Consider the following 140,042-nt stretch of genomic DNA (forward strand, 5'->3'; position numbering starts at 1 on the left):
GGTCCCCTCCCCCCCACCCCATGGTCTCCTCTGCCACCTTGGTAAAGATGGTCTCATTACCACTGAAATGAATAAAAATATTTGACTCCAGTAGGCCTTCTCTAATACTGCCCAAGGAGGGAGGGAATGGGATGCCTCACTACTGCAATGGAAGTTCAGGCTCCCTTGTGGTTTTTGCTGATCTTGCAGTGTGGGAGGCCTTGTTACCAGCTGGCTGGGGTGAAAGTCCCCACTCGTGCTTGGCCTTCTGAGAAACCACCCAGTAGGGGTGATGGGGTGCCTCATTACAAACTTGGATGCTCAGTGTGGCCATTTGCTCAGTGGGGCCATGGGGGGCTTGGTGGCTCTAGCTCTGGATCACTTCCAGGAGGGAAATTTTTCTGAGATCTGAAGATTGTTACTGTACTTTAAGTTCCTACAGCCCTACAAGGCTATCATGATACTTGGTTTTAATGTCTGTCTACATGCAAGCTTTCTGAGCAGCAGGAACTCAGAAAAATAGCCCACACTCTAAGAGGTAGAGCCCTCCATAAATTGAGGATGGAACAACCATATGAAGTAAGACACTTGGCTTTTCTCTGTGTGTCTCATATTTCACTTTTATGTGCTTCCTTTAATGTCTTTTTTTTTTAACTTTTTTTTTTTAAAGATTTATTTATTTATTTATGCAAGCACTGGGTACAGTCAGAAACGCGGGAGAGTGAGAGAATTCACCAGAGCCAGAGCGGGGAGCAGAGCAGGCAGAAGGAGCAAAGTACACTGCTGAGGGGAGCAGCGGGCGGCAGGAGAGGTCTGCGCGCCATGCGGGACCCTTGCCAGTGGCCGGGGAGCAGCCGGGGATTGAACTGGCGCTGCAGAGGCTGCAGGCAGTTTCACAACCCAGCGCTCAACCGCTACGCCACTGGGGAGGCCCCTTTAATGTCTTTTTTAAAAAAGATTTATTTATGCATACTAGAGCTGGGTACAGGCCAGAGGTACAGGGGTGAGAGGATCACCAGAGACAGAGTGGGGAACAGAACAGGCAGAGTGACTGAAATACACTGCTGAGGGGAGCAGCGGGCAAGTCAGGAGAGGTCTGCTGCACCATGTGGGTAGCTCCCTGGCCAGGGATTGAACTCGTGTTGCAGTGGCTGTGGATAGCTTCATAGTGCTGCGTCTTAACCCCTTGCACCACCAGGGAGGCCCTTTAATGTCTTTTTATTATAGTCTTAACAATGGGCCTACCAAAATACTACCAGCACATCTGAAAAGATGCCACTTGGGAGAGTGTGTCTCCATCTCCCTTGGCAGTGCTGGTCCAACCACATTTCTGCAGGGCTGCTCTCACTACTTTGCTCACTGTTTCACCACTGTTACTGTTGTAGCTCCAGTGCCTAGCATGATGCTTAATATTTCTTCAGCAAACAAAGCAATACATGCAAGCAGAGAAGGAAGGCAGACAACAGTGGGTTGGGCCTATGTTGAACAGAAAATTTATTTTTGTTGTACTCAGATCCATCAGTGTTTCCTTTCATGGTTTGTGGTTTTAGGATCTTATTTAAGAAAACCCCGCCCTAACATTGCTATGCTTTCCTCTGTTAACTTTATAGTTTTGCCTGTTGTTTTAAAGTCCTTACTGCAGCTGGAGTTTACTTTTGTATATGATGTGTGGTTCAGATGCAGTTCTATTTCCTTTCTCTCCACAGAGTGAGTCAGTTACTTACATATCTGCTAATCTAACCTGTTCCCACCCTGTCATCCAACCTCTAGCCACATCAAGCCTCCATATGCACATGGGCTGTTTTGTTCTGTGTTCTCTATTCAGTTTCTTTTTTTAATTGTCAGTGACTAAAGAGTATGAATTGGGTTTTTTGGTGTGTGGTTGTTATTGTTTGTTTTGCTCTGACTTCTGTGGTATGTGTTAGTATCTAATAGGGTGATTTTCTCATCTAGTGTCTCTTTTTTACCCTAACTGATGTGTTACTCATGAGCCTTTGTACTGTTATATATATTTCAGAATATTTGTCAAGTTGTTAAAGATTTAACTTAGAGATCATGTTAGGGACAACTGCCATTTTATAATGTTGAGTTGGCCCATCCAAACGAATAGTTGATCTTTGCACTTATACTGAACTTTTATGTCCTTTCACAGTTTCAGATTTTTTCCATAAAGACTTTACAGAAAGCTTTTATATAAAGAACACTGTATAAGTTTTAAGTTTAATTTTTTAAAAAGATTTATTTATTTATACAAGAACCGGGGTACAGGCCAGATGTGTGGGCGGGTAAGAGGATTCACCAGAGACAGAGTGGGGAACAGAACAGGAAGACTGATGAAATACACTGCTGAGGGGAGCAGCGGGCGAGACAGGAGAGGTCTGCTGCGCCAGGAGAGGATTCTCGCTGGCCGGCTAGGATCAAACCTGCACTGCTGTGGAGGCTGCAGACAGCTTCACAGTACGGTGCTTAACCGCTTGCGCCACCAGGGAGGCCCTAAATTTAATTTCTGAATATAGATTTTGTTACTATTGTGAATATTTTGTTTTCTATAATTTCTAGTGGATTATGGCCAATGTAAAGGAGAGTTATTAATGTTTATAAGTTTCTTTTGTATTCAAAAGAGTCTTCATTTGATTCTAATAGACTTTCTTTACAGGTAATTACATTATCTACAGGTAATAATAGGTTTGTATTTTCCTTCCCTGTTTCTAGACTACTAAATTAGCTTTCCTGGTCCATTGACCAGAGTCCCAGTGTCCTTCCTAGTTCCTATCTTTACAGTAAGTATGATATTAACTGTGTTAATTTCGAGTTTTTAATAGTCTTTAAAGAAGTCACTCCTATTCCTGCTTTCTGAAGCTTTAAAACTGAAATTAAGGAAACCACCTAAGTACCCAAGGACAGATGAATAGATTAAGAAGATGTGGTATGTATACACACTGGAATACTATTAAGCCATAAAAATGAGTCTTGCCACTTGTGACAACCTGGATGAAACTGGAGGAGACCATGCTAAGTGAAATAAGTCAGAAGGAGAAAGACAAATATCACAGGGTTTCACTTATATTTGGAATATAAAGGAACAAAACAAAGGGTCAATCAAAACCAATCCAATAACAAACCCTAGAAATCTCTCTGTAGAATTAAAGGTGGAGAGTAATTAGGGAGGGGACCCAATGGACTATGGGTACCTTGGTTGTGGGTGTGATGTGGCAAGGTGCATCTGAAGAGGTGTGGCCCTATATCTGTAAATCACATACAGTGTTGTAAACCAATTATGTCTCAATAAAATCAAATAAAGTTGGCATTGTATTCTGTGAATTATGTTGTCTATTTCTGTTTTTTTTAAAGATTTATTTTATTTATGCAAGAATTGGGGAATAGGCCAGAGGTGCGGGAGGTGAGAGGCTTCACCAGAGACAGAGTGGGGAGTAAAACAGGCAGATCCACTGAAATACACTGCTGAAGGGAGCAGCGGGCAAGACAGGAGAGGTCTGCTGTGCCATATGTGTCAGCTCCCTGGCCAGATGGGAATTGGGGATCAAAGTCGAAGTCTTGCGCCAGCAGGGAGGCCCGTCTATTTCTGTTTATACAATCATGTGCTCTTTCTTCTTTGCTCCACCTATATAAGTGATAATCTTGGTAGGTTTTCTGATGATAACCTACTTGAATTGGTAGAAATGGTCTTAACTGCATGTAATAGAATGCCAGCAATAATATCTTAAAGCCAAAGGACATTAGGGCTTTCTTTTTTGACATTAATTTTTTTTTTAAAGATTTATTTATTTATTTACATTTTATTTATACAAGCACTGGGTACAGTCAGAAGCGCGGGAGGGTAAGAGAATTCACCAGAGCCAGAGCGGGGAGCAGAGCAGGCAGAAGGACCGAAGCACACTGCTGAGGGGAGCAGTGGGCGGCAGGAGAGGTCTGCGCGCCATGTGGGACCCTCCTCCAGTGGCCGGGGAGCAGCCGGGGATCGAACCGGCGCTGCAGAGGCTGCGGGCAGCCTCGCAACCCAGCGCTCAACCACTGCGCCACCGGGGAGGCTATCGACATTAATTTTTTAATAAGCAGTATAGTGGTGGACTATCGCACGCAGGGTCTAGCAGAGTGGGGTTGCCATTCAGCAGATGGAGCCTATCTTTCTATTTTGCCTTTTTGTCCTCATGCTAATCACCTCATGGTTGTAAGATGGCTGCTACATACAATGGCATATATCTGGTGGTGAAAGGGAAGAGTAGAAGGACAAGACTCTTTACCTGAAGTGACTCCCCCTTTGCCAGGAAAGGATAAACTTTCCCAGAATTCCTCTTATTGTCAGAAATGAACCATAATGCTTCTTGCTTTGAGAAAGGGTTGCATCTGAGCATCTGACAAAGAAGAAGGTGATGACTAATTGTGACTTATCCCTTTCCTTAGGGCTGGGCACACACTCCTCCCATCAAGATGGGATTCTCTCAAGGAGAGAGAATATGGATGGTATATCATCTTTGCATTTCTGGAACAAACCTGGCATAATCAGGTTGGAGAATTTCTTTTTCAATACAGTTCTGGATTTTGTTGGCCCATATTTTATTTGGTATTTTCACACTCATGTTCATAAGTGAATGAGACCCATATTTTGATTTTCTTTGGCTGAAGTGGAAACTTCATAAAATTAATTGATCACCTTCTTTTTCTATTTTCTGGAATAACTTGTATAAAAAATACAGATATCTGTTCCTTGAGTTTGGTAGAATTCCTTAAAGCTACCTAAGTATGGGCTCATTATAAGATCTTTTATTGCCATTTAAAAAAAAAGATTTATCTATCTATCTATCTACCTACCTATCTATGTATATAAAACCTGGGGTGTAGGCCAGTGGTGGTGGGGGGGGTGCGGTGAGAGGATTCACCAGAGACAGAGTGGGGAGCAGAACAGGCGGATTGACTGAAATTTACGGCTGAGAGGAACAGTGAGCATGACAGGAGAGGTCTGCTGCCCCATATGGGTCAGCTCCCTGGCTGCGGATCGAACTCATGCTTCAGTGGCTGGCGATAGCATGATTGTGCTGAGACTTTAATCCCTGCGCCACCAGGGAGGGCCATCCCTAGCTATTTTTAATAACTGCTTCTTTTGGCTTCAGTTTACGGTATTTCCTCCCTTTTTGTACATATAAAGTAACCCTTCTTTTTAGTTGTGAATAAATGGAATAACAAACCCAGCCTTATGATCAAAAATTCAAGAAATAGTGTGATGTAGAGAAAAAAGAACCCTTGTCAGTGTTGATGGGAATGTAAATTGTGTAGCCACTGTAGAAAACAGTAGGGGGGAGTCACAAATAAATAAAACTAGAACTCACTATGGGCCACAAATCCCACTTCCAGGATTGACCCAAAGAATATGAAAACACTCAAAAAGACATATGTGCCCCTATATTCATTGTAGGACTATTCATAATAGCCAAGATATGGGAAGAGCCTGGTGACAGAGGAATGGATAATTAAGATATGGTGTATATACACAATGGAATGCTACTCAGCCATAACAAAGATAAAATCTTGCCATTTGCAACAAGAAGAATGAAATTTGAAGGGATTATGTGAAGTGAAATAAGTTAGAAGGAGAAAAGCAAATATTGGATGATTTCGCTCATTTGTGGAATATACAGAAAATAAAAAACAAACCTTTAAACAACAGAATGGTGGTTACCAAAGAGAAGCAGCAGGGAGGGAATGGATAGAGGGGACCAGCTGGTTGGTGGTGGAACATAAATGGGCATTTTATTTATTTTTATTTTTATTTTTTAAAGATTTATTTATTTATTTATTTATTTATACAAGCACTGGGTATAGTCAGAGGCGCGGGAGGGTGAGAGAATTCACCAGAGCCAGAGCGGGTTGCAGAACAGGCAGACTGATGAAGTACACTGCTGAAGGGAGCAGGGGCACGGCAGGAGAGGTCTGCACGCCATGTGGGAGCCTCACCTGCGGCCGGGGATCGAGCCCATGCTGCAGAGGCTGCAGGCAGCTTCGCAACTCAGTGCTCAACTGCTGCGCTACCGGGGAGGTCCCATAAATGGGCATTTTGTGGCAGACATGGTAAGGCATGTAATCTTGGAACATAAACAGCACTGTAAACTAATGTTGCTTAGAAAAACAAAAACAAAAACAAAATCCCAGCCTTGGGATAAAGCAAAGAAAATTTCCTGCTTAAGATTCTTGCTCAATAAACCCTTTTCTCATGTTTACATTATGTGGATAAAGAAGTTATAATCAAATACAGTGGTCTGTTTGTCTCTATTCAGACTATAGGGATGACATTAATTTTATATTTTATTACTTATAATGCTGATCATATATTCCTTTTAAAAATCAGTTTTACATATCCTTAAATAGAAGGGATTGTGTCCCTTACAATAACATTAAAAAGAGAAAAAAGTGACTGCTAATAATACGAAAGAAAAATGAGAATTATGTTTCTTTTTATTTTATGCAACTGTCATTCTTTACAAAAATGGAGAGAGTCCATCAGGTGTAACCCATGGCATCTGAAAGCAACCATTCTTTCTTTTTTTTTAAGGATTTATTTATTTATGCATACAAGAACTGGGGTACAGGCCAGTGGGGTGGGGTATGTGAGAGGATTCACCAGAAACAGAGTGGGGAGCAGAACAGGCAGACTGACTGAAATACACTGCTGAGGGGAGCAGCGGGCAAGGCAGGAGAGGTCTGCTGCACCATGTGGGTAGCTCCCTGGCCGGCTGGGGATGGGTCTCGTGCTGCAGTGGCTGCTGATAGCTTCATTGTGCTGTGCTTAACCCCTTGCACCACCAGGAAGGCCCTCCAGCTCTTCTTTAAAAAGATGATCAGGTGGCGCAATGGGTTAAGACAGAACCTATGAAGCTATCCGCAGCCACTGCAGTACAAGTTTGATCCCCGGCCAGGGAGATACCCACATGGCACAGCAGACCTCTTCTGTCTTGCCCGCTGCTCCCCTCAGCCGTGTGTTTCAGTCAGTCTGCCTGTTCTGTTCCCCACCCTGTCTCTGGTGAATCCTCTCACCCCCTCCCACACCTCTGGCCTGTACCCTGGTTCTTGTATGCATAAATAAATAAATCTTAAAAAGGAAAAAAAAAGATGATCAGGAGCCTCCCTGGTGGTGCAAGGGGCTAAGTCTCAGCACTATGAAGCTTCCACAGCCACTGCATGAATTCGATCCCCAGCCAGGGAGCTGACCCATATGGCACAGCAGACTTCTCCTGCCTCACCGACCCCTCAGCTCTTGTATACATAAATAAATAAAAAATAAATCTTAAAAAAAAAAAAAAGATGATCAGCATGCATGTTCTTTTCTAGACTGGTAAGTCCCAGGAATTTTGTTTTCTTTCTCCCCCTACCTGAGTCAGTAAAAAGAGCTCCACCCAGTGAGGGCGAACACTTCACCCTGGGAATTCCTGTGCTCAGATGGCAAGTTCCCCAAGGGGACCACTGCACTTCTCTCTCTCCTCCCTCCCTCTCTTTGTAAAGATATTTCTTATGAGTCTTTACTATTTTCACCTCTTTCCAGCAGAGCTGACTACTTTTCTGCTTTACCCACTATTTCCCACCAATACCAGGACTGACCACCTTCTCTCTTCCCAGCGTTTTTTTTTTTTTTTTTTTTTTTTTTTTTTTTTTTAAGTTTCACAGAAGCACTTTTACATTTGCTATGCCTCCAGGGTTGGGTTTTGAGAAGGGAACTGCCATTGACCTAACTGGGTCATGTCACTCACAGTTGTGATAGCCAAACTCTGGACCAGGAGATTGGTTCCTCAAAGGAGGTGTTTTATTAGTGAGTGATGTCACATGGGGAGAACAGCAGAGTCAGAAGGGGGCTGCCTCCTTGAGAGCAAGTGAAGGAAGGTCATGTAGAAAAAAAAGGAATGTGGAAGCATGTGGGAGTGGGGGGTAGTTTCTTCATTCTCAGGTCCAGGGAGGGAGCACTGGGCAGTCTACGGGTGATTGATCACAAGACTATTAATATTATTTCTGCAGAGTTGCTCTCTTCTGTGTTATAATTAAACACAGATCTGTGGGTGTTGGTCAGGCACTGATGTTATCAGCATCCTCGGAAGGAGCAGAAATATTGCATTCAGCATTAAGCAACCCATCATCGTAGCCTTGAGGAATGTAGTGGTGTGGCTGCTAAGGCAAGGGTCATGTCATTATTCTTGGTCCAGGCCAGACCACAGAACCAGCAGCCCCAGTGATTTCATCACCTGGCCAGCTTTTTGGGTTACTTCCCAATAGAGGAGATGAGTCATGGGGTTGCAAGTATTTTCTCTCAGTTTGTCATTTCTTGCCTTTGATTTTATATTTTTGACTCTACAGAAGTTTTCTGTATTTTTTTTTTATGACCTTTGATTGTTGGCGCCAAGGAAGAGAAGAAAGAACGTTTTTCCCCTCTGAGATAACAAATACCTCAATTCTCCCTTTTATTCTCTTTTTTGGCTTCATTTTACATTCAATTATCTGACCACCCCATGAAAGCAGAGAGATGAGTCTGGTTGATGATTGGTTTCCCAGATGTTGCAGTGGCAGATATTTGATTAAACCTTACTTTTTACATAATATTTTTTTTAATATTTTTTTTATAGAGGCATGTTTTATTTATCTGTTTGTTTGTTTGTTTTGTTTATACATGCACTGGGTACAGTCAGAAGTGCGGGAGGGTGAGAGAATTCACCAGAGCCAGAGCGGGGAGCAGAGCAGACAGAAGGACCGAAGTACACTGCTGAGGGGAGCAGCGGGCGGCAGGAGAGGTCTGCGCGCCATGTGGGACCCTCCTCCGGTGGCCGGGGAGCAGCCGGGGATGGAACCCGCACCACAGAGGCCGCGGGCAGCTTCGCAACCCAGTGCTCAACCTCTGCGCCCCTGGGGAGGCCCTTTCTACATAATATTTTATCTGCATTATTATAGTTTCTCACATATTGGAACAAATAGTATTTTGTTTCATTGATCTGAATAAGCAATTTTCAGAAGAAGTACATATAGATGGACAGGATATCTAGCAAAACAAAAAAAAAGCTTAACTTCCTTCTTCAAGATATGTAAATCAAAGAATGAGATAGGATTTTCACCTATTGGTTTTGGCAAAAATTTAAAAATTTTATAACATTCTGTCCTGGGTTAGGGCCTGAGAAAACAGGCATTTCTCATACTTGGTTGGTATTCATACCAACCGAGGGTGTGCTTTTTTGAAGAACAATTTGACAGAAAGCATCAACAGTTGTTTTTCGGCTTTTATTAATTTTTTTTAAGTTTTATTTATTTATGCATACAACAACTGGGGTACAGGCCAGAGGTGTGGGGCGGGGGCTATGAGAGGATTCACCAGAGACAGAGTGGGGAACAGAACAGGCAGATCTACTGAAATACACTGCTGAGGGGAGCAGCGGGAGAGACAGGAGAGGTCTGCTGTGCCATGTGGGTAGTTCCCTGGGTGGGGATCAAACTCATGCTGCAGTGGCTGCAGATAGCCTCATAGGTTGCATCTTAACCCCTGCACCACCAAGAAGGCCCCCTTTTTTTGGCTTTTAAATGCATGATTCTTTGCTCCAGCAATTTCGCTGCTAGGAATTAGTCCTATGGATATATTTGCAAAAGTGTAAGTGCACAGCTATGTTCACTGTTGCTTAGTATGTAATTGCAAAAATCAAAATAGTTCTTAAATCTTAAATGCATGTCCATTGGGAACTGGATAAATGATTTCTGGCCCATAAACACTGCAGCAGTTAGAAAGAGTGAGGGAGGGTCTCCCCTGATGACGCAGGCGGCTGAGCCCCGCGCTGTAAAGCTGTCCGCTGGCCAGTGAGGGTCCCACATGGCGCGGCAGACCTCTCCTGTCACGCCCGCTGCTCCCCTCAGCAGTGTGTTTCCTCAGTCTGCCTGTTCTGTTCCCCGCTCTGTCTCTGGTGAAGCCCCTCACCCTCCCGCGCATCTGGCCTGTACCCCGGTTCTTGTATAGAATAAATAAATAAATCTTCCAAAAAAAAAAAAAAAGAGTGAGGGAGACTTGTATGCTTGGATACGCGTCAATCTACAATATCTTAAGTGAAAAAGTTTGCAAAAAGTAAACATCATCAGGTGCTTTTGTATATCTTTTTTTTTTTAAAGATTTATTTTTTAAAGATTTATTTTATTTATTTATACAAGCACTGGGTACTGTCAGAAGCACGGGAGGGTGAGAGAATTCACCAGAGCCAGAGCAGGGAGCAGAACAGGCAGACTGACAAGGTACACTGCTGAGGGGAGCAGCGGGCAGCAGGAGAGGTCTGAGCACCATGTGGGACCCTTGCCCGGCGGCCGGGGATCGAACTGGTGCTGCAGAGGCTGCGCACAGCTTCGCATCCCAGCGCTCAACTGCTGCGCCACCATGGGAGGCCCAACTTTTGTATATCTTTATATGCCTATAGTGCACACATATGTTTCTATGCGTATATACCATATGCTAGGCTTTGCTTTAGGACTTACAGTATGTTGTCAACCTTTGGGGAGAGTGACTGGGTGAAAAGAAGAAAGCTTTTGCTTCTCATATCTTTCTGCACTCTTCAGTCCTAGAGATGACATCTATCACCTTTTTATTGTCAGAAGCGTTTTTCTGGGTGTTGTGTTATGGGGCATTATGTTTTATTTTTTTTTAATTTATTTTATTTATGCATACAGGAGCTGGGGTGTAGGCCAGAGGTGTGGGGGGGTAGGTAAGGATTCACCAGAGACAGAGTGGGAAGCAGAACAGGCAGATCTACAGAGTGGGAAGCAGAACAGGCAGATCTACTGAAATACACTCCTGAGGGGAGCAGCAGGCGAGACAGGAGAGGCCTGCTGCTCCATGTGTGTATCTCTCTGGTCAGGGATTGAACTTGTGGTGCCGATAGCTTCATAGTGCTAAGACTTAACCTCTTGCACCACCAGGGAGGCCCCGGCATTTTGTTTTCTTTGTAATAGCTTATTACTTTTTTTTTTTTAAAGATTTATTTATTTTTATACAAGAGCTGGGGTATAGGCCAGAGGCACAGGAAGGTCAGAGGATTCACCAGAGACAGAGTGGGGAACAGAACAGGCAGATGACTGAAATACACTGCTGAGGGGAGCAGCAGGCAAGACAGGAGAGGTCTGCTGCGCCATGTGGGAATCTCCCTGGCTGGCCAGGAATCAAACCCACACTGCAGAGGCTGCGGACAGCTTCACAATGCTTTGCCACCGGGGAGGCCTAAATTATTACTTTTTAAATTAAATTAAATTTTATTTTATATAATTCTTACATCATTTTCCATTTTTGCACAATGTGTGCATTTTCATTTTACTTATATTCCCCATACAACCCCCCACCCCCCACCCCCAGCTTATTACTTTTAAACCTAGTATTTTTAAGTCAAGAAATGGAGGATTGACTAGAAAGGTGCTGCGGTACCTCATTCGATCAAAGAAGTCAGTCTGCAGGAGGAGACAAGTGCAGTCCTGCCTCAGGATGTCCTGGTACCAGGGACCAGGATGTTGAAGGTCCTTTCCTGCCTGCTTGTCTTTGACTATTGGCTGCCTTTTCTGTCACGCCATGTGAGTTGAGGAATGAACACAGTCACCGCACGCCATCTAACCTTCCTATTTCATGGTTCCTGCATCAGAGAGACTGACTTTCTGAGTTACTGTTTCACAAAATTCGCAGGAAAGAACTTTCTTTGGCCATTTGGATAGGGTTTCCGCCCCCGGACCCATTAATTCTGGCCAGATGAGGGGGGTGTCTCAAGGTACCTGGCAGATCCCTGGGGTTACTTATCAGAGAAATAATTCTCAGTGGAAAGCAGGGTGCTGGGAAGCTAGAACCTGAGCTAGCATACTCATTCCTTCATTTATTCTTTCTTGTTCAGGAATATTTCTCGAGCACCTAATATGTGCCGGGCTCTCTGCTGTATGCCGTGAACACAATAAACCAGCAGTCTCAGCCATCAAAGAGTTTGGGTTCTTGACCAAACTACCAAACTAAAGTTTCTGCTCTATCTCTCAGGCTGAGCTCAGCCAAACCCACTCTCCCTGTTCACAAAAGAAAGAGGAGCTCTTGTATGCAGAGGGGGCCCTCCTCAGACCAGTCTGGAAATATCTCTGCTGTGAGGGCGCTGGTGGTTCAGAAAACGAAGCGTGGCAGAGGCCTGGCCGCTGGGGGCAGCTGCAGCTGTTTTGCGTTGCCAGCCAAGCACTAGTAGGTGAAGAGAGTGATTTTCTGTTAAGCTGAGATCTTTGGACCTAGTTTGGAAATCAAGGAGTCCCCAGAAACAAAATCAGGCAATCCAAGTTCTGTGGAATTTTCTCTATGAAAATACAAAACTCAGGCTTCAGTCAGGTGTCTGACTCCACCCCTCAGCAGGAAATCAGTCCCCCAGGCAACAGTCACCCGAGCAAACAGACTCCAGGTCACTTTGCCAACGCTGGCCAGACAGGCTGCTTTGGCAGGTGGGGGCGGGGTGGTGGTGGAGTATAAGAGGCCCTCGAGGAGAGGAGAGGGCAGGAGGGAGGGGATGTGGGGAGGAAAAAAAAAAAGAGTCCCTTATGGAGACTCTGCCAGGGAATGGTTTTCTGCTGCTGACTCTGCAACAGATGCTCGTGGGACTCACCGGGTGGAGCAAGATGCCCACTCACGAGGTCCAGCCCTGGCCCAGGACTCGTGGCAAAGTGCTCTCCTGTAGAATGTGACATATATCTGGGGTCAACAACCCAAGCAGTATAACACATAGGTTTGGGGATCAAGGGACAGGATTTCTACTTTCTTTCCTTCCACCCCCAAACCTGCTATGTGCAGGTTATTGATCCAAACATGATTGTGCCACATTGTTTTTGTATGATGTTGGGGTGTGTGTGTGTGTGTGTGTGTGTGTGTGTATGTGTGTGTGTGTGTAACTAACGGCTTACATGTGATACAGTGATGTTATTTAGTTGAGGATTTAGTCCATAGTTTGGAGAGTGGATGGAAAGTCCCCCTGGAGGAAACTGTAAACCCGAGGACACTGGACTCTCTGGTTGAGAGTTTTTCCAAGGCTTCATCACTTTGGGAAGCATCATGATTCAGTCCTGCTGGGAAGGTACAGTCATTTCAGAAGCAGTGAGAATGGGATCTTGACAGGGTTATAGGAACTGATATGTAGGAAGCAGGCTGGGTTGGTAAGTGGTGGAAAGCTCTGGACATGTGGCCATACTCTTGGTAAATGGGACAGTCTTAAACCAACCCCATGACCTGTATGTGCCTGCACCCCCGGCCACATAGCATTAAGCAGGCAGCAATGGCAGCGGAGGCCGGACCGACGGTATCTGCAGAGAGCAGCCAAGAGGTTGACTTGGGGTCCAGATCATGGTGATGGAGGAGGATGCAGGAGCTACGAGAGGGTAGAAACTACATAATAGGAGGGAGGGTACAAAGGAGAGACAGGAGGCAGGCTGATAGGGGGAGAGGCACAGAGCACAGAGCAGAGGGAGGCGTGGCTGGTCCTCAGAGCAGCCTTAGCCTCTGACATGGGTCCAGGCCCCAGTCCTGTGCAAGCCAACTGGACACCTGGATCGTGGATTCTTGCACGAGTCCATTTCATGGCTCCTGCTTTGTACCTTTTTGACAGTTCTGGTGTCACTGTCCGTTCTTAGGTCTCTCCTTCCTCCTTGAGGCCATGTCTGACTCATCCCTCATAATCTTAGTATCTGGCCCTCTGCAGGGCACCTTATAGATGCCCATTAATGTCTGAGTAAATAGCTATCACAACTCTTGGCCCAGGCCCTGACTCAGACTGTGGAATAAGTGTCAGCACAGATTTGAATCAATATATGCATCATCCCGGTGCAAGTAGGTGAGCTGGGCCAAAGACTTCCTGGGGTCTGAAATGGAAAATGTGGAATAAGGCAGTGGAATCAGAGGCTTCAAGGATGTGTGGGAAATGGAGCCGCACACAAGCCCTCTGCTCTTTGGTGTCCTTGCTGGTAATACAGGGGTGGTTATGAAGGACCTCATAGGTTGAGGAAGGAGACCCAAAAGCAATGGATGTGAAAGTGTTCTCTGACGTGTGAAATGAACACAGTTGTACGTGATCAGTGAAGCTGATTGGCGCCTCTCTCGATTTACTGCAGATCTACTTGTGTGACCTTGGACCTGACCTTAGAGTCCTCTTTCACACATTCAGGACAGTGGTCATTGCTTTACTGGCTTGGTGTGAGGAAGCAACGTGTAAGTGCTCAGTGCAGCACCACCTTCCCCAGGAGGAAATGTAAGAGGAGCTTCTTACAAAACAAATTGCTGCGCCCCATCTCTGCCATTCTCCTAAACCACAGTTCTTTGGGGAGTCTGAATTTAAAATAAACACCCCAGGTGACTGATTAAGGTAGTCCAAAACGACTTTAAGAAACACTCAAACGATCAGTTTAATCGCGGTTTGCTTGGGAACAGTACTGTGCCACAAGGTGGCAGCAGGGAGCAACTGGCCTGTCTGGCAGGTTTGGGGGTGGGCACACCTGGGGATGAGGTGGAAGGAGGTAGGCTCTGCACTGTGGCAGGGTCTCCTTTGCAAGGTGGAGTCTGTTACTGCAGACTAATCCCCTGCGACTGAGTGTTTCATTACCAGATCTTTATGGAGACTCTGCTTTTGCTAAGCTGGGCAGAAACCGCGTCAGTGAGACCTTGGCAGGGCTATGAGTGGTGGTAATGTGTGTTCCAGGCAGGTGAGTATAGGAGGCAAGAGACAGCACCTGCACAAGGCAGCTTACTCAAAAGATCCCATCCCCCACCATGAGGCTGTGGTTCCAGGTGCTCTTCAAGGACCTGTCTGCCTGCATCAGGCCTGCTCCAGTCATGAGACAGTCAGCCCTCTGGCCGGGGAGCTGGCTGAAGACCAGGCAAAGGATGCTGGGATGGGGCGGGGACAGGAAACAGAGGATAGGGCAGCTGCCTCTGGAAGCAGCCAAGATGTCCCTGGCTGCAGTAGGGGTGGGCAGAGGATTAGGTGACAGTCCCCTCACTCAGCCCGGAACTAACACTCTCCTCCCCCTCACCCACACACCCTGGCCTGCCCTCTCCTATCCTGCAACTGCTCAGAATAACCCTGACGCCAGACAGTGGGATGGCAGGGGCTGTACTCGGCGCCCTGCTCCTCTTGCAGGTCCTCGGTATGGACAGGGGTCGGGGGGGGGGGTGGTTGGACACACGTATAGAGGTACCAAGTCAAAGACAAGACAGGACAGACACCAAGATGTAGCCTGAGATGGGACATCTGGTCCCCAGAACACTGGTTCAGGAGACAGACAGACAGACAGACACAGAACCACCCACAGCCTCAGAGACAGAGAAGCAGAGCCCCGCACAGACCCAGAGGATGCAGCAAGGCACCCCCTAACTTCTTCATCTCCACTGACCCCATTGCTTGACCCCCGCCCCAGGTGGAGGTGTGGGGAAGAACGAGGAGCTACGTCTTTATCACCATCTCTTCGACAACTATGACCCAGGATCCCGGCCAGTGAGGGGACCTGAGGACACTGTGGTCATCACCCTCAAGGTTACCCTGACCAACCTCATCTCACTGGTAAGGGACCACTGCCCTTCTCCATCCCAAGTGCCATCTCTAAACCTAAAACCCCGCTTTGGCCCCAACCGCTGCAGCCCTAAAGCTCACTTCTAGCGCTGAAATCCCCACGTCTCTGTCCTGAACCTCCCACCGCAGAACGAGAAAGAGGAGACCCTGACCACCAGCGTCTGGATTGGAATCGTAAGTCAAAACTGGGGAACAGTGTGCTGTCTTGCCCAAGGGACTCCTTTCTCTCAAATTCCTCTGGTGGGAGCTGTGGGGCACACGTCCTTCTGTGCCCTACCCGTTAGGATTGGCAGGATTACCGACTCAACTACAGCAAGGACGACTTTGGGGGCATAGAAACGCTGCGGGTCCCTGCAGAACTCGTATGGCTACCGGAGATTGTGCTGGAAAATAAGTGAGGACTGGGAGAATGCCAGGCTGGAGGGAAGTTGAGGTGGGGGGAGGAGAGGCTGGGCTGGTTGTGGTTGGGGCAGGTTGTTGCTTGGAGGGCCAAGTGGCCACAGACCTGTGCAAAAATTCGACTTCCCGGAGCCCACAGTATTGACGGTCAGTTCGGTGTGGCCTACGACGCCAACGTGCTGGTCTACCAGGGTGGCTACGTGAGCTGGCTGCCGCCGGCCATCTACCGCAGCACCTGCGCCATAGAGGTCACCTACTTCCCCTTCGACTGGCAGAACTGCTCGCTCGTTTTCCGGTGGGAAGTTACCCAGAGGCCGGGAAGATGGTGGATTGTCGGGGCAGGGAATGGGGCCAGATGGAGTGGAGGGGGGAAATCTAACCCGAGATGGGGCATTGCGCTGTTGGAGTGATGTGGGGCGACAGGGGCTGGTTAGACCTGGGGGGAGTGGGAGAAGGGGCGGGGTTTGGATAATGGGGTGGGGCTTAATAACCCCCGAGCCAAGCTTCCCATCTGAGCTTAAGGCAGGCCTGGGTCCGAGCTTCTGCAGCCCCGGGCCCTGGCTCTGCAGCTCTCAGACGTACAATGCCGAAGAGGTGGAGTTCATCTTTGCTGTGGACGATGACGGCGAGACCATCAGCAAGCTCGATATCGACACTGAGGCCTATACTGGTGAGGCTCCCTCCTGCCCCGAAAATCCCACTTCCAGACGAGGTCCAGAGAGGCCTTGCAGAGTGGGGTTGTCCCAGACCAGCGTTACTGGGGCTCGGCTCTGGCAGGGGTACTTTAACCTGCCCCTTTCCCGCTCATTCTCGACTGTCATTTCGGTCCTGCTCCCTCACTCACTCGCAGCACCTCACGGGACACCCCTCCAGCGGGCCCTGCCCTCGTGCCCACGCCCCAGGGTGCAAGCGGCTCAGACCACCGGTCCCGCCCGCCCTCATGCGGTCCGAGGCGTCCTCTCCCCGCCACGGGCCCCACCTTGGGAAGCAGGTGCCCACGCCTCATTTTGCAGAGAACGGCGAGTGGGCCATCGACTACTGCCCGGGAGTCATCCGCCGCCGCGACGGTGGCGCCCCCGACGGTCCTGGGGACACTGACGTCATCTACACGCTCATCATCCGCCGGAAGCCGCTTTTCTACATCATCAACATCATCGTGCCCTGCGTGCTCATCTCCGGCCTGGTGCTGCTCGCCTACTTCCTGCCGGCGCAGGGTGAGGGGCTGCGCCCGCCCGAACCGGGGCTCTTTCCCGAGGGGCGGGGCCGGCTCTCACCGGGCGCTCCCCGCAGCCGGCGGCCAGAAATGCACCGTCTCCATCAACGTCCTGCTCGCCCAGACCGTCTTCCTGTTTCTAATTGCCCAGAAAATCCCAGAGACGTCTCTCAGCGTGCCCCTGCTGGGCAGGTGAGGCCCTCGCTCGCCACGCCCACAGGGGCGGGGCCAAGGAGGGGCGGGGCCAGACGCTCGTGGGGGCGGGGCACGAGGGCGCGGTGGGGGGGGCGGCCCCAAACCGGCGACTCCGGGAGCAACCTTGGCTGTCTCGTCCCCTCCTGGGCTTTATTTGCGGGCGGAGTGGCGTTAGGGCGGCGGCGGGTGCCCCGGGCCCCCGTCCTCCTCACTGCTGCCGCGCGCCGCCGGGGGGTCCCCCGGGTGCGCCTGTTGGGGCCGGGCCAGCTCAGCGCCGCCCCGGGCCGCCGCCTCCGGGCCCCCGCTCATGCCCCCCTCTGCACTCCCCGGCTCCCCGGGGGGCGCGAGGCCCAGGTGGCGTCGCCACTGCTGCAGGAGCGAGGCGGACCCCTGCAGACCCCGCCCGCTCAGGCACAGCCACGCCCCCTGGAGGAGGAGCCGGGCGCCCGCGCCCGCCGCGGCCCCCGCCTGCCGCGCCGCCTGCCCCGCGGCCTGGGCCGCCCGGGCCAGCGCTCCGCCCGGGTTCCCGGCGTCTGGGCCCGCGCCCGCGCTCTCGTCGCCGCCGTCTAGTCGCCGCACCTCCTGCTGCAGCCACAGGGCTGAGATCTGCAGTGGCGGTGCAGGAGTCAGTGCGGCTGCCGAGGTCCCCGCTCCCGCCGCCCGACCCTCCCTCCCGGCCCCCCGCAGCCTGCGGCGTCCCACCTCTAACAAGGTGGCGCCGAAGTTCATGGCGCTGGCCACCGCTTCCCTCAGCACCAGCCCCAGCGTGGGCTTCGGGGTGGGGGGCTTCTTCGGCTCTTGGGGCTCCGGCAGCTCCGGGGACCTGCGCTTTCGGAAACTCTGCTCCAGATATTCATGGGCTGCGGCCGCAGCGAGCTCCAGGGAGGACAGAAGCGGGGGCTGGAGGGCCACCTGGGGAAGGAACAGGGCAAGAGAGCCCGCGGGTCACAGGCAGAGGTGGTGGGGAAGGGCTGGGGACCTTCCCAGAGGGTCTCGAGGTGCCGTCCTTGGGCGGGGCCTTCGGCGTAGCCTCACCTCGGTGGAGCTGTGGAAGTGGTAGACCCATAGCAGGGTTTCCAGGGAGCTGGGGTTCCCTTTCATGGCTGCCGTGGCGGGTAGGAGGGGGAGAAGGGCGGGGGGGCCCGCCTGGCCCAGCAGGGGAGGAGCAGCTGAGGGGAGTAACTCCATCCCTCGCGGAGAGGTGTGTTTGTGAGGTCAGAGGGCCAGTGGCCCCCTCTGTGGCTCGGGGAAGAGGGGAGGCTGTGACGTCACGCACTCCGGGCTCCTTAGGTTCCTCATTTTCGTCATGGTGGTTGCCACGCTCATTGTCATGAATTGCGTCATCGTGCTCAACGTGTCTCTGCGGACGCCCACCACCCACGCCATGTCCCGGCGGCTGCGCCACGTAAGCAGCCGGGGGCGGGGGGGGGGGCAGGCTGTGGGGGGGCAGGCGGGGCTTCGAGCTAATCCCCGCCCGGCCGCGCCCCGCCCCCAGGTTTTATTGGAGCTGCTGCCACGCCTCCTGGGCTCGGGCGTGCCCCCCGAGGCCCCCCGGGCCGCCTCGCCCCCTAGGCGGGCGTCGTCGGTGGGCATCTTGCTGCGCGCGGAGGAGCTGATACTGAAAAAGCCGCGGAGCGAGCTCGTGTTTGAGGGGCAGCGGCACCGGCACGGGACCTGGACGGGTGAGCTGGGTGGCCCGGGCGAGCCAGTGGGGGCGCCGGCAGCGGGCGAGGAACCTAATCTCCCACCTCGGTGTTGCCCTCCCCAGCTACCCTCTGCCAGAGCCTGGGCGCCGCGGCCCCGGAGATCCGCTGCTGTGTGGATGCCGTGAACTTCGTGGCCGAAAGCACGCGAGACCAGGAGGCCACCGGCGAGGTGGGGCAGGATTCCGAGGCGGAGTGGGGCGCTGTAAAGGTTCCCCACTCTGCTGCACTCTGCAGCCTTTACAGACTCAAGTTTCTGCCCACCCTTACTCAGGAGGTGTCCGACTGGGTGCGCATGGGGAAGGCCCTTGACAACCTCTGCTTCTGGGCGGCTCTGGTGCTCTTCAGCGTGGGCTCCAGCCTCATCTTCCTCGGAGGCTACTTCAACCAAGTGCCCCAACTGCCCTTCCCGCCATGTATGTAGCCCTGAGCCTGTGGCTCCACTGACTTCAACTTTCCCACCCATCTCCAGGAGGAAATAGATTTTGAAAAACAAGTTGCTGCTACAGCAGTATTATGATGCTTTCCCACTGCAGGTAATCATCTCTAATTTGTAAATTTCCCAAGAGGATTTCTGTGTGTGCGTGTATGTAGGTCTGGCCACCGTGCAGGGGTCAGTAGGAGGGTGCAGGCGGTTCAGGTAGGCTGTTGGGTGCCAGTCTTCCAGTAAGCAAGAACTCCCAGTGATTCAGCCTTCCAGACCACCCAGTTTTTTCAGGCCCCAGCCCTAGGTGACCCTCTAGCCCTGTGACCTTCTACTTTTATCGACAGTGAACCAGAAGAGATCCTTTTGCAGGACTTGCGTACAGGGAGGTTGGAGTGAAGAGGTCAGGCCCCCTTCTGGCTTGGCAGTGCTGGAATGGGCAGGGACCAGATGCCCTCAGCACAGTCCCCCAAGTTTAAGGCTGAGGATGCCCTGGTCCTGTCATTTCCTCTAGGTTTTCCTGACCCAGCCCTGCCCACCCCCCACTCCTATGACTCTCTTGCAGATACCACCTCACCTGCCCCCTCTCTCTGCCCTCTGCTGGCTCACCCTGGCTGGTATCTGAGAATGAGAGAAGACAGAATCAAATGGGCCAGAAATGGTGGGAGCTGGTTGAATTGTCTTTATTAACAAACGGGATATCCAAGGCCACTACATTGAGGAGGGAGGGGGCAGGGAGGGGACAGGGCTACTTGCTGCTCACACTATATACAGATGCAAGCAAGGGAGTGCGGAGGGTGAGAGCTCCCTGCTCCCTCCCTCCACCAGTGAGGGCAAAGGTTAGAAGAGATGGGAGGGTGGAAAGGGGGAAATGTTTTGGCTGGCAGGGGTCCCCCCTCCATTCCCTGGGGTTTGGGGGAGGGGAATCATTAAAGTGCTTTCAGAAAATGAGGAAATGGTCCCTGCCCCTGGAATGGCTGGTGACCCCCCTAAAACCTAGGGCCCAGTGACCCCCCCCAGGGTCTGGTACATTCAAGGGGGGAGCCGGCTCCCCTGACGTGCAAATAAAGGGGCCCAGGGCCCTGCCCAGTCAGCAGCAGTGGGGTATGGGGTCCAAGCCCCAAACACTCTCCTCTTAAGTGGAGAAAAGGGGGGGTGGGGCTAGGCCCACTCAATTCCTGGTAAGGGGAAGCTGTGCCTCTCCCCAGAAGTTGGGACAGGCACAGTTTTGGGGAGAGAACATGTTGGGGAAGAGGATGGTCACGTGATCACAAAAGCATCAGGGTCAGAGGTCACGTTCCCAGCAGGCTCCAGTGAATCAAACCAGTAAAAGCAAAAGCCCAGGGAAGGGAAAGAAGGGCGGCCTGGGAAGTCTGGCTTCGAGGGAGAGCTGGGTCCATGTGGGACAGCCTCAGCCCAGGGCCTTGTCACCAGTTCATGATGCAGTTACGGTTCAGAGTCATGAAGTAAACTTGGCTGCTGCCCCCGGAGCGGACTGAGGCAAAAAACACCTGGGTGGGGCAGGAGAAAAAGTCACCAAGGGACGGGGGACAGGGTGGTCTCAATTAACTCTGAGTAGGGGAGAGGGAGAAAGACAGAAAAACTGCATAGTCTAAGAGTGGCCCTTATCCTCTCCAGAAGGCAGAAGTGCTTGGGGAAGAGGGTAGCTGGCCGAACCCCAGGGATGAGGGAGCCTGGAGAGTTCTTCTAAATCAGGGTGAGGGACTACATGCTGTGCTCCCCAGGGGCCCCCTTTCAGGAAGACTCCATAACCGCACTCCCCCAACCCTGCTGGGGGGGGGGGGGCGCCCAGGTCATGGGACACAGCCCAGTGTGGGACCAGGCACTGGCAGAGGGAGGAAAGGGCCTCCCACCTTGTCGTTCCGCTCACACAGGAACTTGAGCCTCTGGGCTCGTTTGTGCATGAAGACCCCGTCCAGGTGGCCCGTCTCCACGGAGCGGATCTCAATGGCTTTCTCGCCCCAGCCCATTATCTGGTTGGAGCAGATGTAGGCTGGAGGGGAGAGGAGTTGAGGGGCAGTGAGTCAGCTGCAGCCTACTCCATTTCTGGGCTAGCTCGGGACTGGGGGCTTGTGGGTGGGCACCTCACTCACCCACAGAGGTGGGCATTTCTCCCCACTGCAGCACCACATCCTTAATGATCCGCCCGTACGTGTTGACGTAGACGCCCTCGTCCTCATAGCACAGCAGCATCTCCATGCCGTCGGTGTTGGGGAGGAAGATGATGGCATGGGGAGTGATCTGGCTCTGGATCTGGGGGGAAGGGGGTTGGAGTTTTGCTTCTGGGACCAACTGGCGGCCCTACTCTGCCTGCAGCCCCGCCAGGCTTACATGCACAGGGATGTAGATGTCATAGCTGTTCCCCGAGTCGACATCCACGGCATGGAAGCCAGCACTGGAGCCATAGATGACCTTGAGCCGCTGTCCCTCCTCCACTGTCAGGTCGACCAGCAGAGGGCGGTGAGGGAGGTCGGCGAAGGACTGTGGGGGAGAGGAGGGCTCAGGAGACACAGGTGGCAGAGCCAGGCCTGGAGACAGTGTGGGGGGGCTGAGGCTGGGGATTACCTTGAAGGCCATGAATTTGTGGTAGGGTTTAGGGGCCCAGGCATACACCTCCACGGAGTTCTTCAGGGCAATGACCAAAAACTTAATGCGTTCGTATTTCACTGGGAGCAGAAGAGAGGAGGGCTGCAGCCACCTTCCTTCTTGGGCTGCCAGTCACCTCCCATGGGCCTGTCACCACAACCTCAAACACTGGCCCCAAGTCTCTCATTTAAAGCTTTTGTTAGCTGTTAGGCCCAAATCCCCCACCCCTGTTTCTCTCAGAGTTCTCTGGCAACCCTGCTGGGACCTCCTTACCAACACGGTAGTGCCCACAGCCCTCCATGTCCCCCACAGTGGTCCAGCCCTGCTTCTTTTCCACTTCTGGGTCATTGTGCAGAATCTTGTTCCGGAGCCAGGACAGGTAATACACCCGCAGTTTGTTCCGTTTCCCTAGGCAACACACACGCACACATACACACACACTTGCTTTCTCATTGGGCTACAGCTTCTGCCTCCCCTCCATCCTTTATCTTTGCACCACAAGGAGTGAGAAAACCTGGCCCCAACCTTCCGGATCCTGGACACAGGTTGCCCTCCTCCCAGGCTGAAGATGGGCACAGAGAGCTGAGGAGCTGAGCCCCCTCTTCCCAGCTCTGCCCTTCTTCCTGTTCCCCTTCCCCTCCCCGCTGTGCCCCCCATCCCCACACCTGAGATGGTGATGAGCAAGTTGAGTCCTTCCAGCACATCCATTTGCTGAAAGCGTCGTCGTCCAATGAGTCCGTACACCTTGCCCTGTCCACTTCGGTCCAGTAACATTAGCCCATTCTCCGTGCCCACCAGCAGGTTGACCCCTACAAGAGCAGCCCTTGGGCAGATCAGAGCCAAAGCCAGGCCCTCACCTGACCTGGAGCACAGGAACACCACAGATCCACCTTTCCTTCCCAGCCCGGGCTTACCCCAAAGGGCCGCACAGAGGATCTCAGAGTTGAATCTCTTCTTGTATTTCCGGATCTCGGGGGTTTCACTGTGGGCCCGGGTGTTGGTGGGGTTCACGTTGACCACGGAGCCTTTCCTCACGTCATACTGTAGCTGATCAAGCCGACTACCCTCTCCGCCCACGAGGGCTGCAGGAAGAGAAGAGGGGTGTGGGCTATTGCCCTCTCAATCACCTCTTTTCACCCCACCCACATTTGGCTCCTCAGAGCACTCAGAAGGAAGGGGAAAGGCTGGATGGGGAAGGGGGGTGCAAAGAAGAGCTGAAATAGACCCAGAAGACTGGCTTGCATCCTCGTGCTGTCACTCACGTCCCTGGGCTATTCCCAGCACTTCTTCCCTTGGGCCAAAGGGGTCTCAGAAGCGCCTGCGGCCTCTGTGCCAGGACAGATGCTCAGGCCACAGGGGAGGCCCTTTACTGCCCACTGTGCCCTCTCCAGAGGTCATGGTGGCACTCCTGTCCTCACCTGTGATGGGGATCGTGTCCCCACTGCCTCCTGGCTGGTAGATCCCTAGGTCCACAAACATCGTGAATGAGCTCTTGCCAGGGGCCTTAACCAGCCCACGAGACTGGTACTGTGGTGGGAGGGGGGACAACAGTCAGGACAATACACAAGATCCCAGTTTGTACCCCCTATCCCCCTAGATCTCTCCCCCCCCCCCCAACTCTGGCTAATTATCTCCCAGGCCCACCACAGTGCCTCCCCCAGCACGCCCTAGAACTGCCCATTGTCCTCAGATCCGCCTCCACCCGCTTACATCGCTGCCTCCATCCTTTGAAGGGGGGCTTTGACCTTTGCTGCTTTCCGTGGGTGAGTGGCTGGGCTGCACCACATCGGGCAGGTTAGTGTAACCATTGCTGTCTGCATGCAGCAGGCTCCGCTCCTCTTCAGGAGTCTAAAGGAACAGAGGGAAGGTGGCCAGTGCTGGGGCCAAGAGGGGCACACAGCAGGCACTGGGAAGAAGGGGGAGGGCCCACTCACGCGCTGGACCACCATGGTGCCACCCCCATAGGGGGTCTGGGTCCCGGTTATCTCCTCCACATCATGGACGACCATGGTGCTGACGCTGTCTGTGTCCCCGTCGCTGCTATGAGAGAGGAAGGTCGTGAGGGCCCCCAGGCCCTGCCTGCCCCACGACGGCCTCAGGGACCAGCCGAGACCAGGAGGACCAGGACTGTCCGTCTCTGTTCACAACACTCACAGCAGCCCTCATGGAGCAGCCTGGACCCCACTGTTGGGTGTCCTGTGCCAGCACTGGGTGACGCTGGTCCAGTCACCCCCTACCCTCTGCCCCACTGACAGGACAGTGGCAGAGAGAAGGGAACACCCACCCGTACCCCACTCTCTAGAGAAGGGGAGGATGAACTGACCACTGACCAGCAAGAATGGTTAGGGTCTCCACTCTGGGGAAAGGGGAACCACTTTCCCCAGATGTGCCCCAGAGTCCCACCTCTCCCCCACGCCCAAGTCCTTTCCTTCTCCCAGGGTACCCCCATACCGGGCCCCAGGGGCATCTCTGCTCCCCTCCGAAGGTTCGCCATTGCTTTCCTCCTCGTCGTCTTCACTGCTCTCCACCTCCTCACTGGACGAGGAGTAGTCCATGGCCTTCTTGGGAGGTCGGGGGGCTTCCTCCAGGGTCCGTTCTTTCAACAGGAAATCCTACAGGGGAGGAGCTGTGTGAGGCGGGAAGGGAAGGGGAGCGGGGAGGGTGGTCGCACTGAGGATGCCAGAGGAGAGGGCAGGTAAGAGGGGTTCCCGCAAGAGGGTCCTTGGCACTAACCTCACCAATTGCTCGCTTATAGCTCTGGGAGGGGCCACGGGGGAAGAAAGGCAGCCAGGGGGAGGCAGGAGAGAGGTTACGGAAAGTTAGTGACGGTGACGTGCCAGCCGTGCCCGCAGCAGCTCTTCCTCTCACACAGATAAATCAAGGCCCCACCCTTGACACCCAGCTCCCCATTGGAGGCTCCACACCCAGCTCCCAAGCGCCCAGCCCAGAGAAGGTGAGGCCAGAGCGGCCATCCGATGACTTACTGCGGGCCGGCCCGGCCGGGAGCGGTGGTCATCAGGCTTGGCTTTGCTCCCAGGGGAGAGCACTGGTGAGCTGTCCAGTTTGGAGGAGGCTACGGATATGGTCCATGTCAATATGGCGGGGCAGAACACGGGAAACTGACACCCACATAGGGGTCAGTGCCATGCTCCACACCCAGCCTGGTCCCCAGCCTGCCCCTGATGGTGTCTCGGTCTTAAGCTGCCAAAGGTGGGGTGCATCCCACTCAGACTGTGTCCAGACCCGAGAGTAGCCTGGCTCACATACCTCCCACACGGTTCCGCTCCAGCGAGCCAGCCTGGGGGAGGTGTCCATGAGAGGCGGGGAGGACACTGTCCGAGCGCTCCCAGCCAGGGTCGCTCCTCCTGAGGTCAGGGTTACTGCAGGAGGGACAGAGGAAGGGTCAGGGAAATGGGGCGCTTCCCTCCCTGGGGTGTTGATTTGCACCGCAGAGTTAGCCGTCACCAGGGGTAAGAAGGTGGCAGAAGTGCAGGTGGGAGGGTGAGTGCGTGAACAACTCCATTACCTACAGGCGTTGGGCGGGCCAGGGGGCTGAGCAGGGGGCCCTGGAGGCTTGGGGGTGCCCCGCTCTGCCCGCCTTTGTAGATAGATTTGCCAGGCGGAGTTGCTGCGAGGTCTGTGGAGGGAGCACAGGGGTGCCGGGGCAGGGGCGGGGAGGGGGCTGAGGTGACTGGGTTGGGGCTTGCTCACCCCTAAGTGGGTAACCTGGCAAACTCCCCTCTGCCTCCCCACCCCCACATCATTTCCTAGGCTGCTGCCTGCCTCCACCCAGGAGTTACCTGGCGCGGACAGCCTGAGCTGGCCGGGACCCTCCGGCCCCGCTGGTGTTAAGGGCAGTGGCAATAGATGAGGTCCTCTGAGGCACCTGAGGCGAGAAGGAGGAGTTGGCGTGCTGCATGCGAGCTCTGTGCTGGACCCCCACGAACAATCCTCACACGGCTCTGACAGCTATTCTCCTGGCTTTAGGGAGCAACAAACTCTATGCAGTCAGGGGAGCTGGTACATTTGTCCAAAGTGATGAGGCTGGGATTTTAACCTAGGAAGTCTGTCCCTAGTGTGCCCCAAACACACGGGCATTCTTCTATTCTCACATCCACTGCTGTGATCACTGAGTTAACCGTGACTTACTGGGACCACGGCAGAAGCTGAACCTCTCTTCTCTCCCATCTCTCTCGGATACCCACCTTACTTGCTCCCTCTACGCACCCTCCTTTTCCTCCCCTGTAGTATCTCTGTTCTTTTCACTGGTCCCACAGGGCTGTCCTTACCTTGGGTGGGGCCTCATTATCTGGCCGGACCCAGGCTGGGGTGTTGGGGCTGGGGCCAGGCCCTTCGGAAGTGGGGTCTGAATTCTGGCGGATGACAGCTCCTCGGGCACTGGGTGTGGCAGTGGGCTTGGGGACGGCAGGATCAGGGTCATGGGAGGCTGGGAAGGCAGCCAGGTTTCGGGTGGGCTGGTCCTGCAGGGACTGGGATCGGGGTACAGGTGCTGCATATGGCTTCAGTGGGACCCGGTGTGCCACCAGGCTCTGCGGGGAGAGACCAGGGAGGGTAGGCTGCCTACTCTGTGGCACGTTCCCACCTGTGGGCTGGGAGGAAGGGGCACAGAAAGCCTCTGGCTTTCAATTATCCATTAAAGGAAAGCTCCTGGCGCCCGAGAATGGGTAAGATGTAGGAAGAGACACATGCAGCAGCAAGCGATGAAGTCTGTGAGCCCTGGCTAAGATTGTGTGTGTGGGGGGGGTGCATGTACGCACGTCCATGTACACACCATGTACCTGCAGGGCGTGAGGCTCCTTGTGTCTATGGATTACGTGTTAAGATGGGACTGGGGAGAGACTCACCTTGTGCGGTCCCTCCTGGGGCTCCACCGGCCTCTGCATAGGAGGAGTTTGGGAAAGGGGTCCTGGGGGTCCAGAGGATGCTTGGGGGATGGGGGGCTCGGGCCCTGTGCTGCTTGGCTTGGTCTTGGCCAAGGGAGAGTTCTGCTGCTTGTTCATCCTCGTTCTCTCTTCTACCTGCAGTGTGCAAAGACGCTAAGCAGGCAGCTCTGGCTTTCCCGTTCTCGACATCACGTCCCGCCTGATCTTTCCCAACCACTTCCTCCTTCCGGTCCATGCCATGTGCCCCTTCTCAGTGCCTGCCAGTGCAGTTATCAGGCCTCGGCAGTAGGACTGGGAGGACAGTAACTGAGGCGACAAAGGCGGCAGTGAGTACCTCTCGGGCCCAGGCTGGTTTGTCAGCGGGGTTAATGCCCCGACCATAATGATAGAGGGGCTTCCTGTCCCCTGGCAGGATTTGTTGCTGCTGCTGCTTCTGAAGCTGCTGCTGCTGCTGCTGCTGCTGCTGCTGCAGGGACTTGAGGTAGGCATGCTCCTGCTGCAGCTGCCTCTGGAGGCGCTCTGACTGCCGCTGTTCTTCCAGCTGCTTCCGCTTGTATTCCTGGGCCCAAGGGTAGGGAGAGAGGACTCAGCGAAGTGTGGCCCTGGAAGTTAGAGCAAGCATGCCCTTTCTGTTCTCCAACTGCCTAGAGAGGAGATGTCTCCCCTGGATGCTTGGGTGACCCCTTCCCCTGAAGTGTTCCCATCCCGTTCCGGCAAAGAAGCTCTGAATGTGTCTTCCCAGAGGAAGCTGGGGGACCCCGTTACCAGCAGTAGGGCCTGTTCCTGGAGCAGCTGTTGCTGAAGGATCTCGAGCTGTCGCTGCTCCTCCTCTAGCCTGTGACGAATATATTCCTGGGGGGTGGGGTGGGGGTGCAAAGGGCAGGGAAAGAGGGGGAGGCAGAAGAGGGGCAGCAGCGGCGGCGAAGGAGTTGGAAGAGAAGGGATCAGTGGGGTGAGGATGAGGAGCGCAGGGAAGAGTAATAGAGAGGATGGGATGGGATGAGCCCCACAGAGGGCACAGGGAATGAGGAGGAAGTCAGTGTGGGGGACCCATGAGGGTGGGTGTAGGGGAGGAGTTAGGGATGGTCCAAGAGATGGGGAATGAAGGCACAGAGACAGGAGGAGGGCAGGGAGCCAGGGTTGGGGGTTGAAGGGTGGGAGAAAACAGAGAGAAAGAGTGAAGCTAGAAAAGATAGGAGGAATCTAGGGGTAGGGGAAAGAAGGGGGAAAGGGTATTGGGGAGCAGGGGAGGCAGGCAGCAGGAGCAGGAGGAGGGGCAGGGGAGGGAAGGGGTGTGTGTGGTGTCGCTGGGGGCCTGTACCTGCTCCCGCTCTGCCTGCCGCCTCTCCTCCTCCCGCCGAATGGCGTGGATGTCTTCCAGCCTCCGCTGCTGCTCCTTCTCCTGCAGCTTCCGCTGTTCCCGCTCTCGTCGCTGTTGCTGGGGGTGAAGAGACATGGTCTCAAGGACTGCACCAGCCGCCAGCGCAGCCCTGGAAGGGAAGAGGGCCGAGTCCATTTTCAGAGGGTTCCTAGAATGGGGACCTCTGCTGGACAATGCAGGCAGATCTCCTATTCACTAGCGACGGTGGTGAGAGAGAACAGCACCAACTTGTTTCTACAAACCATACTACCACTATACAAGAGCCCACAGGCCAGGGAGAAGCTGCTTGTCTAAGCTTCTGGAGGCAAGGTGGAGAGACTGACTGCTACTCTTGGAGTGGGCCAAACTGGGCAGTACCTTCTCCTACCACTGCCCAGTCAAATGAAGAAAACCAAGGGTCAACAATAACAAACTCCACGTGGACGCCTAGCCTCTCCCATCCACCTCTGCCAGAAGTTAAGAACAGAGTGGGCGGTAGTAATAGCCTTTTGCCACAAGAGGGCAGTAGGCGCCCATGCACAGAAAAGCCTTTTTGGTGGAAACAGGAGAGAGATTTGGGCCCTCCTAAGCAAACATCAGTTAACTCGGGTTGCATTTTACATTCACAGTCTTTCTCACCCAAGAGTCTCCTCACAATCACTAAATAAAAAAAGGGAAAATAACAGAAAAATGGAAAAAGCACAGGCAGCCCTAAGAGTCAATTAAGTTGGGGAACTTTACTGTGGCTATTTTGACAGTGAGGATCTGGCAGGTCTGCTCCAGGAAACATTACAGTAGACACAATTTTCTGTTACGCTATCAGAAAACAACACCTAGTAAAAGAAATCTGCACTAGCCTGTCTTGTAGCAGGCTTTCCTGAAAACTACTTTTGTTCAACAAAAATGGGGCCCACCTTGGGGGGGACATGGACAGTGCGGACACTCCCCTCTCTCTCCTATTCCTTGAAATCATATCATTGTTTCAACGAACAATACCATCTTTGTAAGGTGTTATTTATTTATTGTTTTGTTTTTATTTTTGTGTAGAAGAACTTGGGTGTATGCCAGAGGTGTGGGGGTGGTGGTGGTGAGAGGATTCACCACAGTAGGGAGAGACAGAGTAGGGAGCAGAACAGGTGGATCCACTAAAATGCACTGCCAAGGGGAGCAGTGGGTGGGACAGGAGAGGCCTGTTTTGCTATAGTGGTGATAGTGCTGAGACTTAACCCTTAACTTCCCTTCCCTGACATGCCCTCCTGCAAAATAAATATATTTAAATACATATGTATACAGATACACTTACTTTAATAATTGATGACGTAAAAGAAAAAAAAACTTCAGCTGTTTAAAAATAAGATTGTCATATTAAATTTCTCCTACCCACCGCGAAGGAGTTCAATTAACAAGTCTGAACTCTCCAGGAAATCTAAGGCAAAACAACCAAAAGTAAAGGAGTTTCTTTAGAAGGCTCTTTTTCAGGTTCAGATCAGACAGCAGCTTGAGAATCAGATGCCCAAGGCCCTGGAATATTTGTACATAGACCCCCCAGCTCTTGAGATTTAAGGAAAATGGAGCTAGACAAACCTGCAGCAGAGGTTTACATGTGTAGACAGGGCAGGGATAATCTTGTCTGTGGGCAACAAGTATGGATTTTTAGAAACAGCTCTGCTCTTAAGGGATGCCATTGACACAACCATCCACTCCAGCTGGCAGGGGACAGGGTGCTGGAGGCTGGCCTTCTCGCTGCCCATGAGGCAGGGCTGGGGGCAGCCAAGTCAGGCCTGGCTCGGCCCTTCCAAGATAGCCCACCTCCTCAACACGCCGACGCTCCTCCTTCTGCTCCTCGATGCGTCGCTGCCGCTGGTGCAGGAGGTGCTTGATGTGTGCCTCTGGGTCTCGCTGTTGCTGCTGCTGCAGCTGCTGCTGCTGCTTCAAAGCCTCTGAGTTGCTCTTATTCTCCTGCTGGAGTCGGAGAAATTCCCTGCGTAGGGTTGACTCCCCAGGCACGTTCATGATGGAGCTGGGTCAGGGTAGCACAATGAGCATTGGGGTCAGAACCCTGCAGTTTCCTCTGATCTCATCCGGGCGAGCAGATCTGCCCTCTCCTCTGCCCAGGCTTTGGCCCGTTCCTCCTTTAACAGCCACCTGCATGGCTCTCTCCCCACCTAGTGCTCATACACTTATTCCACTTCCCAGCACTCAGGGATTCTGCTCGTATAGGTCTTTCCGTCTCTGTGCCCAGCACCCCCAACCTGAGTGTTCCCAAACTGGGCCAATGTTTCCCCTCAGAGAGTAAATGATGGCCCCCAACTTTCATCAGTCAAGCCTACCTTGGCTCCCCTTCCTCTCCATGGCTGTCATCTTCCTCTTCGCTGCCGCTGTACTCGTATTCTGTCTCCTCTGCAGAGGGGAGATCACTGCTGTTTCTTCACCCAGTGCCCCAGACCCCACCCTGGGCTAGGGAAACCTTAGATGGGGATAACCAATAAGGTCTGTCTGGATGGCCACGCACCCAGGTCCCTGCCCTCCTCCTTGGAGAAATGGGGTGACAGTGGGCCTCAGGTTTGGGCCTGGACAGAGATGGGGATTAGACCCTATACTAGAGGAGGTGGGAGAATGTGTGAGTGCACTTACACATGCATGTGCTTAACACGAGGCATTTGTGAGGATGTGAAAGGTCAACTCTCATTTAGAAAACTGACTTGGATTGGGCGGTAAAAGGAGAGATGCCTCGGGACTGGAAGTTTGCAAAACCTCTCTGGATAGGGAGGGGAGCCCCAAGGGGAGCCAGGAGGAGCCAGGGCTGGTAAGGAGGAGCAGGGACTGAAGCATGTCTGAGACCCGTGGCTTCCCTCCTTGCTCACTGACCTTTCTCGCCTCGCTTCTTCCGGGATCTGTCAATGTGGTCCTTGAGCTGGATGCGGACCTGCCGCTCAGTGGGCTGGTCGCGGATGAAGGGAAACTTCAGCAGCTGCTCCGTTGGTGGGCGGCTCAGGTAAGTTTTGATGAGACATGTATCAATGAAGTCAATGAACTTCTTAGACCTGAAAATGATGGGGACTCACACTGGGAGGGCCCCCTCAGAAGGGGTGTTGCAAGAGCAAGGGGGGATCCAAAAGCCACCTTCCCTCTGTCTTCTTCACATCCTCACACCAGTCCCTATCCACCCGCCCAGACACAGTGTGACCCTCCCCACACCTCTTCTATGAGGGGACACAGCGGGTTAGGGATGGTGGCTTGTCTAGAGAGCTTTCTTCCTAGACACCAAACCCCCAGAGACCTACCACTTCTTAGACTTAAGCCTGGGTGGTGGGTTCCGAGGGATGAGGAAGAGGGCTCGCATGGGGTGCATGTCACACAGAGCTGGGACAGGAGAGATACCATCAGTCCTTGCTGAGAGCCTGAGAACCCCTTCTCACCATGACTTCCCATGACCACCTCCTCCCAGCAGCCATTTTCTGGGCCTCCTTTCTCTCCCAGAGTTTGCACTTACGAGGAGCTCCCTCCGCCATCTCGATGGCTGTGATTCCTAGCGACCAAATGTCACTCTGTGGAGGGTAAAGAAGGGACAGGTGAATGTTCCTGACAACTCTCTTCACCCACCACCTCTTCAGGACCAGTCCCTGGTCCACACTGCTTCCTGAGGTCCCTCTCTCTCAGCCACCTCCAACTCACCCAGACTTCCTTGCCAAAAATGTTCCTCAACCTGCCATTGCTAACATGCCATCCTATTCAAGCCCTGAATAATATTTTCAATTTATCCTTCTTCACTCCCATCTCCATGTTCCCTACTTTCCCCTCCATACCCTGTAATCATAGGTGGCATCGGGGTTTTCATCACAGGCGATGACCTCTGGGGCCATCCAGTAGGGGGTTCCAATGAAAGTATTCCGTCTACCCACGGTTCGGTCCAGCTGAGCGCTCACTCCAAAATCCACTGGAAAACACCAAGGGAGGTGGTCACAGCTGAGCATCACAGCTGTTCCCCTTGCCTCAGTCTGCAAGTACATGCCCCAGGGCAGCGGAGGCCTAGTGTGTGAGGGGCAGACACTTCCTGGTCACCTCTTCCACCCCATCAATCTTCTGAAGATCCTGATCTAGTCTTCCTATATCTTGGGAAAAACCCAAGGTGAATGGACCAAGAGACAGCATCCCAGACAGGAGGGGTGAAAAATCCTCTCCCTAGAGAGACCTCATAGTGCTGGGGACCTAACAGATGGCAGGGAACAAGCTTCTTGAGTGATTTTCAAGCAGGAGGCAGGGCATCTGCGGGAGGAGATGGGAAAGGGGAGGAGCAAGCCTCTCAGTCTATAGGAAGTTGGACTTGAACCATGAAAGGGGAAAAAGGGATCTCTGTTTCTCTGTCCTGGAGGCAAGAGGGTTCCAACTCCCTTAGAAGGGGCTGGCCTACCTAGTTTGACCTCTGCGTTCTCTGTCAGCAGCACATTCTGCCCCTTGATGTCTCGATGGATCACCTTGTGGGCGTGGAGATGAGCTAGACCCTGGAGCAGGAAAATGAGTGGAATTAGTCTCAGTCTGGGAGGGAGTGGGAAAGAGCAAGCAGTGGACATGAGCCCAGGGGAGGGGAGATTCAGTCTACACAGGGCTGGCTGGAGAAGGAGCTGCTCTCTGCCCAGTAGCCAAGTACAGGCTGAGCTTTCTTGGAGAGTGTCCTCAGTGGTGGCTCCTGGGAATTCCCAGCAGCTGCAGGGATGCAAGTGGGGACACGGCAGAGCTTGAACACAGAGGCTCCTATCTCCTCCAACAGTATGAGTTCCCCAAGGTTGGGGCTCTGTCTGTCCTGCCCCACACATCAGGCCATCTGCTCCTTAAAGAAGGCACAGTTCCATTCTTCCTCAGTGTGGGGAGGGTTCACATACAGGGCTGGCCCCGGAGGAAGGGGGAGGTGCTCACCCGGAGAATCTCCCTACAGATGTAGGCAATGCAGTCCTCCTTCAGGGCGTTTCCTTTGGTGTTTTTCACCAGGTCCGTCACAGAACCAGCACCACAGAACTCCATTACCAGCTGTGGCCCCAGGGAGGCACCAGGAAGGAAAAGCATCAGTCAGGCAAGATTTCCTGTCACCTGCACCCCTCCCCCTCAGGAGGACCAGAAGCCTTGGGGCCAGAACTGGTAAGAACTGGAGAGCAAGAGCTGAGGCCCCTCACAAAGGCTACAGGACTTCATGAGATTACAAGAGAAAGGGGAAAAGATAGGTCAGGGTGAGACTGGGAGAGCTGGTCTGGGCCCCAGGAGCCCAAGGAAACCCTGAAGTTGTAGGCAAATCAATGTGGGTATGGGCATTATCTTGGGGAATGTTCCAGTCTCTTCATTCTCACTGGGACCCATAACCCCGAAATGGTTAGGCCTATTTTGTTCTTTGTATTTTTTAAAAGATTTATTTATTTATTTATTTATACAAGAACAGGGGTACAGGCCAGATTCATGGGAGGGTGAGAGGATTCACCAGAGACAGAGCGGGGAACAGAACAGGCAGACTGATGAAATACACTGCTGAGGGGAGCAGCGGGCACGGCAGGAGAGGTCTGCCATGCCATGCGGGACCCTCGCCCGCCGGCTGGCCAGGATCCAACCAGCACTGTAGAGGCTGCAGACAGCTTCACAGCGCTGCGCTCAACCGCCTGCGCCACCAGGGGAGGCCCTGTTCTTTGTATTTTGTAGAAAGTATTTTGTGTTTCATTTTGGCACAATGAATGGTTTTTATATTTTTTAAATCATTGGGAATAAAGTTTTAAAAATAATCTTGAAATTCAAATTTTAGTGTTCTAAATAAAGATTTTTAGGGATAAAGCAAAGACCATCCATTTATGCTTGTCTAGGCTGCTTTCACGGTACCACAGCAAACTTAAGCAGTTGTTACAGAGCCTCTATCACCAACAAAGCCCCCAAGTGTTTATTATCTGCCCCATTACAGAAAAGTTTGCCAACCCCTAAGCCACGGGCAAGAAAAAGGCCAAGACTCAGCAACTCTCCAAGTGTGCTAGAGACAAAATAGCGTGTGTCTACCATAAAGCTGTTGAGGGAGCCCGGTAATATTTTGGGAGAAACTCTACAAACAGAGGCAGGACCATGGCAAGGAGATGAGAGTTCCCTCCCAGCTCCTCTACGGAAGAACCACTGAGGTCCAGAGGCTGGGGTCAAATGGGAAGTACCCCTGGAATCGATATGCCATCAAAATGTTTCCACTGTACTTCTCTAAAAATCACATACAATGCAGAAAAAGGTTGGATGGAATATGCACCTTTTATATGCAATAAATGTAATTTGTACAGGTCAGGTCTGGACTGCCCCTCCCACAGCCAAGCACAGTGAGGGGAAGGGAGGATAGTGCCCAATAGGCCCAGAAGGGGGCGCTTAATCACCATTACCTAACCACTACCCTCAAAGATCTAAAGGTCTTCCATTCCTGCTGCCAGGTAAACCTTCCAGACTAGTTACCATGATTTATTCTCTCTCTCTCTCTCTCTCTCTCTCTCTCTCTCTCTCTCTCTCGCTCTCTCTCGCTCTCTCTCTCTCTCAGAGGCAGGGATGATTACTCATGCTTACTTGTGCAGGGTACACATAAGGTACTTAATAACTACGGGTCTGGCAGACTGATGGGAGGGGAGATCGAACAAGAGTTCTAACCCCCACAGCCATCATCATGCTCCCTGCTGCTCACTCTTGGGGGCTGGGTTGAGCACCAGAAAAGGCCAGGCTGGGGAATTGGCCAGCACCAGGCTAGGAAGGGCGATGTTCTGAGCCAGGGCAGAATTTGGGGGAGGCCCAAAAGAGCTACAGCAAGCTATTAGGATAATCATCCAGGGCATGGCAGAGAGGGGTCTGAAACCTCTTACCTCCCACAAGTATTTTGGTCTATTGCTTTCCCAGGAATGGTGCTCAAAGATAGGAGAAGTGATGGGCCACCCTCTGTGGTCTCTCCTAGGCCCTGCTAGGATTACAATGCTCACTCCTGATTAAGTGGCTGCCCAACACAGTGTATGGGTCAGGGCAATGGCAGGGGCAAACCCCAGGACCCTTGCAGCTAAAACACTTAGAGGACAAAAGGCTGCCATGTGTGGGAGACTCGATGTGAGTGAGGAGGTCCCTCTGAATCCAGACACAGGAAAGGTTGTGTAGACTGAAGGGAGGGCTGGCATGAGGAGATTTTAAGAAGCATTATGCTGAGTTCCAAATGAGCAGCCTGGAGACAGGAATGACATGGAGAGGAAGGCAGACAGACAGAGGGCTCTTCTCACCCAGAGCTGGTCATCGTTTCCAGGGGGGCTCTTCTTGATGAAGGCCCCATAGTAGGTGGCAATGTTGCGGTGGTGAGAATATTTTTTCAACATGTTGATCTCCTGTTTGATCTCTTCTTCCTCGTCCTAGGTAAATGCGGTGATTGGAGGAAGATGACCCCTGGGAAGTGAGATAACCCCTCACTTTGCCATGTGTCAACCCTCCCACTGCCCCCAGCTGCTCCCTACCTCTGTGACATCCATGACCTTGATGGCAGCCAGCTGCCCAGTCTTGACATGCCGACCCTGCAGGACAGAGAGCCTGGCATGGAGGAATCTGGATGTACGCTCAGGGAGAGCTGGAACAGGTCACACATTCTGGCCATTTTCTCTCTTAGAAAGTATCCCTCCTGGTGGCTAGACACCTCAATTTGTGTGTTGACCACAGGGCTAGACAGAAAGCTACAGAAAAAACTACCAAGCCTGACCTTCCAATCTCTCAGCTTAATAAAGATGCAGGGTCTCCTCCCCTAAGGCACTTAAGAGAGGAGAGTGAGAAACATTTAAGTTCTATTCCAACCTCTTTGACATGGACTTTCTACAGTTTGAAGTTAGGGCAAGAAGTGAAAGATACCTTCTCATCCTCAGGCAGAGCCTGGGGAGGGGCTTTGCCTCTTGGCATCTTCTCTGAGACCCACCTCTCCCCTGTGGACAGAGGCCTTCATCAGCATCATGGCCCCTCCACGCCTGTCCAAGCCTAACCAAGGCTTTTTATTATTGTTGACAGGAAAGAACATGTAAAGCTGATTTTAAGAAACTCAGGGGAATACAGAATGGCTGACTGACATATGTTGATGCCCCGTCACCAGTACTAATGAGAAGGAACATTTCCTTCTAAAGTATGTCCCTCTCATCCTTCCAATGAGAGGCAGAAGCCATCTCAATCTTGGACAGGTAAGTCCAAAGCTTCCTGGGGAAGACCCGGGTGGGGGAAGGCAGCTCCCTGTGGGAATGGACATAGGTACTGCTAGCCCCTAGATTATTTTTATCCCCAGTAGACTCCAAACCTAGAGAAGCAGCAGAACATAGAGTGACTATTTCCACGGCAATGACTAGGCAAGAAATAGGGGGTGGGGGGTTCTTTTTCCCTCACAGGAAGAAAGATATGAGCCAGTGGTCCCGAGGAGCCAGGATACATTGGCTGAGATGCAGAGGAGAATTGTGGAAAGACCCAGCATAGTATCTGGAGATGGAGGAGCCAGGTGGATGCTCTCATGGCCTCCAGCCCTGGGGCAGCATCCACCTTGAATGTCCTTCTCCCTCCCGAGCTGCCTTGCCCAGCCAAGGCGGGGGTTGGGGGGGGGCAGGCCACATGAGAGGGCTGGGTTGGACAGGCTAAAAAGCTACAATCAGTTGAGGAAATGCCACTTTTGTGGGAAAGAGAGGCAGCCCCAAAAGCAGAAGCCCTGAGCTCTGGCTCCAGCCTGCTGTGGGAGTCTAAGGAAGCTACCTCTCCTCTGCAGAAGGCCACTCATGAGATCCACCAACTCCAAATCCCAGGTGTAGTTTGGGAGATGCTCTATCTGCTTTGAACTGAGCTCTGCTCTGAACTCCCAGGTGAGGTCTGATGCTTGTCCCCACTGACCTCCCACTTCCCTCTCTCACATGCCACCCGCCCCACCCAGTTCCTGCCACACCCAGGACTAGCTCTAAACTCAGAGGCAGAGGCCTGCAAAAATACCCACTTCCTGCTGCTTCCTTCCTTAATCACTTTTATTCCGCTATCCTCTCTCTCCAGCAGCTCTGTCCCCTTTCCCAGTACTCCCAGCCTCTGTCGTCCCCCAAGACCCCCCTTAGTCTCCATTCTGTGTTCCCTCGAGTGATCTGGGGCTCACTTCTTCCACTCTCCATGAGAAGGCCCCAGGGAAGAGGGTCAGTAATGCTGCTGCACCATTAGGATCTCACCTTGTACACCTGTCCATAGGTTCCATTGCCAACCACTTCCACCAGCTCAAAGATTCCAGCAGGGTCCTGGGGGGAGGGAGAAAGAATAAAGTCAGGACATCAGAGAAGGATTCTGTAGCTAGAGTAGGGGGAGGGGTATTCAAAAAGATATAGGAGTGAATGCTAATACATAACGAGGGGTGTCATGGGATGTCCTTTTCCTGGACTGGCTCAGAGTTAGTATTCTAGGTGAAAACTCAGAAGGAGGTGACAGAAAACAAGTCAGAACCCAGCTGGTCTTTCAAAGACATGCTCCTGATTTCAAACTCTGTGACAAACTGAGAGTCTGTAGTCTCATCTGCAAGACTGGGATGCCCAATATCCACCTCTGGAGTTGGTGTCAACTTTAAATGAGGCAATGCCCATAAAATGCCTAAGGATGGTGCCTAGCATAGAGCATGTGGTCAATAAAAGTTAATTATCATTATCATTTTTTAAAAAAGATTTATTTATTTATGCATACAAGAGTTGGAGTATAGGCCAGAGGTGTGGGGTGGAGGTGAGAGGATTCACCAGAGACAGAGTGGGGAGCAGAACAGGCAGACTGACTGAAATACACTGCTGAGGGGAGCAGTGGGCGAGACAGGAGAGGTCTGTTGCACCATGTGGGTTGCTCAAGGCTGCAGATTGCTTCATAGTGCGGAGCTTAACCCCTTGCACCACCAGGGAGACCCCTTTAAAATTATTTATTTTAGCGTAGAAGAACTGGGGTACAGGCCGGGAGCAGGGGTTTGAGAGGATTCATCAGAGACAGTGGGGAACAGAACAGGCAGACTGACTGAAATACACTGCTGAGGGGAGCAGCGGGCGTGACAGGAGAGGTCTGCTGTGCCATGTGGGTTAGCTCCCTGGCTGGGGACCAAACTCAGGCCATTGAACTCAGGCCATGGTGGTAGGCCTTCCTGGTGACAGTGCTGAGACTTAATACCTAGGCAACCAGGGAGGCCCTATTTTATTTTTTAAAGGCTGAGGAAAGCTAGCATGGGGCTGGAATTTGAGGGCCACCATCTTTTTGTCTGTTTTTTCCCTCCCACTTCTTCTGAGATTGTAGCCTTCTAGACCAGGATTTAGGGCTTTTGGGGTGGGGAAAAGACCTAGGGGGAGAGGGAGGGAGCAGGTGACAGTGAGAAGGGCCATTGGGAGGGATGGATGAGATTTGAGAACTTCCAGTTCTCTCTTTCCTGAGCCAAGCAGTGCCAGGAGGAGAGGGCCCGAGAGCTTGAACAAAGCCTCCAAAGACACTCATCCTCCCGCTGGGCCAAGAGCAGGCAGGCCCAGAAGAACAGCACAGCTGCAGTGGGAAGCCACCCACACCCTGTTGGCAGGGCTTCTTTTTGAAAGAGAGGTTGAGAGGTGGAGCTGCAAACCGAGAGCGAGTAAGGGCCCCAGTGCTGTCTGTACTCTGGTGTACTCTCACTCTTGCGCGTGCACACACACACACACACACACACACACACACACACCCTGCACTGCCCACAGCACCGGCTGGTGTGGCACAGGGCAGGACCCTCCTGCCTCCTGCAGACTACAAGGGAGGCACACAGTGAGGCTGTCACTTAGGAAACAAACTCTCTGGGCACACTTGGGCCTCTGTGCTCCTAAAAGTACACAACCCAAAACTCTTTCCTCTCTGATTGTGAAAACCAATATAGGATTTTAAAAACTAAACAAACTGCAAGACTCTTTCATCCAAAGTAATAAGTATATGGAACATAACTTGGGCATGCTGGCGAACAGGGGCTTAAGGGCCCAAGGCTTAAGAATGTCCTCACTGTACATTGTCCATTTGCTCAGAGTGGGGAACAGGAGTACAGGAAAGACACCCTGTCCCACTGTACATCCCGTCTTAGCATGTAGCACCACATACTGTCTTGTCTATTTACTTGTCAGTAGGAATTCCTGGAAGAAAGGGAGTGAGTCCTCTTTGTCCATCAGAGTATGTCCCCTTGCCCAGGGCCTAACAAACAGTGGCCTGAAAGAAAATCCCTAACTTTCCCAGAGGGAGAGAGGGGCAGGTCTCAGATAGAAGACCTCAACTTGAGGAGTTGATGGTTAGGAGAGCTCTGATGGGGCCTGGGCTGACCGGACCAACAATCTTATGGTTCTAAGCTCAATTATTCCAGCAAAAGTTGCTAAAAAAACCTTGAACAGGTCTAAGAAGTCAGCAGACCCACAGGAAAGGAAGAAACTGTCACTTTATTATGGGGATAATGAGGGAGTCTAAGAGCTGCAAGGAAACTAGAAGAAGCCTTATATATGCAAGTCTAGACTTGGAGGTGTGACCACAGTTCCTTAAAATTGTGCCCCCCTGAAAGGTCATCCACAATGGGGCATCTTAACTGACTGTTGGGAAGTCCTTTCTTCCATCTTAGTTCTTTCTGAGAAGGATGGAGACAGGAAAAAAGGACTTATGGTCCTGATTTTCTAGACACGCCTAATCTAAGAGGGAAAACATGATAGGCCTATTAAGAGCCATCACTTCAAATCAGCACACATATTTAATTATAATCTGAACTCCCAGTCAGCTGCTTTTCTGTATGTTTGGGAGGCACTGAGGATGAAAGAACAATCTTTGAGGTTAGACACACTAGGTTCAGATATTGTTGTTATGATTTTAAGCCCATTTCCTGACCCACAAGCTTGGATCATCCCACCTATTTCAAGGGATTATACTGAGAATTAAGCTGAGCCCATGCATAGGTAGCCCATGTAGGTCTGGCACCTACATTCTCTATAAAACACTCTCCACAGAGGCTGACCCCATTCCACTTTTCAGTAACAGCAGCATTTTCCACACCAAAATCACACCTCTGCATATTTTCCAAAGTATGAAATTGGACCCCTACCCTCTTCCTCCCTGTTCCACAGGTCGCCCGTCCTTTTCCCCTTCAGAAGGACCTTGATTTGTCTCCTCTCACTTCCTGAAGCTCCCACCTTACTCCAACCCCTTCTCTCCTCCCTCCTGGAGCTCCTGCCTCACGATTCTTCCTTCTGCTGCCACTGCAGGATCTAATACTCCTAAGATAGAGCTTCCCTAATTTTATTCTTCTGCCCTCAAATCAGCATGGCCTCCCCAGTGTGCTTCCAGAAGAGTCCAAGCACCTCAGCCTGATATTTTAAAAGTTTCTTCATCACTAACCAACCACAAATACTTTCTGAGTGAGTATCTATATCTGCTCTATACTGGCTGAGCCCCTAGTCAGGGAAAATCTGTAAGGCAACTTTCTCTTATTTCATTCATTCATTAAATATTTACTGAACACTAACTGTGTGACAACTCCTTGATTCTGCATGGTGGGGAGCTTAGTGATGCATGAGAAACATGTATAGTCCCTCAGAGCCTTATAGTTTTTTTTTTTTTTTAAGATTTATTTATTTATACAAGAACCAGGGTACAGGCCAGATATGCGGGAGGGTGAGAGGATTCACCAGCGACAGAGTGGGGAACAGAACAGGCAGACTGACGAAATACACTGCTGAGGGGAGCAGCGGGCGAGACAGGAGAGGTCTACTGTGCCATCTGGGTTTCTCCCTGGCCGGCCGGGATTGAATCCGTGCTGCAGAGGCTGTGGACAGCTTCACAGTGCGGTGCTTAACTGCCTGCGCCACCAGGGAGGCCCAGAGCCTTATAATTTTATACATCAGTCAAGTACCCCAGCATGGATATATGACATTGTGGGATTATGTGCTGTAAGAGCAACTGAAAGCACTTAAGGCATTAAGAAGCTGCTTGATAGAGTAGAAAGAACACTAGAGAGGGACTTTCAAGTGAGAATTTTAGCATTAGCTCTGTATCCCTGAACAAGTATTTAACTGGAGCCTTAGGTCCCTCCCATAAACTAAGAGGGGTAAAAATTCTGTTTTACAAGCCTTCAGGGGATAGAATTAAATCCAGGTTGGGAATCATAGGCAGGTTCCCTGGAGGAGATGGTCTGAGTTGTGCTTTACAGGCTGGGAAGATTTTCATGAATTTTTGAGTGGTGAAGGCCCTGCTGAGTTTGGATGTAGAGTCTGAAATGCTGGGGACACGTAGAAGTAAATGTCTATCAGGTATTTAGAAACAGGAGTCTGGAGATAAAGATTTAGAGGACGTGCATGAGTGTGAGAGTTGGAGACAGGAGACAAGAACAAAAGAGCGAAGGTCATGTGCTTATGCTGGAGAGCAGAACAGATACCAGAGATGTCAGAGAAGATGAGAAAAATACCACTGGCCTTAGCACCCAGGAAACCACTGGGTAGCTCTGTGGGAACTGCAGCTGTTAGAGCAACAGGCCAACAGTGGGGGCTGGAGGAGATGGGAGATGAGGAAGTGAAGGCTTGGGTGTGGCTCCCTCCCTGGACAAGGCCAACTGTGAGAGGAAGGGAAGAAATCAAATGATGGCTAAGGAGGCTGCAGGATCAGAGAAAAGAGTTTTCAAGATAGGGAAGACCTCTACTACTTGTGAAAGGTAAGACAGAAATGGAGGAGACCAGGGCCTCCCCGGTGGCGCAGCAGTTGAGCGCTGGGTTGTGAAGCTGTCTGCAACCTCTGCAGCACTGGCTCGATCCCCGGCTGCTCCCCACCCCCCCCCACCACCGGAGGAGGGACCCACAGGGCACCCAGACCTCTCCTGCTGCCTGCTGCTCCCCTCAGCAGTGTACTTCGGTCCTTCTGCCTGCTCTGCTTCCCGCTCTGGCTCTGGTGAATTCTCTCACCCTCCCGCGCTTCTGACTGTACCCAGTGCTTGTATGTATAAATAAATAAATAAATCTTTAAAAAAAATGGAGGAGACTTATGATGCTTGATGAACTGACTTTTTTATAATATGTGTGTGTATATTTTCCAAAGTATGAAGTTGGACCCCTACCTCATACCATATTCAAAGAATAACTCAAAATGGATCACAGATTTAAAAATAAAAGTGCTAAAGCTATAAAGGTCTTCAAAGAAAACATTGCAGTAAATCTTTATGATCTTTGGTTAGGCAACAATTTCTTACACAAGACATCAATTCTTCAAATGCTTTTGTGCTTGAAAGGACACCATCAAGAAAATGAGAAGACAACCCACAGAATGGGAAAAAAATCTGCAAATTATATAGTAGATAAGCGACTTGTATCCAAAATGTAAAAAGGACTCCTCAATAATAAAATAAATAAACAATAAAGACAAATAATCCAGTTAATAAAGGGGCAAAGGATCTGAACAGAGATTTTTCCAGAGAAGGTCTAGAGGGGCCTATAAGCACATGAAAAGATGTTCAGCAACATTAGTCATTAGGGAAATGTGAGCCCAAGAAAGTAAGATACCAATTTACCCACCAAGATAACTCTAATCAAAAGTATGGATAATAACAAGCATTGTCAAGGATCTCAAGAACTTAGAACGGTCATTGTTGATGGGAATGTAAAATGGTGCAGGCATTTTGGAAAACAGCTTGGCAGCACCTCAAAATAAAAAATCGAGACTTACACAGTTCTACTATTAGGTAGATACCCAAGAGAAGGGAAAACAGATGTGCATACAAAAATCTGTACATGGGGCCTCCCGGGTGGCGCAGTGGTTGCAGCGCCGGTTGCAGCGCAGTGGTTGCAGCTGCAGTCTCTGCAGCGCCGGTTCAATCCCCGGCCTCTGGGCGAGGGTCCCACATGGCGCGCAGACCTCTCCTGCCGCCCGCTGCTCCCCTCAGCAGTGTACTTCGTCAGTCTGCCTGCTCTGCTCTCCTCTCTGACTCTGGTGAATTCTCTCACCCTCCCGCGCTTCTGACTGTACCCAGAGCTTGTATAAATAAATAAATAAATAAATAAATAAATAAATAAATAAATAAATACATCTTTTTTTTTTTTTTTTTAAAATCTGTACATGAAATTCTCATAGCAGCACTATTCATGGTAGCCAAGAAGGAGAAACAACCCAAGTGTCCACAACTGATGAATGGCTAAATGTGGTATGTCCATACAACAGAATATTATTTGGCAATAAAAAGATATGAAGTAATGATACATGCTATGACAAGGGTGAGACTTGAAAACATTATGCTAAATGAAAGTAGTCAGTCAAAAAATGCCATATACTATATGGCTCCATTTAGGTGTAATGCTCACAACAGGCAAATCCATAAAGTAGATGAGTGGTTTCCAGGAGCTGAATGGAGGGTTGAATGGGTAGTGACTGCTAATGAGTCCTAGGTTCTATTTAGGGCTGATGAAAATGTTTTGAAATTAAATGGTGGTAATGGCAAGTCTGTGAATATGCTAAAATAACTTTAAAATGTTTTACAGGGATGAATTGCATGGTATGTGAATTATATATCAATAAAACTATTAAAAATAATAATCCTAAGAGCACCTCCCATAGTGCTCAACAAATTATTTATTAATGATAGTTTCCACTCTAAGGAAGCTACCCTACAAACATGGAAGAGAGCCCTCACATGTTTCTGGTCTAATAACACATACAAAAAGTCCTAAGAAAGTATAGAAAATGATAAAAAAAAAACCTACCTATAATAACAATGATTAAGAGTTTGGCAACTTGGTGTCTACTCTTGGCTCTGCTGCAATAGGCTGTGTGTGTAGGGTAAATCACTTAACCTCTCTGGGTTCCCTTTCAACAAGATAAGAAAACTTTCCAATTTTAATTCTACAATTCTAAATGCTCAAGTTCACACTTTATGAAGCTGCCAACCTAATGACTATGTATTACTTCCTTATTTTGTGCCAGAAGCTGCTTTAGGCTGGGGAATGTACTACAGTTCCTGTGATGAGGGTGTTTACATTCTGATGGGGGAGGCAGACATTAAACAACTCTACAATCAATTCTTTAATTATAACATGGTACATCTTAAGTGCAATGGAGAAGAATAGGAGCTAAAATAAATTTGACAAAGTCTGGGAAAAACTATTGGGGATGACGTATTTAAGTTGGGGTCTAAAAGCCTTCCTAGTACTCTCCTTTGAGCAATGAGTTCTATTATCTGTCCCATCCTGATGGCCCTTTATTACCTTACAAAATCTTGTATACCTTCTGTCTCAGAGATCTCACTCATCACCCACCTTCCCATATCCCCTTAATAATTAAAATAATAATTTTTGAGCATTTTCTTTGTTCCTGGTAGTACTATGTATTTCAGAAGGATAATCTTATTGAAAAACAAACAAAAAACAACAACAAAAAAAACCCCTTGAGTTTAGTACTATGGGTATACAGCTGAAGGAAATCCAGAACAATGACTTGCCCAGGGTCACCCATAGTCCGGAAGTGGTGTAGCCAAGGTCTGATTTCATGTCTGACTCTGAATCTATGCTGCCTTGCTCCTAGTCCTGTTCCCCAAGGGACTGTGTGCTGAACCGTGTGGTCCCCTTTCTTGCTCCAGCAATAGCTCATGAATCCCAGAGAAGAATTCTTGATCCAAGGGTAGCCAGTTCAAGATTAGCTAGGGCAAATTTCTCCTTCGGCCCCTCCAACTATAATCCAGTGGGAAGATGCCAGATAGAGAGTCAGGGCTAGAAAAGTACTTAGGCTCACACTTATGCTTCAATGAGATATCTAGACTTCAGAATAAACAACAACTAATACCAATAGACAACACCATTCTAAGAGCTTTCCACATACCAATGGATGTAACCCCCACAAACTCCTTGACACTGACACTATCATTATTCTCATTTTACAGTCGAGGAAATATAGGCTCAGTGAAGGTAAGTGGCTTACCCACAGTCAATGAATAGGCAGAGCCGGGAATTGAACACATGTAGCCCAGCTCCAGAGTGTAAGCAGAGTAAGCAGTGTATCCTTTTATTTGAACTAGCTTGCAGCTAAACACATCATACCACAGTTTCAGCATTTGACTTTTCACCTGATTATGTCTTATCTCCGCAGGTAGGACAGAAGCTCTTTAAGGGCAGGAGCCAGGTGGAACATGGGTAGGACTTGGGAAGAGAATTATGCAAACTTGTGCTGATTGGGGTGCCTGAAGGAAGAGCAAAAAGCAGTGTGTTATCTGTGTCACACATTAGACTGCTTTTTTGCAGAGTGACCACGTGGAGTCTATGGTGCTTCTCTTACTCTTTACAGCTTATGTGACTAAACATGTGTGATACTCTACATTTTAAGTACATTAAAACTTTATAAAGTCTTCAGTTGATGTGAAAGGCCTCACAAAAGTGTTAGAATCATTAACAAAAAGAATCTTTTAAGCAAGCAAAAAAAATTGTTGGGAGGCCTCCCGGGTGGCACAAGGGGTTAAGTCTCAGCACTATGAAGCTATAGGCAGCCACTACAGCACAAGTTTGACCTCCAGCCAAGGATCTGACCCACATGGCGCGGCAGACCTCTCCTGTCTCACCCGTTGCTCCCCTCAGCAGTGTATTTCAGTCAATCTGCCTGTTCTGCTCCCCACTCTGTGGCTAGTGAATCCTTTCACCATCCGACACCTCTGGCCTACACCTCAGCTCTTGTATGCATAAATAAATAAATTTTTAAAAAAGAACTGTTAGAATCAAATTTTGAACAGTAGGTCTCCAAGACCACTGACAGAGCCCTGGGTAAATAAAAAAGTCAGAGCTATATGACATGTGGCGGTGTGCACCGTATGATGATGTTTACAATTTGTAATTATATATATTGCTTTGTTCAGATAAGAAGAGATAACAGTGCAGCTGCAAAAGAACACCTAGTAGATGTAACTCTGTGCACTACAAGGAATAATCTATCTCTCTCTGACTCTCTCTCTCTCTCTCTCTCACTCACACACATGCAGATTTAATCCTGATGTGAATACTCAGTGACGCGAGCTCATCTAAGAGTGCTACCTTGCAGCACTCGGGAAATCCTGTCATCTGTTCCTGTTTTCCTCATGGCACCAGGTATGCTTCTGAGTGTGTGTGAGGACCTCAGATGCTTGCTAATTTAATATTTAAGTAACAGAGCAAAGTTGAGGTCAAGGAGAGCTTTTTGAAAGAAGTTGAGGAAAAGAGCTAGAGGGGCGGGGCCTCCCTCGTGGCAAAAGGGGTTAAGCACTGCACTATGAATTTGTCCACAGCCTCTGCAGCATGAGTTCAATCCCCAGCTGGCCGGGGAACTACCCACATAGCACAGCAGATCCCTCCTGTCTCGCCCGCTGCTCCCCTCAGTAGTGTACTTTGGTCAATCTGCCTGTTCTGGTCCCTGCTCTGTCTCTGGTGAATCCTCTCACCCCCTGCATCTCTGGCCTGTACCCCAGCTCTTGTATGCATAAATAAATAAATCTTAAAAATAAAAAAAGAGCTAGAGGGAAACAACAAGCAGCAGGCTGGGTGGGTAAGGAGGAAACATGCAGCCTGCAGATGGGGACAGAAAGGAACAAGTTGTCTTATCGTACTCTTCTTCTCTGTCTTAAATCCGCCTTTAATGATTTCAACAGTTAGTCTTCCCAACTATAACCTAATGACTTTCTGATGGGTCTGCCTTATGTTTCGGAATCTCCCCAACATTTGGCATAAGCTCTGTGCTTAAATCCAGTCTGAACGACTATTCAGCACAGAGTCTTGATCCTTCCCAGCTTCCCGCTGACTTAAACCTTCATCATGGACTCTGCTCACTAGAAGTGACCAGGCACAAACCACCCTTATACTCTTTCCTCCTTGTTCTGCTGACCCTCAGCCCCTGGGCTCCTTCCACGACTCCAATCTGGGTGAAGGATAAGGAGGAAATATTGGCACAGCTCTGACAAACAGCAAGGCAGTTAGTCTGATGCTTTGGCCCTGCATTAACTGACATTTTCCTTTCCCTTCCCTGAAACCAAGAAGTCTATTTTAATGGGGTTATGAGACAGATTGGGATTAGGGTACAAGTGAAGGTAGTGACTATTTCCCAAGAAAAACTGCAAAAGAGTTTATGCATCAATTGTTTCAGGACTTGCAAATCACAGTCCAATCAGAGGTGGGGCGGGTGGGGTGGGGCTGCTAACTGAAGCTCAGAGAGCCAAGACTTTAGGACAGGGAAAGGAGAGAAGGCGAACACTCCAAATACTCCCTACAATTAAGTAGAATTATACAGGAGACATGTGGAGTCATAGAGGAATCCAGGGTGAAAGGGGTGGGTGGCAGTATGAGCAAAAGGAGGCATGAACCTTAGGTTGGGGGTTGTATTTTTTGGAAGTGGCCCAGAGCCAGCAGATTAGGTCCATGGCCTCCAGTCCTGCTCTGCTAATAGCATGCCTCTTCCCAGGGTACTTCAGATTGCCCACTGCCTGCTTTGCAAGGCGTAAAGTTTTTTTTTTTTTAAATACTTTAACAAACACAAACTAATATTACCAATATTAACTTATGCTTCCATCTTTTAAATGTGACTGTCAAAGAGTGCCTTCTTATACCCTGAATCTACCTTCTAGGAAATTATACCCTGACTCTACCTTCAGAGAAAATTAACATGTTGCAAAGAAATACATATGCTAACATGTAAGGGGTGAGATTCCTTGTGAAGCAGCTGCAGTAGAAACCGGTAGGATAGGAAAATGTATTCCCCATTTTTTTTGTTGACCCGAGTCTTATAATTACAGAATTTCAGAACTGGAAGTATCCTTAAAAATTCTAGGAGATTCTAGGAGGTTGTTAGAATGGTAGAAAAAACCAGAACCATAAAGCCTTGGGGAGAGCTGGAAGATTGGGAAAGACACAGAGAGGGAGGGACTGGTCTCTCCCGAACTTCAGGCCCAGCAATGACTATTCACTCGGATATGCCCTGGCAGGTCCTGCTACTGCAACCAGTGCCTTTCCCAAACCCAGGCAAGGTGCCATCCTACCCCTGACAGAGGAGCAGTGCCAGGAGGTAGGGCTGCCACAGGGTGTGAGGGGAACAGGAGAACAAGGATTGACAGAGGGGGCTACAGCCCCATTCCTTCCATTTACTGGAGACAGGCTCACTCTCATTGCCAAGCACACCAGGATTCTAGAGAGAGGCTCAGTAGTCTGTGATAGAGACAAGCAGGTGGGGGAGGGGAAGAAAAGAACCCCTAGGTTGCTAGGCAAAGAGATGGGAACTTGTGATCTAAAGAGGGAACCAAGAAGAGCTGGCACAATAGAGTCCCAAACCTAACAACTCTGGCTCTGGAAAAGCAGGGTCTGTGGAGCCTCTATTCATCTGGCACCATTTTGAAGAGGGAGGCTGGACTGAGCTGAGAGGCCCTCCTGCCCTCCCTCCCAGAAGAAAACAATAGGCCTGTTTTCCTGTGCTCTTCCTGTAACCTAGAAGACCCACACAAAGAGGAAGAGGAGGGCAAAAGCAGTGTTGTACCAGGGCACAGCATCGGGGAGGGGCCTTCACCCTCCCATAAACTCATCAGCCTTAAAGCCACATCCAAAACCCAATAATCTAAGTGGCATGACAGTGATTGCTATGCAAATGCAGCTTTAACTCTATCAGCCCTTTAATCTCACAACAGATTAGTCACTCTAAATTCCTTCTATGGGAGATGTTCTAAAGTCACTACCAGGGGAGGGCCAAAGGGTCCTGAGACACTAGGGGCAGGAAAATGGGGTTTCCCCAGTAGTTTGTCCAGAGAGACACAGGCCATACTAAGTAGTGCTAGAGACATGTAAGTGGGTGGTATTCTGGTATAGGAAGTAGAGACTTAGACATCCTCCGGTCAGCTACGAGTAGCTACAGGATGTGTGTGTATATGCACATGATTAAAAATTATAGGTCAGGGCCTCCCCTGGTGGAGCAGGTAGTTGAGCACCACACTGTGAAGCTGTCCACAGCCTCTGCAGCGCTGGTTCGATCCTGGCCGGCCAGTGAGTGTCCCACATGGCTGGGCAGACCTCTCCTGTCTTGCCCGCTGCTCCCCTCAGCAGTGTATTTCACCAGTCTGCCTGTTCTGTTCCCCACTCTGTCTCTGGTGAATCCTCTCACCCTCTCATCCATCTGGCCTGTACCTGGCTCTTTTATAAATAATAAATCTTTGGAAAAAAAATAAAATATACACGTCAGAGACTTCCCTGGTGGCACAGGGGTTAAAGTCAGCACTATCAAGCTATCGGCGGCCCCTGTGGGCCTGAGTTTGATCCCTGGCTAGGGAGCTAACCCACATGGTGCAGCAGACTTCTCCTCTCTGGGCTGCTGTTCCCCTCAGCAGTGTATTTTAGTAGATCTGCCTGTTCTGCTAGCCACTCTGTCTCTGGTGAATCCTCTCACCCCCACACCTCTGGTCTACACCCAGTTCTTGTATGCATAAATAAATAAAAATATATAGGTCAGAATGCGTGTGTGTGTTTATGTGTAAGACAGAGGGTGTGTGTGTGTGTGTATATATATATGTATATGTACATATATGAGGAAAATGGGAGTGGTGGTATAGGCTGAGGGTAGGGAAATGCCAGGAAGAGATCTATTAGGTCACCTATTCCTACTCAGAGAAACCAGACACAAGGACCCTCCAGACCTGAGTCATCTCCATTTACCTCCCAGTCAACCCAGGGATGTGTGGCATTGTCCCCATTACTACCCTCCAAAGGACTCAATGTGGAAAGCAGGCCCAAAGCCAAAGCATGAGATATGAAATATGGTGAGAAAAAAGTAGATGGAAGAGAAGGTATCATCAGAACACCTCTTCACTGAGGAACAAACTGGAAGAGAAAATGAAAGGTTAAAATCCTCCTTGATTCCCTATTATCCATCACAATCAATAATAAACTGGACTCTAATGAAGCTTTTTAAAAAAATCCCCTTCCCAGCTTTCATTACTTTGTGAAATGGACTCTCTGCTGTGCTCTGGGCTAACCCTGTCTCCCACATTGGGGGACTGAATCGGATCTTTTTATTGTGGTTCCACACTGTGAAGTAGTAGTCCTTTGTTTATCAACTGCTAAACATGTTTTGGAGTGATTTTATGGGACTGGAGAGCAGGAGAGGATATCAAGTAGGCTTTGGGAATAGAGGGGAGGGAAATAATATTTATGTGCTGGGGGAGGGGTCTCTATGCCAGAAGAATGCACATGAACAGAAACATATACCACAGCCATGCCTGCAGATACACGTAGAGGCAGAAACAAGTTCAGGCATGACATATATATGAACACAAATACCATTCTAATCAGAAACCAGCTGAGGGGGCCCTGGCTGAGTAAGGAGGATGGAAATGGTTTCCCCCCAGGCATCAGTGCCCAGGTTCCCCACAGAGTTAGCTGCCTTACAGAGGTCCAGGACTGGTGGCTTTATTCAGACCAGAGGTCTGCAAAGATAGAGGCCCACAGGAGGTGGGGAGCTGACACATGAAGGGAGCTAGATGAGAGAGTTTTCTGGAGCAGGGCAGAGGAGAGTCAGTCATTGGGAAGGGAAGAGAGAAGAGGGGACCAGAATTCAAGCAGCCTTTTGCTGGTTCTAAAATGGCCACAGGCAAGGCAGGGGACAGATGGTCCCTTTCTGATGCTGAATTGGAGAAGTAGGGGAAGGGAAAAGGAAAAAATAAATACCATCACAGTCAGAAATTTAAAAATAAACCAAAAAACCTAAAAGATAAACAGCTTGCTTCTGAGGTTCCGCCAGCCTCCAGAGCCTTCCAAGGGAAAATAGAGAACTGCAGGCTTGAGAGGACAACCCCTCCTAGCCTCAGGTCTGAAAGCAGCTGGAGGTCATGCTAGCGCTCCCCAAGCCCAAAGCCTGCTAGGCGGTGGAGGTGGTATTGTCTCTTTACTTCACCAATGTGCACATCGCACATCCCAAGTCTCAACTTTTTTTTTTTTTTTAAGATTTATTTATTTATACAAGAACTGGGGTACAGACCAGAGGTGCGGGAGGGTGAGAGGATTCACCAGGGACACTGGGGAGCAGAACAAGCAGACGGACCAAAGACACTGCTGAGGGGAGCAGCGGGAGAGGCAGGAGAGGTCTGCCATGCCATGTGGGTTTCTCCCTGGCCTGCTGGGAATCGAACCCGCGCTAGAGGCTGGGGACAGCTTCACAGGGTGGTGCTCAACCTGCTGTGTCACTGGGGGAGGCCCCCAAGTCTCAACTTTTTAAAGTATTAATCTTTGCTTTTGAAAGACTACAGATTGGGGCCTCCCCGGTGGCGCAGCGGTTGAGCACTGGGCTGTGAAGCTGCCTGCAGCCTCTGCAGCGCCAGTTCGATCCCCGGCCACCAGTGAGGGTCCCACATGGAGCGCAGACCTCTCCTGCCGCCCGCTGCTCCCCTCAGCAGTGCACCTTGTCAGTCTGCCTGTTCTGCTCCCTGCTTTGGCTCTGGTGAATTCTCTCATCCTCCCGTGCTTCTGACTGTACCCAGTGCTTGTATAAATAAATAAATAAACAACGAAATAAATAAATCTAAAAAAAAAAAAAAAAAAGAAAGAAAGACTACAGATTGTCCTGGCACTTTGACCTTGGCTCTGCCACAAGAAATAGTTTCTGTCCTAGGCCAGCAGAATCAATAATATCACCTCATGGTTGCTGCCACTGCCCGATGCCCCAACACTTCAAAATCTGCAAGGGGCTTTCACATGTGCCTCAGACCTACAGAGAAGCCAGGTAGGGATTATCACACCATTTAACAGGTGAAAAACCAAGGTTCCAAGAAGTGAAATGTGTGTTAAGGAGGAAGTTAAAACTCTTCTGAACAATTATGAACCAGAGATATACTATGGGGCGGGGGTGCGGGGAAAGGAGGAATTGGGGTCAAAATAAGGGGGTTGCAATTGTATGGGGAATATAAAAATAAACAAAAAAAAAGGATGTACCAATAAAATGTCAAACAGTAAAAAAAATAAAAAATAAAAAATAAAACTCTTCTGAAGACAAATCCAAGGAGGTTTCCCTTGGTGCCTCTCCCCTCTCTGTCCACCAGTTTCCCTTTGCCATCTGTGGCTTCCTCTGGCTTAGATCTGACTGCCTCATGGCTGACTCCCCGAGGGTTGCTTTACCTGGACCCTTCCCAGTTCCCATACTGCAGTCACGTTTCTTGCTGGTGTGGGGATAAGGCAGAAGGGCAGGTGCCCTGCACTTTAAAGGATCTCTCAGCTCTTCTAGTGCACCATGCCCTTCTCACCCCTGGATCTAGGCATGGCTACTCACTCTTGCAAGCACATCAACCCCTTCCTCTTTATCTGGATATCCCATGCCCATCCTTTCAGACATCAGCTCCTCCAGGAAGTTTCCACAGCCACCCTTTTGCCCCCATACTACTCTGTGCTGCCCCTTTCATGACACCAATTACATTTTTATGACTGTTTTTTTAACTGTTTGTCTCCTCTGCTACACTGAGTTCTTGGAGGTCAGGGCCACATTCAATACCTGTCTGTTGAATGAATAAATACAAAAATGGAAGTTGGTATAATCTAGGAAAACCTTCCCCTCTCCTTAGTGAAGAGGTTTCCAACACTAGTTTTGAGTTTATCCCCATTCTTCCAAAATAATCCATGAATATGGATCCACTTAAAATGCAATACACTAGGCAGCTGCTAAAAGTGAATCTTTTCTTGTCATGTGAATAAGCACCCTGTAATTTTTGTGCTTTGTAAATATCTATTACTTTCTTAAAGCAGGGAACTCCTATACAGTTGGCAAAAACCAAGTGGAAACACTGTAAGGAACCAAAGACTGTTGGAAGCAAGAGGGCAAGAAAAGATAAAGGGCAGGCTTCTTGGAGGAGGAGCCAAGCATTTTGGAAAGGAGAAAGAAATGAAAAACTAGGTTAGGTGAGAAAGGCAAAGAAAGTTGCACTCAAAAGGACAACTTACAGAAAGTTCAAAAGTGTGAGAGGATAACTCAGGGACAGGTTTTCTTAGGTGTAGCAGAAAGGAAGCCAGGACTGCAAATAAGGTGGAATAACAGGGAACGGTGAATGTTCATACTTCACTGAGAATCAGAAGGCCTGGCCACTGGTTCTGATTCGTTCATATAATTTTGGCAAATCAGCAAATCATGTACCCTCTCAAAGCCCCTTTTCCTTAGCTACCCAATCTCGTCTCACAGAATTCAGGGATGTAAACCATTTTGAAACCCATAAAGTGCTACAAATTTGCATGGAGTCACAGTGAAAAGGCTGCCTGCCATGGAGCAAGAAAAAACTGTGCCAAAAGGTGATTTACTAAGACTGTTGGTGTTACTGGATTTAGTGTGAAAAGAGGCAGCTCAGGAGAAAAGAAACAAGATTTAAAAAGCAGAACTGAGAGGAGAACACATGAAAAATAAGATCTACGATTTTGGAGGTTGGGCTATAAGGGGCAGAGAGGTGGGTTAGTCCCTGGGAAGCTGACACTAGGGAGAGCAAGAAAGGACAGAACAGGAACTAGGAGCAGGCAGGCAGGGAGGGAGTCGCCAAGCCCATTCAAGCTGGCAGATACCAAGCTCACGGAGGAGGACAATAATAATCAGGGGCTGGGTAATAATAAGGCTTCTCACTGCTGGTTTTCATCTGTAGCACAAACAAATCATTATACCTCATTGCCAACCTCCTCCCGTGGGAGTCAGGTGTCCACAAATCCAAGGCAAGAGATTGGGAAAGCTTCATGATCAAGAAAACCGGTCACTTGTCTTGCCCCTATGTCAATTAGATCCCTTGAAAGAGAATTTAGGAAAGAATGCTATGAAAGGCGAGGGGACTATGGAAAGAAAAACAGGAAGGGGAGAGGGCACAGAGCTGAGTCAGTTGGGAGAAGAGCAGGTGGAGGGTGGGGCCAGAAGGGAGTGGGAGGAAAGATAGTCTGAATCACAAACTTAGAAAGGAAGACCAGGGTTATTCTCCAAAGGGTGGAGACCAGATCCTCTCTGGCCCCACCAAAGACCAATACAGAATAAATTAAGGCCAAGGGATATAGGTTTAGACAGAAGGAAGAACTTCCTGACCAACAGGATGGAGCAAACATGCTCCATCCGGGCCTGTCTCTCCTCTTTCTCCTAAGAAACTGCCCCTGGCTGCCTCCATGCCAAATCTAGGGCCTGATGAATAGTTCACACATTTATTCAATAAACATGTTCCAGGTAAGATACCAGAAAGTGGCAATGAACAAAGCGGAAATGTTCTTTCTTCATGAAGCTAACAGTCTAAATGGAAATAGACATTAAAGACACATAACAACTACATAAAATCACCTGTGATAGACTATAAGAAAAAGTGCAAAGCACGATTGTAAAGATTAAACAGAGGGAGGCCAGGACAGGCTGTTTGGAAGTGATATTTAAGCTGAGACCAAAATGACAAGTAAGAGTTAGCAAGCAAAAGTCAGTGGGTGAGGAAGGCCTACAGGCTCTGAGACAGCCTTAAATCTTCAGGCAAGGTGTTAGAGGCGCCAAGGCCCCAGCAGACTAGCCCAGAATCTGTGCCTTTCTATAAAGCACTTTACACTTTTTGTAGAAACATCCTGTCTAGTCTCTCACATTTGAACAAAGCCACGTTTCCCCATCAGAATGTCTTCCCCCTCAGGCTGAGTGCTTCCTCTGGGTGGGCCCAGAACTTCTAAACAAAAGGGCATGTAGGGCCAGAGTGACTGCCCAGTGCCTGCCGGAATTCCTGACTCAGGGGGCAGGACAAACAGGAGTTTCAAGTTCAGAAATTAGATTTTGAAGTTGCTCTTTCTTGCAGGGAAGCTGGAAGACTTTCAGGAGATGGTAGAAGTCTCTAGGGCAGGGAAAGGGAAGCCAGGCTCACAGAATTGCAAGCCCACACCTGGGGGCTGTGACTCACCCACCCACAACCATTAACTTGAACTCAATAGACTAGGTGGTTTTCTCTTTCCCAAACAGAACTCAAGTCAAGAGGAGAATGTTAATAGAAACCCAGGAGTCACTCTTTCTGGGCATTTCCTTTAATAAGAGAAATCAGGCTAGGTATTTACCTACACTTTTATTTAATTCCTACCAACAGTCCTAATAGGTGGGTCTTGTTATTCTCACTTTATAAATTATGAAAATTAGGCACAGGAGTAGTAATGACCTTGCTAAAGGCACACAGTGGGTGACAGAACTGGGATCCGAATTCAAGTCTGTCTCCAATGCCCATGCGGTTGGGACTGAGTGACCAGAGGGAAGTCAGGCTTGCGTGCCCACACCCGGGGGCTCAGTGACTCACCCACCCCACTATGCCAGACACCACTCTATCTTCAAAACCCAAGCAAAAATTCCCTGTCTTTTCAGGTCAGTCCTCACTGGCCTGAGTGCTTCCCCCTCAGCACTAACAAACTAAAACAGAAACCGTCTCTGCAGTGCATGTATATGAAATTCATACTTCAGTGCTTCAGAATTTTTCCTGAACTTTCCCTTTATTTTGTGTCTTTCTCAGGTGTCCAACTCTGAGCATAAACCACAACATCACCTTCACCCTAAGACTCTCCACAGTAGGTGCTGGTGTTTTTCCCAGACTGGCTGATACAGCGTCCTCAGTGGCCCCCGGCAACACACAATCACTACCCAATAAGTGGTGATAGACTACACTGCAAATCACACATCTGATTTAGTTGTATGTTTAAATCACCGTTGAGAGCAAACAGAGCACACCACATAGCAGGCACCCAAAGATTTTTAGGGAGGGAAGGAGGAAAGAAGGCAGTGGGGGTCTTCTGGGTCAACGGGGACCTCAGGGATCATCTGGTCCCATAGTTCTCAGAGAAAGGCCACATCAGATCACACACACACACAGGGCCCACCTTGGATCACTGAATTACCTCTGGGAGTAGGGTCTGGGTATATGTAAAGCTACCTGGGCAATTCTGATGGAGCCTCTGATTAAAGCCACTGTTCTCATACCCTCATTTGGCAAGTGAGGAAACCAAGACCCAGAGAAATGACACTCATCCTGTAAATTAGAGATGGAGCTGAAACTAGAGCCGGGTCTCCCAGCTCCTAGTGCCATGCTCACTCTATGTATCACGTTGCTTAAGCTTCACCAGCCCCTCTATCTACAGGCCTCCAACTGGGAGCTCTCTGGAAACAGCCAATTTTACCCAATCTGAGGGGGTGGCCAGGCCAGGCCAGGGATCTGGGCAGGAGCAGAGGCACTCATCACTGATCTATGAAACACAAGTTCTCAGCAGTGCACCTTGAATCCCAGGCTGACCAAATACATGATTCTGGTGGGGACTGGGCAGAACAGTCTATCACTACTGCTGGCACCTTTTAAAATGTAAGCTAGCCCATGAATACCCTACCTTCAACGCAAGCATTTAAATCATCTTTTACTTTTATTAGGGAAGGTAAAAACCATCTCCAGGATGTGCTTAATGGCACTTGAGGAAAGCACCCAAGGCAGGCAGCATTTCCTGGGTGAGTGAGTGGAACATGCCTTCTTCACTCAAACTCTGAGAACCAGGGTTGGGGTGAACTAGGCTCCCAACCCCAGGAAAACAAACCAAATTCATATGCAGCTCAATCTAAGAAAAAAGTAAGTTTCAAACTTCAGCAAGAGGGACTGTGGAGAGAAGGGCCATTCAGTTATTGGGCAGACCCTGGAAGATAATAGTAAATATGTGCAGCTTCCCCTCAGGTTATACACAGAAAACAGAGAAAATGACCATGTAAGTCCTCAAGTTTTCACTCAGTCTCTGGGTTCCAACACTCCTTTGAGGAAATGCAGAGGTCTCATGTGCTTTGTCTGGTGATCAGTAAGCCCTAAGTTATTATCCCCAGCCTACCGGCTAGAGTCCTCTGTGGTCTGGATTTTACCTGTAAGACAGGCTTCTCTAAGACACGGGGTTCTCTTGTTCTCCTCTCCTGAGTGACTTGAGTACCAAGTCTGTCTCTCCTTCCTTTTTGGCTTTTAATAACCACAAAGATCAATAAAGAAATTGTAATTGGTATGGACAAAGGAATGTGAGGAGGAGGTTGGTCGGCCATCAAATTGGTCTCCTCAATCCTGAAAAATCCAAGTGAATTCTAGGTCATGCTTTGGAGCTGTCCAGGGGTGTAGACACCACAGAGGGATACAGACCTGACTGAGCTCCAAACAATCCAAACATGGAGGCCCAGGATGACATCAGAGTTGCCTCAAAGGCTGCCCAGTTTCCCCAAAACATCTTTAGCAATTCACCATTTCCGCCCACTGCTAAGAATGTTGGCTTTTCCTGTGGCGTATCATCCATGGGAGAGAAGCTTCCCAGCTCATATGACCTGATATAAAACCCTACTGTCCTTTTGTTTGATTCGATGTTACCCATGTATGAGCTCTTGGAGCACTTAGAACAGTTCCTAACACACATGAATACTTACTGGTTGAATAAAGCTTCCAGCCAGAGATGTACCACAGGCCACCCTTAGGGAAGTAGGGATCACTGACCATTCAAGGTACTTATCTGAGGGTGGTTTCCTGGGAGACTCCCTGTTAACACATACACCCCCCATACATAAAGGCAGAAATGCTGTTACATTTTATTATCTTCATCTCCTAAATGACCTTCTTTCCATCTTCTTCCAGAGCCTACCCAGCAGGCTCCCAGGATGAGAAATAAGAGCTCAGAATAAACAAAATGACGAATATAAGTACTACAACAGAACCAGAAACAAACCGTAGGTGGGAGAGGGCAAAGGAGATGAACATGGACGAGAAATCCTTAGCTTTCTTTCTACTCCCTAACCCTCTTGTGATCTCATGCAGCCATTGCATATAAAATCCCTCTCAGAGATCTATCAACTTGCACAGGAGCCAGCAGAGAGGGACGTGTTCTGGGTGGGCTGGATGACACATGGACTTCTGAGAAAGGTCACCTCACCTGACGCAACAAATATTAAGCATCTGTTATGTCAGGCCCCCTGCCCAACTGCAGACACAGGAAAGAGCCAGAGAATAATGACTGCCAGGGCTGGGGGAGCAGGCATGGGGAGCTCGTGTGTAATGGCCACAGTTTCAGTTTGGGATGATGAGAAAGCTCTGGCAATGGATGGTGGATATGACTGTACCACACTTTGAATGCACTTAATGTCACAGAACTATACATGTGAAAACAGTTCCAGTGGTAAAGTTTATGTTATGTGTATTTAACCACAATAAAAAATTTTCTTTAAAGAACAGACTTTCTTCTGAATTCTTTTTTTTTTTAAAGATTTATTTTATTTATTTATGCATACAAGAACTGGGGTCTAGGCCAGAGATGCGGTGAGGTGAGATGATACACCAGAGACAGAGCGGGGAGCAGAACAGGCAGATCTACTGAAATACACTGCCGAGGGGAGCAGCGGGCGAGACAGGAGAGGTCTGCTGTGCCATGTGGGTCACCTCCCTGGCCGGGGATGGAACGCAGGCCTCAGGCCACAGTAACTGGCAATAGCTTGGTAGTGCTGAAATGTCAACCCCTGTGCCACCAGGGAGGCCCTCCTTCTGGATTCTTTTGCATGTTTGCCTTCCTGTCATTAAAGTGTTCTGCCTGGTAGCCCAACATCCAAAAATCTCTCTCAGTTCTGGGCACATGCCCCATGGAGCTGTGTTCCCAGCTTGTGCTCACCAATGCCAACCCCTTAGCAGTTCCTAAAGGCAGTCCCTTACTCCCTCTCCATTCCCCATCCCCCCAAAATAATCCCGGATATATGAATAAAACCTGTCCTTTACCAAAACACAGGTCTAAACAATGTGCTCCTGGAGGGCAGTGAGGACTTCTCACAGAGACATTATGGCTGGTGTGGGGTCTCTAAGCAGGTCCACAAAGTCAGCTTGCCACAGGTGACATGTTTACAAAAAAATCAAGTAGGAAACAGACAGCTCAAAGCACAGTCCAATATATACTGTTCTACCCTCAACATGTGCTCACATATAAATCCTACCATCTTGGAGCAGGCCTCCAACAGCACAGGAGTGAACAGGTTCAGGTTCTACAGTCAGACTGGGGTCTGAAAGGGGTGCTGTTACTTGCTGGCTGATCAACCTGAGGCAAGTGATTTAACTTCCAAGTACTGTGAATCTTGGTTTCTTGAAATGAAGATACTATCTTTCACCTCAAAGGGTTATTGTGAAGGATGATGAGATTACATTAGAAAAGAAGCTACTGCATAGCAGGTGTTCACCCTTATTCTTATGTCAACCCCAGAATCCCTTCTGAAATGAATCCACATTAAAATATAAATAACTTGTATGAGAGCAATCTTTGTTCTGGAGAAAGCTAAGAGAGTGAAGAAAAGAGAGCTTACTAGAGGCCTACAGGGATAAGGTAACAGACAAGGTTCTGAGCCACATGCTGCCTGTCCCCCCTGCAACACTGACATGTGGGTCTAAGGTAGTTTCCTGTGAAAAATGACCTTGTTAAGGTTCGAAGGGCTTTCTCCAGCTTCTCCAAACCTTAGCTAGACAGAGCCCTTCCAGTTGTGCGCTCCTAAGTTAGATCAGAGAGCTGTTGGCAGCTCTGCTGTGTGGCTTCATCAGCTTGTACCTATACGTGGCTTTACTCCTAGCCACTTGTCCACCCACAAAGCTGTTCTTTCTCCCAAGGACATACCAGACAATTTGCCTTCTACCCTAAGTCTGAAGAATGACAATTGCTCATCATACATATCTTCAAGGAGACCACCACGGCATAAAAAGACCAAAGAGACAAATGTGCTGGCCTTCTCTCTTAAACACTATGTACCTATAATTTTGTCTCATACTGCTAAGATTTTGGGGGCATCCCTGCCACCCTTGTTAACTCTTTCCTGAATTAAAGACCAAGTACTACATGCTTTCAGCCACTTTCTGATTTCTTACAAATGTGCCTTGAAAGAAAGAGTGGGTGGACAGTGAAGAGAGAAAATGAAAATCTTTTTCCTTGCAATCTGGCTTGGTGTCTGCCCATTTTACCTTCAGAGGTGCGCTGGCAGACAAATAAAAGCTGTTAGAAGAGATATGTGTCTTGCAGTAAAGTAATTCAGAGCCTGCATTCTTCTCAATGCCCAGAAAGAAGTAAAGGAGAAGACTTAGAAATTCCAATTTCAGAGAAGAAATCAGTCTAGACTTCACCTGAGCTTTCCCGTGTCCCTATCCATGGCACGGGAGGCACTTGGGCAATTTGGGAAAAATAACTTTCCAATGTGCTGTACCAGACACTGCAGGATGGTTAACATCCCTGTTACCCACAAACTATATGTTGTTAGTGCTCCCCAGACATAGTGACAATTAAATCTTCCTCCCAAACATTTCTGGATGGCAGTACCACCCTAGTTGAGAACTACTGGGTAAAAACCTGTGTTGTTTTATGTCCCACACTATTCAACCACACAAGGCATGCTTTGTTGCTAATGGATCAAATCTAATGGGAGAGGGCGAATCACAAGAACATTTAATCCTTATCATTTACTAAACAAGAAATGACTGAACCCCTTCTAAGTTCTCAATGTTTTTGTAGGCACTGTGAGTGATCAACTGGAACTACAGATCATGATCCCTATTTGTAAGAAGGGGATAGGAAAAATAAGATCATAAAACAATATTCAATACCAGGCAATATATAATCAATGTCAAGCTGCCAGATGTGTGAGAGGGTGAAGAAGGTGAACAGTGAGAAAGTTTTATGGAAAAAGGAGAAGTTGAGGTGGCTTGAAAGTCATGAAATTTTCTTCACTTAATCCTGCTAATTCCCAGTCTGTCTCTGCGCGCACAGAAAACTCCTCTAAGCCCATGGTTCCAGGAGCAATTCAGCAATCCAAACCCTCAATTCCTACCCTCAAGTGGTTCCTGGTGGAAGAGGGTATGAGGTCTTTTGCATTGTTCCTCAGAAGACCAACTAAAGTCAGGTAGGCTTTATGGAGACCTTAAAGACAAGGTGCATTCACTGCTGCACACATGTGCTTAGTCGCAGACTCTGAGTGGTGGGGGTTCCAGGGTCCTAGAAACTCCATCTCACCTGTCACCTCTGGCCCGTTAAGATTCTGTGGGAACATGTACTTCCCAGATGAGTCTGAGGTCCTAACGACCTCCTCTGTCAAAGGTCTTCTTGACACCTCACCCACCAACTATCACCATTTTTCTCAAGCACAGAGTCTCCATTTCCTCCATTCATCCCTCTCCAGTCACTAAAGGCTCTTCCCACAGGCTGCGCCACTAAGCACTTCTCACAGCCCATCCTACCGTCTTCTATGCTGCCACCCTCCTGACATTTAAGCTGTTTCTGGAGTCTGGCTCCTCCAAGAAGTCCAAGACTGTGGCTTCCCCAACTCTATTTCATTTTAAACATGCAAAATCAGTAACACTCCCCCTACACACCCCACTCATCCTTGTACATAATGTAAATTGAGAGTCTCATCTATTTATATACTGTACCCGTCTAGTGTTAGGCTGGGCCTACTTGTGCTTATTTCTGTGAGACGTATCTACCTTCCAAACCCTAAGCCACCACTCAGGCTTATATTAACATCTACAAACACACACACACACACACACACACACACACACACACATGTGCGCGCACACACACATATGATGGAGATATCAGTTTGTAGTAATCATTTCACTACACATATCAAAACATCATGTTATACACCTTAAATATATACAATTTAATTAAAAAATAAAAGTAGGGGGCCTCCCTGGTGGCACTATCATGCTATCACCACTGTGGCCTAAGTTTCATCCCTGGCCAGAGAGCTAACCCACATATGGCACAGCAGATCTCTTCTGCCTCACCCGCTGCTCCCCTCAGCAGTGTATTTCTGGAGATCCAACTGTTCTGCTCCCCACTCTGTCTCTGGTGAATCCTCTCACCCCCTGCACCTCTGGCCTATACCCCAATCCTACTAGGCATAAATAAATTAATTAATTAATAAATCTTTTTTTAAAAAAAGTAAAACTTTTAGTGATACACCCTTCTCCCTCATATACTCACTCTAAACAACAAGCACAATCCCCCACCCTCTGCAGAACAACATATGAGTCCACAGACCCTATACTTGAAGGATATACCAAATAAAAATGAGGGTCATGAGTAAAACGCTCTTTCCTTTGTAAAGAACATAACATATCCAGGGCTTCCCTGGTGGCACAGGAGGTTGAGCGCCCCACTGTGACGCTGTCCCCAGCCTCTGCAGTGCCGGTTTCATCCGGCTGGCCGGCAAGAATCCCACACAGCAAAGCAGACCTCTCCTGTCTTGCCCGCTGCTCCCCTCAGCAGTGTACTTCAGTCAGTCTGCTTGTTCTGTTCCCAGCTGTCTCTGGTGAATCCTCTCACCCTCCCACGCATCTGGCCTGTACCCCGGTTCTTGTATAAAAATAAAGCTTTAAAAAAAAAAGAAAGAACATAACATATCGTTACTCCTTGAAACAGATAAATAAACTATCCCCCCTCCCCCCACACACATCAGAATGTTCAGAAGAAATTCTTTTGGAAATTGAGCCTGGAATTTCTACCCATCCTCAGGTTCCTGGCAATGGCTGTTAACCAAGAGCTCCACCCTAAGAATGACCCCATTCCAGTCTCCCGGTTCTGGCCATCATCAAATTTTACCTGCTGGTTCACCTCTAACAACTCATTCTGTGGCATTAACACGTAGGTCTTCTATATATAATTTATTTCTCTATCAACCAACCAGTAAAAAGTAAAATCAAATCTTGTTCTGTGCTCTTATAGCATGTTAAAGTTTTCTGCTAATCCTTATCATGGTTTGCAATTATATATATACAATTATATATCTGCTATTATTTTTATTACTATCTTTCCCCACTAACTAGACTATAAGAAAACCATGTCCATCTTGTTCATCACTGTATCTTCTGCACCTCCTTTTCCATCTTTCTGTAAACAAACAGGAAAATTCTACTCACAGTTAGAAAATACATCCTCAGGCTGCCTGGCCACAGGACAAAACCCCCAGGGATTCTCTGGGCCACTATAATTCCATCCCTTTCTTCTCCTCTCCCTCTACTATTCCCTACCCTTATTAAGAACAAAGAGCATCAATTACCTTCTCAATTACCCTCTGGAGGAGCTTCCTATAGATGGGAGAACCTCAGATTCAAGTCAGGGACTGGTTGGTTCAGAGGAAAGTGGCAGAAAGAATAGGAGAAAGGCCAGCATGAATGTGGGCTGTGGAAAGGGTCCAAGTCTTTTACCAAGAAATGTTTTTGTATCTTCCCATATTCCATGGACATTCAAGAAATGCTTTGAGAGTTGACTTACTTTTTATTTTATTCAACTTAGGGAAGAAAAGAAAGACTGAGGGAGTTGGGGGTATAAAGTAGATGCTGGGGGGGGGTGGAGAGGAAGAGGAAAACAATGAATACCATATTTCAAGATGACTATGACAAGACAACAGAAAATGAGTATAATGTACGGCAATCAGATCTAACAAAAAGTCTCCATCTTGAAGGTTCTAAGATATTGAGGAAAGCAATGACAAGAAAACCTGAGCTTGCAAAGGTTATTTCTCAGGTGAATGCTCCCAGAGTTCTGATTAAATACCTTAGTACCAAGCACAATATTACACCCTTCCCGTGGTATCTAGAATCTGATTCCCAAGACAGCAACTGACTGATAATTAACTGATTACTGACTGGTAACTGACTGATGTGGGGAAAGGATATTATTGATAGTTTTCTCTGATACAACTTTGTCTGGGGACAGAAAGATTAGTCATGCAGACTCTCTGATGGCTTCTGGAGATGCCCTCCAATTCCAGAATTGTTTTGTTTCTGGGTTGAGATCCTTATATTACAGACCTGTGCTAGAATGCAAGTTTATAAAAGGCAGCCGTATACTTCCTACCATCTTGTCCACAAGATGACAATCAAAGACACTATAGATCCCAAGCCATGTGAGTTACCTGTGTTAGGCACACAGTTCAAAGTTGAAGGAAATAGAGATCAGATCAGTCAGGCACAGTGCCTAACTGAGCTCTTGGGGCATGTGTGAGGGGGTGTAAACCAGCTGGTTCTCTTAGTGACCCTCTGACTGTTACAGAGAACCTCCCTTCCACACCTCACTGAGATCTATGGCAACTGGCCTATTCTACCACATAAAGGGTGGTAGTGCTAAGCCATCATTTGGGGAATGGCTGAGCACCTAGTTCCAGCAAAATTCTCTGCACTCTTCCTTCCATCATTTTCCCAAAGCAGCATTTCAATTCACTCCAAATGCCACTAGTTCCCCAAACAGCCCTACACCCAATTTGTAGTTCTCGAAGGGAAAATGTAACTACTTAGTGTCATTACTTCTGTTGCAGGAGGTCAGTCTTCCTATTCCCCTTGCCTGAGGCGTCTGTCATTAACATTTGGACAGCCAGCACATCAGAACACAGTAGCAGCCCCATGTTGCTGAGCAGCCTAGAAATACATGCATGTAACTGCCAGCTTTCCAAGTGGTTCTGGTTCTACAGACTTAAGAAGAGAGAAGGCAGGGGAAGAGGCTTCTCCAAAGAACAGACACAATACACAAGCGTTTGAAAAAGAACATCTCTGTCAAGGCTACTATCTAGCAACAAGTCCCTCTTGACTGTGCTCCACATTACTTTAATACAGCAACACTATGCACAGTTCCATAGTTTCAAGGACACTGCGGTCTAAAATTTCCAGCTGGTTGAACAGTAAAGAGAAGCAGTTTGATTTATGAAGTGGGTCAACCAAAAGAAGCAATGCAAACGGAAAGAAGTCAGTCTAAGGTATGCTCCTTGTCCCGTCCACTTCCACTGGTATTTATCTTGTGTGAGAAGCCAAGAGTTTCAAGTCAGAAGATTCTTCTGGAATATAACCCATTGTGGGACATAGAGAAGGTTTGAAACAAGATGACCAAAATTTCCCTTCAATGATGTTAACTACTTCAAGGGCATCACTCACATGGAAGTTTCCAGAACTCTGTTTACCACCAAATAGGTTTGATTAAAAAAAAAAAAACAAAAACAGAATTTTGAGACCCATTAAAACAAAGTTTAATGAGAAAAAACAAAACAAAACAAAAAAAAAAACCAAAAAACCTCAGAAGAGATATATTCTTAATTGTGTGTATATAAGAAGGGCAACCAAGGTGGGAAGGGAAGGAAATCTAATAAGCATGGCATTTATTGAATGCTTTCTCTAAGCAAGCATTTTACTACTTGTTATAACATGCATTTACTCAAAAAACATTTGAATAAATGTTTGAGCCCCCACAATGTGGAAAACACTGTTATAGGCACTGGGGATGCAAAAATGAACAAAAAGCCAAAACCCAGGCTTTTCCTGAACTCATATTTTAGTTGGAGTTGATAAAAATATATGTCAGTTGGTGATAAATACTACCAAGTAAAATAAAGCAGACTAAGGGAATGCTATATAAAATTGTATATAAAAATAGAGCAGGGGAGAGAGTGTTATTTTAGATACAGTTGTGCTGGATGGTTTCTCTGATTGCCATTTGATAACAGTAACAACAGTAAGTGCTACCATATGGTTACTATGTGTCAGAAACTGGACTAAGTACTTAACATAAAAGTATTTCATTTAATCCTCAACAACTCTGAGTTCAGGGCTATCACTTTCCTCAGCAGAAGGATGAGAAAATGGAGCCTTAGAGAGGAGGTATGGCTCTATGCAGAATCTGCAGTAAGGGGGAAAAGGGAAGTGCAAGGCCAAGGTGACACAGTGAGAAAGCCAGGACTTGAACCCTGTGTTATGGTGCTGGTACAGAAATGTAGTCTCAAAGAGGTCAAGTGTGCCTGTTATCACAAAGTAGCAAGTCTCCTCACACGTGGCTAAGAGATTAGTGCCAGTCAGTCTTCTCTAATATCAGACTATTATTCTTATCACTAGATGAAGACCAAGGCTCATTTTGAAACACCAATAGAAAGACAACCTGAACTCATTAAGGCCAGCTAATAAATGCTGAGTATGTTCCTCTCCCATCTCCCTCCCCAGGTCTCCAAACAAGGGAAACACCCTTTCTGCTAATTCTCCAGGTTACCATTTCTCACTGGAAAACAGACAGGAACAGAACAAGAAGTGACTGAGCCAGCTGCTCCACTGTGCCACAGCAGTTCTGAGGTGCAGTGGAGGGGACAGGCACTGAGAAAAGGTCAGCAGCAAGGAGAAAGCAGGCTCTCTAGTCCCATTTCAAAGAAAGCACAGCTCTCCCGCAAGTGCTGGAGTACTAGGGTTACCACCCAGGTATAAGTATTGGGGGAAGAAGAAGACTTTCTTAAGAAGCCTGAGGCAGGGAACACAGAAGCACTAAGAAAGTCACAGGTCTAAGGAGAATAAGGCAGGAGGCAATTGAGGAAGAAGGCTATCACTGCTTCAAGCAGAGCAGTCCAGAAGGGAATTACCACATCCAAGGTCAGAGGGGATTTGCAGAATTGCTGGAAATTCCAGGTTGAGGGTCCAGCCCACACTACCAAAAGAGGATAAAGGAATAGAGAACTACAAGCAAAATCCCACAAGGTTTAAGCCAAAGGTCATCGTTTGGACCCACCCATTTTTTATTGTATTTCAGTCACCACAGCCACAGGAACCTGTAACCAGAGTTAATCAACAACCAAGGTGGGAAGGGAAGGTGGGGGTTCATTCTAGAATGGAGCCGTGGAGCCTGTTTTTTTTTGTCTTATAAGCCAACTGGTTGGAGAATATCCCTTCTAAAGACTTCAGACCCCATCCCCATCCCCAACACACACACACACACACACACACACACACACACACACAGAGAGAGAAGGAGAGAGAGAGAGAGAGAGATAGAGAGAGAGATTCAATGCTCAGTTTCCCTTCTCAGCAACTTATCACCTTATCTTCAGCAAGTCAGGTCTCCTAGCCTAACACTGCACCAAACAAATTATGACCTGAATGGCAAGAAAAACTGTGTCACCTAGAGAAACCCAATTAACGACATGACTCTGCTCTCTTCAATTCTCTTCCAGTCATATCCGGGGCACCTGTGTGGTTGACCGCCTTTTCCCGCTACTGGCCATGTTCCCTCTGGCTGACTCAAAAGCCAGAAGGTAATTTAAACATGAGTGCCAGAGAAGATATCCAGACATGGGGAATCCTGCTCTTTTCACACCTTGGCCTGCTGAGAAAGCCCAAAGGACACAGGGCAAAAACATAACCCGGGCTGGCAGTCTAGAGTGTTCACCTTGAAATCACTAAGTCGCCTGTTAAGCCAGAGCTCCTTGCTGAAGAAAACCACATAAATGCTACCGAAAGCTCCCAAGTGGGGGTGAGCAAGCACCCCAGGAGGACAATAAGTAGGTATTTCTCCAAGAAATTCCTGCTGCCACCATCCCCTCTATGGGCTTTCTAATTAGCCCTTCCCCAGAGAGATGGCCATTATCTTCCCCTCCCTCCAGAAAACAGAAATCCCACTGCTTTCCCGAGCCTCCTGATTGATCACATGCAGCATGTGTTTGGTGTGTGTACAGACATATAAACATCCTCTTCCCAGCCCATGCTAGAGTTTCTGAACAGAATAAATGCTTCCCTTCCTCCCCCAGTGCACTTGTCTCTCCTCCCAGGCCCACACTGCTGCAGAGTTGGTAATGTAATATTCAGGGACCCTGAGACCGGAAATGCCTGGTTCTGGACTGCTGCACTTGAAACACGAGCGAGAAGGGACAGGGAGAGCCGAACGTGGGGATGCGGGGACGGCAGGCAGTGTGGGGTAGAGACGGGAGGCTGAAACCCCGACGAGGGACGAGATACAATACAGGGGTGGGCGAGGAGGAGAAAGGGTGATGAGGGGGAGGCTGTCAAGACTTGCAAAGTCAAAATTCGAGAAGCCGAAAAGAGGAGAGGGATGAAGATTTAAGTAAATCTTAAGGCAAGGGTGGCAAGAGGGCCCAGAGGAGGTAAGGGGCAGGGGAGGAACCACAATCGACATCCCGCAGGTGAAGGGGGCCTAAGTGAAGGGGAATCAGCACGAGACCCTCCTACACCTTGAGGAAGGGGGTCCGGAACCCGAGTGAGGGTGCAGACGGCAGGGAAGTGTGGGGGCGGGGCACCGCTGGGTGGGGACCGAACTGGCCCCAGGAATCCGCAGCTCGCACAGAAGGGACTACAGGGTGGGGGCCCCGGGGATGAGGCGGGGGTCGGCGAGGGGCGCGGGGCCGGCGGAGGGGCGCCCGGGGAGCACGTGAGGTGTGCAATCTCCCCGCTCCCGCGTGGCGAGGACGGGAGCCGGGGTGAGGCTGGGGGGCGGCTCGCTCACCCGCAGGGCGGACAGGTCGATGTCGTCCAGGCTGCGGGCGGGGGCTGGGTCGCCCATGGCCTCCGCCGGGAACGGGGCCCCGGGGCCGCTCACGCTCCGGCTCGGTTATTCCACTGCCGCCGTCGCCGCTTCTCCCCCATCGGGGGATCTCGGGGGCGGACTCCACCGCGCCTCCCCCGGAGAACGGGGAGGGGGAGGGCCGGCGGGAGGACCGACCCACCGACTGACAGGCGCTCTCGCCCCGGAGCCTGCAACCCGAGCCGTCCGCCTCTCCTGCGCAGGCGCGGACTGGCTGTGCCCGGGGAGGGTGGCAGAGGGAACGTGACGCGAGCGCGCAGGCTTCCCCCTCCCCCTGGGCACCGACACCTGCGCGCATGCGCGCGCGAGAGCGCGAAAGGCGCGCGCGAGGACCGAGCGACCGCGCGAGCCTGGCATGAGAGAAGTGGGCGGTGGCCGAGGCGGCCCCGGAGCGCGCCCACCAGCCGGCGCGCGTGCGCACGGGCGTTTCCTCGCCTTTTCCTTCTTTTCTGCCCTTTTTCTCCCCAGTTTCCTTCTCAGCTGTCCTTTGACGCCTATCCTTCCCTTCCCCTCCTCTTTCGTGTGCCCAGCTGCCAATCAAGTCACCCACCTCTCTTTTTGCGGGGGAAGGGGGGCGGGACCCAACCCCCTCTATTACTAGGGGGGTTGTTATGGTAACTCCCCACGCGAGGGCTGGGTGGCCTCTAGATAGGATGGGCTGTCCACCCACCTAATTGCTATGGCAACAGTGGAGCCGCTGAGGGTGGGGCCTCTCGGTGAGAACTTGGCTGGAGAAACCACAAGGGAATTAGGAGGTGGAGGGGCGGTTCTGACTGCCACAGGAATGCCCTTTAACCCCTTCCGTGGCAGTTGTGGGTGGTATTGAGGAGAGATATTGAGCAGATCTGCTGCAGACCTCTATCTCTGCACCTCTGTTAACATAGTGTTCTGCACAAAGGAACTGTTTCAACCATTATTCATGGACTGATCGCTGGTGCTCTGTGTGGGGAAGGGATGGCAGGGAGAGGTGGAGGGGAAGAGGCAGAATCTATGCTCAGGCCCTCCAAATCTTGCTTAGGTCACCTCAGGCATGTTGGCACATGTCTGAGCTCCAACCATTAGCTCACTGGGGGTTAGATGACTGCCGTTGACTTGCCGTGTGACCTTGAACAAGTTGCTTTGCTTTTCTGGGCTTTTCTTTCACACAAGTTGAGAGGGAAGGCTGTATGATTCCCAAGGTCACTTCTAGCAACAACACTACTTTTAAAAGACCCCCCTAAACTAAACTCATTTAGGAGAGTGTGTGTGAAAAGCCCTTGGGAAAAGGGCTAATGCCCTCCTTTCTGGAACCTTCTCATTTGAATGCACACCCAATCTTGCTTCCACTCTTCCTCCTATTTACCTTGCTATTGTCTTCGTCCAAGCCACTATCCCCACTCACCTCCATCCTTTATTAGCCTCCTACTTTGCTTCTCTGCCTGACTCCCATACATCAATTCTCCATACCCAGAATGTTTTTCCTAAAACTCAAATCTGATGCCATTCTCCTATTCAATACCCTTCAGCCCCCCCCACCCCCCACTGTCTTCTCAGTAGGGTCAAATGTGGCTTCAAAGACTCTTCAAGATTCTGCCTGCTTCTCCTGCCTTATTTTTCAGTATTCCACATTCAACTTCATATGTTCTAGCCATACTGAAATACTCTACTCACAGTTCCCAGAACTAAACATACTCTCCTCCAGCCTTTGCACTTGCTGTTTTTTCTACCTGGAACATTCAATGCCCACTCACTGCCTTCTGCTTTGTCCTACATGTTTAAATCAACTCCTGTCAAGCCTTCTTGGACCCATTAAGACTGAGTTTGACTTTTCTGTTTCAGTTGCCTCACCTAAACCCATGGTAACACTTAACACTTTGAATTGTGAATGTCTGTTGAATTTCCTTAAGACACGAATGTCAGTCTTGTTTAGCACTGGGAATGGCACCCACTGGAGGTTCAATAACATGGAAGTGAGTGAAGGCATCCGTTGTCTGAGTAGACACTGTGATATATAATCATTCAAGGTTAAGACCACGGAGAGTAGGAATAAAACAATAATTTCAAGTTAGTGCTTTGGGCAAGTCATTAACCTCTCTGAGTGAGGCTCAACTCTATCACCTGTAAATTAGGATAATAACAGAGGTTAGGATAAAATAAAATTAGGTATGTAAAGCACTTGGCATACATTAGGTCCTCAATAAATGTACTGGTGCCTGACTCACAGTGTGTTTAATAAAGAGATACTGATCAGTGAATGAATAAATTATGACTACAGAGATAGGATAATACCACCTTGAGTCTCAAGAATCAGTAATCTGGGGAGGTGGAGGAGAGGGTAGAGAAATTAGAATGGCCCCATGCTGATAATTGATAAAGCTGGACAATGGATGTATGGATACATGAGGATTCACCATCCTATTCTCTGTTTTTATATAAACTTGTCCATAACAAAAATTGAAAAATGGACAATATGACCGATGCAGCCCTGGATATTGGATCCCCCCAAAGTTAAAATAAGACAAATTGTAGGAGCTGTGGGGAATGAATGAACACTTTTTGCACCCAGTTGCCCCCAGGTTTCCTACCCACCTTGGGAGGCTAGACTCATTTTCCTTCTTCTGTGTCTACAACCAACTCTTCTCACTCTAAGTCTACTGCTTTCTCCCCTCCATTCAGGAAACTGCAAGACTAGTGAGGGAAGGGCCGATAGGTCTTTGCACAAAATAGTGTGAAACAAGGCCTCCCTAATATCTCAGGGGTTAAGACACAACCTGTGAAGCTATCTGCAGCCACTGCAGAATGAGTTCGATCCCCGGCCAGGGAGCTACCCACATGGCACAGCAGACCTCTCCTGACTCGCCTGCTGCTCCCCTCAGCAGTGTATTTCAGTAGCTCTGCCTGTTCTGTTCCCCACTGTGTCTCTGGTAAATCCTATCACCCTAGTCCCCTCCCCACACCTCTGGCCTATACCCCAGTTCTTCTATGCATAAATAAATAAATCTTTTAAAAAAAATAGTGTGAAGCAGAAACCCATCTAAACCCTGGCCCAGACTGGGCACTGGCTGTCTCCACCCACTCCACACTTAATGAGGTAATGGTGCCCTAGGGAAAGAGGCACTTAGTGCTGACAATGAGGCTAATTAGCAGAATGCCAATTAGTACCAAGGGTCCGCTATAAGGAAGGGGGGATTTCTTAGGCAGAAGTACCTTCTTCAGAGGAATGGAGGCTAGGGGCAAGGCAACAGCTTCCCCTTTCTCCATGTCATCATCCTCCAGCACACTCTCTCATGCTCCAGCCCACCCCTTATTCCAGGAAGTCTTCCTAAACTCCTTCTTCCTGTTCCTGTGGACTCTCTGAAAAGTGAGGAGTAAGACTTGGGGAGGGAGTGAGGGGCAAGAGCCAGGACCTGTGCTAATTGCTTATTCCTAATTGCAAAATATTTCGATATAGAAAAAGAATAAATTTATCTTTTATATGAAAATATATGTAAGATAAAAATTCATATAGCCACCCCCCAAGAAATAAGTCATAAATTCACTCAAAGAGCTCTCTCTCAGTACACCCATGATCTCCTTTTTCTCCGTTCACCCTGGGAGCTAACTACCCTCAACCCATGTGTGCTGTGCTGTCCCCTAGATTGTGCCTTTATTGTCTCTTCCCTCTGGAGCGGTGCCATCTGGTAGAACGTTCTGCAACGACAGAAATGGTCTGTATCTGCAACCAGTGGTGGCTGAGGACTTGAAATGTGGCTAACGAATGTTTGATGAACTAAATGTTGAATTCTTCCTGACTTTAATTTAAATGCAAATTGTCAACTAGGGCTAGTGGCTGCTGTATTGGACAGTGAAACTTTAGGACAAATGTGCCTAAAGCCTAAGTGCCCCACAGGGGTGGAGACTTATTGTATTTACTCTAGAACAGTGTCTGGCAAATAGTAGGTGCTCAATAAAATATTTAAGTCAATAACTGAATCTCACAGCAAGTCAGTTATAGAGGCATTACGCCCATTTCCCAGTTAGGACGACCAAGGTTCACAGAGATGAGGTGACTTGAAAAGGTCACCTATGTAATGCGACAAGTCCCGGATCTGGGTCCTGCTCTTCTGGACCTCTAACATACACTTAACCACTCCCAAAGGGGCTTCCCTAAACTCCCATGCTGTCACTTGGGAAACAAAGGGCAGCTCCTCTAGGCCCTTCTTGGTCCACCTCTCTCACCTGCAGCTGCAACAGCGGTGACACAGTTCTCCAAGTATCTTGGTTTGGCCCTGCCCTTCTTTCTACCCAGCTACACCATGTGAACACCTTCTCCTCCCAGCAGCTGGGTGACCAAGCTCTTATTATCCACTTGTACATTTATTGAGGACCTAATGTATGCCAAGTGCTTTACATACCTAAGTTACATACCAAGTTAAGCAAGATGGAAACAGCAGAAAGAAGAAAGGAGTGGTAGAGAGAGAAGGTGAGGGGCCTGGTGCCATGTGTAGCATGGAGGGTGGGTGAGACCAGCACTCAGTTCAGTGAAGGAAGAGGCAGGGATCTTTTCTAAACTTTTATTTATGAAATGTTTCTTGAACTGATACAAAGTTAGTGTTTGTCAGCAGGCTGGTGGAGGGAGTTAGTGTGTATCCACCACTATTAGCCTCCTCACTGTAGGAGCTCAAGCCAGGGGTGGCTTCATCCTTCCTTCCACCTTCGCAGTAATGGCCTGGGAGAGGCTCTGGGGGCAGAACAGGGCTCAAAGGCAGGAAAAGGAAGGGAGAGGGGAAGGCACAGGGCAGAACTCACTCTTCCTGAATCAGATCCTTGACCTGAACCCAGGCATCCAGGCAGGAGCTATGCGTCTTCTGTTAGCAGTGGTTTGAACTGAGCAGCAGGGGATGAACTTCTCTGGGACCCTCCTGCCTCCCCAGCCCAAAGTTGGGTGCCATCTTTGGCTATATCTCAAGAAAGGGTCCTCTGTGACTTCTCTCATCCCTATCAGGGATGCCTGCCTCCCTTGGGTCTCAAAGGCACTGCCCTCAATCCTGAGGGTTAGAGGCAGGGAGTCAGACCTGATGGATCCCACTGGCTGGTGATCTCGCCTGGACTGGCATCACAGCTATGTCCACACTTCCAGGGGCATCACGCCCTCTTTGCTACCCAGTGGGGGCAGCAAAGACTCATCTTCCAGGAACTTGAGGGGGAAGTGGACCAGGTGGCCCTGGACCTGGTTGAGCTCAGACCGAGCCATGGAAGGGCTGACTGTGGCGAGCGGTTCCACGGCCACATACTCCCGGAGCGCCCGCAGAGAGCGTGTGGCATTGGATGGCAGACAGCGGAATATCTGTTGGGGGGGGTAATGGACATCAACAATGCTTGGGGTGACATTCTCAAGAGTCTCAGTGCAGCTAGACATTCCCAGTCTCCACATTCTCTCCCCCAACATTGACTCTTTGATATGCCCCCCAGAATTACACCCCCTTCTGAGAAGAGCCTCTGCATAGGGCTTTTCTCCATCCTGCTCTGAACAGGAATATTTATGAATTCCCCTCAGCCCAGCCCCAGTCAGCACGCACCTGCTCATAGATATTGGCATTGCTCTCAGCTGTGTCTTGCCACAACTGGAAGAAGTCATCGCAGACAGGGTCTCGGAGATCCAGGTCTGGCCGGGCATCAGCCCCAAGAATCACGCTATGGGAGAAAAGGGTTCCACCAGGGCCAGGTTAAGATTCTCAGAGAACCTGAACACCAGAAAAGTTACATTGTGCTATCCAGGTCATTCAAAACAGATGCAGATTAAATAGTATAGGAAGTGTAAATGAGTAACAGAACTTTAATTTGTCTCTATTTTGGTGACTAGTCTAATGCTTTAAACATATATAGTGTGGGACCTCCCTGGTGGTGCAAGAGGTTAAGAGGCAACCTATGAGCCTGTCTGCAGCCTCTGCAGCATGAGTTTGATCCCCGGCTGGCCAGGGAGCAATCCACATGGCGCAGCAGACCTCTCCTGGCTCGCCCGCTGCTCCCCTCAGCAGTGCACTTCAGTCAATCTGCCTGTTCTGTTCCCCACTCTGTCTCTGGTGAATCCCCCCACACTTCTCGCCTGTACCCCAGTTCTTGTATGCATAAATAAATAAATCTTTAAAAATATATATATATAGTGTACATATATTAACTAAATATATACAGTGTATATATACATATACACTAAATATATATAGATACAAAGTATATATTCAATATATGTACATAGGCATCTATATACACACATATATACATTAAATTATTGTTTCGATGTTTTCTCATTTTTGGGGGTGTCCTCACTTTGCTGGTATCCTAAATGGGGTTAGTCTGCCTATTGGGATATCCAGTACAGCCCCTAAGCAACCTTAACACCTGCTCAAAAGGCAGAACCCTCTCTTCCCTCCCCACCTTATATCACCCCACTTCAGCTCTACCTGAAGCAATGTTTCCGCAAACTCAAGGCAAACCTGCCCGCCTGATACTCCACACCGTCCATGAGGGATGGCTCCATCTCTGTGTCCTCAATCAGCACAGCCAGCTCACTGTCCCGCTTCCCCAGCAAGCTCCGATCATTGATATTTGCGGAGCCTGGGGTAGGTGCAGAACACACTGCATCTGCCTGGGACCTGGGGGATGCCCCACCCCAACAGACCACCAGTCCCTGGGGGCAATACACTTTCCTTGGCCTCCATGGTCCCTACTCATTCCGTTGCCCCTGGCCGGGCCGTTCCACAACTCCCAACCCCCCTCTTGCTGCTGGAGGCTCAGGCCCAGCACTGACCGATGATGACTGTCCGGTCATCTGCAATGAGCATCTTGCTGTGGATATAGATGAGTTCAGAGATCGGGTGGCTGTCCAGTTCTCCGTGTGTGCGGAGACCACAGATGGATATGTAGTCCCGCCATGCTGTTCCCACTGCGCACAAGAGATGGGGATGGGGGGAGTATGGTGAGGTACCCTCCTTATGCACCTGGGTCCCAACTACCTCCTCACTTCAGAAGCTCTGTACAGCCCTGTTTACATGCTCTCCTTGCCATGAAAAACCACGGATGGTCTCAGGGAAAGGGCTTCAGAGGAATGCAAGAATAATAGCCTCCTTCCCTGCATGCCCAAGGACCTCCAGCTCCCCAATCTCCCCTTCCTCAGGAAACTAGGGCTTGGACCCCCAGTCCCAGTACTCACTGGCTGCTTTGAGGCGATGTAAGATTGAATACTCCCCACGACACAGGGTCCTGAGGGAAAAGAACAGGTGAGAGAGATGGAGGCTGGGGGAGGAGGTGGGAGAAGTCAGAGAGAAGTGGACCTCAAATGACCAGCAGGTCGGGATCAGGACAGTCAGGAGGGCGCATGAGTGGGATGGGACCATCAAACAGTGTCTGGCTGGGGGGGTCACCTGTAAGTGAAGTGCAGAATGGCCTGGATGGCATTGCCACCGCCTGTGGAGATGTCACCCTCAAAACCGGGGAGCAGGGGCAAAAGCACATAGACTCGGAAGCACTGACCCTGTCTGAGGAGGGGGTGGAGTCAGAGGTGTGACCTGTCTCCAAACTCCAACCCCTCCAGCTGGGTTTAAGCCATGCCCACACTCCCCACCCTCCTACCAGACCACCTTACTTGTGGGCCTTCAGGATTCTGTCCACAATCTCATCGCCCACCTTATTCAGAACCGTCCGCCCATCTGAGCAGCTGATGAAGAACTGATTCTGGGGTATGGACCAGAGATAAGACATCAGCAGCCCCGCCTTTCTCCTGCCCTCAGCTCCTAGCAGCCAACCCTGTCTGGGGCTCCAGGTCCTGGCCCCAGGCTTCCATTCTCCTCCAGGCCCAGCTTCACCAGCCCTCAGTGACTGATCCCACTGACATCCTAAGTCTCTCCTGGGACATCCCCTCCACTCTCTGCCCCAGGTCCACCCCAGTAGACCTCAATGTAGAGGAAGTGCTGGCTCTCCCTGATGGTGTGCAGGTAAGCATTGAGGATGGAGCTCTCCAAAGTGCCTGCTGACCAGCGGTCCACTGACCTCAAGACCTGGGGAGATGGTGAAAATGGTGGTTCCTGACACCAGGAGAGGCATCAGTAGGGTTCTGAGAATAGGGAGAATAGGCTGGGGCACTGGGCTATAAGGGGGCAGAGGAGCAGGCTCAAGTTGCAAGGCTCACCTGCACAGTGGCACACTGCCCCCCAGGGAGGACGAAGGGGAGCTGGTTTGCAGTGTTGATGGACTTAGGCAGCATGTAGGGGTACATGGGTGTCTTGTACTTGGCTTTGGTAGTCTGAGGTGGAAGGATGAAAGGGTCATTGGGAGGTGACGAGCTGGCTTTGGCTCCCTCCCAACCTTCAGCTCCCTCAAGAGGGAGTGAGCACCTTGGTGAAATTCCAGCGCTGGATGAAGTGCCGGGCAAGGTCCCGGGCTGCTGAGCCATGAACAACAACCCCAACGTCCCGCCATGGCATCCGGTGCATGGTCTTCCTGTCAATGAAATCTAGGGGTCCAGAAGAGTCAGGGACGAGATCAGGGATGATCTGTTGGGGACACATGGGGCAGGGAGGAGGTGGACCCTACTAGAGGGAAAACAATTATCCCTGACCCAGCTCATCCCATTCTCAGTCCCAGCCCCAACATTGACCCCTGCTCCCCGCTCTTGGGGGCTTTGGAGACGGAGGACCCTCACCCTCAAAAGGTCGGTCCAGTTGCACCCAGTCCTTAGTGATAAGATTGCTGTAGTCCTTGCCCAGCCAGAAGAGTTGGTTGTTAGAGAGGTCTGAGGTACCTTGAGAGTCTGAGCACGAGATGGGAGGCTGTAGGAGGAACATACCCAAGGCAGGGACAAGGAGTGGTCATGGGCACCATACAGAGCCAGGGTCAAAGAGAAGATAGGAGCATTGAAAGAGTGTGCGATGGGGACACAGGGACACACACAGAGAGGAAGAATGAGACGCAGAGAGTTCGATTCCCTGGTCTTCCCCTTCAGCTACATGTGATGTCCCTATAGGATCTGGGGGAGCAGAGTGTTAATAGAAATGGAAAGGGTCACAGTATCTTCAAGGTGGGTTCTTGGGATTCCAGAAAGGTGGAGGAAATCTGAGAGTGGGCAGAGCTTAAAGTGACGGGAGGGGGAAGGCTGGATTAGGAAGGGGTGTGAGTTTAGATTAGCTGAATTTGGGGTAGGAAGGTCTTGGGGTGTTACCTGTGGAGCAGCTGATTCAGAGGACTCCCTAAGATCAGTCAGTCGGTAGTGCAGGTCATCCCAGCGGCCATAGGCGAGGTCCAGCCCCCCTAAGAAGGCCACTACTTGGTCCACCACCAGGAGCTTCTCATGATGGGCCCATAATGTTACCTGGTCTGGGTGGCGCATCACCTGCAGCAGGTACAAAGTTGTTCATGGTGGCAGGCTTAGGTGAGTGAAGACAGCAGAGGCATTGGGAGGGAGAAAGGAAAGATGAAGGGGCAAAGACATTCAAGGTGAAGGGGGGGTTGAAAGCTTGGGGAAGCTTGGTAAAGAGGGCTGTAGTATAGGAGGGGTGTGAAGCCTTAGAGACACCTTTATGTTGGGGTGCAGCAGCATCAGCGTCCTCTTGCTATAGCCACTGTTGATGCCCAAGGCCAACTCCACTTCCTTAAACAGCAGTACGGACACACGAACACCCTCCTCCTGATGTTGAGTGAGGGAATCAGATTCCAGAATAGCTCCCATGCTCAGGTTTCCTGTATGCCCCTTCCACCCGGACCAGAGACCTTCCACGTCTTGCCACACACACTCTGTTTTGATGCTGAGTGCAAACTCAGGCTGAATGTCATGTATCTGCCACCAACTCACATATTCACACATCTACCCTTACCTATCATTCTCTTTCCATCCATCTTCCCGACCATATATTCACCCTCTTATCTACCATTCATTCATCTACACACCCACCCTTGTATTGATCTGCCTTTCCAACCGAATATCTTTTTTTCTATCTCCCTGTGTTTTATCTGTTCATTCACTCGCCCACTCACTCTTCACCATCCATGTATCTCTCTCCTGTTCATCAACATCTATGAATGCCCCCCACATGGCAGACATTGTGCCCTGTGCTAGAACTAGTGATATTAATCAGTCCGGTGACAGAGAAAGATATGTACACCCAGGTAGTACAGTAAAGTGTGATGGATACTGGCAGAGGAATCTACTACACCAGATAAAAGAAGCACATGAAGAAGGAGTTGTGGGTTCTCCTCAGGAAAGAGGAGGTGATGTTTGCCAGACACTGAGACAGGATGGGCACATTTCTCCCCTGAAGTCTCAGATTCGCTACCTTCCCCCTTGCTGAAGTTCCTTCTAACCAACATTTACCCACAGGCAATCCCTGCCATAATTTCCTTCCAGTCTGACCACTTTCCTCACCGCCTTCTTCTTGAGCATAATGTCCAGTCTCCAATCATCTGAATGGGCAGGACGTTTCAGGTAAACCTCAGGACTCAACCTGGGATTCAGGACAGGGGGTGAGTGGAAAGTTAAGCCCCAGTCAATAGAATACTACTCCCTCCTCTCGCCCAGAGCTGGTCTCCTGCAGGTCCTACCCTGCCCCTTCTTGCTTGAGCTTTCCCCTGCTCACCACCAGTCTGTGATGAAAATCTCCTCTCGAGCTCGCAGGATGGCATCTGCCACAGCAGCAAAGTAACCTGCCCCATTCACAAACCTGGGGGGAGGCCAAGCCAAGTAGGTCAGAGGAGTCAGAAGTCAGAAAGTTCTGAAGAGTGAAGACCGGAGGACAGTCATGGGTCAGAGGTGACAGCAGGGTCAAAGATCCAGAGTGATCACAGAAGTCAGATAGTATCAGATATATTAAAGTGGAATAAATTTGCCAGTTTGAACTAAATAAAGTCAAAAATTACAAAACACACAATGAACTAAAGAAAATGACTAGAGGTTGGGAGGATTAGTATATCATTTATAAAGCTTCCACAAATCATAAGAAAAAGACATATAAGTCAAATGAAAAATAAGCATAGAATAAGAACAACTAACAGTTTGCAGAGGAAATAAAAGTGGTCAATTGTAGGAAAAGATGTTCGATTTCACTAGTAAAAAAGGAAATTGATAAAAAAGTGAAATAACATTTTTAAAATTTACCTGACTGGCAAAAATTAAAATCCACCAGTAACATTCAATATTAGCATATAAGAAAGTCGGTATTCTCATACACTATGGTAATTTACATAAGACAATTTTGCAGTATATATGGAAATATAAAACACACATACCCCTTAATACCATAAAGGCACAAAGTAAGTCTATTTCTAGGAATACATCCTACTGGATGCTTAGGCAAAGATTCCATTCTCTAATGTGTGTGTTAAGTGAAAAATAAGTCACAGAAGAAAATACATGACCTCATTTACATTAAAAAAAGTAACATCTATGCATAAGCATATGAAAATATTCAGGAAAAGATCTGGGAGGAGACCTATCAAACTGTTGCCAGGGTTACTTCTGGGGAGAGAAATGGGATTATGGGAAGGCATATAGGGAGAAGGAAGGGCTGGGGGGTGAAGGGTTGTGCAGTGAGTGGAAACTTTAATATTGTACTTACTGTATTTCTGTGTCGTTTGCCTTTTTAACACCTAACCGTCTAGTATGGTGGTCAAGAGCAGGGTCTTGATCCAGAATGCCTGAATTGGAATCCTGTTTCCACTGTTTAGAAGGTGTGTGAACTTGAGGAAGCGCCCTAATTTCCCCTTGTCTCAGCTGCTTTCTCATCTGTAAAGTGGAGCTACAAGTGTACCTGTCCCAGAGGGGTAATGTGAGTATTCTATACATGAACACATGCACATCACTGAGACCAGTCCTTGCACACAGTAAGTGCGGCAAACAGAGCAGCTGTTATTAGTTCTTATGTTAACACAAACATCACCTCAATACCACCTCCAAGGAAATAATTCCATGCATGACTCCTCTCTGCCTATGATAAAGTTCAGTCTCCTCAGCTTAGCACTGTGGCACCAATCAGCCCTGCTGACTCCCAGGAGTCTGCTCCTCCTCACGCTGCAACAACAATCAGTCCTCGTGGCTCCCAAACATGTCAGGCTATTTCTACCTTCTTGGTACAGACCGCCCTTCTCCATTTTCTTTATCTTGCTAAGGTAAACCTTAGGGTTACTGCCTGCTGGAAGCTGGTCCTGACATCGCCCCAATTTGGGTGCTTACTCTACGCTTACTGCCTGTATCTACCATCATGGGCAAGCGCCCATGGTTTCATAATTGAATCACCTACTGGACTGCTTACACCGGCCACTGAGCCTGACACTAGTAGGTGCTTAGAAGATGTTTATTAAATGAATGAATAAATCAGAGAGATTTGAGAAAATCACAGAGAACAGAGAGGGTCAGTGTAGTAAGAAGGGTTACCAAGGAGACAGGGAGTCAGAGAAGTCAGGGTCAGAGGAGATTGCTGAGTTTTGGGGTTAGAAAGTTCAGAAGGGACTCACTGCAGTTAAAGAGGTGAGGGAGCCAGAGAGATCTGAGGAGCCCAGTGGGTAGCTCACTGTGGTCAGAAGTAGTCAGAGGAGATAAAGCAGGATCAAGAACTCAGATAACACATAGGGGTCGAGAGGGTCAGAGTCAAGCTTAGAAGGGATGCGCATCTCACCACCGAGCCAATGTCCCAGGCCGGGGTGGTGCATAGCTGTCATGCTGGTGTAGCTGTAAGAAGTCTCTGCCTGAGCTCTGGGCCAGTTCAGTGATCTCCTGGCCCCACCACCGTGCCTGCCGGTAGCTGCTGCACTTGATAATCAGGGACCTGGACGGGAACAATGAGATGGACCACAAACCTCACCCTCCAGACTTCTGGCCTTGCCCAGAAACAACTCCCCTTTAGCTATCACTTCTTTCCCACTTCCTCCTTCAGTCCCCGATTGCACAAACTCCATAGAGACATGGGGATATAGCTACCTTATGCATAGCTGGAGCCCTGGCACCTAGGATTGTGCCAGGCTCTTGGTTTATTGACTTACTTAATGAATGGAGAGCATTTTTTTTCCTTACATCAAGAGTCCCTCCCCCAAGTTTATACTCAACCCCCTTTTGCTGGGCCCAGACTCCAAGAGCAGTCCCAAGCATTTGGTTCCAAATCATTACCAGATCCAGGGAGGTGGAAATGCCTGCCTTTTTCCCATGGTCTTTTCCACTCAACTTCCCCAAAGGGCCCTTTATTCTTCACTCACTAGGTGTCTGTCTACGCCAGGGGGACTTACCTGTGGGAGGTGTCAATTCGGACCCCATACCGGGCCTCTGTGCTCTTTTTCCCCACCTGTACATCAAAGCCAGGGTCGAAAAGCTGAACAAATGAGATGGCACCGGTCTCCAGGCGCATGTACAACAAGAAGGACTCCTTCACCACCAGCCACCTGGAGTGGAAGGGCTTCGTCTGTTCTCCCCGGCTTGGGGATCTCCTTCTTCACCTACACCCATTACCTGACTGTGGCTCTACTCCGAGCCTCACCTCTTGGACCAGCGATAACAAACTTGGTCCCTGCCGCAGCAGGTTAGTCCAGGAACATGGTGTCCACCTGAGCGCTTCCGGATCACCCCCTCCCTGTGGGGCAAACCAGGAACAGATGCTGGATGAGAATCTAGATGTCTATCCCAGCCTGCACTGCTTTCCCCATTCTCAGACAGGGAGAGATCCCGATGTCTGCAGGCGCCCAGGTAAGGGGCGTCAGACACTTACAATCCTTTGGAGCCGAGGTCTGGGATAAAGGACAGCTGACTGACTTCCAGGAACTCTGTCTGCAAAAGGGAGACAAAAACTCAGAGGAAGGCTCTAGCTTAAAGCTTCTCAGATCCTACTAACCCATGTCCTCTGTACCCTGGGGGGTCTAATTATGCTCCACCTCAAAACAAAAACAAAAACAAAAACAAACAGGCATTCAGGACCTTACCATGGCATGATAGTTTCGGTAGAAAGACATTGTCAGGAGACGATTGAGGTAATTCTCCAGGTATTTCTGAAATAGGGATGGGAGACAGAGAGATGGGACCAGAGTCATTTGCACACCAGATGCCTTCCCAGAGAACCTGGAGTCTGGTCGTACCTGTTTGCTGGATGCATGTCTGGTGGAGCTCTCAGGACCTGCTCTCGGAAGAGAGGGGATCTCTCTGTTGGCTGCCTCCTGGTCTGGAGAATAGGCAACAGCAAAGCTGTGGAAGGGATGGGGTGAGGGGGAAGTAAGAGCTGGGAGGCCGGCTGCCTGGGTTTCTGAAGCACTGGAGATGGGAACCTGGAGACAGGGAGGAGTCCCAAAGGCTGGCAGAAGGCAGTCCTCCCACCCCAAGAATGGAGACAAGAAAGGGGGAGGCTGCCAAGGGCATTTTGGGCATCCAACCCAGTTAAAATATTGGCATAGAACCATGGACAGGGAGAGCTGAGCTGGGAATATTTCCCGGTAACCAGGTTAAGGGAGGGGGCCCAGTGGTCAGAGCTGGGGAAGGAATGTACCCAAGGGAGGAAAGGTTGTGACCCGAAAGAGAGACAGGCAGAAAGCAGCCTTGGTGGCTGGGCCCATGCTGCCGCAGGGCGAGGGCATGCGCCTTTCACAGGAAGCAGTGTTCTCCCTCACCGAGCCAAAGGGAGCAGACTCATCAAGACTTTGTGTCTTAGAAGGTCCCGGTGCAACTCCTGAAAATGACGGAACTTCTTCTTGGTTGTCCAGGTAAAGTCCCCGTGAGTCAAGCGGACAGAATACAGCGTGCACGTTCCTACCTGGGGGTGTGAGGAACTGAATGGATGTCTCCTGGGCTCCAACCCCCACCCCCCTCTGGCCAGCTCTCCCTCCCTGGTGGTGTGCCAGCCCAACCACCTTGGATCCACTGGTATATCTCTCAGTGCCCACCACCTGGGCTGTGACAGGGACCCCAGGGGCAAACACCAAGGGGTGCATTTTTAGAGGCTGAAGGCTGTAGATAGCCAGGAACGGGTGCATCCGGTCAGCTGGGAAGAGAGAAAGTGGAAGAGGTTAGATCTCTCCAGGAGGTCTCAGACCCCTCATCTTCCTCTCCCTGAGGACTGTCCTCCCTGTGTACCTGGGTCCTCTCCCTCCCTCAGAGTGTCCACCTCATCCGGCTCCATGTGTAACTGACTGGAATCCAGGTCGTCCCCAGAGGGGAAGAGGCTCCCAGGGGTTGCCATCATCCTAGGAATATGGGGAGGACTCAGGGAGGTGATCTACCTTGCAAATTTTTCTTCCCCTACCCCACCCCAACAACTCCACCTCCCATAGGTCCCTCACTTCCCCACCCACCTCCCTTGCGCTGATTCCCAAGTCCTCTGCAAAACCCCACCAGCCACAGACAACCCTCCAGCCCACCCCACTGCCCACTGCCTCTAACCTCCATCTCCAGCTTTGGTCCTTCATCCAAAATCCCTCAGCCCCGCCTCCCGGCCCGTAACCAGAGCGCCGAGGAACACCCAGACATGCCCGGATGACCCCGAACTGGGGCAGAACTAGTCGCGGAATGGGCCTAGGGGTGTCGCAAGTGGCCTGGAGCAGCCGGGGTCGGGCCAAGCCGGGCCGGCGGGGAAAGGGTTCCAGGCGGGATTGAGGAAGTTACGCGCGTCCCACCCGCGAGGGAAACCCGAAATCTGAGCGTGCGGCGGAGTCAGGAGGCTCCGCAGCCCGGGCGCGCTCCGGTCCCCGCCCGATTTCCTGGGCCCGGGACCTCCGCGGGGCCCCCTCCCCTATCTCCTCACCCGGGCGGCCGGAGCCGGCGCCGCTGCGGGCTCGCAAGCCGATGGACCTGAGCAGAACCGGAGTGGGAGCCCACGCCCGAGCCGGGGCGGGGCACGCAGTCAGGGCCTGCCCTTGCGAGCGGGACGGCCCCCCAGCCTCATCTCCACGGGATTCTCGTCCGCCCTGTCCCGCCCCCGCCGCCCTCGGCCCGCCCCGCCGCCCAGCGCGCACCCCTTGGCCTGCGGGAAGGGGAGGGCCCTGCCCTACGTCTGGCTGGAGCTCCCCGCGGGTCTGTCCGTCTATGCCGCACCGTCGGTTCCAGTTTGCCCTGCGGGCGCTAGACCCTGCGCACGGTCCCCTGCTGGGGCGCGGGCCCCCGCCCTTCTCCGGCCGGCGCTGCCCGGTCCCCCTGGCGGGACACGCCTCTGCGCCAGGGACCTGCTGGTGTCCCCTTTCCTGGCCGGCTGCGCACTGTATTGGCCCAGGCCTAGCGTCTGTCAAAGGGAAGGGCTGAGGGAGTAAAAGTCCTGAGCAATGGTGGCCACACCTTCATCAGTGTGCGCAAGTTTACATTCTTTCATTCATTCACCATTTACTGCGTATTTGCTCGCTGTCAGAAGCGAGTTTGCAGTAGTGAGCAAGACCGTCTCGGGCTGTGCGCGCCTGGAACTTGCAGCCTAAGCAAACAGGGAGCATTTCAGGTTCTAAAAGACAAAATATACACCCCCCCTTTTTTTTTTTTTTAAAGAAAAGCAGATTTCGGGCCTCCCCTGGTGGCGCAGCGGTTGAGCGCTGGGCTGCGAAGCTGCCTGCAGCTTCTGTAGCGCTGGTTCGATTCCCGGCCACGAGTTCGATCCCCGGCCACCAGCTAGGGTCCCACATGGCGCGACAGATCTCTTCTGCCGCGCCCGCTGCTCCCCTCAGCAGTGTATTTCGTCAGTCTGCCTATTCTGTTCCCCGCTCTGGCTCTGGTGAATTCTCTCACCCTCCAGCGCTTCTGACTGTACCCAGTGCTTGTATAAATAAATAAATAAATAAATAAATAAATCTTTTTTTTTTTTTAAAGCAGATTTCTTTATCTCTTCGTTGGATGGACCTTCAGGTTGTTTATAGTTTTTGTTTGTTGTGAATAAAGCTCCTGTGAACTTTCCTATATCTTTGTGTGGATATATCTTTTCATTTTGCTTGGGTGAATACCTAGGAGTGGATCATATAAGAAGTGCATATTAACTTTTTTTTAATAGGAAAGAAATATTCTTTTTTTAAAAAAGATTTATTTATTTATACAAGCACTGGGTACAGTCAGAAGCGCAGGAGGGTGAGAGAATTCACCAGAGCCAGAGCGGGGAGCAGAACAGGCAGACTGACGAAGTACACTGCTGAGGGGAGCAGCGGGCGGTCGGAGAGGTCTGCGCACCATGTGGGACCCTCGCCCGGCGGTCGGGAATCGAACTGGTGCTGCAGAGGCTGTGGGCAGCTTCGCAACACAACTCTCAACCGATGCGCCACCGGGGAGGCCCAAGTGCATATTAACTTTATAGGGAACTGTTGAACTGTTTTCTGATATTGTTCCATTTTGTATTTCCAAAATCAATGTATGGTGTAGGTCTAGATGTTCCCCAGCATCGTCGACATTTGACGTTAATAATTTTTTTTTTAGAGTAGCCATTCTAGTAATTGTAAAATAGTCACTTTATTGTGGCTTTTATTTGCATTTCTCTGGTGATTTATGGTATTGATGTGTTTCACGTGTTCATCGACCATTTCTATATCTTCTTTTGTAAAGTGACTTAGTGTTTTGCTAATGAAAAAATAATCATGTTGTTTGTCTTATTGTCAAATTTTAGTAGTTCTTTATATATTTTGAATGCAAATCTTTGATCAGCTATGTATATTGCAATTTTTTTTCCCCCAAAGAGCTCACATATTTGTTACCGAGCCAGGTACAGGTACAGGTACCAAGAGAAAACATGTCACCAAAGCAGAGATGTTTTCAGTGTGATATGGTAGATGCTACTGAGCTTGATGCAGTATAAACATGTGTGCAACCTTATGTGTGATTCCTTAGGGACCCAGCTTGGTCTCTTCTTGGAATTATACCTGATTTTATTACCAGTTTTCATCTGAATTCATTTGGGAATGAGATGATTCTATTTTTGTTTCTTACCAGGAATTGCTTGATCCTAAAAGTCTTGTGAGAAGAAATGGCCAGGAAGAAGCAAGCACACAAAACCCCATGGTGGAGGAAAGGAGTCTACTGCAAATTATTTTCTCCCAGAATTTGACATATATTTTTAAAATAATGGTGCCTCTTGAAGAGCTGAAGTTTTTTATTTTAAATAGTTGGTACATAAATCATTAGTAATAAAAGCGTAAAATGAGGGGCCTCCCTGCTGGCACAAGGGGCTAAGCACCGCACTGTGAAGCAAACCACAGCCACTGCAGTTTTATCCCCCGGCTGGCCAGGGAGCAACCCACATGGCGCAGCACACCTCTCCTGTCTCGGCCACTGCTCCCCTCAGCAGTGTGTTTCAGTCAGTCTGCCTGTTCTGCTCCCCACTCTGTCTCTGGGAATCCTATCACCCCCACTCCCTGTGTCTCTGGCCTGTGCCCCAGCTCTTGTATGCATAAGTAAATAAATCTTTAAAAAAAGGTAAAATGTTATACCACCTTGGAAAACAACTCTTCAAAACGTTAAGTGTAGAGTAACTTTATCACCAGCAATTCCATTCCTAGGTATGTAACCAAGAGAAATGAAAATATATGTATCCACAAAAAATGTGTTCATGAATGTCCACTGTAATAGTATTCAAAGAGCCCAAAAAGTAGATCAACCTTAATATCCATGAATGAATAAAAATATGTGGTGTATCCTTACAATAGACTATTATTCAGCCATAAAAAGGAATGAAATACTGATCATGCTGCAACATGAACCTTGAAAACATTATACTAAGTAAGTGAAAGAAGCCAGACACAAATACCCACGTATTATATGATTCCATTTATATGAAATGTGCATAGAGACAGAAAGTAGATTGGTGGTTGCCAGTAATTGGAGAGGAGGGCAGGGGGAGTAACTGCTAATGGGTATAGAGTTTATTTTGAGGATGACTGAAATGTAAAATTAGTTGTGATGGTTATACATTGTTGTGAATATATAGTAAAAGCCACTGAATTTTATACTTAAAGGGTAGATTGTATGATATGTGAATTATATCTCAGTAAATCTATTGTACTTATAAAAGACAAAACCAGTAAACTATAAATACATACAGCATGGGTGAATTTTAAAGCCATTATAGTGAAAGACATCAGACAGAAGAGAGTAATATATGATTCTATTTATATAGAGTCCAAAGCAGGCAAAACCAGTCTCTAATGATGGAAATCAGATCAGCACTTGCCTGTGGCAGGAGGTGGGGAACTATCGTAAAGGGGTACACAAAGGAAGTCAAGAGTTGGAAATGTCCTATGGCTTAACTGGGGTGCTGATTACATCATGTATATACTTGTCAAAACTCATGGAGTTGTACACTAAGATGTAGGCATTAGACTGTAAGTAAATTTCAACTTCAATAAAGTGAATTAAAAAAACAAATACATCTCAGTCAAGCTGTATAGTATAGTCAGCAATGCTTCCCAGCCTTTCCCTTGTCATGGCACCCTTAGGGGATAATGATACAGCATTGGCACACCTTTACTTCAGGGCACTTTTAGTGTTTGGCTAGGTTGTTCTGGACCTGAAGTTCCGAGCCTGGACTCCAAGCCCCATTCCTGGTCAAGGATGTGTTTAGGAAGCTGAGTGTGAGGGCTAACAGAGTGGACTTGGGTCAGACTGATGGTGGAGAGTTCCTGGTCTGCTGATAACTGTCTGTATGACCTTGGGCAAGTAACCTCATATCTCAATTCCTCTGATTCCTCACCTATAAAATTGAATGATAATAACACTTAACTCAAAAGATCACTGACATGATTAAATGAGATAACATGGAAAAGTCCCTAGCATCTATGTGGCATGCCATAATTAATTGCAACTAAAATTTCTGTTCTAAAAAAAAAATTGAATGAATCTCCAGCAGTGTCCAACCTGGCACTGAGTTGTCCAGTATTGCTATAATGATTTTCACTGCATCTGTCTGTCCCAGGACCTCTGCCACTCTTCCCAGTCTTCTCCCACTTGTCCATGGGGCTCAGAGAGAACCCCAAAATTGAGGGGCCACAAAGGGATAGGTGTTTGAATGTGGTATCCCTTCCACCTCTCCCCTCCTCCCTCTTCTTCCCCTTCCATCCCCTGGCGCCTATAATCACCAGGCGGTCTGAGGCTAAGTGGTAGTTTTGCCCACAGTGGAGGGGCTTGGAAACCACACCCCTCCTCCAGGGGCCCTCCTGGTCATTTGCAGCATCCTGGTCTCCTCCACTGTTGACATGGGTCTGAAGGGGGCATGGTGTTTTCCATGGTGTGGGTGCCGGAGACAGCGGGGGACTGGAAGAAGAGCAGGTATGGGGGGCAAATGAGGAAAAAGTGGGGGCGGCCAGACAGACAAACTGCATTGGGAAGAAAGGTATATACTCAAAATAGTGAAAGGAAAAAGATAATCTGTCTCCCTGGGTGGGAGATGGGTCCATCACTTCCCCCACCAGTCTGGGGAAATACTTTCAGGGCTCATTGCAAAATGAAGAAGTGGGACTCTCTTGTTCAAAAATTATTAAGAATTTCAAGATAGTGACAGCAGAGCGTTACAAGTATGAGTGTGGAGTCCTATGCACCTGCACAGATGGAGTGCCCCTGAGGTCAGCCCTGCTCTCTCAACATATCTTTCAATCCCAGCTGGTGCCATCGACACTCATCCCCACACCCCAGTCCCCAGGCTTCTTCCCTGGCCTCTTTCCACTCACTGGTGGGAGAGGGGTGGCAAATGTGAGTTGGGAACACTGGGATGCCCTGACCCACAGCTCCCTCTGTCTCCTCCAATCTTCCTTGTAGGTCTGGATCCAGCTGCCCCTCCAGATCCAGATCCCAGGCCACCTACATCCCCCACTGTGGCTGAAGGAGGGATATCCTCCTTAGAGACTGGTGCCTACTTCAGCAGAAAAGCTCGACTCTCCTTCCGCCACCAGCTGCATGACATAGCATCAGCCAATGACTCCACCATTTGAAAGGAACAACCAGGGGCTGAACTTCCAGGAAACTTTGGCAAATTTCCTCCCCCCCCTTCTTAGTGACCCCAGTGTCCTGCTCTCCCAAATCCCTCATGACTTTCTCATTAAATCGATTCAGAGTTGGCAGGTGTGTGTGTTGCATCGGGGGGTGGGGTAGAAGGTAGGAGTGAGGGCACTAGGGCAGGGTCATGGGACTCAGGTGGGAGTGGGGACAGGAGTGCTGACTATGAGCCAGCTGACCTAATGCAGAGCACAGATTGGCTAGAAGGAGGTGAGTCTGCTAAAATCCACCTTCAGAGTTGAGTGTGCCGAGAGCAGTTTTGAGAGGCCAGGGGCTAGGCAGGACAGCAGAGGGGGCTAGAGAGCACATGTAATCAATACATTTCCAGTGGCCACGCCCTGCCTGGCACCTAGGGTTTATCTGTGAACCAAGCAGAAAGAGCTCTCTCACTGCTCTCATTTTCCAGTAGGAGGAGGTAGATAATAAACAAATAAGCACAATACCAGAGAGTGCTAAGTGTTGCTATGAAGAAAGTAAAATTAAACGAGGGAAAAATGAGGTCAGGGTGGGGAAGGATGCCGTTTCTTAAATTTCAGGTGGTCAGGAAAGGACTATCCGATGAGGTGACATTTGAGCTGAGATCTGAACAAAGAGTAACTGTGTGAAAATTGGAGAATGGTGTGCCAAAATAGGTTCAAGTTCTCTGGTTGTGATAAAGGTATCACGTTGGTGCAGGCTGTTGATAATATGGGAATCTGTGCATATGTGTGGGCAGGGAGCATAGAGGACACCTTTTATCTTCCACTTAATTTTATTGTGAACTTAAAATTGCTCTTAGGACCTCCCTGGCCGCCTAGGGGTTAAGTCTCAGTGCTATCCCCAGCCAAGGGAGCTAACCCACATGGCTCAGCAGACCTCTCCTGTCTTACCCACTGCTCCCCTCAACAGTGTTTTTCAGTCAATCCACTGGTTCTGCTCCCCACTCTGTCTCTGGTAAATCCTCTCACTCCCCCTGCACTTCTGGCCTGTATCCCAGTTCTTCTATGTAAAAAAACCACAAAAAACAAAAAACAAAACTGCTCTTAAAGTTTCTCTAAAAAAGTCACAAAAGGGCCTCCCTGGTGGCACAAGGGGTTGAGTCACAGCACTATGAAGCTATCAGCAGCCACTACAGCACGACTTCAATCCCCAGCCAGGGAGGTGACCCACATGGCGTGGCAGACCTCTCCTGTCTTGCCCGCTGCTCCTCTCAGCAGTGTATTTCAGTCTGCCTGCCTGTTGTGCTCCCCACTCTGTCTCTGGTGAATCCTCTCACCCCCCCAAACCTCTGGCCTGTACCCCAATTCTTTTTTTAAAAAATATTTATTTTTATATAAGAACCGGGGGTACAGGCCAGATGTGCAGGAGGGTGAGAGGATTCACCATAGAGAGAGTGGAACAGAACAGGCAGACCAACTGAAATACATTGCTGAAGGAAGCGGCGGGTGAGACAGGAGAGGTCTGCTGGCAATTTGGGTTTCTCCCTGGCGGGCTGGATTGAGCTTGTGCTGCAGAGGCTGCGGAAGCTTCACAGTGCTGAACTCAACCGCCTGCGCCACCAGGGGTTGTTGCGTTCTCCAGGCAAGAGGACATGGTGGCTTGCATCAAGTCAGTGGGTGTGGAGAAGACAAGAAGCAGGATTCTAGATAAATTTCTGTAGAGTTTTCAGGAACAATAAGTTAGATTGAATGTGGAGTTGAAGGGACAGAGAAATCAGAGATGCCTGGAGATAGGGAGGACAGGGAGAGCAACTTTTACAGGAAAATCAAAAGTTCTGCTTTGGATATTTTAAGTTTGAGGTACATATGTTTGGGAGGAGAGATACCTCTTTGCTCTTCTCAACCCAGGACCTTCCCACCAGAGACACTGAAGTCTGCTCTCAGGCTCCCATCCACAGGGCTAAAGACTTACCCAGGGGAATGGTGACTTCTCGATCTGGCCTACAGTACATGCAACAGCTGCCCTCTCCCACTCAACAAGGATCTTAAACTCTTTTGCAAACAAATGTCCAACTTTCTCCCAAAAGCCATGGAAGTCACAGTTGCCCCTGACAAGATGAGATGAAAAAGATATTCAGATGGCTAAAAGGTACATAAAAAAAAGCTCAAATTTGGGCCTCCCCTGGTGGTGCAGTGGTTGAGCACTGGGCTGCGAAGCTGCCCACAGCCTCTGCAGCGCCGGTTCGATCCCCAGCCACTGGCGAGGGTCCCACATGGCACGACAGACGTCTCTGGCCACGCCCGCTGCTCCCTTCAGCAGTGTATTTCCTCAGTCTGCCTGTTCTGTTCCCCACTTGACTCTGGTGAATTCTCTCACCCTCCCACGCTTCTGACTGTACCCAGTGCTTGTATAAATAAATAAATATTTTTTTTTTAAAAAAAGCTCAAATTTGCTTATTATCAGAGAAATGCAAATCAAAACCACAATGAAGTATCATCTCACACTTGTGAGGAATGTATGAAAAAGATTAGAAACAATAGGTACTGGTGAGGGTGTAGCAAAAAAGAAATTTTACTTCACTGTTGGTCAGAATGTAAATTGGGGTAACCTCTATGGAAAAAGGAATGAGGATTCCTTAAATATCTAAAAATGGAAATATCATATAACCCATCAATAACTCTCCTGGGTATTTACACCAAGAATATGAAAACAATTTTTAATTATACACCCTTATACTCATAGCAGCATTATTCACATAGCTAAGTGAATATATCCATTGATGGATGACTGCATAAAGTTGAGGTAGACACACACACACACACTCAGTAGACTACTTATTCCTCAGCTTTTAAAAAAGAAAAAAAAGAGGGCCTCCCTGGTGGCAGAAGGGGTTATGTCGCAGCACTGTGAAGCTATCTGCAGCCTCTGCAGCACAAATTCGATCCCTGGCCAGGGAAATACCCACATGGTGCAGCAGCCCTCTCCTGTCTTGCCCGCTGTTCCCCTCAGCAGTCTATTTCAGTTGATCTGCCTTTCTGTTCCCCAATCTGCTTGTCTCTGGTGGATCCTCTCACCCCCCACACTTCTGGCCTGTACACCAGTTCTTGTATGCGTAAGTGAATATATCTTTAAAAAATAAAATAAAAAATCTTGCCTTCTGTGACAACATGGATGGAACTTGATTATACTAAGCAGAAATAAGAATAATTTCTCTCATATGTATAATATAATCAAAGCAAACAAACAAATCACAAAACAAATCTTACTCTGAAAAATATAGTGATGACCAGAGGAGGGAAGGGGGAGCGAGAAGGAAGGCTATCAGGTATCAACCTGATAGCAGGAAGGGCACTAGAACTTTAGTTGTGCGTGGGGGAGACTTATACACATATGGAAGTAAAGATACACCCCTAAAATTTCATTTTGTAAATCAGTAAAATTAAAAAGAAAACCATGAGTGGGGAGCCATGAGTCTGAAAGAATGGTCCTTGGAGACTTAGGGCAATAGCCACACATAACAGGTAGAAGGCAGACTGAAGGGAGGAGACCCTAGTCTCAGTGAGGATTCCTGAGGCTCACACAGGGAGGGGAATGGGTTGTTGTTGGTAGTTCCCATAACAACCACACTCTGGTGTCACAAGGTGTTGGACATGTAGTAGAAGAAAGGAAGTGCATGGGGAATGTTGTCAGGAGAAAGATTTGAAAGCTATCACACTATCTCGGCAAAGGCTTCTCTCCCACTCCCTTGGAGCTCAGAGCAAATAGGTGTGGGTCAAAGAAGTTTAGGCTTGAGGTCAAGAAAAAAACTCTGAAGTACACAGCTTCTCTTTGACAAAATGTTTATTTGAATTTTGGGTCTGTCTGGGGTGTCTCTTATTGTATCCTAGAATACCAGGATTCAGGGAGGTGGTAAAGTGGCAATCGTGAATTTGGGGATCTGGTCTCCTAAAAGTACTTGCCGCTCTACCCCTGACTCTGCAATGGCTGCCAGGCGGATCACACCTCCACTGGAGCCGTCCCGCTCCATGGCCAAAGCAAGAGCTGTGGATAAAGAATAAAGTTGAGGTCAGAGTCAGATGCTGGAATCAGTGTGAGATACAAAGAGTGTTGGCCTGGCTTGGGTCTGGGAGTTGAAGTGCACAGGCCCAGAAGCCTGAGTTCTCACCATTGGCAGTGAATTGCAGACATTCTTCCTTGGTCATACCTTCCCGGTAAGTAGCATCGACATAGCCATAGATATAGGAGCTCCCGGAGCCCCCAATGGCAAAAGACTGCCTTACCATCATGCCCCCCATGGGTACTGAGTATACCTGCAAGATGGAAGAAGAGAGTCATCAGTTGTACCTTCCACGCAACACATGTATATTCAATCATCCATTGTGGAAATGGGTCTGGTAGAGTTAACGGTAAGAGTAAGGTAAAGACTACATAAAAGAAAAAGAAAATGGCTGAGATGGGGAGAAGATCAAAGACTCAGCTCCAGTGCTCTGGGGATAGGGGTTGAGGTATAGCAGACCTGCCCTCCTTCTTGGGGGTCCCAGCCCGCAATGATGATTCCTGCCATCAAGTCTTCCCGGTATCGGTAACACATCTCCTTAAAGAGGCTAGCTGCTGTGTGCACCAGAGGAGGCTCATTCAGCTCAATGCTAAAGAATGAGGGGAGTGAAGGGGAAGGCAGTGTTAGAATGAGGTGGTCAGGTAATTTAGCTCCTCAGGTCCCAATTCCCTTGATATTTGCTTCTCCCCTGCCCACAAGCACCTGTGGAAACCAAGCTGATAGGTGACTGCATCAGCTACTGCCTGGGTATCAGCTGCTGAGCCTGAGCGGCAGCAGAAAATACGGTCATGAATAGGGGTCAGCTTGTCAGTCACTCGATTGGCAATGTAGGACCTGCAGAATGACAGAATAGTGAGGAAAGTACCCTATCTGTCCCCCACTCTCATCCCATAACTATCCACTTTCTCATGATTCAAGAATAGGAATGCCAGCATTTTGTATCAGTTCATATCCACACTAAAGGAGGCTGGGGAACAAACTTCCAAGAAAAAGGGTTAGAGACTGGGAAGTGCTAGCAATTGCAGCAAATCCTTATCTCTTAGGGAGGGGAGAAATCACCTTCTCAAAGCGGTCCGTGGAGAGTAAGGAAGGGCTGGCAGGTGAGAAAGGAAGAGAAAGATGGGAAAACCTTTCACGTATCTGTTCTGGCTCACCCAGTGGTTGTTCTGGAGTCGGCTCCTAGAACCACGCCCCCGTCAAACTGCACGGCCATTATAGTGGTCTAAGAAACAGAAGAGAGGGGGGAGTCTGGGACTTCCCACATTTTCCAACATACACAAACATCAATGATCCCTCTATCCCTAAAATGCGAAAGTCGTGCACCAACGAACCATTATCAAATGTCACGAGGGCCTCAACGCCCAGCAGGATACCAGAATCCGATCTGCAAATCCCCAACAGTCCATCCTGCCCATTAAGTCCTCCTCCCGCAAGAATCCAGACGTGCTCGCTTCAGCCTACCTTCCGACTCCCAATACCAAAGTATCGCACCACTTGAGCATCCCCAGGATACCTCTCTCCCTGCCTGGAGCACAGCCCCGACCACCCACTCCCCCACCCCGCCAGTTCTCCAAGCCCACTCAGGCCACATCCTTCCAACGCCTCAAGCCGACGGCACATTTCCCGAACCTTTAGTCCTTCCTCACCCCTGTGGAGACTTCCTGGTTTTCCCAGTCCGGGGAAAAGGCCTCCGGCCCCCAGGCTGGTGCCGGCCCCGCTCCTCGAGCAGCTACTAAGGTGGCCGCCATCTTCCTCCGCCGCAGCTGCCGCAAAGCAATTGTCGTAAAGTGCGCCGTCACTCTCTTTAGTCGTGCTACGGCGTGGTTGACGGCAGAAGAAAAAGATGTGGGAGGGATCCTTTGCGACGGGAAGGCTTTATGGAAGCGAGGCAGGCAAGATCAGTATGTCAGCAACCCAAAAAAGCAAGTCTTCAAGGAGTACGTCTCCTGTCGGACTATGCAGGACTGATATATTTGATCGGAGTTGCAATTTAGGGAACCTTGAAGATAAATTCGACAGTCTCTGAATTAGCGTGTGTAAACTTTGTTTTCATTTCTCTTAGTTGTATACGTGGGAGTGTATACTGGGAACGCGATTACTGGGTCATACAGAAATTCTGTATTTAATATTTTGAGGAATTGACAACTGTTTGCACAGCAGCTGTCGACATTTAACATACCCACCAGGCTTGTATGAGGATTCCAGTTTCTCCACAGCCTCATTAATTGTTATTGTGCATCTTTTTTATTTTAGTCATCCTAATGAATATGAAGTGATATTCGGTGGTTTTGATTTGCATTTTCCTAATGATTAGTAATAATGAGCAAAAATTTAATGTACTAATTTGATGTACAAATAGATATACTTAATGACTGTTAGTATACCTGCTTTGGAGAAATATCTATTCAAGTCTTTTGCCCATTTTGAAACTGGGTTTTCTTTTGTTGAGTTATAATAATAATTTTTTTTTAGGTTCTAGATACTAGACTTTTATCAGAGGTGTGATTTGCAAATATTTTCTCCCATTATCTGGATTGTTTTTCTCACTTCATTTTTTACTTTCAAGCAAAAAAGTTTTAAATTTTGATTGAATCTAATTTATCTGTTTTTCCTTGGATTGTGTCATATTCAAGAAACCATTTTAGTGTCATTCAGGAAATCATGCCTGATCCCAGACCACAAAGATTTATGTCTATGCTTTCTATTTTTTAAAAAAATATTTATTTATGCATACAAGAGTTGGGGTACAGGCCAGAGATGCGGGGTGGGGCAGAGAGTGGGTGGTGGTGAGAGGATTCACCAGAGACAGTGTGGGGAACAGAACAGGCAGATTGACCGAAGTACACTGCTGAGGGGAGCAGCAGGCGAGTCAGGAGAGGTCTGCTGTGCCATGTGGGTAGCTGCCTGGCCGGCCCGGGGATAGAACTGCAGAGGCTGCAGATTGCTTCATACTGTGCTTAACCCCTTGCGCCACCAGGGAGGCCCTGGATGTGTTGTATTTCCGATGTCTGCGGCGGTGTCCAAGAAAGAGTTGGCTTTATGGGGACTGGAGCTTAAGTTTGGGCTGGAGACTCGCATGTAGTCGGCAGAGGAAGCCACAGGAGCGGCTGAGAGATGCCGGGGGAAGCGTGAGTCTCTTTGCTGCCAGGAACAGGGCTGACACATGTTCCTACATTCATTTTTTTTGTTTCCCTCCAACGCTTGCCGTCATCTCGCGAAACGGCCTAAGTCGACGACGACCAAAAAAATCACTCCTTATTCCTCACAGCTCCCCTCATGAAAACCGCGGGTGGAGAGAGGGTCTCAAACCCCGGCTCGCGCCGGGGCGGGACTCTACGGCAGTGACGTCACGAAAGGGGCGGGGACCAGGGCCGACCCGGGTGCGGAGCCGCCCCGCCCCCAGGCGCTCCCTTTCTGGGATCCCTGGAGTCCGGGGGCGGCCCTGGCTCAGGCCAGGTGGAGCAGGCCGCGAGCAGCCAACAAGCCCTGGGTGCGGTTGTACACTTCTTCCAGGGTGCCGGCACCCCGCGCCAGCGCGGCCCGCGCCTCCGCCTCCCGGGTTCCCGGACACGCCAGCTCGAGCAGGCGGGCGCGACCCGGGAAGGCGAGGAACGCCACGCGCGCCGCCTGGCGCACGAGCCAGGGGTGGTGCGGAGCCAGGGCCGTGCCGTAGGCGTCGCTGCACTGGACGCCGGCTTCCGGGCCTCGGCGCGCCCCGGTCGCCACCCGCTGGAGGCAGAGCTGGGACCAGCGTAGAGCACGGTGCAGCAAGAGCAACGTTCGTGAGCCCGAGGGCCTGGGCGGGTGTGGAGAGGCGACCCCGGGCAGCTCCAGCAGTCCTACCCGCCGCTCCCACTCCGCCATGGCCGCCAGCGATGTGTAGTGGGAGGCGTCCGGGCCGTGTACCCGAGCCTCAAGGGCTGACACTTTGGAGAAGGCCTCGCTGGTGGCGAAGGTGAAGATGGAGCCGAGAGGATTTAGGAATCTGTGTGTTTGGTAGTGGGAAAGTGGGACGATTTGAAAGGGCAGTAGAGTCACAAGGAGGTGGGGACTGCATTGGGGCAAGGAAGACCACTCACTTGATTAGCTCTCTCCATCCTGCTAAGTACTGCGACAGCTCCACATCCCCTTCAGGGTTCAGACTGGCACGGAATGGCCTCATCATGCGCCCCAGCATTCCCTGGGGGCCCAGACACTGAGGCTTTTCCCTCCCCGGGGCATCCAGGGGACCCGACTGTTGCTGAACCTGGGAATATAAGGGGGAAAGAGGGAGCAGGATCCCTTGTCTTCTGAGCCTCCTTAGCTAAGCAACCTAATAGGGGCCTCAAGAAATTGTTTCTGGGCCTCCCCGGTGGCGCAGCGGTTGAGCGCTGGGTTGCGAAGCTGCCCGCAGCCTCTGCAGTGCCGGTTCGATCCCCGGCTGCTCCCCGGCCACCAGAGGAGGGTCCCACATGGCGCGCAGACCTCTCCTGCCGCCCGCTGCTCCCCTCAGCAGTGTACTTCGGTCCTTCTGCCTGTTCTGCATCCTGCTCTGACTCTGGTGAATTCTCTCACCCTCCCGCGCTTCTGACTGTACCCAGTGCTTGTATGAATAAATAAATAAATCTTAAAAAAAAAAAATTTGGAAAAAAAAAGTGTATCTTTAAAAAAAAAAAGAAATTGTTTCTACGATCTATCAATAGCTAGTGTGCCTTCTGCTGTACTTTCAGCTTCTAATGCTAGCGGGGAGAGAAGTGCCTGCCCTTCACTAGTTCCTCAGCCTGGCTCCACTCCCACCTCTCCAGGGTCCCACTTGGAGCCCCCAGTTCCAGCCCTGCCCCGCGCATACCTGGAAAGATGGCAGTTCCTCGGGGAGGCAGTACTGCTCCCCGGTTCTGCAACTGGAGGGACCTGAGGAGGGGTGAGTGGTGTGGTGAGCACTCGAGCAAGGGGCTTTGGTTCCAAAGGTCTAGACTCCTTGGGCTCCCACCAGCGCGGGTGAGGGAAGGGGCCACTCACGGAGACTCCCAGCACTGAGATAAAGAAGCAGCAGCGCGAAGATAGCGAGAGGAATTGCACGGCAGAACCAGCGCCGCAGGACGGAGGGAGGGTGCGGGACCCCCATGCTGCTGCAGGGACCACCGCCCCCTCACCAGCCCCTAGCCAGTCCTTTTCCTTCCGGTTCCTGGAGGGGAGAGAAGTTCGCGGTGTCCGCGGTGTCCAGCGCAAAGGGTTAATAATTAACTGATTAATGCCCCTTCCTCTGTGCCCTTTGCCCCTGAAGGCAGCATCCCAGTGCTGCGGGACAGAATGAAGGGGACTCGGGGGATTGGGTGGGAATGACATGTCTGCATTTTTCCTTCCTGGTTGGGCCAGGTTGTAGTAAGAGAAGGCCAGGTTATTGGAAAGAGAAGCTGGGGTCAGAACCAGCTCCCCCACTGAGCAATTGTGTGAGCCCTAAGTTAGCTGTGTACTTGAGTTGCCTCCACTGTAAATTGAGACTAATAATAGGTGCTTTGCAAGCCTCAAGTGAGGATTAAATGATAATGTATGTGCAAAGACTAAATGGAAAAGCTTACCACAATTGCTCCATAAATCTTCATTAAGTTCAAGCGTGGGGCACCTGGGATCTAGGAACACTTGCTTCTAAATGCTCTATCCTAACCCCAGGGGACCTTGTCTTGCTCTGGATGCATGACCTCTTGACTATATCATTAGGATTTTCCTTTTACATTTTTGTGGTTTCATTTTTTTCAGCTCCAGATTGGTTCCCCATTTGTTGTTCAAACCAACCTTTATTAACTACTTCCGCATGCCAAGCCCTATACTGATCTCAAGAAGACCAAAGTGCCTTTACAGAGTTCCAAGTCCATTGGAAAATTTATCTGTCTCTCCCACTGGAATGTAAGCTCTGACGAAGACAAGGGCCTAATTTTTCTTGGTTACGCCTCTATTTACAACACTTAGAATATTGTCTGGATAAAAATATGTTATTGCTGGATAGATATGCATTGAATTAAAAAAAAAAGGAATGTATAGGAGGGGCAGGCAAGTTAGGGGTGGTGCCTCTTGACAGGTTTGAGCCAGTTTTGTTTTGTTTTCTTTGCAAATTAGGAGTCCACCTGGTGGTCAAGGTGGGAAAGACATTCCAGGGAAGGATACAGGAAGCAATGGAAAAAACAGCATCTCTGGTTCTCAGTCCCTTGTCAACCAAACCTCTTACAATTGTCCCTGTCTCTGTTTACATTTGGTTCTGGGTAGGGGAGAATGCCACAGAGTCTCAAGGAGTCAGGCCCCCATAGCTAAGAAGACCCTAACTTCCACACTTAATGGATTCTTGTCCTATCTCTCACGTTGGTCTCTTTCACACCCTGGTGATCCCTGTGGATGACCTGACCAATCCTGTCCCTAGTAGGATCCCAGAATCAACTCTTTCTTTCCTAGCGCCCCCCCCCAACCCCAACAGTGTTGGAATGTTTCCTGGATTGCTGACTGTAAACTTTAGACAAAGTCGCTTGCCATTTCTAAGCCCTAGTTCCCTCATCTGCAAAATAGAAAGGGCAATTCCCACCTCTAAAGTTGTCAGGATTAAATAGACGCTTGCATAGCCCTAACCACAATTCTTGGCCTCGAGTAAACTTCAGTAGGTGGTGGTTATTTTCTCTGCTCTAGCTGCCCCTCCTCTTCTGGCGCTGGGAGCCTCCGATTCCCTGAGCAAAGAATTGAGTCTGTGGGGTTTCTGGAACGGATTAGTATTGGGTTGCATTAAATCCAGATTGCCCTTCCGTAATCGGAGCCCTCGAAGGGGCAGGGGTGTTATAAACTTGTGTTAGGGACCCAGCTCACAGACTGCTGCGGGATGGAGGCGCGTGCAGGAGCTAAATTGTTGCTGCTACTGTGGATATGCTGCGGATCTGCAAGAGGTGGCCCAAGCGGCTACACGTCGGTCATCGAGGTGACCAACGGGGGCCCTTGGGGCGACTGGGCCTGGCCCGAGATGTGTCCTGACGGATTCTTCGCCAGCGGGTTCTCGCTTAAGGTGGGGGCTCAGGACTATGTTGTGGAGCGGGTGGAGATGCCGCGGACCCCAGAGTCAAGGATGGCAGTGTTCCGACTTGTTCTCACCCTGCCTTTCCTCGCAGTCCAGGTGGAGCCCAACCAAGGTATTCCTGGTGACGACACAGCGCTAAATGGGATCCGGCTGCACTGCGCGCGGGGGAACGCGGAGCGCAACACGCACGTGGTGGAGTCGGAATCTGGAAGGTAGTGGGCAGGGACCTAGGATCCCCTAGGGTGGGGGTAAGCCGTATACTCTATGTTACACAAATCCTCTTCCTGGCGGGCAGGTTGCTCCACAGCTGTGGGGCAGTTTAGCTCCCGGGGAGTGAAGTCAGTGACGAGATAACCCACTGGGGGTCAAGTAGCACCCAAGGATTGGGTGGGTGGAGGGTAGGGGGCTCCAGCAGAGCCAGAGCATCTCCACTTCCCTCGCAGGTGGGGCGCGTGGAGCGAGCCGCTGTGGTGTCCTGGCGGCGGTTACCTTGTGGCTTTCTCGCTCCGCGTGGAGATACCTGTGACCCCTGGAGACAACACGGCAGCGAACAATGTGCGCTTCCGCTGCTCCGACGGCACTGAGCTGGAGGGACCCGGCCAGACCTGGGGAGACTTTGGAGACTGGAGTGATCCGTGCCCTAAAGGCGCTTGTGGCTTGCAGACCAAAATCGAGCAGCCGAGAGGCCTCCGCGATGACACCGCGCTTAACGACGTGCGCTTATTCTGCTGCACTAGTTGACACCTCTCCCTGCTCCCTGACCCCACGCTTGGTCCACCTCCGGCTATTAAAGCTTCTCGTCTTGACTTCCGCCTCGGTTCTTTCAGGGGTGGGAGACGGCGTCTCCTTGTCTTCCTCCTAAACTAGCAAATTCAGGTTGGTCTCGCAGACAACTTAAAGTCGTGAACCCATAGTCTGGAAAAACATGATTTTGCGTACAAGTGAAGGAAGTTCCGGCTTCCTTTATGGAGCGCGCCTCCATGAAAAGCCCAGGTTGTGAATCACCAGTGGCCTCAGATTAACAAATTTCTACCAAATTAGGAGGTAACAATGCAAAAACCACTTAAGGCTTTATTTTCTAGACTTATAAGAAGTTGAAGTGTCATCGCTACAGTTTTCTCTCCCTTCCCTCACCCCAAAACCTCAAACTGTGGCTTTCTATACACTGATACCCCTTTAGGATCTTTGTCCTTGCTGCTCCCTCTGATTGGAACCAACACGTTTCTCCTCCCCACCCCCCACCCCCAACCCAGGTATCCAGATGGTAAGCCCATTTACCAGATTTCAGTGCAAAGTTCACTTTCTCGGATTTTCTTTATCTTATTCTAAAATGTCACTCCACCAGTCAATATCTGTCCCCTTACCAACGTTTTTAATTTTTTAATTTTATTATTTTTGAAAGATTTATTTATTTATTTATACAAGCATTGGGTACAGTCAGAGCGTGGGAGGGTGAGAGAATTCACCAGAGCCAGAGCGGAGAGTAGAACAGGCAGACTGTCAAAGTACACTGCTCAGGGGAGCAGCGGGTGCGGCAGGAGAGGTCTGCGCGCCATGTTGGACCCTCGCTCGGCAGTCGGGGATCGAACCGGCGCTGCAAAGGCTGCGGGCAGCTTCACAGCCCAGCGCTCAACCGCAGCGCCATCAGGGAGGCCTCACCAACTTTTTTTAAAAGTACTTAACAATTGAACTTTCCTTTTAAAAAGTGACCTGAAATGTTAAATTCCTTGAGCGCACAGAACTTGCCTGTCTTGTTTACCACTGTTATCTCCAGCGCACACAAAAAACTCTTTGTTAAGAAAATAAGGGGGGGGGGCGGGGGTGTCGGGCAACCCATAAGGCCTAAGGCCTGGTGTACCTGGAGGCCTCGGGACATTCCTCGCATAGAGCACATGTGAGAGCAGAAGAGAGCTCAAGCCAATTTATTCCAGAGTGGAGGGCGGGGGGAGGGGGCAATGAGCTTCCAGGAGGGGGCGATCCGTGTAGCCTCAATGAGGGGCGTCCTGCAAAAAAGACAAAGTAAGGACGCAGCCAAGGAGCAAGCAGCTCCCCTCCACAACTCCCGCTCTTGGCGTCCTACCTCCTTCCTGCAGTCGCCACAGAAGACGCCGATGGCCGCGTTCACCAGCTGCACGCCACAAAGCACGATCTCCAGGCACGAGACGGCCACCAGTATTGAGAAGAGCGTCACATTCCAATGGACCACATTGGGAGGCTTCACGCACCAACTCCACATAGTACGGTTGGCCAAGTAAGAGCCCCTGGGCACGGGACAGGATCACGTGAGCGGAGGCCTCACCGGCGCCCGCCCGCTCTGCCCCACGCGCATGCGCAGAGGAGGGTTGGCCAGATTTGGTTTGACCCACGTGGAGGAAGCTCTCTGGAAGCAGAGCCCTCCCCTATATCCCCCCAGGTTTTCCAGTTCAGGTGGAAAGACTGGTGGGAGAGGTAGAGAGTGGGAGGGGAGAAGGGGAATTGGAAGCGGGCAGGGCGAAAACAGACTGAGCCTTACTCGGTGTTTTCGAAGGGGTACTTCCATTTGTCATCATCTGTTAAGCATTGTGGTCCCATACGGAGCGCTGTTCCCGACACTGAGAGGCAGTAGATCGCGCCAAGAATCCCAAATGCTGAGGAGAAGACTGAGCGGAGCATCTGGATGCAGAGTGGAAGGCAGGGTGAGTAGGGCCGCCCCTTCCCCACTCTTGGGCAGACCGCACCTAGTTTCCCCTCACCCGGTGGCACCCCCATGACCGAACTCTAATCAAGTCCTGGCGAAAATACATTTCCTGACAACCCTGGGATTTGGAATTAGGGTAATGTTCAGAGTCAGCAGTTGTTGGAGGTTAGTACCTTTTGGCCAAACCCACTGAAGCCAGATTTGTGGAGCTGAGAGAATAAGGCCTCCACGGAGGAATTCTTGTAGCTCATGTAGAGGGGGTCATGCTTCTAGGTGTGACTCTTGGAAGAACTGGTTCAAAGACCAAACCCTGTGCCCTTCTTAGTTGGGGTCTTACCCTGCAGCGATTTCCACAGCAGCCTGCACCGCAACATCCCTTGCCCCCTGCCCGAACAGCTGCGATTCCTGGACAGAATACCTGTGGAAGGAGGGTCAGTGAGACAGCTAGGGAGGCCTCTCCCATTCTCAAGACCTTACTTGCTTCAGTGCTTATCTCGGCCTGGAACCTGCCTTCATGGATTCCCGCAGCCCTTTGGACAACAGGAAGGCCTTATCTCTACCTTTCCTGGAGGGCTGTCCTGCTCTACTTTAAGTCATCATTATTTATGTGCCTACTTATCTCTGACCATATTATAGCCTCCAGAAGGGTAGGGCCGCATTATCATTATATCCCTCACAAATCTTGGCACATAGTAGGTGCCCACCTGAACACGAGTCAGAGGTGTGGGTTTAAAGCTCGCCCTATGCTCACTCCACATTCCATGAATTGATTTATCTCTCTGGGTTTCACTTTTGTCCACTGTAAAATGGATCTGCAAGACCTAAAATGGATCTGCAGGACTGTTATCAGGATTTAATGAAATAGCAGGTTGACTTGGTGTCAAGACTGGTTAGAGTAAATGCTCGGTATAAATCTATTTAGCAGCAGGAAGGAATCATGGTGTTGGAATGTCTGGTGAGAGAGGATTATGGTGGAGGAAGGAGAATGTAAATAAATGAACTGATGGGAAGTATCAGAAAACCCCAAGAGACAGCCCTGGTCCTCTTCATCTGTCTTTCTTGCTGTGGCGTGCTTCAAGAGCCCTTTCCCTCCCGGCCATTAGTTACCCCCTCTAACAATAGACATTTCCTAAATTGATGCCTCCATATTGAAATCTAACAGCCTGAAATATGTGTTCACTTGAATATCTTGATTTTAGCTCAAATTCAGTTAGCCTCATACTGTCCTCACATTTTATTCACTGACATTTCTTACTTTGACTTTCTTACCTCCCTAGGTGGAAATTTCCAGCCAGGTCATTCAGGCTGGAAAACTTGAATCTCCATACCCTGTCAAAACTCAAGTCTTCGGGATTTTCCTTCTGGTGGTTTTGAATTTGTCAGTCCTTTCTTATTCCACAGTCAGTCCCTAATTACCTCCCATGAGGACGATGTTGTTAGCCTCCCTATTAGATTTTCTTATCTCTTGCTCTATGGACAAATCCTTCATTCCATCCTACATTGCGCCCTGTGGATTAAATTTAACTTTCAACAGGTCTTTTTTCTGCTGAAATCCCTTAGTGTCTTTTCAAAGAGTTGCTCATCAAGACTGAATTCTACGTGCATGGGTGGATCCATTTTGTAAACATTCACTGAACTGTAGTCTAAGGATCTGGGTATTTGTCTGTATGACTTAAATAAAAAGTTCAAAAAAAGTTTGAGAGGTCTGAAAAAAGGTAACAAAGTCCTTCAATAGTTTTTTGTTGTATTTATAATAAAATTTAGATTCCTCTCAAAATTTAGAGGCCTCTCAAGGGCCTCTGGCCATTAGTTACTCAGATCTCATCTCATTAAACCTCAGCTGCTCTGGCCAATCCCCCATCTGTAATGCTGATTCCTTCTTTTTGCCAATTGAATCTCAGTAAATATGTCAGCTCATCAAGGCCTTCTTTGAAACCATTACAAAAAGTTGCCCCCCCACCTTGCCCTGGTAGTTCTTTATGACAACACCCTGCTTTCTTAACTTGATGGACCCTATTCCTATTTGGAATAATCTTGCTTATTCATTTACTTTGTTTATTCACTGACTATTATTTCAGTGCCTGGAACACAGCAAACTGTCCTTGCTCTTGTGGGGTTTACATCTTTGCTTCCTTGAGGCTGTATGTCTCCCTAGCAGGAATAACAGCTTCAGCAAGAGCAGGGATCTCACCTGGATCCCCCATGTAGCTATGTGAATATATTTGAAAAAGCCTTAAGAGTCGTGCAGGGCATGGAGTTGGGGGAGGAAGGCACCTGGCAATGAACATGTTAGGAGGGCAACTTTGGGCTTTTTCCCTTCAGCAGGCTGGTTAAATTTGTGGAAAGATGAGGATCATTTAGGCTGGAGAACAGGTACCTTGTGGCATAGGGTGACTGTGTAAACCTGGGAGGAGTGTGAGATCTCAGAGGGATAGAGTCTGGTCCCACAGCCATGAATTCATGGGGTTAAGGGGACGGTTAAGAGAAAAGACCCCAGGGCCTCCCTAGTGGCGCAAGGGGTTAAGACACAACCTATTGAAGCTCGCTGCAGCCACTGCAGACCGAGTTCGATCCCTGGCTAGGGAGCTACCCACATGGCGCAGCAGACCTCTCCTGACTCTCCTGCTGCTCCCCTCAGCAGTGTATTTCAGTTGATTTGGCTGTTCTGTTTCCCACTCTGTCTCTGGTGAATCCTCTCACCCCCCACATCTCTGGCCTGTACCCCAGTTCTTGTATGTATAAATAAATAAATCTTTAAAAAAAGAGAGCGAGAAAAGACCCCAGAGAATAAGAGCGGATTGTTGGAAGAGATGTGACAACCAACAGAAGTCCAGGAAACCTGTGCCTTCCCTTCCCCACTTCTCTGGATAGATCCTAGTCAGACAAGTGGGGGCACCTTCTCTGCCTTACTGGCCTAGCATCCGAGTTTATCCTTCGTGCCTGGTGCAGAGTGGGCATCCATCCAGAAATATGGGCTGAGAGTGAATGGACATCAGGGTGGGAAGGTTGAGCTAATAGTAGAATGATTGACCTGTGATCTTGCTCCCTGACTCTACTTCCCACTCCCATGCCCATTATTATCTGCCCTGATAACTTCCTACGCAGCCAGCTGTTCCTCCTGCCTGACCCTTGTAGTGAGGTGTTCCCAACTTCTGCTCCAAGTGGGGGCAGGGAGGGGGAAGTGGTACATACTGCTTTCTCAGAAGGGGAGCTGTTTAGAGTAGAGGCTCCCCTCTTCATGGCCCTCAGTCACACAGTTCAGGATTCAGGCTCTTCTAGGACCACTGCAGAGTGCCCAGTGTTTGGGCACAGACAGAAGAGGAGCAGATAGAAGGACCCCCACCACAATGTTGCCAGCCCTTCCCGGGCAGCCATCCTTTTCTCTCTTCCCGCCTGTTCAGAAGCCCAAAGATTAGTGCCCAGCTCCCAGCCCATGCTCCCTGGACTCCCTTCTCACCATCAGGCCCCCGCCGATGAAGCCAGCCATGTACCAGACTTGCTTGCTGAGATTATTTGTCCAGGTGGTCTCCCCATTAGGCGCCAGCAGGAGGGCGTTGGATATGATGCTGATCAGGGACAGAGGGATGAGGCAGAGCCCCAGGAAGCGAGCACACTTGCCAGTGCACATGCTGTGGCTGGTGGGAAGGACAGGCAGGGAGTGAAAGTGGTTCCTGGGTGCAGAGGAAAACAAGCCAGGAGCCAGAGCAAAGGTCGGGGAGGAGGTGTGGCAGAAACTGGCAGGATAAAAAGATGTGGGAGAGAGACTGGGGCCCTGGCAAAGGGGGAGGGAGAGGTGAAGGACTGCTGCCCTCGAAGTGGAGGGAGGATGTGGTTGAAGAAGTGGGGGAGCTGCAAAGAGGAAACTGTCTGGGGTCATGGTGTTCTTCTCTGCATGCACCACTCCATAGCCCTCTGCTGACTCCTTACCTGCCTTTTTTTCCTTTAATTTCTTTAAAGATTTATTTATTTATACAAGAACTGGGGTACAGGTAAGAGGCGCACCACTCCATAGCCCTCTGCTGACTCCTTGCCTGCTTTTTTTTCTTTAATTTTTAAAAAAGATTTATTTATTTATACAAGGACTGGGGTACAGGTAAGAGGCACGGGAGGGTAAGAGAATTTATCAGAACAGGCAGATGGACCAAAGACACTGCTGAGGGGAGCAGTGGGAAAGGCAGGAGAGGTCTGCCGCACCATGTGGGTTTCTCCCTGGCCACCTGGGAATCGAACCTGCGCTGCAGAGGCTGCGGACAGCTTCACAGCGCAGTGCTCAACCCGCTGCGCCACCTGGGAGGCCCTGCCTTTTTTTTTTTTTTTAAAGATTTATTTATTTATGCATACAAGAGCTGGGGTACAGGCCAGAGATGCAGGGGAGGGAGGGAGAGAAGATTCACCAGAGACAGAACCGAAAATACACTGCTGAGGGGAGCAGCGGGCGAGATGAGAGAGGTATGCTGCGACATGTGGGTCACCTCCCTGACCGGGGATCGAAGTCGTGCTGCTGAGGCTGCGGATTGCTTCATAGTGCGATGCTTAACCCCTTGCGCCACAAGGGAGGCCCCACCTTACCTGCTTTGTGACTTAGCAAAGCCCCTAATGCCTCTAAGTCTCTAAATCTCTGTTGCCTAAACTGTACAAAGGGTACAAAGGGTGATGCTATTTAGTGACTGGTGGTGACAATGAAGCGGGACGATGTGAGAGTGTTCTGTGAGCTCGGATGCACGCAGCAGAGGCATGGTGGTCTTCTCGCTTCTGTTAGTCCCACAGGGAGGAGGGGGGGGTTCTTCCTGGACGGAAACTAAGAAGATGGTGGTGATCATTTATGATCCTTTCAGTTCTTCTTGTTAATATTTATTTACCAACTCCCTTCCTGTTTTTCGGGGTGCTCTCTCAACAGGCCCTATTGATTCGCATTCCATCTTTCTGGCCTCAGTATTTGATTTAACCATGACCTTATGGTTCAAGCCGGTCCCATGAGAATTGGTTACTAATTTTTGTTGTTGGCATTTTGAGGGCAAAGAAATTCTGTTTTTGTTGGGGCGCTGAGGTTGTTGGCGGCATATTGTCACTACGAGGGAGGTGTTGGAGAGTGAATCAGTACACAGGAAAGAACTGTTAAGAGATGGAGAGAGACTAAGTCTCTTCTTTTTTAACTTTTAGTCTTATATATATATTTATTTATATATTTATTTTTTATGATTATCTTACAGAGCGATTAAGTATTTTTTTTAAAAAAGCTATTTATACGTACAAGAACTGGGGTACAAGCCAGAGGTATGGGGGTGAGAAGAGTCACCAGAGACAGAGTGGGGAACAGAACAGATGGATTGACTGAAATACACTGCTGAGGGGAGCAGCAGGTGAGACAGGAGAGGTCTGCTGTGCCATGTGGGTAGCTCCCTGACCGGGGATTGAACTCGTGCTGTAGTGGCTGCTGATAGCTTCATAGGTTGTGTCTTAACCCCTTGTGCCACCAGGGAGGCCCGAGATTAAGTCTTGATGATATCATCTGAGCTTGCAGATCCAGTTCTGCCTTAAGCCTGATCACTCCTTGTAAAATTGTGATATGAACCAGTTTGAGTTGTGTTTCTGTCCACTGCGCTGTAAAGTCTTTTCTCACCCAGAGATTAATTTGTTAAAACCTTGCTTTGTGGTAGAGACCATAAGGTTCACAGTTGTATGCCTGAGACGCAGATCTGGGCCTCAGGAACAAAAAGGAGAGTGAAAGTCCAGGCAGAATGAACCTGAGCCCACAGAGACCGTGGTAGTGCCAGGGAAGACCTGAGAGTGGGAGAAAGAGAGCAGGACTCCAGCTGGCACTCCCTGAGGATGTCAAGCAGGAAGTGGCACCAGCCTTTTTCTTTAGATTGTACCAGCCTTTGGTGTCACTGGTCCTAGCAGCCCACTCAAACCACCATAGGGACATGAAAAATGGAGAGAACTTACTGGTGAACAGCAGGGGTTGGTAAATAATTATTAACAAGATGTACTGAAAGGATCACAAATGTCCAATACCGTCTTCTTAGTTTCCGTCCAGGACAGACCCTCCCTGTGGGACTGACCCAGTGAATAGTGGAAGGAATTCCTACTATTGATAAGATAGAGGAGCTGGACTGAGAAAAATCTATGAAGAATTCGCCTCTTGGATGAGAAGATACAATTAATACAAATGCAAAGTAAAAATAAAGGATCCATTCTTTATGTATTCAAAGAAATAATTATTAAGCACTTAATGCTTGGGTTTTTTTAGATTGTAATATGTCATTGTTAAATAATACATTAAATCATAAATTATAAAACATTTAGTTAATGCAAATTCCAAGTAAAAGTAAAGGATCAATTCCTGAAGGAGGGGATATGTGTATAACTGAAATACTTTGAACCTTTCCCAACTATTTGCCTCTGACTCATAGACCATTATTATGATAAGTGATATTTGCTTTTGTTTCTATTTATAGCTTAATGTTTTAATTTTTTCTATGTTGTCTCTGATGTTTTCTGTCTCTTTTCATTAAAGTTTTTATATTTTATATTTTAGAAAGCATATTTTATTTTATTATTTTTATTAAACCAACCAGAAAGTAAAAGGACATATTTATTGTGATCATAAAATTCACAAAGAGGGCCTCCCTGTGGCGCAAGGGGTTAAGACGCAGCCTATGAATCAATCTGCAGCCGTTGCAGCACGAGTTCGAGCCCTGGCCAGGGAGCTACCCACATGGCACAGCAGACCTCTCCTGACTTACCCACTGCTCCCCTCAGCAGTGTATTTCAGCACATCTGCCTGTTCTGCTCCCCACTCTGTCTCTGGTGAATCCTCTCACCCCCCACCCCCTGCATCTCTGGCCTGTACCCCAGCTCTTGTATGCATAAATAAATAAATCTTTTTAAAAAATTCACAGAGTATTTTAGGTAGAATTATTTTTTGTAATCAGTGAATTTCTTTCCTGTTTTTCTCCCCCCACCATACCTTATGTTCTCTTGTTCCTTTTCCTCTTCCTTCCCTCTTAACAGCAGAGACCTCAGGGTGTTTGTTGATGTCTAGTAACATTTGCTTGAAGGTATTTTACATTGTTTATTATGTGAATGTCCAATATTCTTATAGTTCTGACTTACTTCGCTGTGCATAGTTTTCTCTGATTTTCTCCATTTTGTGAAAATGGCTGCATTTCATTCTTTTGTACGGCTATATAAAACTCCATGGTGTGCATGTGCCACATCTTCTTGATCTATTCGTCCACTGAAGGAGAATTTAGCTGCTTCCTAGCTACTGTAAACAATACTACTATGAACATTGTGGGCCATATGGTGTTTTTTGTTGATGGTTTCATATTCTGTGGATATATGCCCAAAGGTGGGTTTTTTCCCCCCAAAGATGTATTTACTGATGCATGTAAGAACTGGGGTACAGGCCAGAGGTGTGGGGGGGGGGTGAGAGGATTCACCAGAGACAGAGCGGGGAGCAGAACAGACAGACTGACTGAAATACATTGCTGTGGGGAGCAGCGGGTGAGACAGGAAAGGTCTGCTGCGCCATGTGGGTAGCTCCCTGGCCGGGGATTGAACTCACGCTGCAGTAGCTGTGGATAGCCTCATAGTGCTGCATCTTAAACCCTTGCACCACCAGGAAGGTCTCCAAAGGAGGGTTTACCAGGTTATACAGTATTTCCAGTCTTGGTTTTCTGAGGTAAATCCAGTTTGCTCTCTATAATGGTTGCACCAGTTCACATTCCCATCAATTGTGTAATCAATCGTGTAATTCTTCTCTCCACAACCTCTCCAGTCCTCTCCAGCACTTACTGGGAATCTTTATGATAGGTGCCATTCTCATGGGTGTGAGGTGGTATCTCATTGTAGTTTTAATCTGTATCTCTCTTACTAGGAGTGATGATGAACTTTTTTTCATATGTCTTTTGGCCTTCTGGATATCGTCTTTGGTTAATTGTCCATTCATATATGCTGCTCATTTGTTAATTGGGCCATTTGTTTGTTTTCCATTGTTGAATTGTATAAATGTTTTATATATCATGGATATTGATTCCTATCAGTTATGTATTGTGTAAATATTTTCTCCCATTCAGTAAGGTGTCTATTTAATTTTCTTATATTTTCTTTCACTGTATAGCAGACTTTTAGCTTGAGGTAATCCCAATTGTTTATTTTTTGTTTTTAATTCCCTTGCCAGGGGTTGAGTAACCAAAAATATCTTTATAGTTGATATCATGGAAGGTATAGCTAATATTTTCTTCCATGTATTTTTTTTATTGCAGGTCTTATATCTAAATCTTTAACCCATTTGGAATTTGTGGGCTTGCTAGACTTAAATGACCTGCTTGGCGACCATCTTGGTTATGTGCAGCTCAGCACTCAAATACAAGGTCAGTCCAGACCAGTCAATTAGTTACAAGGTTCCTTTCTTTTCTTTTTTTTTTTTTTAAAGATTGATTTATTTATGCATACAAGAGCTGGGGTATAGGCCAGAGATGCAGGGGTGAAAGGATTCACCAGCGACAGAGTAGGGAGCAGAAGAGGCAGATTCCGCTGAAATACACTGGTGAGGAGAGCAGCGGGCGAGACAGGAGAGGTCTGCTGTGCCATGTGGGTCACCTCCCTGGCGGGGAATCAAATTAATGCTGCAGCGGCTACGGACAGCTTCATAGTGCTGCATCTTAACCCCTTGCACCACCAGGGAGGCCCAGTTACAAGTCTCCTTTCAAATTTAACCAGAGCAGCACATGGTATGACAGGAAGGGGGGGGTAGGGGGAAGGAGGGGACGGGACGCTTTACTGATGCATGACTCTGCCCTCCCAGAGACCATCAGCGAAAGCGCCTTGTCCATAAGATTGGAACCATGAATAGGGGGTCTGGTGTATAGTTTCCATCTCAAGCAGACTTACCTTCCCCACTCCCACAACCAAACCCCAGATACATAGCACATTTATTCAGTTTTACCTATCCTTTTTTTCTTTGTTTTCCTATCCTGCTTAATTGATGCTGTATTGTTATTCTGACAATAAAAAGCCAGGAGCTTGCTCTTTTAGCAGCATCCTGCATTGTGTAGCCTGCTCCATGACTCTGTTGGTCAGTGTGGTGTTGTCAACTCAACAGCAATTTATTTTTGTGTATAGTGTTACAAGTAATCCAACTTCATTCTCTATATATGGCTTTCCAATTTTCCTAGCACCATTTATTACAGAGACTGTCTTCCCTATTTTAAGGTTATGAATGTTTTATCATAGAGTACGTGCTGGCATATGCATGGATTTATTTCTGGATTTTCAATTCTGTTTCATTGATCCATGTATCTCATTTTTGCGCCAATACCATGTTGTTTTTAATACTGCTGATTTATAGTAAAGTTTGAAGTCAGGTAATGTGATACATTCATTTCCCTCCTTTTTTCTTTAAAATTTATTTATTTATGCATACAAGAACTGGGGTGTAAACCAGAGGTATAGGGGGTGAGAGGATTCACCAGAGACAGAGTGGGGAGTAGAACAGGTGGATCAACTGAAATACACTGCTGAGGAGAGCAGGGGGAAAGACAGGAGAGGTCTGCTGCACCATGTGGGTCACCTCCTTGGCCGGGGATGGAACTCATCTTGCCACGCTGGCTATAGCCTGATAGCACTGTGTCTTTAACCCTGCACCACCAGGAAGGCCCTTTCTCTTTTTTTCTTAAGGTTGCTTTAGCAATGCAAGACCTTTTGTGGTTCCATATAAATTTCAATCTTTCCTCTTCAGTATTTTTTTTTAAGATTTATTTATTTATTTATACAAGCACTGGGTACAGTCAGAAGCGCGGGAGGGTGAGAGAATTCACCAGAGCCAGAGCAGGGAGCAGAACAGGCAGAAGGACCGAAGCACAATGCTGAGGGGTGCAGCGGGTGCGGCAGGAGAGCTCTGAGCGCCTGTGGGACCCTCGCCGGCCTCCGGGGATCAAACGGGCGCTGCAGAGGCTGCGGGCAGCTTCGCAGCCCAGCGCTCAACTGCTGCGCCACCAGGGAGGACCTCCTCTTCAGTATTTTTGCAAAAATATTGCTGGGGTTTTGATGGAGATTGCATTAAATTTACATATCATCTTAGGTAAGATAATCATTTTGTTTATAATAATTTTCCATATCCATGAACACAGAATATCCTTCCATCTGCTTATGTTGCTAAATCTTTAATAATATCTTATAGTTTTTGTATTCTTTTAGAAGCAATTATAAATGGAGTTATTTTCTTAATTTCTTTTGCTTCTTATTTGTTTGTCTATTAAAAAAAACTATGGATTTTGGTGTGTTGATTTTGTAGCCTGCTGCTTTGCTGTATTCATTTATTGTTTCAAATAACTTTTTGATGGAGTCTGTAGGATCTTCTATATGTAATATATTGTCTGCCAATAATAATAGTTTAATTTCTTTTCCTACTTGGAAAAGAAACTGAACAGAAAAGATTGAAATTTATGTGGAACCACAAAAGGTCTTGAATTGCTAAAGCAACCTTAAGAAAAAAGGAGAGAAGTAAATGTATCACATTACTTGACTTCAAACTTTTATTTTTATTTTATTTATTTATTTTATTAAATTTTTTTAATAGAGGCATGTTTTATTTATTTATTTGTTTGTTTCTTTGTTTTGTTTATACATGCACTGGGTACAGTCAGAAGCACGGGAGGGTGAGAGAATTCACCAGAGCCAGAGTGGGGAGCAGAGCAGGCAGAAGGACCGAAGTACACTGCTGAGGGGAGCAGCGGGCGGCAGGAGAGGTCTGCGCGCCATGTGGGACCCTCCTCCGGTGGCCGGGGAACAGCCGGGATCGAACTGGCACTGCATAGGCCGCGGGGATCGAACTGGCGCCGCAGAGGCCGCGGGCAGCTTCACAACCCAGCACTCAACCGCTGCGCCACCGGGGAGGCCCGACTTCAAACTTTTTTTTAAGATTTATTTTGTTTATTTATGCATACACAAGCTGGGGTGCAGGCCAGAAGTGCAGGGGGTTGAGAGGATTCTCCAACGTGTGCTGCAGTGGCTGCTGATAGCTTCATAGTGCTGAGATTTAACCCCTTGTGCCACCAAGGAGGCCCCTGACTTCAAACTTTATTATAAATCAACGGTATTAAAAACTACATGATACTGTCACAAATGAGATACAAGGATCAATGGAACAGAATTAAAAGTCTAGAAATAAATCCACTCATATGCCAACACGTAATCTATGATAAAACATTCATGACCTTAAAATAGGGAAGACAGTCTTTGTAATAAATAGTTCTAGGAAAATCCTACTTCAATTCCCTTCATTTCTTATGTTTTTCAGATAGCTCTGGTTAAAACCTCTAGTACTAAGTTAAATAGAGATGGTGATAGGGCCCAGAAACACAAGGAGAAATAGGAAGGAAGAGAATGAGCAAATCCATCATGTAACTGAAACCATACATAAGCAGAAGCCATGACAAAGAGAATTATGTAGACAACAGTCATTCAGAAACAGCACAGGAGGAAGGAGCACATGTCTGGGGAGCAGAGCTGGTGACTGAGTCCTAAGTGAGGCTGATAGTAAGAGGTTCTGCTGAGCCAGGAATAATGTTGAACCCTAGAACAACTGTAGGATGGCTCATTATTATCTATTATATTACTTGTTATACAATTCTGTATGCATGAAATAATGTTAGTAATGTTAATGACACTATAAGGATTCTGAAATATTTACTGTAGGATTTGAGAGGAATTTTCAGGAAGGTTTTAACTGCAATTCTGAGAAAGGAACAGAGTACTTTAAGGAAGAAAAGGCTGGGCCTCCCAGGTGGTGCAAGGGGTTAAGACGCAACCTTTGAAGCTCTCAGTAGCCACTGCAGCACGAGCTCGATTACCCCTGCTAGCTGGAGAGCAACCCACTTAGCGCAGCAGACCTCTCCTAAGACCTCCCCTGACTCACTTGCTGCTCCCTTCAGCAGTGTACTTCAGTCAATCTACCTGTTCTGTTCCCCACTCTGTCTCTGGTGAATCCTCTCCCCTCCACCACATCTGGACTGTACCCCAGTTCTTGTATGCATAAATAAATACATCTTTAAAAAAAAAAGAAAGAAAAGGCTGAGATGAAGGACATTAGTATGTGTTGGGTGGAGAAAAGGGAGAACTGCATGGAAACTCAAAATGTACAAGAACTGGGCCTCCCCGGTGGTGCAGCGGTTGAGTGCTGGGCTGTGAGGCTGCCTGCAGCCTCTGCAGCTCTGGTTCGATCCCCAGCCTCCGGGGAGGGTCCCACATGGCTTGCAGACCTCTCCTGCCACTGGCTGCTCCCCTCGGCAGTGTATTTCGTCGGTCTGCCTGTTCTGTTCCCCGCTCTGGTGAGTTCTCTCACCCTCCCACACTTCTGACTGTACCCACTGCTTGTATAAATAAATAAATGTTTTTTTTTTTAAAAAGGTACAAGAACTAACGTCCATATTAAAAACACTAAAACGGAACAAAAACTGAGGTTCAGAGGACAAACTTGGTAAGACTCATAGGAAAATGACGAAAAATTAAGGGAAAAAATAATTAAGAACAGTGGAAGGGAAGATGACCGAAAGAACGGAAATGTGTGGTCAGGAAACGGCTCCCAAACACCTCAGAGCTGTGCAGAGACACCAGTCATCAGGAGGAAGTGCCCTGGGCTTAGAGCCACTCCAGGGGGCTGGTTGAAAGGTATACTGCATCCCAGGTTAAATACTGATATTAAAAAGGAACTGCCAGAAAGAAAAAGAAAAATACCGGATGGTCTCACTCATAGCAGGAATCTAGAAAACTTAAATAAGGGACCAGGAAAAAGAATAACTATAAGAAAGAAAATATCAAAATCAACAAACAACTATGAACCAGAGACACTCTATGGGGGGGCGGGGGTGGGGAAAGGAGGGCTTGGGGTCAAAATAAGGGGGTTGTAATTGTATGGGGAATATAAAAATAAAATTTAAATAATAATAAAAAAAAGGAACTGCACTTAGATTCATCCTCACAAAATATGTGCTTTAAAGGCTACGTCTTGGCAGAATTAAAAGGCTCCCTGGAAAGAAACAAAAGTCTGTTGGGCCTGAGACCTCTCTGCAATAGAAATGCCAGAGGGGGCCTCCCTGGTGGCACAGCAGTTAAAGACAGCGCTGTCAAGCTATGGCCAGCCACTGCAGCATGAGTTTGATTTCCATTCCCAGCCAGGGAGCCAGGGAGCTGACCCACATGGCACTGCAGACTTCTCCCGTCTGGCCCTCTGCTCCCCTAGCAGTGTATTTCAATAGATTTGGCTGTTCTGCTCCCCACTCTCTCTGGTGAATCCTCTCAACAACCCCCTGCCTTGCACCTCTGGCTTGCACTCCAGTTCTTATATGCATAAATAAATAAACCTTTAAAAAAAAGAAAAGAAAAAACTGCCAGAGGACAAAGGAGCAGTGTTTACAGTTAGGACAGGAAAAAATGTAATCAAATTTTTCTCTCTCTACACACACACACACACACACTTTGGTGTGTGTTGCTATTTGTGTGTGAGGGTTAACCAAGTTGATTTCCGAGAATGCTGAGTTTGGAAATACTACTCTCTCTCTCTCTCTCTCTCTCTCTCTCTCTCTCTCTCTCTCTCTCTCTCTCGCTCTCTTTTTGCGTGTAAGCCAGAGGTGCATGTGCGTGTGTGTGAGTGTGAGAGTGTGTGTGTGTGTGTGTGTGTGTGTGTGAGAGAGAGAGAGAGAGAGAGAGAGAGAGGATTCACCAGAGACAGAGTGGGGAACAGAACAGGCAGATCTACTGAAATACACTGCTGAGGGGAGTAGCGGGCGAGACAGGAGCGGTCTGCTGCACCTCCTTTCTCTCTTATGTAAAAAATTTATTTTAACTTAACAAAAATGAGGTAAAGTGGGAAAGTCTTGGTATATCTCTAATTTTTACAAATCTGGTTATGAAATTGAATGCAAAAAAAAAAGACTTCTTTTGAAGAGAAAATATATAACTTACGAAAATTATGCTAGCAGTAGTAAAGATGACAATCATTCATTGTGTGCAGTGCCCATAGATCATTTTGAAGAAATATTGATTTATCAGGGGACAGAAAACCCAACTCTGTTGAAGCAAAAAAGGAATTTATTGTTCCAGATAATCAAAACATCCTAAGATAGAACTAACTTTCAGGCATGATCCATGAAAGAAATGACTGAACAACTGGACTTCATTAAAATTAAACATTTCTGGTTTGGGAAAGATTCTGTCAAGAGAATGAAAGGACAAGCCACAGACTGGAAGAAAATACTTGCAAAGGACTAAGCTGATAATGAACTATTATTAAAAATATGCAAATAACTTTTAAAACTCAACAAAAGAAAAGCAAACAAACTCATTAAAAAATTAGACAAGGACCTGAATAGCTACTTCACCATAGAAGGTAGACAGATGGCAAATAAGCAAAGTTAAATAAAGATACTCGACATCTGTCAGCAGGAAAATAGAAATTTCCTTGTTAACAATGAGGTGCCACCCCAGATGTATTAGTGTGGCTAAGATCAGGGCCTCCCTGGTGGCTCAAGAGGTTAAGTCTCAACACTATGAAGCTATTGGCAGCTACTACAGCTCGGCAGCCACTGTAGCACAGCAGCACACGTTAGGTTAGATCCCCTGCCAGGGAGCTGCCTAACCCACATGGTGCAGCAGACCTCTCCTGTCTTGCCTGCTGCTCCCCTCTGCAGTGTATTTCAGTAGAAATGCCTGTTCTGCTCCCCACTCTGTCTCTGGTGAATCCTCTCACACACACCCCACCTCTGGCCTACATCCCAGCTCTTATATGCATAAATAAATAAAATAAATTTAAAAAAAAAAAGAAGTTAAGCATACCTGTTGGGAGAGACCCCATTTAGTGAGCAGAAGGGCCTTGACCTGAGTCTCTAAGGCATGTATAGACGCATGTGTTTTCACATGCCTTAGGGACTCAGGTCAAGGCCCTTCTACTCACTACGCGGGGTCTCTCCCAACATATATCCCTTTCCTTCCCTCCTCAGATAATGTAGAAATGTTGGAAGTTATAGAAACAGATTGTTATCATTGTGCTAATATGGTCCTATTGCTGTTTGGAAGTGTTACCAGCCTGTTATGGACTCAACTGTGGCTCCCAAATATTCACATGTTGAAGTCCCAACCCCCTAGTACTTCAGAATATATTTGGATGGAATCTGTAAAGAAATGATTAAGTTAAAATAAGGTAATTACAATGGGCCCAAATCCAATATGACTGATGTCCTGATAAATGAAGAAACTTGGATACAGACATGTACAAAGAGAAAATCACATGAAGACACAGGGAGCAGGCTGCTATCTACAAGTCAAAGAAGGGGGCCTCAGAAGAAACCAACCCTGCTGACACATTGATCTTGGACTTCTAGCTTCCAGATCTGTGAGAAATAAAGATTTGTTTTTGGAAAGTGAGGCCTGTGGTACTTTGTTATGCCAGCCCTTGCAAACAAGTATTTCACCCAAAAGAACTAAGGGAAAAAGAGACAGTCCCTCTCATCTTCCAAAGGATGTCTCTAACAACCCTCTAGAGAGGAGACTGTGGAAGAGACAGAATTATGTGTCCTCCGATGGGCTGCCCTGCTTCTCCCTGCTCCCTAATGAGAAGGTGGCAGTTCCTCTTAGGCCCCCTTGTTCAGGATTCCGCCTTGCTAGCATCCTAGGAGAATGCCTCAAGAATCTTTTTTTTTTTTAAAGATTTATTTATTTATTTATTTATTATTATTTATTTATTTATTTTATTTATACAAGCACTGGGTACAGTCAGAAGCGCGGGGGGGGGGGGGGGGGCGAGAGAATTCACCAGAGCCAGAGCAGGGAGCAGGGAGCAGAGCAGGCAGAAGGACCGAAGTACACCGCAGTGGGAGGCAGGAGAGGTCTGCGCACCATGTGGGACCCTCCTCTGGTGGCCGGGGAGCGGGGAGCGGGGAGCGAACTGGCACCGCAGAGGCTGCGGGCAGAGAATGCCTCAAGAATCTACTGCAGCATTTAGTCACCCTCTCCTGGGGATAGCAAGGAGAGCAACACCAGGCATAACCCCATTGCTTCTTGCCCTGCACCCAAGATTGTGACTGACTTACAGATAACTCACAGATCCCAGTACAAATCTTCGTTCCTACTTCTCCACCTCTTCCCGCAATTCTCTCCTAAACTCTGTAAGTTGGTGTCCTTTTTTATTTTTCATTCCCACCAGCAGTTAATGAGAATTCCTGTTGCTCCTTATCTCCTCAGCATTTGGTGCTGATGTCAGTGTTTTGGATTTCAGCCACTTTATGTTTTTTAAAGATTTATTTATTTATGCATACAAGAGCAGGGGTGCAGGCCAGAGGTGCAGAGGGTGAGAGGATTCACCAGAGACAGAGTGGGGAGAAGAACAGGCAGATCTACTGAAATAAACTGCTGAGGGGAGCAGCAGGCAAGACAGGAGAGGTCTGCTGCGCCATGTGGGTAGCTCCCTGCCCAGGGATCTAACGTGTGCTGCAGTGGCTGCTGATAACTTCGTAGTGCTGAGACTTAACCCCTTATGCCACCAGGGAGTGCAGGTATGCTTACCTTCTTGATTTAACTGGGGAGTCAGGTAGCTTGACATTTTACTCTTGACTCCAAGTCAAGAAATTCAACTTAAGAATACTTTTGAAAGTGTTAGAGAAAAACATTACATAAGTAAAAAAGAGGAAATATACCTTCCAAAGCACACGGAAGATAAAAGCAAATTTATTTCACATAACCAATAAAACATCAAGGAAGCATAAACTCAGAAAGCATAAAATAGCTAATTATACCAAGCATATGGATCAAAACAATTCACTTAAGTATTTTAAGCTCTTCTGTGAAAAAAAAAAGTTTTCAAATTGAGCAAATCAGCACTATTCTATTAACATGGTTGCTTTAGAAGAAGAGGGACAGGATGATGGGAGATAGAGAGGAAAGGAAAGTACTTTCCAAATTTGTGAAAATGTTCTTCTGTACCTTTGGAACTTTATTATTATGTGTTGCTTATTAAAAGTAATAAATTCATAATAAAATTAAACCATATTATACAGTATTTTGTTAAGTGATCATTTTTATCAAAATAGGGCATATTTGTAATAATGAATAATGGCCATAAACCTTCCAGCACTAAATCACATTATATTGAAATATATGGGGCCTCCCTGGTGGTGCAAGGGGTTAAGTCTCAGCACTATGAAGCTATCCGCAGTCACTGCAGCATTAGTTCGATCCCCAGCTAGGGAGGAGGCCCACATGGCACAGCAGACCTCTCCTGTCTCGCCAGCTGCTCTCCTCACCAGTGTATTTCAGTGGATCTGCCTGTTCTGCTCCCCACTCTGTCTCTGGTGAATCCTCTCACTCCCCCCCCACATCTCTGGCCTGCACCCCAGCTCTTGTATGCATAAATAAATAAATCTTTTAAAAAGAGAAATATATAAGGCCAAAATAATTAGAAATACACTGGAAATATGTCAAAAATAAAATAGTAGTGAGAAACTAACATAACTCACCAGTCTTTGGCAGATGAAGTAAGAAAAAAATAAAAGTATAAAGGTATTGAAAATTTAAATGATAATAAAATTGATTGATTAATTTAGCTGCTCATCCAACAAATATTTACTGAATGTCAATGATGTCAGCCAGGCCCTTTGCTGGATATCAGGGATAGAGCAGTGGACATAAAGTCTCCATCTTGGAGCATGCATTCCGATAATATTTATTGAACTTCCCAGCTCTTAAATGGGGAACATTTATAAATATCGAAACCTGAAATTACCCAGGCCTGAAATTGTCCTGGCCACATCTCTAACCACAAAGTAATATCCAGAATTTTACAAATGCTGAAGTAACAAAAGTCAGCCTCTTAGAAGTCCCAGTAGTCCTAAGAAATTCTTTGATCAACAAGAAAATCCAAATTGCAAATACAGATGATTATATAGAGTACCTGTCATGACAAAACTTAAATAATGACATTAAAAAATAAATAACATGAAGTTATTGAGCACTTATGATTAGCCAGGCCTGGATTAGAGATTTGTGATACATTAATAGCTACAACAGACATATAATTAATAGCTACAACAGACATGTAATCTCAGCAGTGTGATATATAATAGCTACAACATACATAGCGTAGTGCCCCTGTTATAAAGTAGGCACCCAGTGCCTTGACATTTGCTGAAGGAGTGTGTAAGACTGAGAAACTTTAAACAACTTGCCTACCACACAGCTGATACTAGTCAAGCTGGGACTTGTACTCAGGCATGTCAAACTCTAATTCTTGTGCTTAGAATTGCTGTGCTATATGATCAATATGGCTGATGAACTATGCAGAGAGGAAGATCTGGTTCTTGAAGATGGCTTCACCCAAAACCAGTTTTCTGAGGTTTTACGCATACCTGCTTGTAATTTCTCTCTTTCTTCTCTTCTTTTCTTTCTATCATACAACAAAGATTTATTGATTCTTACTTGATACAGGCTTCGTTCAACCTTGTTGGGATTTAGTTGCAAGAGGCAGACAATAAACTGGAAAATAAATAAATATTAAACTTGACAATAGGTGTCCTGAAGAAAAGAAAACAAGAATAGCAGAGTGGTTGGAGCTTGTTTGGCGAAAGGAGAACAGCTGAAGAGGTGAGGTAAGGTCCTAACCCATGTTGGTCAGAGTCAGAGTTCAGTGCGGTCATAGGCATTGTGTGGAAGCCACTGGAGAGGTTGGAGCAGGGGCTGTTGCAATTGGATTTAAGTTTTCTGCTTACCCTTTGTCATGAGGAGAATGGCTATTAGAAGACAAACCCAGGAGACCAGTGAGGAGGTTATCACATTAATCCCAGTGATGTCCTGGAGCTGTGTGGTAAAGACCGAGGTAGTAAAGAAGGATCAGATTCCAGCCTCTCTGGTGGTCTAGGGGTTAAGACCACTAGCACTAAGACCAGTATGCCTGAGTTTGATCCCCCGCCAGGGAGCTGATCCACATGGCAAAGCAGATCTCTCCTGTCTCGCCCACTGCTCCCCTCAGCAGTGTATTTCAGTGGATCCGCCTGTTCTGCTCTCACTCTGTCTCTGGTAAATCCTCTCAACTCCCACACCTCTGGCCTGCACCCCAGTTCTTCTATGCATAAATAAATAAATCTTTAAAAAAAGGAGGGATCAGATTTGGAACCGAGTTTGAAGGTAGACCCATTGGGACATACTGAGGGGCTGCAACATACATTGTGGATGAACTCTAGGATTTGGACTCAGTGGGATGGGTGGGGCCATGTACACACAAGAGGAACCATGTGGTAGATAGGTTATATAGGATAGGGGTGAAAAACAGTGTGTGGTCAGAGAAAAGAGGATAGAGAGACTGGTAAGAGGAGGATCGCCTGGCAAAGTGGGAGAAAAACTTGGAGAATATGGTGCCCTGCAGGCTGGAACAGAGTTTCCAGGAGACAGTGACTACTGCATTAAATGTTGCTAAGCCGGTGAGTGCTGACCATTGAGTTTCACATGATCTCAACAAGGGTGCTTTCATTGGAGTGGTTGGGATATAATTCGAGAAGACAGGATGATCAGACATTTGAGGAACAATTTCAATATGAAAGTACAAACAGGCAAAGAGAAAAAGGGAATTTGCAGAGAACAGACCTAGCTGGAGAAATGAGGAAGTTCTATTCTGGTTGCCTCTCTTCTCTCTGTAAAACAAGCATTTAGAAAAGAAATGTAAGAACTATTTCATAAATCTTTTTTTTTTAAAGAGGCATTTTTTTTTAATTTATTTGTTTGTTTGTTTATTTATACATGCACTGGGTACAGTCAGAAGCGCAGGAGGGTGAGAGAATTCACCAGAGCCAGAGCAGGGAGCAGAGCAGGCAGAAGGATCAAAGCACATTGCTGAGGGGAGCAGCAGGCAGCAGGAGAGGTCTGCCCATGTGGGACCCTCCTCCGGTGGCCGGAGATCAGCTGGGGATCCAACCCGGCGCCAGAGAGGCCGTGGGCAGCTTCGCAACCCAGCGCTCAACTGCTGTGCCACGGGGAGGCCCCTATTTCATAAATCTTTATCTTAAAGAAAAAGAAGATCCTTAGCTGAGGGTATAAGGACTATGGAGTCATCATTTCAGAGAACAGGAGAGCAGGGAAACTGCAGGATTGCTCGGCAATCTAAGAGCTTACTTGTGAATCATCATCATAAACCAAAGCCAGATTCACTAGCACAGTTGTTAATCTCCAGTCATGCTTAATAACCAGGGAAAATCTCATTTTTGGAGTTTGGTTTAATCACACTTGCAATTTTGCAAGTAAGATGGAGGGAGAGGGGTTGGGGGGAGTAAAACGGGAAGGATGAACGCAAGGGAATATGGTGATGGTTCTTGGGTGACGGTGGCAGGAGAACTATGGGGACTACAGCTATGTAAAATAATTAATTAATAAAAAAATAATAAAAAGAAAGCCATAAGAGAGTACCATACTGTTTACTGATACTGACAGTTGCATCATCTGTTTACAAGGTGAATCATCTGTCAGTACCTACATCAGTATTGTCTTATATGATAAAAAATAAACACTATAGATGTTACATGTATTACTAGCACTAAACATCAAAAATAAAATGATAATCTGGAAAAAAGGGTGGAGGGAGAAGTACAAGAGAATTAAGAATATATGCAAAAGAAAGATTATGGTAATGCACAATTGGATTAAACTGAGTGAGGTAGGATATAAAGACATGACAAAGGTGAAGGACAGTGAAAATGGACTGGATAATAGTCCAGAGGTTTGAAGAATTGTTGAATTGAGGGTACCAGAGAGGGGGCTGAAAAGATGGATAGCAAGTGGTATGCTTGGAGTCAGGGATTAGAGGTTGTACCGTTACTGATAATGACTGGGTTCTATGATTTAACTATAAGTGTGTGTGGTTGATTTGGGGCAGAGAAGATTGCAGAGAACAAGAAACTGAGAGGGTAGGGTATTGGAATTATCTATGTGGATGTCTTAGTCTACATGAGTAAAGAAGACATGATTAACGTGGATATGGAAACATAGGCCAAATGAAGCCCTTGAAGAAGTTGGTAGATATTGGTAGATGGTTGCAACAGGGAGGGTTCATGTGTGGTACATAGTCTGTTGGCATGTGCTTCAAAGAGGTTGTGGTTTTGAAGGGAAGAGAAACATTTTGGAAGCAACAACAGGGAGTAAGAAAGGTACCTGCCTCATCTAAGGCAGGTATGTGGGGTATGGGAGAAAAGGAAAAACTACCCAATCAAAAATATGCAAGGGAGCAGTGGCTTTGGAGCAGAGCTGGGTTTCTATGAGAAGTAACTATGAGAAGTAACTCAAATGGAAACTGAAAGTAGGGATGATTATTTAAGGGGTTTGAGTTCCATTGTCTTAGCATGTGACCAAGGGGTACCCTGGAGCCCCCAAACTTGCACACTCTAATAGGATCCAGCCATCCTTGTGCACAAAGAATTTTAGTTAGTGTGAAAGAACTTTAATAGAATTAGTGTCATACAGAAAGAAGAGAATAAAGGATAATAGTTTCCCAATAAAATACCTAAAGTTACTCATCCCCTTGTGGGTAAATGTCCAGCCAAACAGGATTAGTCCAAAGCAGGCTCCTGAAGTCTGAAATCTTGCCACAAGTTTAAGATATCTTGTGGTGGGGAAATATAGAAAAGGGGCAGAAGTTGCCAGGCAAGTCTGAGAGGAAAGGAGCAAAATGATAGTACAAATCAAGACAATGACTGCCATTGTCAGCCTCTCCCTGTGTCTCTTACCACGTATTTCTTTCAAGTGTCTCTACTCCAAGTGTCTCCTTCCATATTCCCCAAGTCCCTGGTGCAAGTCCAAAGCTGAGAAGTGAACAAGCCCTTCTCCACGTGTCTCTCTCTGTGTGTCCACCTGCCTGCCGTGTTCTATAACTCACCTGGCTTCTCAGTTCCACCCCTAGTTCCCAATAGTTAGTCCAGTGTGGCTGAGTGTAAATGGCGCGGGGAATCTGAGGATGGGGACAGTTTCCTAGAACACCAACCTTAAGATTAGAAGGTTGGAACTTCCATTCCTGTCCCCAGATCTCTAGGGAGGGGGTAGGGTCTGGGGACTGAGTTCAATTGCCAATGGCCAGTGATTTAACGACTTATGTCTATATAATGAAGCTTCCTTAAAAAACAAAAGGGTGGGATATGAGTGCTTGCAGATTGGCAAACTTGTGGAAATCTGGGGGAAATGGTACACCTCGAAAGGGCATGAAAGCTCTGTGCCTTTTCAAATCCAGACCTTCCACTCTGTATCTCTTCCACATACTGGATATTCCTGAGTTATATCCTTTTGTAATGAATCAGTAATCTGTAATCAGGGAGAAAATGGGTTTCCTAAGTTCCATGAGCTGCTTTAGCAAGTTAATCAAGTTTGAAGAGCGAGTTGTGGGAATCTCTGATTTGTCACCAGTTGGTCGGAAACATAAGTAACAACCTGGATTTGCAACTTGGCACCTGAAGTCTAAGAAAGGGGGGCATGGAAACCTCTAATCTGTACCCCCTTGCTCAGAAGCACAGGTAATAGGCTGCAGCTGGCATCCGAAGTGGAGTGTGGTCTTGGGAGACTGAGCTCTTAAGCTGTGGAAACTGATGCTGTCTTTGGACAGATAGTGTTAGAACCAAGTTGAAGTCTCAGACACCCTGCTAGTATCCAAGAATTACTTGTTGGTGTGGGGAAGCCTCCACACATGTCCATGTTGGAATTGGGAAGAAACCAAAGGTCAAGAGAGCTTGGATTTTAAAGAGTTTCTCCAGAGCAGGGTTCTGGACCTGAATCTGCCTGGATTCAAACCAAGTGTGTTTGAATCCATAACCCATAGCCTACTTCTCAACAACTGATTGAACAAGAAGATAGAAAATCAGCAAGGAGGGGGTCTTCCTGCTGGCGCAAGGAGTTAAACACCGCACTATGAAGCAATCTGCAGCCTCTGTAGCACGAGTTTGATCCCTGGCCAGCCAGGGGGCAACCCACATGGCGAAGCAGACCTCCCCTGTCTCTCCCGCTGCTCCCCTCAGCAGTGTATTTCAGTCAGTCTACCTGTTCTGTTCCCCATTCTGTCTCTGGTGAATCCTCTCACTTGCCTGCATCTCTGGCCTGTACCCCAGCTCTTGTATGCATAAATAAATAAATCCTTAAAAAAAAAAAAAGAAAGAAACTCAGCAAGGACATAGAAGAACTCAATACCACCAACAACTAAAGGATGTAATAAGTATTTAAGATCACTTCACCCAACAACAGCAGAATACACATTTTTACAGCACTCAAGGAAAATATACCAAAATACACTGTATCCTGGGTTACAAAAGAAGCCTCAACAAGTTTAAAAGAAATGAAATCATACAAAGTGTGTTCTCTAACCACAATCAACTCAGACAAGAAATCAATAACAAAAGATAACAGGAAAATTCTCCAAGCACTTGGAAACTAAACAAAACTTGGGCCTCATCAGCTTCTGGGACTCACTGAGCCAGTAATGGTGACAATCTGTTGGCTCCTGTCCAAACCTTACAGTCCTCCATATGTCAGGGTTGTTCTATTGGAGTCTTTGGAGTTCTTGGTGCCCCCCCCAAAACTATACTGTGTCTTCTGAGAAATGGGAGGATCCCCTGTGGTGTATGACGTCATTTCCCAGGATCCAGGTACTTTGTTTTTGGGTTCCACAGCTTTGTGGTGACTCTACATGGGCTCTTTTGTCTCTGCCTTATGGATTCTCTCTTGTGGGGTAAGACCTGAGTCTATCAGGCTGTGCTGGGACAGGTACCCCATACAACCCGTGCTTCCTTCCTCATCCATGCTTCTCCCAAGTACCTACCAACTACTTTCCTTCTTTCTTGGCCAAAAACTCCATGCCAAACGTCTTGGGCAAATTGGCTCCCCACCCACCAGGGCAGGCCCAGACTGTCTTGGATCTGGTTTGGTTCCAAGCTGCGACTCCTCATTAGCCCTAGGGTCTATCTATTTCTCTTCAAAATCAAGGCATTGTGAGCTCTACCTGTACTATTACCAAAACCATCTAGCTAATCTGTCTTTTCAAATCTTATGCTTTTATAGTCCACCCCCACTCCAGTACAGCAGGAGTTGCTCTCTAAAATTCCTTTGGTAAATTCTGAGCAGCTATTATAGGTGTTGTGCAAAGGCATAGTTATAAATAAGACAGACAAGGTCTCATTTATGGAATTTATTTTTTAGTGTGTGTTGAAGGAACGTGCATAATACAAATAAATAAGCGAATGAGATAATAAAAAATTGTGATAAGTGCTCAAAGAAAATAAAAGAGCAATGCAATAGAGAATAATGGAGGTAAGGGAGTCTCATCTCATTCTAAACCCCAACCATATTGAACTTCTTGCTTTTTGAAAGTGCTTTGTTTATTTTTGCTCCAGGGCGTTTGCACACGCTATTACTATTTTCTCTGTTCTTCTTTACCTGGCTAACTACTATTCGTCTTTCAGATCATTGCTTAGATGTCATTTCTTCTGGGAAACCACCGTCAAGCTGTCTCAAGTACCTCCTCTGTGTCTCTAAGAGCCTGTAATTCTTTCATCATCAGGCCATTCATACTCTTACTACATTTGATACACTTACTATCTTTATTCTATTCTATTTCACATTTTTTTTCCCTTGACCCAACCCAGCACCTGATTTTTTTTTTAATTTATTTTTATTTATTTACACAAGCACTGGATAAAGTCAGAAGCGCAGGAGGGCGAGAGAATCCACCAGAGCCAGAGCGGGGAGCAGAGCAGGCAGACTGACGAAACACACTGCGCAGAGCAGGCAGACTGACGAAACACACTGCTGAGGGGAGCAGCGGGACCCTCCTCCGGTGGCTGGGGAGCAGCCGGGGATGGAACCGGCGCTACAGAGGCTGCGGGCAGCTTCGCAACCCAGTGCTCAACCTCTGCGCCAACGGGGAGGCGCTATTCTATTTCACTTTTAAGAATGCTGTTTGAGGGCCTCCCCTGGTGGCACAGCGGTTGAGTGCTGGGCTGCGAAGCTGCCTGCTGCCTCTGCAGCGCTGGTTTGATCCCTGGCCACTGGCAAGGGTCCCACATGGTGCACAGACCTCTCCTGCTGCCCGCTGCTCCCCTCAGCAGTGTACTTTGGTCCTTCTGCCTGTTCTGTTGCCTGCTCTGGCTCTGGTGAATTCTCTCACCCTCCAGAGCTCTGATGGTACCCAGTGCTTGTATAAATAAATAAATAAATCTTTAAAAAAAAAAATGCTGTTTGAGGGGCCTCCCTGGTGGCTCAGGAGTTAAAGTCTTAGTGCTATCAAGCTATCTCCAGCCACTGCAGCATGAGTTTGATCCCCCCTAAGGGAGATGATTTATTTATGATTATTTATTTGTATTATGCAGCAGACCTCTCCTATCTAGCTCCCTTCAACAGTGTATTTTGGTGTATCTGCCTGTTCTGCTCCCTACTCTGTCTCTGGTGAATCCTCTCACCCCCTTGCGACCTCTGGCCTACATCCCAGTTCTTGTATGCATAAATAAATAAAAATAAATTAAAAAAGAATGCTGTTTGAGACCCACTATTAACTTACTACTAAATAAAACCTCAGAAATCTGCATTTTGAAAATCTTGCTGTAGACCGGGGTCAGCAAACTTTTTGTTTGAAGAACCTGTCAGTAAATATTTTAGACTTTGCAGTTCATATGATTACTGTAACTAGCATACTACTCAGATCCTGCTGTCTGTATCATGAAAGTAGCCACAGACAACATGTAAAGAAATGGTTGTAGGTCTATTTCAATATAATTTTATGGTACTACAGTTTGAATTTCATAGAATTTTCACCTCCTGGAATATGATCATTCTTCTGATTTCTTAGCTTGTCATCCACACTAAAACAGATGATGGGCTGGATTTGGCCAGAGGCCCCCATTGACTGACTCCTGCCTTAGATGTAAGCTTCCCGGAGGCAGCGACTACTATCTATCTTTTTCCCCCATTGCATCTCTAAGTGTCCAATACAAAGCCTAGTATGCTTTTTAAATTAAACACTTTTATTATGAAGTACTGTGTGTTCATGGAAGAAAAATGAGCAATACAGCTAAACTAAATGAATTAACAAATCCTTAGTATCCCACCACTCAGAGATAACCATATCTTTGATACTTTTATGCAACAGATGACAGGAATTTAGGGAAAGGTTATTTTCTGGCTAAGGGAGTGGTGAAAAGTTCCATCTCCCCTCAGTCCTCCAGGAGCCTGGCCTTTTTACGTCTGTAGATAGGAGACATATAAAGTGCAAGGAGGGTTTAGCAGGGGAGGGTTGTCTCACTTGGGGGTCAAGGAAGCCCTCCCTCCTCAGGAAAAGGCTCTTTTAGGCTGAGAAAGAATTAGTTGAGCAAGAAAATGAGGAAGTTTCACAATAAGAACATGCAATGTTTTCATTTAGAGGTCTCTGGCTGGAGGGCAGAGAGGGGACGGGAAGTGACATGAAATCAGCTGCAGGGGTTGGCCCCACCGCATTAAAAGATCTTGTCTAGACCTAACTGTTTACAGGAACTTAAGAAGATAGATGAACAAATTAAAAACACCCCGAGGAAGTGACAGATCCAGAATGAGGAACATTTTATAGGAATTCAGTTTCTCACGAATCAGTGACATAAAAAAAAAAAAAAAAACAGGCGGGGTAGGGAGGTCTATTATAAGATACAAGAGACTTAAGAGACAGAAGTTGTGTGTCTGTCGATCTTATTTCTTGATCGGAACAAACCAGCTGTCAAAGACATCTTTGGGGTAATTGAGAAAATCTGAATATGAACTGGATATTATATTAAAGAATAGATGTTGATTTTATTGACTTTGGTAATGGCATGGTAGTTACACATTTTAAAGGCTCATATTAGTTATAGATGCATGTAAGTGAGATGATTGATACCTGGCATGTGCTTTATAAAAATTTATTTATTTTTAAAGATTTATTTTTATTTATTTATACATGCACTGGGTACAGTCAGAAGCGCGGGAGGGTGAGAGAATTCACCAGAGCCAGAGCAGGGAGCAGAGCAGGCAGAAGGACCGAAGTACACTGCTGAGGGGAGCAGCGGGCGGCAGGAGAGGTCTGCGCGCCATGTGGGACCCTCCTCCGGTGGCTGGGGAGCAGCTGGGGATCGAACCGGTGCTGCAGAGGCTGCGGTCAGCTTCGCAACCCAGCTCTTAACCACTGTGCCACCGGGTAGGCTCATAAAGATTTATTTATGCTTATGAGAACTGCCGTGTAGGCCAGAGGTGTGGGGGTTGAGAGGATTCACCAAAGACAGAGTGGGGAGCAGAACAGGCTGATCTACTGAAATATACCACAGAGGGGAGCAGCGGATGAGGCCAGAGAGATCTGCTGGCATGTGCTTTAAAGCACTCTGGAAAAAAGCAGGAGATGTGTGATATTGTGATATAATTAGAAATATCTGTTTGGTCTTCATCCCAGGTTCCTGGCACAAGAATTCTTATGATTCTTAGATTTTCTTGAGTAATGGAGTGAGAGGAGCATCTTCTGTTATTCATAATAAACCCTTTTCAACCACACCTGAATTTGTGCTAATGAGGTGACTCTTGGTGAGTGTCAGGATTATTCTTTAGGAATAACCTCCTCTGTGTCTTGACTCTATCTAATCATCTGTGATTGTTTGATAGGGAGCTATGTGTCCTATATCAGTTCACACATGCTTTTCTACTCTGTAATATCTAAAGCCAAAGGCTGCCCCTAAATTAGTCACTCTCACAAAGGTGATAATGCCATCTACAAAATGAGGCAACTCCTTCACAATATCTCCTCTGGTTGCAGTGGTTTCTTAGTTTTTCCCTGCACCCTACCCCCTGCTCCATGCTGACTACTTTCTTGGCCACCAGAAGCTTTAGAGGTACTTTCTGTTCCAGAATAAGTTTCTACTTTGTGGATAGCTTTGAGGTTTATGACGGAAACAGACTGACCAAAATCTAGCTTAAGTGATAGCATCAAGTGATAAACCAGAATGCTTTTTTAATTTAATTTTAGCTATAGCAGATAATAACTAAGGGATTATATATTTTGCTTTTTCCTTATTAGTCTGCATTTTCTTCTCTATCCATTGAAACAATTTCCTGGGCATTGTATCCAACTCTAAATTCCACTGGTAACTTCATAACTGATTATAGCACAGCTGCTCCTCCATACCTTGGGTCACCATGTGGTCACCCAGCAAATATCCTCACTCCCCAATCTTTTGTCCTTTCTCTTCCCAAACCACATCTTTCTTTTTTTTTTTTTAAAGACTTATTTTATTTATTTATGTATACAAGAGCTGGGGGTACAGGCCAGAGGTGTGGGGGGGTGAGAGGATTCACCAGAGACAGAGTGGGGCACAGAACAGGCAGATTGACTGAAATACACTGCTGAGGGGAGAGCAGGTGAGATAGGAGAGGTCTGGGCCATGTGGTTTAGCTCCTTGGCTGGGGAAGGGGGGGAGTGGAGGGGGGCATTGAACTGGTGCTGCGGTGGCTGCTAATAGCTTCATAGTGCTGAGACTTAACCCCTTGCCCAAACCACATATTTCTGTGAACTAGGGCCAATCTAGTAAATCTCACTTCTGATAGCAACTATTCCTGTGTTTACTACCAGCACTTCTGACACCAAATATGTGGTTTTTATTTTTACCCACCAACCAATTATACAACTACGCTGACACAAACTGGGTATCCTAAATCACTCAATTCTGACACTAAGTACACAGAGTGATCTCAATCCCGAAAGACTGTCCCCTCCAAATGCCAATCCTAAGACCTGGGCCTCCTGCCATGGAGCTTCCAATGTTCTCTCAGGTGCGCCGCCCTCACACCTCTGTGTGGTCACTATCCCAGAAGCTCTCTTAAACCCATTTAGGATATCTTTTTTAGTGGACGACTCATAGGCAATCAAAGGCACGACTGGTTAAATCACCAGCCTTCATGATTAACTCACTCTCCAGCCCCAGTCCTCTCCCCAGGGTTTGAGGGGTATGCAGAAAATTCCAGCCCACTAATCACAAGGTTGTTTCCTCTAGCAACCATCCCCTTTCCTGAAGACCCCATGTAGGGTTGCCTCATTAGCATAAACTCAGATATGGTTGAACGGGACTTATGAATAACAGAAGATACTCCTCTCACCTCTCCTACTCAGGAAATACAAGGATTTTAAGAGCACTTGTGCCTGGAACCTGGGACAAATACTGACTCTACATGTCTTATTATATCACAGTATCACAGGGAGTAATAATATCAAGAGAACTCTATGTTGTTAATTGTTGAAACTGAGTGATGGATAGATAGGGATTCATTATGCTGTCTGGGCTTTTCTGTACTTTTGGAAACTTAGATAAAAAGATATTTATAATAAAAGAGAAGGACAGAAAGACACCTCATAAGTTATACTAGGGAATCTGAACTTGATTTTTAATTTTAAATATTTTTTTTTTACATTTTTAAAGGACAGGTTTATTAGGAAAAAGTGGGGGGGGGGGGAAGGCACCTGCATTGTCACAGGTGGGCCAGAGAGCTGCTATTTTAAAATAATTTTAAATGTATAGATGAGTGGCAAAGATAGGGAGTGTTCCTCAATGCCCTTCAGTCATCTTCTTTTCCTGTTACATCTTACGTGACTATGACATGCTTATCAAAACTGAGGAATCGATGTTAATCTAATACCGTTAGCTAAAGTACAGACTGTATTCAGATTTCTCCAGTTTTTCCACTAATGTCCTCTTTTCTGTTGCAAGATCCATTTGAGGACACCACTCCATATGTAGTTGTCACATGTCCTCAGTCTTCCAATCTGTCACGGCTTTTTCTCTTCCCTTGCCTTTCATGATTTTGATACTTTTGAGGAATAGTGATCAGGTATTCTGTAGACTGTCACACAATGTGGATTTGTCTGATGTTTTCTCATGATCAACTGAGGTTATGGATTTGGGGGAAGGTTACTCCAGGGGTGAAGTGGTCTTCTGGTGGCATCAGGCCAAGGAGCACATGGTGCCAAAATGTTTTTTTATTTCTTGTTCACCATAACCACTTGGTTAAGGGGGTATCTGCTACATCTGTCCCCTATTTTCCTTTTCTGTATTTTTAGTGACCAGAGTCAGGAAGGCCAGCCCCCATTCAAGGGGATTTTTAAAGTGGAGGACAGTCACTAAGGGGATTTAAGCAGGAGAGTAATGTGTTTGAATGATTGTTTTAGAAGGAATTCTCCGACTGAAATGTGGAGACTAGATATGGTGGAGTCTGCAATGGGAATAGATATGAGCTGGTGGATTTGAGTGACTAACGTTAGCAGCCTGGGGCAGCAGGCCTGGTTCTTTATTGGACAAGGGAGCTGTGAGAAGGTGGCATCAAGGATGGCCACCAGATTTCTAACTTGGGCAGTTGGTGGCTGGGGCCTGTCACTGAATTGAAGCCAAAAGGTCCGCGGACCCTTGGGAGAGCTTGTGCTTCTCCTGCACAGCTACTGACAAGCCATTTTTCACTCTTGGTATTGCCTTGCCTCGGTCGGCCCTGAGGATTAGTGGAGCTGGAAAATGACTTATCAACACATACATTTATTTGTACAAGTTTGGGATTGCCCAGGAGGGTCAGGGTCCCCAGTAAAAGTGGGGACAGTCAAGGGACTGAAGAAACAGAATGGATGTGAATCACCCCTAAATCCTTTTCTCCGATCAATGACTCCGTGGTTTCGAACAGTAATTTTATTTACCTTTTCGTGTTCCATCAACCGGCCTCCCCCTTGGCCGTGGGTGTTTCGTTTTCCTTTCTGAGGCGTGTAGGGAGGGGGGGTGCGCTGCTATATCTCGACCCTCATCTCCGCCGGCGGGACCCCCGCCCAGGTTTCTTTTCTCCGCGGCGCCTTCGGGCGGGGGCCGGAGGAGCGGCGGGAGTTGGGGCTGGGGGCGCCGGCCCCGGCGCCTGGCGGGCCCCGCTCCCATGCGGAGTCTTGTAGACCAGGTGGAAGATGAAGGCGTTGCAGTACCTGAGGGGCGTGGGCGCCGTCAGGGGCGGGCACACCTTCCGGGATTCCCCAAGGGCGGGGTGTGCGGCCCCCGAGTTCCGGGGCTAAGTTTGGTGCGGCCAGCTCGGGGGTGGTCAGGTCTTTTGGGCGGTGGGCGAGGAGTTGGAGAGATCTCGTGAGCTGGATCTAAAATTGGGGGCGGGGGGCCTCCCTTGTGGCGCAAGGGGCTAGGCACCGCACTAAGAAGCAATCAGAAGCCTCTGCAGCACGAGTTCGATCCCCGGCCGGCCAGGTTGCTACCCGCATGGCGCTGCAGACCTCTCCTGTCTCGCCCGCTGCTCCCCTCAGCAGTGTGTTTCAGTCAGTCTGCCTGTTCCGTTCCCCACTCTGTCTCTGGTGAATCCTCTCACCCACCCACCCCTCCCCGCATCTCTGGCCTGTACCCCAGCTCTTGTATGCATAAATAAATCTTTTTTTAAAATAAAATAAAATTGGGGGGGGAGGTGTGAAGACCTGGAGGTGGGGTGAGCAGCTCGGGCCTTGGAAGGGGGCAGTAGAGCTGGGGCGGCGGGGGCCCGGGGCGGGGAGGGTCCCAGGAGAATGGAGACGGGCGTTTTAGGATTCGGAGCCAGAATGAAAGCTAAGGGTCAGGGAGTGAAGAGGGAGAGTCTTGGGACCCTACCAGGGCATGCAGTTGTCAGTTGCTCTGAGGCGAAATGGGGAGCGGAAGGGGTTGGGCTGTGGCGGGCTGGTGCCCCCGCCGGTGGCCACTGCCATGGTCTGGTCGTCCATCACACAGCCGTACTCGCTGCTCTCGGTGAAGAAGGCTGGCACCCGGAGGGACTGGGGCAGCAGGGGTGGGGGCGGGGCCTCAGAGCCTGGGAGAGGCTCCTCCCCCGGGCTGCCTCCGGAGCTACTGGGGTCTGGGCTGGATACTAGGTCTCATACTGACCAGGATGGGAGAAGAGGCACCAGGCAGACATAGAGAGGGGCAAGAGGACCCATGGGCGCGCCCCAGGTCTGCGGGGCACATGGTGGGGGAAGAAGAGACTTTAAGGCTAGGAGGAGGGGCCGGACAGGAGGTAAAAAGCGGTCCTTGTTGCCCCCATCCCCCACCTGTAGACGGGGCAGCGAGCTCAGCCAAGTGTCCTTGAGGCCGAAGCCGGAGTTAAATCCTGCCAACAGAAGGAGAGCACGGAGAACTTAGCTCCCCTGGTCTCTCTCCCACCTCCCACACCCCAGGCTCCTCGCCCACACTCTAACTCCAGGCTCCTACCAATAACCAAGTCAGGCTTGGGTCCCTGGAGCAGGTGGTAAGGCCGTGCAGATACTTTGATCTGCAGGTCCCTGCGAACCCCCTTCTCCTTAGTCCCAGAGCTGAGCCGAGCTGATATCCCTGAGCGGACAGATACTTCAGGGCCATCCTAGGAAACCAAGAATGGGGTGGAGAAACCGTCCAGAGTTAGGGCGCTGAAAGAATACATCAGAAAGGAAAGGGGAGAGGAGAAGAGTAGAAAGGTTATGCCCAATCAGGAGAACAGGAGGAAGATCAGGGCTGAAAAACAGGGCTCCCTCAGTGCTCACCCTCTGCAAGGTAAAATGCTGCTGGTCACTTTCTGGGGGCAGGCCATCACCCACAAACTGCAACTCCAGGGCCACGTGGGGAAGCAAGACCAACAGCTCCTAAAGGACATAGAAGGACAGACCCGGGTCTTGTCCTGTATCTATCTTCACACCCAAATGCCCAATCTTCAGGTCTGGAGGGACTTACCCAAAATACCATGACAAGGTCAAACTCCTTCCCAGCTTCCACGACATGGATTTTCAGCGATTGTTTGTTCTGGATGTTGAGCTCAGGGACTGGGTGAGAAACTAGCTGTTTAAGGACATGGTCTTCCCCCCTTTTTCCTCCTGTCCCCTACCAGCTCCTTGTCCCCTTTGCTGCATGCTCCTCCCCCTGCCTCAGCTCTCCTTACAGGACTGGGGCACCAGGTGAGTGATGACGTAGTACACAGTCAGTGGGTAGGTCAGAAGCACAGCAATGGGGGAGTCCAAGCTGAGGCCCCGCCATGTGTAGTAATCCTGCCATGAGCCTGGGGAGAGTGGGTTACTGAGCAATGTGGCCCCAGGCCCGGACCCCAGTCCCTCCAAGCCAATCCCTTTTCTCCATCACCCAGGCAGCTGTCCCGATAGTCCCAATTCCTACTCTCTTAGCTCACTCAGGGTCCTTCCAACTCACCAAAGAGGCCCCTGGGTGGATCTGAGGGCACAGGGGGCATCAAGGCAGGCCCATCCCCCTGGAGAAGCTGGTAGGGATCTCCTGAGAGGATGGAAGGAAGAGGAACCTAGGGTCAGGGAGACCCTCTCCTGGCCCATCCCCTTTTTCCTTCCAAAGAGTTGTATTCCCTAAGAGAGGGTCTGGAGCGTGAGCAAGAGGAGCAGGGGGGTTTGCCTAGGGATAGGGCTTTTGGATAGCATAAGTAGCGTAACTCTCTGAAGGTTGGGATAAGGCCTGGAGTGGCCCTGGTGGTGGAGTGGGGTTTGGTGTAAATGTGGAGGGTTATCTTGGTCCTAGACAACTTTTTTCCTCCTTTCCATCGAGGCCAGGGAACCCATGCCTGAAGAGAGGTTCCACGCACCACTGAGAAGAAAGCTGAGGGATGGTGTGATGCCCCGGGGGTGCCTACGGGCACCGGGGCCTGGAATCAGCATGCTGAGCTGGGTCCAGTAGCCACGAGTGAGGCCCCTTGAGGCCAGGAAGGCCTCCTTGTTAAAGGTTTCACTGGTCACCTCTGGAGAAGAAGAAAGGGAGGTGTTGAGGGCCTGGTGGCTAGGACCCCAGACTCGCTCTCCTCAGCCTCTCCAAGGACCCTGAGTCTGAGTCTGGTTCTAGTCAGAGAGAGAACTAGCATTTCTGAGTACCTGCAGTTAGCAGGCATTGAACCCACAGAATTCTTAAAACTCTATGGGTTTTGGCATTTGTTAGTATCCCTATCGTACAGATGAGGAAACAGGCTTTAAGACGTTAGGTGATTTGTTGAAGGTTGCCAGTTATCTGGGAGGCTAGAGTTTGAATCCCTATTCCCAAATTCCCTCTGCACTTTCAGGGACCTGGCGCTTAACTTCAGCCCCAGAGATCCTGTCTCCAGCCCCAAGATCTCGCCCCCATCCACACTCAGGATCCAGCTCTTATTCCAGGGATTTACACCCTAGTCCCAGGCACTTAGCCTTAAGTGCTTAGCCTGTTGTTCCCTGGCAATAGGCCCTAGTCCCAAAGATCCCACCCCCAGCCCATCCTGATCTTATACCTGCAGTGTAGGTAAAAGGCAGAGTTGCCAGTTCTCCTGCCCGCTCCATGAAGGCTGCAAGCCTTGGGCACCAAAATCGATGGCTCACATCATCTGGGCACCGGCGCCAGTCAGTCCGGAGACAAGCCTCTCCGCAGTACAAGACAGCACTGCACTGGGGACTGGAGGCACAGGGGAGTGGTGGGCACCCAGTGTTAGAGTCATTGGTGCTCTATCAGCCTTGCACTTGGTTATTGCTCTGTATTCTTTCTACCTGTAACAACTTGGGCTTTTTCCCATCCTATGCCCATATTATTCACTGTGTTCTGCACCCCCACCGGCCTGCTTTCTCTTTCTGTTTGCTTGTTTGGGAGTCTTCCTCCCCTTTACCCCATCTTAATGGCTGCTCACCAGGGTGTTAGCTTCACTTCAAAGCTGTGCCTGTGACAAACATGGCAGGTTCGAGCCCGAAGGGAGGCAAAGGTGAAACCTGGCCGGGGGCCCCACGTCCGCATTGGAGTCTTGGCTAACTTCACTCCTAGCCTTGGGACCAGACTCTCCAGCTCTCTGGATGGGGAGGAGATGGCATCAGGCTTGGGGAGTGGGGCTCAGGAGCCTGGGCCCCTAGGCCTCCACACCCTTAGATACCAGACTCCTGTACCGATGCAGCTGGGCATCTCCCACAGTAAGCTGCCGGGGCTTTCGGGGGTCTCCAGAGCCCATGGGGCAGGCCATGCTGTGGCAGAGGAGAATGTAGGCCCGAGGAGCCATGTTCTCTGTCCCTGAGCCTCTGCCTGCACTCCCCTGGGCTCCATCCATTAGCAGGTCAATGCCCAAGATGGTCCCATGTTCATCTGTCACCAGTAAGAGGCAGGAAAGGTGCAGGGGGGCAGCCTCTAGGGAAAAAAGGGATAGTTGGAAGTAAGAGATGGCAAAGATAGCCAGGGTCAGGGGTACCACACTCAAATGCCTATGGGACTAGGTAAGTAAACTCAGTGAATAAAGGGAACTAGCTAGAGAGAACATGCCTCATCGGAAGGGGACAGCAGCTACACAGTACCAGCATTTGCTGCCATGCAGAAATGACCTATTGTCGGAACTTTAGATTTTTTTTTGAAATAGTGTAAATCCAGACTTATAGGGATTTCCTTCTTTCAGTGTTTAAATGTTGCTCAAATTAAAAATAAAATAACACTGTGGGCCAATGAAAACACCTTTTCAGGCCACATTGGACTGAAGCCCACGTGTTTGTGTCCTGGCTGTTCTGAGTGGTGTAGGGAGCTGCAGAAGGGAGTATGCTGGGCACAGGGAGGGCAGGGCCAGCCTGGTTCTTACCATTTCTCCGTCCCTTCCTCTTCTCGGGCTCTCTTTCGTCCTCTGCCCTGTCCTCTCGGCAGCCATCCTCACCACCTCCTGCCTCCTGCTCAGCGTCTTCTGGCTCCCCTGGAGGCTTTGCTGCCTGGGGGGACTCCCTGCTGGTAGGGCCTGGCTCCCCATTTTCCTCTGGTTCTGCTTTCTCTGTGCCTGCACCTGCGCCCTCCCCCCCTCCATTCTCTTCTTCTTCATCCTCCTCCTCCCCTTCCTCCCCTTCTTCCAGGCTGACGAAGCTGACGTAGGGGCTTAGGTCTTGCAGGTGCAGTGGGGGCTCATCTCCCAGGAGCCGGGCAGCCTCCAGGCCTGGTCCAGGGCCTGGCTCTGCCCCTTGCCCCAGGCTGATGCCCACACTGCGGTTGGGCAAGACATGGAGCACCCAAAGGGCAGGGTCCTGGGGCAGCCTTCTGATCTGAGTCTCCAGCTGTCGCCAGCGCCCCTCAAGGCTGGCTCCCACAGCTCCACGGTCAGCCACGAACTTGTGGAACCAGCCAAAGAGGAGGGCAGCGAAATCAAGGAACTCATCCCGGTATCCAGACACAAACTCCATATCTTCAGGGGCACGGGGCCTGGGCCCAGACTGAGTGAAAAAGGGATATATGGTGACTGAGAGGGTAGCGGTGACAGTTTGGGGCTAGGTCACAAAATAGGGGAGGGTGTGGGTTGACCCCATCACTTTGGGTGGACTCTCTGCATGAATGTTAGGAGCTGAGAATGGGGATTTCAGGGCTGAGATGGGAGTTCAGTGATGAGAATGGGTGAGTGAGTGATTTTGGGTTAAAAATGTACTCAGGTGTGAGATGGTATTTGGGGTACAATATTTGAGGCTCAAATCTTTAAAAGTAAGGTTTGAAGTGAAAATAGAGGTGAAGAGGGCTAATCTTATCAGGAAGGGTTTGGCGAGGGAAGAATCTTGGACCCGGCTGTGGGCTGTAGGAGGAGGGAACAGGAGCCAGGGCAGCCCTTTGACTTGGATCCGTCTGGAGGTGAGTCCCAAGACCTAGCCCCTCCCGGGGTCACCGCTCCATTACTCCGGTACCTGCAGCCGCCACCACTTTTCGAAGGTAAATACCTCGTGGGGGTGGGTCGTGACGTCAGGGCTGCCCGAG

The 140,042-nt window shown here is 48.6% G+C and overlaps 10 protein-coding genes across 19 annotated transcripts; 3 read left to right on the top strand and 7 right to left on the bottom strand.

The window, feature by feature from the left end:
- Positions 1-15,058: 15,058 nt before the first annotated feature.
- Positions 15,059-19,494, top strand: CHRNE (cholinergic receptor nicotinic epsilon subunit; the record flags this gene model as incomplete). The annotated part of the gene is made up of 12 exons (XM_084239262.1): positions 15,059-15,138; positions 15,409-15,551; positions 15,690-15,734; positions 15,845-15,954; positions 16,099-16,254; positions 16,529-16,629; positions 16,973-17,173; positions 17,250-17,364; positions 18,658-18,772; positions 18,863-19,049; positions 19,136-19,242; positions 19,345-19,494. The coding sequence occupies exons 1-12, from the start codon at positions 15,093-15,095 to the stop codon at positions 19,492-19,494; spliced, it is 1,476 nt and encodes a 491-aa protein (XP_084095388.1). The 5' UTR covers positions 15,059-15,092.
- LOC311172700 (uncharacterized protein C17orf107) lies at positions 17,539-18,468 on the bottom strand (the record flags this gene model as incomplete). Its single annotated transcript, XM_084236237.1, has 3 exons — positions 17,539-17,973; positions 18,070-18,279; positions 18,403-18,468. 3 exons carry the CDS (start codon positions 18,466-18,468, stop codon positions 17,539-17,541), a joined length of 711 nt encoding a protein of 236 aa, XP_084092363.1.
- A 1,427-nt stretch (positions 19,495-20,921) lies between the features above and the next one.
- On the bottom strand, positions 20,922-68,896 carry MINK1 (misshapen like kinase 1; the record flags this gene model as incomplete). 8 transcript variants are annotated; one of them, XM_084236422.1, is made up of 33 exons in its annotated part: positions 68,613-68,896; positions 37,569-37,634; positions 35,853-35,909; positions 35,625-35,750; positions 33,280-33,390; positions 32,777-32,867; positions 32,172-32,302; positions 31,859-31,913; positions 31,650-31,728; positions 31,234-31,409; positions 30,696-30,765; positions 30,175-30,385; positions 28,327-28,443; positions 27,340-27,564; positions 26,967-27,140; positions 26,391-26,651; positions 25,902-25,987; positions 25,628-25,738; positions 25,369-25,481; positions 25,086-25,174; positions 24,835-24,858; positions 24,553-24,713; positions 24,036-24,138; positions 23,812-23,949; positions 23,520-23,628; positions 23,016-23,183; positions 22,767-22,910; positions 22,375-22,509; positions 22,081-22,181; positions 21,847-21,996; positions 21,609-21,768; positions 21,369-21,508; positions 20,922-21,005 (listed from the first exon to the last, which is right to left on the bottom strand). In XM_084236422.1, exons 1-33 carry the CDS (start codon positions 68,667-68,669, stop codon positions 20,922-20,924), a joined length of 4,023 nt encoding a protein of 1,340 aa, XP_084092548.1. In that variant the 5' UTR covers positions 68,670-68,896. The 8 variants fall into 8 exon arrangements, with proteins under 8 accessions (XP_084092548.1, XP_084092547.1, XP_084092550.1 ...); XM_084236421.1 differs by having other exon boundaries at positions 24,036-24,141; XM_084236424.1 differs by lacking the exon at positions 25,628-25,738 and adding an exon at positions 27,771-27,857 and having other exon boundaries at positions 24,036-24,141.
- A 4,874-nt stretch (positions 68,897-73,770) lies between these two features.
- PLD2 (phospholipase D2) lies at positions 73,771-83,860 on the bottom strand (the record flags this gene model as incomplete). 3 transcript variants are annotated; one of them, XM_084237207.1, is made up of 24 exons in its annotated part: positions 73,771-73,995; positions 74,228-74,342; positions 75,110-75,263; positions 75,457-75,591; positions 75,859-75,908; positions 76,070-76,183; positions 76,291-76,379; positions 76,598-76,702; positions 76,834-76,947; positions 77,039-77,157; positions 77,347-77,473; positions 77,863-78,033; positions 78,217-78,327; positions 79,063-79,141; positions 79,274-79,357; positions 81,308-81,457; positions 81,912-82,064; positions 82,160-82,252; positions 82,388-82,446; positions 82,599-82,664; positions 82,752-82,857; positions 83,277-83,419; positions 83,517-83,647; positions 83,740-83,860. In XM_084237207.1, the coding sequence occupies 24 exons, from the start codon at positions 83,846-83,848 to the stop codon at positions 73,771-73,773; spliced, it is 2,802 nt and encodes a 933-aa protein (XP_084093333.1). The 3 variants fall into 3 exon arrangements, with proteins under 3 accessions (XP_084093333.1, XP_084093332.1, XP_084093331.1); XM_084237206.1 differs by having other exon boundaries at positions 75,143-75,263; positions 83,740-83,848; XM_084237205.1 differs by having other exon boundaries at positions 75,859-75,941; positions 83,740-83,848.
- Positions 83,861-88,814: 4,954 nt separating this feature from the next.
- LOC311173517 (uncharacterized protein C17orf114) lies at positions 88,815-89,546 on the top strand (the record flags this gene model as incomplete). Its single annotated transcript, XM_084237529.1, has 2 exons — positions 88,815-88,887; positions 89,374-89,546. The coding sequence occupies 2 exons, from the start codon at positions 88,815-88,817 to the stop codon at positions 89,544-89,546; spliced, it is 246 nt and encodes an 81-aa protein (XP_084093655.1).
- Positions 89,547-93,427: 3,881 nt separating this feature from the next.
- Positions 93,428-95,334, bottom strand: PSMB6 (proteasome 20S subunit beta 6; the record flags this gene model as incomplete). The annotated part of the gene is made up of 6 exons (XM_084239263.1): positions 93,428-93,570; positions 93,695-93,839; positions 94,046-94,175; positions 94,289-94,420; positions 94,741-94,808; positions 95,233-95,334. 6 exons carry the CDS (start codon positions 95,332-95,334, stop codon positions 93,428-93,430), a joined length of 720 nt encoding a protein of 239 aa, XP_084095389.1.
- A 1,699-nt stretch (positions 95,335-97,033) lies between these two features.
- GLTPD2 (glycolipid transfer protein domain containing 2) lies at positions 97,034-98,690 on the bottom strand (the record flags this gene model as incomplete). Its single annotated transcript, XM_084238387.1, is given in 5 exon segments — positions 97,034-97,571; positions 97,666-97,832; positions 98,415-98,471; positions 98,474-98,542; positions 98,544-98,690. Coding segments are annotated over 5 exon segments (978 nt in total).
- A 1,734-nt stretch (positions 98,691-100,424) lies between these two features.
- On the top strand, positions 100,425-101,357 carry VMO1 (vitelline membrane outer layer 1 homolog; the record flags this gene model as incomplete). Its single annotated transcript, XM_084238791.1, has 3 exons — positions 100,425-100,604; positions 100,713-100,828; positions 101,060-101,357. 3 exons carry the CDS (start codon positions 100,425-100,427, stop codon positions 101,355-101,357), a joined length of 594 nt encoding a protein of 197 aa, XP_084094917.1.
- Positions 101,358-102,528: 1,171 nt separating this feature from the next.
- Positions 102,529-106,921, bottom strand: TM4SF5 (transmembrane 4 L six family member 5; the record flags this gene model as incomplete). The annotated part of the gene is made up of 4 exons (XM_084237904.1): positions 102,529-102,877; positions 103,129-103,268; positions 103,631-103,711; positions 106,751-106,921. 4 exons carry the CDS (start codon positions 106,919-106,921, stop codon positions 102,529-102,531), a joined length of 741 nt encoding a protein of 246 aa, XP_084094030.1.
- A 27,203-nt stretch (positions 106,922-134,124) lies between these two features.
- On the bottom strand, positions 134,125-139,501 carry ZMYND15 (zinc finger MYND-type containing 15; the record flags this gene model as incomplete). The annotated part of the gene is made up of 13 exons (XM_084237208.1): positions 138,898-139,501; positions 138,224-138,458; positions 137,974-138,129; positions 137,584-137,744; positions 136,915-137,067; positions 136,515-136,595; positions 136,252-136,368; positions 136,047-136,135; positions 135,860-135,958; positions 135,552-135,699; positions 135,392-135,450; positions 134,958-135,118; positions 134,125-134,296 (listed from the first exon to the last, which is right to left on the bottom strand). The coding sequence occupies exons 1-13, from the start codon at positions 139,481-139,483 to the stop codon at positions 134,125-134,127; spliced, it is 2,217 nt and encodes a 738-aa protein (XP_084093334.1). The 5' UTR covers positions 139,484-139,501.
- Positions 139,502-140,042: the final 541 nt, after the last annotated feature.

The sequence above is a fragment of the Talpa europaea genome (genome assembly GCF_964194135.1).
Source record: "Talpa europaea genome assembly, chromosome: 7".
NCBI lineage: Eukaryota > Metazoa > Chordata > Mammalia > Eulipotyphla > Talpidae > Talpa > Talpa europaea.